This window comes from Callospermophilus lateralis, chromosome 7 (genome assembly GCF_048772815.1).
Source record: "Callospermophilus lateralis isolate mCalLat2 chromosome 7, mCalLat2.hap1, whole genome shotgun sequence".
Taxonomy (NCBI): domain Eukaryota; kingdom Metazoa; phylum Chordata; class Mammalia; order Rodentia; family Sciuridae; genus Callospermophilus; species Callospermophilus lateralis.
In genome coordinates this window covers 127,834,082-127,966,287 of record NC_135311.1, presented here as the reverse complement: position 1 = coordinate 127,966,287, position 132,206 = coordinate 127,834,082, and the positions used below count along the sequence as shown (strand labels likewise).

General features: G+C 48.4%; 3 protein-coding genes, 1 long non-coding RNA gene and 1 pseudogene across 11 annotated transcripts; 1 reads left to right on the top strand and 4 right to left on the bottom strand.

The window, feature by feature from the left end:
- Positions 1–15,916: 15,916 nt before the first annotated feature.
- Znf436 (zinc finger protein 436) lies at positions 15,917–25,419 on the bottom strand. 3 transcript variants are annotated; one of them, XM_076861057.2, is made up of 3 exons: positions 24,895–25,419; positions 22,535–22,661; positions 15,917–19,717 (listed from the first exon to the last, which is right to left on the bottom strand). In XM_076861057.2, exons 2-3 carry the CDS (start codon positions 22,638–22,640, stop codon positions 18,465–18,467), a joined length of 1,359 nt encoding a protein of 452 aa, XP_076717172.1. In that variant the 5' UTR covers positions 22,641–22,661; positions 24,895–25,419; the 3' UTR covers positions 15,917–18,464. The 3 variants fall into 3 exon arrangements, with proteins under 3 accessions (XP_076717172.1, XP_076717170.1, XP_076717171.1); XM_076861055.2 differs by lacking the exon at positions 24,895–25,419 and adding an exon at positions 23,439–23,689; XM_076861056.2 differs by lacking the exon at positions 24,895–25,419 and adding an exon at positions 23,041–23,358.
- Positions 25,420–33,383: 7,964 nt separating this feature from the next.
- Positions 33,384–71,236, bottom strand: Tcea3 (transcription elongation factor A3). Of its 2 annotated transcripts, none has more exons than XM_076861060.1 (11): positions 71,034–71,236; positions 65,836–65,898; positions 65,064–65,169; positions 64,413–64,557; positions 57,358–57,420; positions 45,531–45,694; positions 45,305–45,360; positions 41,598–41,753; positions 36,667–36,813; positions 35,825–35,896; positions 33,384–33,494 (listed from the first exon to the last, which is right to left on the bottom strand). In XM_076861060.1, the coding sequence occupies exons 1-11, from the start codon at positions 71,100–71,102 to the stop codon at positions 33,486–33,488; spliced, it is 1,050 nt and encodes a 349-aa protein (XP_076717175.1). In that variant the 5' UTR covers positions 71,103–71,236; the 3' UTR covers positions 33,384–33,485. The 2 variants fall into 2 exon arrangements, with proteins under 2 accessions (XP_076717175.1, XP_076717173.1); XM_076861058.1 differs by lacking the exon at positions 71,034–71,236 and adding an exon at positions 70,283–70,363.
- LOC143403220 (uncharacterized) lies at positions 38,503–50,319 on the top strand. 2 transcript variants are annotated; one of them, XR_013091851.2, is made up of 5 exons: positions 38,503–38,726; positions 39,763–39,935; positions 45,117–45,415; positions 47,414–47,566; positions 49,523–50,319. It is a non-coding gene; the product is annotated as an uncharacterized LOC143403220 (long non-coding RNA). The 2 variants fall into 2 exon arrangements; XR_013091852.2 differs by lacking the exon at positions 45,117–45,415.
- Positions 71,237–74,906: 3,670 nt separating the features above from the next.
- Asap3 (ArfGAP with SH3 domain, ankyrin repeat and PH domain 3) lies at positions 74,907–118,200 on the bottom strand. 4 transcript variants are annotated; one of them, XM_077109967.1, is made up of 26 exons: positions 117,981–118,200; positions 96,566–96,638; positions 96,341–96,486; positions 95,887–95,976; positions 94,370–94,444; positions 93,229–93,278; positions 86,593–86,704; positions 86,299–86,384; positions 85,844–85,919; positions 85,607–85,693; positions 85,341–85,456; positions 84,364–84,433; positions 83,996–84,083; positions 82,779–82,827; positions 82,495–82,685; positions 82,281–82,414; positions 81,839–81,933; positions 81,427–81,604; positions 80,149–80,234; positions 79,895–80,010; positions 79,261–79,328; positions 79,065–79,172; positions 78,761–78,956; positions 77,793–78,015; positions 77,119–77,209; positions 74,907–76,232 (listed from the first exon to the last, which is right to left on the bottom strand). In XM_077109967.1, the coding sequence occupies exons 1-26, from the start codon at positions 118,107–118,109 to the stop codon at positions 76,158–76,160; spliced, it is 2,808 nt and encodes a 935-aa protein (XP_076966082.1). In that variant the 5' UTR covers positions 118,110–118,200; the 3' UTR covers positions 74,907–76,157. The 4 variants fall into 4 exon arrangements, with proteins under 4 accessions (XP_076966082.1, XP_076966083.1, XP_076717166.2 ...); XM_077109968.1 differs by having other exon boundaries at positions 85,341–85,450; XM_076861051.2 differs by lacking the exon at positions 95,887–95,976.
- A 10,292-nt stretch (positions 118,201–128,492) lies between these two features.
- LOC143404529 (actin-related protein 2/3 complex subunit 2 pseudogene) lies at positions 128,493–129,602 on the bottom strand (annotated as a pseudogene).
- Between the last annotated feature and the right edge of the window lie 2,604 nt (positions 129,603–132,206).

Genomic DNA, 132,206 nt, shown 5'->3' with positions numbered 1-132,206 from the left:
GAGAATGGAGGATCTCTTGAGGTCAGAAGCTTGAGACCAGCCTGAACATCATAGCATGACCCTGTCTCACCACTGGACACAAGCAGGGCTAAATCATCAGAGGCACAGTTCCAAGGCACAAAGCAGGGCTATGGATGTAGTTCAGTGGTAAAGCAAGGGCTTCACATGTACAAGGCCCTAAGTTCAATCCCCAGCACCAGCAACAAAAAGTAAAGGCACATGGAAGGTATGGAAATAAATGAGGAGGAGGAGGAGAGATGAATGAATACAGAGAAAATGAAAGAAATACCCTTATGTAGAATGTTAGCAGAAAGAGCAACAAAGACCAACCCATAGCCAGGTGTGGTGGTATACACTGTAACCCCAGCTACTTGGGAGGCTGAGGCAGAAGGATCATAAGTTCAAAGCCAGCCTCAGCAACAGCTAGGCGATAAGCAACTCAGTGAGATGCTGTCTCTAAATAAAATTTCAAAAAGAAAAATAGGGCTAGGGAGGTGCCTAGCGTGTGTGAGAAAATAGAAAAATAGGGCTGGCAATGTGGTTCAGTGGTTGAGTGCTCCTGAGTTCAATCCCCAGTATCACATTAAAAAAAAAAAAAAAGAAAAGAAAAAGAAAGAAAAGAAAAAGAAAAAAAAATCCATGCTAAAATGTAGGAATATAGGTGCCAAGAGCCCTCTACCCCACTGTACTTGAAAATTTCATATTTGCCTTGAGTTTTCCCATTTTAAGTAAAACTATTTATTTATTTTGTCCAACTTTAAAAATTTTATTATTTTAAGAAAGGTTCCCAAACTGTGGTGCTAGACTGGGGATATGGCTCAGTGATAGAGAGCTTGTCTAGTATACTTGAGATCCTGGGCTCTTTGATCCCCAGCCTCACAAAAACAAAACAAACAAATGGTGGTGCTCCAACCAAGATTGACTAGGGCTGAAGGCTCTTTGTCTTTCATATACCTCCTAAAATGATGCATCTGTAAAAATAAAGTGTTGGGGCTGGGATTGTGGCTTAGCAGTAGAGCTCTTGCTTAGCACATTGGAGGCCCTGGGTTCAATCCTCAGCACCACATAAAAATGAATAAATAAATAAATTTAAGTAAATAAAAATAAAGTATTATATATGGATGACTTTAAGAACTTAAAACAAATAAGATCTTGCTGCATATCTGCCTTATCATTTTTGTAGCATTTTTTCTTTTTTGGTACCAGGGGTTGAACCCAGGCACACTTAACCCTTTTTATTTTTTATTTGGAGACAGGGTCTCACTAAGTTGATGAGGCTGGCATTGAACTTGCAATTCTCCTACCTCAGCCTCCCAAGCCACTGGGATTGCAGGTGTACACCACCCCACTTGGCATACTTCTTTCTTTTAAAGAAGATTATAATTCCCCTTCAAGTTCTCAAATTCATCAAAGCCATTTAAAATGGAAAGAAAAGTATATTTCTATCTTAGTAGCACATCTTTGTTAATAATAATTACCATTATTGAGTTCCTATTGTGTGTTGAGTGTTTTACATATGTTATTGCCGACCCTTAAATGGAACCAGAAAACTTAGAAATACTATCCATTGTACTGAGAAAACAAGACTTGGAGAGGTTATAATATTTGCTCAAGGGCTGGGGATGTGGCTCAAGTGGTAGCACGCTCGCCTGGCATGCGTGCGGCCCGGGTTCGATCCTCAGCACCACATACAAACAAAGATGTTGTGTCCGCCAAGAACTAAAAAATAAATATTAAAAAAAATTCTCTCTCTCTCTCTCTCACTCTCTTAAAAAAAAAATTGCTCAAAGCCACACCACAGCTGACCTAAGACTCAAATAAGCCTGTATAACTCCAATGTCACTTCAATAGCTACTTTCAATCAGAGTACCAGTATTGGCAGATTTGTGACTTGTAGAGGTATGTATTTTTACCAGCCAAAAAAACATGATAGACCTGGATACAAAGGCACCTACCTGTAATCCTAGCTACTTGGAAGGCTCAAGCAAGAGGATTCCAAGTTTGTCCTGCCAGCCTGGGCAATTCAGTGAGACCCTGTCTCAAAAAATAAAAAGGGCTGGACACGGTGGCCTATAATTCCAGCAACTTAGGAGGCTGAGTCAGGAGGATCAGGAGTTTAGAGCCAGCCACAGCAACTTAGTGAGGCTCTAAGCAACTCAGTGAGACCATATCTTTAAATAAAATACAAAACAGGGGGAGTTGGGGATATGGCTCAGTGGTTAAGTGCCCTGAATTCAATCACTGGTATAAATAAATAAATAAATAAATACAGCTGGGGATGGAGCTTAGTAGAGCACCCCTGGCTTCAATCCCTAGTACTCCCCAAAATATTCAATTAAATGGAAAAATTCAGAAATAAATAATTCACAAGTTTTTTTAAAATATTTTATTAGTTGCTGGTGGACCTTTATTTATTTTTATGTGGTGCTGAGAATCGAACCCAGTGCCTCACACATGCTAGGCAAGCACTCTACCACTGAACCCCAACCCCAACCCAATAATTCACAAGTTTTAAATAACTTTTTTAATAATTTTTTAAAGAGAGAGAGAGAGAATTTTTTTAATATTTATTTTCCAGTTTTCAGCGGACACAACATCTTTGTTTTGTATGTGGTGCTGAGGATCAAACCCAGGCCGCATGCATGCCAGGTGAGCATGATACCGCTTGAGCCACATCCCCAGCCCCTTAAATAACTTTTATTATAGTGTAATTGTTCTTTTTTATAGTTGTTACTGTTAATCTCTTTCTGTGCCTAATTTATAAATTAAACTTTATGATAGGTATTTATGCACAGGGAAAAAAAACATATGTAGGATCCAGTACTATCCATGGTTTCATGGATCCACTGGGTATCTTGAAACATAGCCTCCATGAGTAAGGGGACTACTATCTAAAAACAAAATTGTGTCTTCACAAGGTCTCAACTCTAGAAGAGAAACTCTTTCTGGTAGGTTTGTTAGAAAATAAAAATAAAAAATAAAAAATTATATGGACTTCATGATCCTCATTAACATTTGTTAAGCACTTAGCACATTATGTCATTTAATGCTCTGGACATATGAGGCAAGTCCCAAAAGGTATCATTTCCCTTCTGTATATGAAACTAAGGCTGAAGTCAGAGCTGAGACCCAAACTCTGGTGTAACTCTGGATTTTATTGTCTTCAACATTATGCTACTGGGCCAAAAAAGATTAATCAAAACCAGAAAGGTTAGGGCTGGGACTATAGCTCAGTGTTAGAGTGCTTTTCTAGCACGTGTGAAGCACTGGATTTGATCCTCAACAGCACAAAAAAAAAAAAGTATTTTTTAAAAAGTATTTTTAAAAAAACAGTCATTTTAAATCTCCTTCATTTTAAGCCTTCCTATTTCCAAACCTGTTGCTTATAATTTGGTTTCTGAAATTCTTTTTGCTTTTCAATTTTTTTTGGTGGGTGCATTCCGGCCATTAAACTCAGGGGCACTCAACCACTGAGCCACATCCCCAGCCCTATTTTATATTTTATTTAGAGACAAGGTCTCACTGAGTTGATTAATGCCTCATTTTTGCTGAGGCTGGCTTTGAGCTTAAGATCCTATTGTCTCAGCCTCCCAAGCCCCTGGGATTACAGGCATGTGCCACTGCACCTGGCTCTTAATTTTTTTTTTCATGAGCTTTCTTCTTGGATTCTGTAGAGGGAAAATGGGAAGGAAAAAAAAAAACAGAAAAATAAGATGGAAACGTGAGCTCTCCTTTCCAAACTTCCATTTCCCCAGTCAAATTCAAAAAAAGCAAAAATAAACTTTTTAAAGTGCAGTTAGAATTGTCAAATCCAATTTAAGAGTGCTGAACACTTATTTGCAACATTCACCCATTCTGCAGCAGTGGGATTCCCTGGCAATTCACCACCAGGACCTCAGTGCACCCATCAGTGCACCCTCAGTGCAACTATTTTAAAGAGACAGGCCCAGGAGGCAGTAGTAGATGTCACCTCAATTCCAGAAATCACATTCTAGGAGATGAGTTCTAATGTGTATGGAGGGGTAATACTGGGGATTGAATCCAGGGGCACTTTACCACTGAGCTTTTCATTTTTTATTTTGAAACAGGGTCTTGATAAATTGCCAAGCTGGTCTGGAATTTAGGATCACCCTGCCTGGTCCTGCTAGAATTATAAACACCACTGTGCCTACCTTAAAATCTGGAAGAGTTCTATATAAGTATTATTACCCATATTCAATTATACAAGTAAACATACAGCTCCACAAATCAGATTCTACAGGGATTATGAGCCTTGTTTCCAACATCAGTGTGGTGCCATAGAGTAATTATACCATTCAATATAACTTTCATATGTCTTAGAAATTCAACAAAACATCAAGAAATTTTATAAATAGGCTGTGTATATAACTAAATACTCATTACCCTTAAGTTAAAATATCCATTAGAAGTAGGAGGTATGTGCTATCTAAATGTCATTAATAATTACTGTTAGGTCCCTAGACATTAGTAACTGCCAAGAGAAAGAAACTTCAGATAACTTGTTTCCATAATGTGCAGCCTCACCATGTACCTAAACAAAAATCTGTTATTACCCAACCACCTCACCCAAGGTCAATTCCAGCTTGCTTTTGTTCTTTGTTAAAGATGATATAAAAACCTCTATTCAAGTGACTCTGGCTGCTGTGCCTTACAGAAGGGCACCCTGGCAGACATTCCCTGTCAATAAACCTTTGCTTGAACTCAGAGCTGTGTCTCTCATGGATATATGCGCCAGCTACCCTAACAATCACCATAATAGCTTATGCTTGGAGTTTTCCCATTTACAAAGAGTTTCAAATACCAGGTCTCAGTGGACATCTGCTGCAATTTGACTTAGTGAAACATGGAGCATCCTTCACCTTGTGACTCCTCTCTTGGTTCTTCTCTGGGTATCATAGGACTTCCTTCTGGGTCCTCTCCTCTGCCATTCATTGTCTGTTGGTACCTCCAGAATTCTTTCCTTCCATACAGTTCTCACACTCTATGAGGATCATCTCATTCCCCTGCATGATTTTTACTACTACTACTCTTTCTGTACTAGCTATTCCCATTTCTCTTCTCAGCCTCCTTCCTCTCTTTCTTCTTCTTCACCAGGGATTGAACCCAGGGGCACTTAAACATTGAGCCACATCCCCAGCCCTTTTTACACTTATTTTTAGACAAGGCTTTGAATTTAAAACTGTCCTGCCGTAGCCTCCCAAGCTGCGTGCACCACCATGCCTGGGTTCCCTGTCTGTCTACAGTTAACTTCAGGTCCTGAGCTCTGGACTCATATTTTGAAATGCCTGCTGGGCATACGAATATATGATTGAATGTAAGAGGTCCCTCAAACAATTAATCTCTAAACATGATTTCATCTGCTCCCACTCAACCCACTCACTGAGCTCCATTCCCTCTGCCTGCCTGGTGACTGTGCCTCCACAGTGCCATCTGCTGCAACACCATTCCATTTGCTCTTCAGTAAATTAAGTACTTAAAATGCTGTCCCTAGGTATCCTGGCAACTGATTTGGAAAGCTGTTCAGATGGCACCTTTAAATTTTTATTTATTTATTCATTTGTTTGTTTGTTTGTTTTTGTAGTGTTGGAGATAAAACCCAGACCTCGGGCATGCTAGGCAAGCACTCTACAACAGAGTCACACCCCCAGCCAAAACGGCATCTCTTTCTATGACTACCTTCTCTAAAATACAGTCCCCACTCATTCCCCTTGCTTTATTTATTTCTGTATTACTGGGAATCAAACCAAGGGCTTGTGTATGCTAGGCGAGTGCTCTACAACTGAACCTTTTTCCCATTTATTTATTTTGAGACACAGTCTCAGTAAGTTGCAGAGGCTGAGCTTGAACTTGTGTTCCTCCTGCCTCAGCCTCTTGAGTAGCTGGGATCACTGGTGAGCGCCACTGTGTCATCCCTATTTTTCTTTATTGGACTAGCTACCACCTGACCTGGTGTATGTCATTGTCATCCAGCTCCCCAACCATTATATAGCTCAACAAGGACAGAATTTGTCTTGTTCAATGTGTGTGTGTGTGTTGTAGTTGGACACAATAGCTTTATTTATTTATTTATTTATTTATTTATTTATTTATTTATTTTTATGTGTCGCTGAGAATCGAACCCAGCACCTCACACATGCTAGGTGAGCACTCTAACTACTAATCCACAGCCCCAGCCCCTGTCTTTTTCAGTTTTATGAAGACACAGAAGTTAGTACTCAACAGATTTTTGTTAAATGACTGAATTAGCTGGTAGTCTTTACCCCCATCCCACTTTTCTTTGAGTTCTTGTTCCATTAATAGCTTACTTCTCTAACAAATCACTCACCTCAGAAATCTGAATTTCATAGGTCCTTAGTCTTTTGGTGGGGTAGGAGGGGTTCTGGGGAGCAAACAGGGCTTATTCCTTATCATAAATCACTCATGGAAATATTTGCTAGTTACCTGGGACCTGGACTGAAGTAAGAGTAGAAATGTGTGGCAATCCCCCCAAGCACTGGGGGTACCCACAGGCAGTTTGATCTGCATTCAAGAGAATGAACCTGGAGAAAATAATTGGAAGTAGACTGTTGAGGCAAAGAATTGCAGTGTCTTAAACACTTGCAGTTTGTGATCTAGAAGGAGTGGAAGGATCTCTGCAGGGATACATTCCCTTGGCCCACTGGAAAAGGTAAAGCTAGAAGAGGGCCAAATCTGGGCTTTCTATAGAGAATGGCCCAAGCTGGGCATGGCAGTGCACGCCTATAATCCCAGCGATTCAGGATGCTGAGGCAAGTTCAAAGTCAGCCTCAGCAACTTACAGAGGCCCTAAGCAACTTAGTGAGACCCTGTCTCAAAATAAAACATAAAAGGGTTGGGGATGTGGCTCAGTGGTTAAGTGCCCCTGGGTTCAACCCCTGGTACCAAAAATTAGAGAGGGGGCACCCCAACGGGCAGCTCTGTTGCCCTGGTCAAATGGTAGTGTTACTGGGGAAAAAGCCAAACCCTAATAAAGGGTGGATGTATTCAAATGGAGTGAAGTCCAGAAAGTATGCTTCTCCCCTCACTTTCCAGGAAACAGAAGATGGAAGTTACATGCTTCAAGAGCTAAAGTGTGGAAATTTAGAAAAGCTTGGGTAAAAATCTTATCAGAACATTTATTTTCATAAAAAAAAAATGTTGGTTCTTTGGAAGGCACTATTCAGAGAATGAAGAGTTTCTCTTGGGGCTGGGGCTGTAAGCTCAGCAGGAGAGCACTTGCCTAGCATGCCTGAGGCACTGGGTTCGGATCCTCAGCACCACATAAAAACAAACAAATAAAATAAAGGCATTCTGTCCATCTACAACTACAAAGAGAAAATTTAAAAAAAAAAGAGAGAATGAAGAGTTTCTCAAAAGACTAGAAATGGAACCCACATGACCCAGTTATACCACACCTTGGTATTTATCCTAAAGAATTAAAGTCAGCATATTATAATAATACATGCATATCTATTTTTTTAAGCAGCACAATTCACAATAGCCAAATGTAGAACCAACCCAGGTATTTACCAACAGATGGTTGCCTAAAGAAAATGTGGTATATATACACAATGAGGTTTTATTCAGCCACTAAGAAGAATGAAATTATGTCATTTGCAGGAAATGGACAAAACAGTATGTTAAACAAAATAAGCCAAATTCAGAAAGTCAAGGTTCACATTTTCTTTCATATATAGAAGCTAGAGAGAACAAAGGGGTGGGGCTCATGAAAATAGAAGGGAGACTAGTAGAATACAGGAAAGGGATAGGGGGCACCCCGGGGAGAAAAAGAGGGATGGGGGAATGAAACTGACTAAATTATATTGTCATATTGAGTGCAAGTACAAATTCCACTGTTATGTATAATTATAATGCACCAATAAAAAGCTGCTGTGAGGGGGGCTGGGGTGGTGGCTCAGTGGTGCACTCGTCTGGCATGTGTGAGGCACTGGTGCCATCCTCAGCACCACATAAAAATAAATAAATAAAGGTATTGTGTCCATCTACAATTTAAAAAATATCTTTAAAAAACTACTGTGAGATTTAAAAAATAAATACATAAAAAGGGAAAAAAGGGAATGAAGTCAGGCACAGTGGCACACACCTATAATCCCAGCTGCTCAGGAGACTGAGGTGGGAGGATCCAGAGTTCAAGGCCTGCCTCAGCCACATATCGAGGCTCTAAGCAGTTTACAGGACCCTATCTCAAAATAAAACATAAAAAGGGCTGGGGATATGACTCAGTGATTAAGCACCTCTGAATTCAATCCCCAGCTCCAAAAAGAAAAGACAGAAATATTTGCAAATAATTTACCTATTAAAGCATTTGTGTCCAAGAAAAACAAGTCTTTTTTAACAAATGGAGCTGAGAAAACTGGATATCCATGTAAATGAAACTAGATCCCTCTTTCTCGCCTGTACAAACGTCAGATCAAAGTGGATCAGAGGGGCTGGGGATGTGGCTCAGTGGTAGAACCCTTGCCTAGCATGTGTGAGACACTGGGTTCGATTCTCAGCACTGCATATAAATAAATGAATAAAATAAAAGTCTGTCAACATATAAAGAAATATTTTTTAAAAGTAGAACAAATACCCAGGAATTAGAGCAAAACTTTGTAAAACTACTAGAAAGAAAACAAGTTCAACACTCCAACCTGTAGGCACAAGCATTGACTTCCTTACTAAGACTCCTGAAGCTCAAGAAATAAAAGCAAGAACCATTAAGTAGAATGGCATCCAATTAAAAAGTTTCTGCACAGCAAACAGTTAAGAAAATGAAGAGTGAGCCTATATAATGGGAGAAAATCTTTGTCCCCTACTCCTCCAACACAGGATTAATGTCCGGAGTAAAAAGGAACTCAAAAAACTTAACAACAGGGCTGCTGGGTGCGGTGGCACGTGCCTGTAATCCCTGTGGTTTGGGAGGCTGAGGTGGGGGAATACAGAGTTCAGAGCCAGTGCTAAGAAACTCAATGAGCCCCTGTCTCTAAATAAAATACAAAATAGGGCTGGGGATGTGGCTCAGTGGTTGAGTCCCCCACAAGTTCAATCCCTCATACCAAGCAAAAAGAAATAATAATAATATTAATAATATAGGGCCAGGGATGTAGCTCGGTGGTAGAGTGCTTGCATAGCATATGTGAAGTACTGGGTTTGATCCTCAGCACCACATAAAAATAAAATAAAGGTCCACTGACAACTAAAATATTTTTATAAAAAAAGAATAACCCAATCAACGAGAAAATGAACTAAACAGACCCTTCTCAAAAGAAATACAAATGACCAACAAATATAAAAGAAAATGTTCAATATCCATAGCAATCAGTGAAATGCAAATCAAAGCTACCTTGAGAGTTCATCTCATTCCAGTTAGAATGGCAGCCATCAATAATGCAAACAATAATAAACGTTGGCAAGAATGAGGGGGAAAAGGAACACTTATATGTTGTTGCTTGGACAGCAAATTAGCACAACCACTGTGGAAATGAGTATGGAGCTTCCTCAAAAGACTAGAAATGGTGGGGTGCAGTGACACACACCTGTAATCCAGGTGACTTGGGAGGCTGATGCAGGAAAAATCACAAGTTTGAGGCCATCCTGGTCAACTTAGCAACACCCTGTTTTCAAAATAAGAAATAGAGCTGGGGTTGGGCACGGTGTCACATGCCTGTAATTTCAGAGGCTCAGGGGGCTGAGGCAGGAGGATCAAGAGTTCAGCCTCAGCAAAAAGCAAGGCATTCAGCAACTCAGTGAGACCCTGTCTCTAAATAAAATACAAAATAGGGCTGGGGATGTGGCTCAGTGGTTGAGTGCCCTTGAGTTCAATCCCTAGTACCTAAAACAAACAAACAAACAAACCCCCCCCCCAATAAAAAAAGGACTGGAGGGGCTGGGGTTGTGGCTCAGTGGTTGAGTGCTTGCCTCACAAATTTTTTACTTTGGGCTAGAGATGTGGCTCAAGCGGTAGCGTGCTCGCCTCGCATGCGTGTGGCCTGGGTTCGATCCTCAGTACCACATACAAACAAAGATGTTGTGCACCACATAAATAATAATAATAATAATAATAATAATAATAAATAAATAAATAAGTCGGGGCTGGGGATGTGGCTCAAGCGGTAGCGCGCTTGCCTGACATGCATGCGGCCCGGGTTCGATCCTCAGCACCACATACAAACAAAGATGTTGTGTCTGCTGAAAACTAAAAAATAAATAAATAAATAAATATTTAAATAAATAAATAAATAAATAAGTCCTGGAGATGTAGCACAATGGTAAAAGCTCTGCTGAGTTCAATCCCCAATGCCCTCCACCCCCCACCAAAGAAAAAACAAAAGACTAGAAATGGAACTACCATGTGACTCAACCACATAAAATAAACTGCCTGGTATTTATTCAAAAGAACTAAAATCAGCATACTGCAGCAAAACATGCATGTTTACAGCAGCACAATTCACAATAGTTGAGTCATGGAACCAGCCTAGGTATACATCAACAGATGAATGAAGAAAGAAAATGTGGTATATCTACATGATGGAGTTCTAGTCAGCTGTAAAGAAGAATGAAATTATGTCATTTGCTGGTAAATGGATGGAACTGAAGAACATCATACCAAATGAAAAAAAAAAAAAAAGCCAGACTCAGAAAGTTCAAGTGTTTCCTCTCATGTGTGGAAGCTATAGAGAAAAAGGCAATAAAAAAAGATTATCCGGGGCTGGGGTTGTGGCTCAGTGGTAGAGAGGGCTTGCCTTGCATGCATGAGACCCTGGGTTTGATCCCCAGCACCACATAAAAATATACAAATAAAAATAAAGATATTGTGTCCATCAACAACTAAAAATTTTTTAAAAAAATATTCCATAAAAATAGAAGGGGGAACAGCAGAGGAAGGGAATCAGATCAAGTGGGAGATGGAGGGGAAGGAAAGGGGAAGTACAGGGAATGACATCAACCCAATTATGTTATGTGCATGTATGAATATATCACAACGAATCCCACTTTTATGTACAATATAATGAACCAATTTTAAAAATAAACAGAAGGACAACCAGTAAAGGAAGGAGATATTGGGGAAGGAAGACATACTGGGAAATGAAATAAAGCAAATTAAATTGAGTGCATGTGCAAATACGTCACAATGAATCCCACTATGTGCCAATAAAACATTCAAAAAAATTTTTTAGTTGTAGATGGACACAATATCTTTATTTTTACTTATTTATTTTTATATGGTGCTGAGGATCAAACTCAGGGCCTCATACCTGTGAGGCAAGCCTAGCTACAGTGAGGTTTATACCACTGAGCTACAGTCCCAGCCCAATAAAAGCATTTTTTAAGAGGATTTGTGTCTAAAGTATATTAAGACCCTCAAAACTCGATGAAAATAACAAATGATCCAAAACTTCCATTAGATTCATAAAGGAATTTGGGTCCTCCCCCAAATATTATTATTATGTGCTGGACTTGGAGAATTCAGATTAACCAAATGTCAAACTGAGCACCTGGAGCTTAGAATTCTGCCCAAGCTCGTTGAACTGGGAACCTGCCATGCAGCATGGTTCAAAGTTATAGAAAAAGGCTATTCCCAGATAGGCTTTGGAAGGTCAATGACAATGATTCCTCATTAAGTACTGGAGCAGTGTGTGTCTGTTCTTATCTAAGCTTTAAGGGAAGGTCTTGATGGGTCACGTGGTCTCCTCTTCTTGCATAAGGTCCCACCAGATGCACCAATGACAGAATCTTTTGTTTCATGAGTAGCTTGGGTTGGTGATAAATCAGAAATAATCACCAGCCCTGTTAAAAGGGAGGGAGGGAGGGGAGGGGGGAAGGGAGAGAAAGGAAGAAAGAAAATGAAGGTGTACATTTTATTTTTTTTTTAATTTATTTTTTAATTGTAGTTGGACACTTATTTTACTTACTTATTTTATGTGATGCTGAGCATCGAACCTAGGGCCTCACACATGCTAGGCGAGCGCTCCACTGCTGAGCTACAACCCCAGAAATACTTGTTGCTCCAAGTCAAATAGAAATACCTGCTCCAGGTCAAACATTGGCTAGAGGTTGAAGAAACAGGGGTGATCAAGATTACAGGAACTTCATGAAGGGTATTAAACTTTAGTGAAGACAAAAAAGCAAAGAGGCAATTACAAAATAGGGATAAAGTACGTTGGGATAAACCCGAGAAAAAATAGAAAAGGAACACCTGATCCCATCTTGTGGGATCAGGAAATTCTGCTGGAACAAGCCAGGTTGGAGACCCAATGAATGAGTAGGAGATGGTCAGAAGGAGAGTGGACAGACAGATGCAGCTCCTGTGCTTTGAGGCAGGAAAGTTGGGGAGAACTCGAGGTGTGGAAATCAGATCTTGGACAACCTTCTCATAAATCACACCAAAGGGGCCTCAACTGTTTGCTGTGTGCAAAGGCAAGCACAAGGTGATTTTATTTTTAAATTTTTGTTTATTCTTTTGCAGTGCCGGAGATTAAGACCGGGACTTCCTGCTACACCGGCTCCCCCGTCCCTTCTTTTGGTGCTGGGATTGAACCAGGGTCACTTTACCACAGAGCTACATTCCCAGTCCTTTTGAGACAGAATTGCTAAATTGCTGAGGCTGACCTTGAACTTGTGATCCTCTTGCCTCAGCCTCCAGATCTGTACCACCACACCTGACCTTGACCATTTTTTTAATCTCCTCACCCCACCCTCAGTGCTAAAGATGTAATTTAGGTCTTGAGAGAGTTTTACACAGAAGAGTGGCACAAAGGGATTTGCCTTCAGAAAGATCATTAGAGCTGCAACTAGAGAAGAGACAGGGATCAAACTAGAGGGGACTCATTAAGAGGTTCTTTCAGTAAATGTGATGTGGCCCCAGTGACAGTCTGAGTAATTGCTAATATTCTGAGTCCCATTATCTCATTTAATCTTTGCAACTCAATGAGGTAGATATAATAATTTCCTATTTATGGATGAGGAATTCAAGGAACAGAAAAGCTAAGTAACTGCCCAAAGTCACAAGGCAAGTGGTGGCAGTGGAGAGGAGGAGTAGACAGATTTGTATGGACAGGACTGAATGGATAAGGATGCAATTGATATTCATTACTGATTTGGGGAGAGAGGCTAAAGGCAGGAGTTATGGGTGATATGCAAGGGTCTAGCTCGAGTAACTAGGCAATTACTGAGTTAAGAAATACAGGAGAGGGCTGGGGATGTGGCTCAAGCGGTAGCGCGCTCTCCCGGCATGTGTGCAGCCCGGATTCGATCCTCAGCACCACATACAAACAAAGATGTTGTGTCCGCCAATAACTAAAAAAAAAATAAATAAATGTTAAAAAAATCCTCTCTCTCTCTCTCTCTTAAAAAAAAAAAAAAAGAAAAGAAAAAAAAAGAAATACAGGAGAGGCAGGAAGTTGAGTTTGGGGTTTGATTTCAAGGTGCCCAGATAATTCCCATCTGAGGTTGTTCAGGAGGCAGCTGTGAGATGCAAAGTGAGCTGGGTGCTGTGGCACATACCTGTAATCCTAGCAACTCTGGAGGCTGAGGCAGGAGAATCGCAAGTTCAAAGCCAGCCTCAGAAATTTAGTGAGGCCCTAAGCAATTCAGTGAGACCCTGTTTAAAAAAAAAAAAAGGTGGGGGGGAGAGGGGAATTGCTCTGGGTTCAATTACTACTAAAAAAGAAAAGAAAATTTACTCCTTGGCTATGTCTTGCTAATGATCTTTAACAGTCTTTCTTATCTTTAAGTCTGCTACAGGGAAACAAGGCTACCACAGAGGTGGGTGTTAGTGAACAAGCTCTTCCCCCAGGGCATGGGAACTCCTAGGTGAACTACACCAACTTCTCAAACACTAGGAAGCCATTTAGCAAATAATCATCTTAGTGCACTTGAGGTGCCCTAATGACTTGCAAACACAGCTCTAACCTACCTCCAGCCTCCTAGAGGACATTTCACAGAGAAGGAAAAGTGCTTTGATAAGATTAATAACAACAGTGACCAAACAAATACCTTCAGAGAGGAGGCTTTTGAATTACTCTGGGTGCAGGGGCGCTGGGGTCGGGGGAGGCTGATGTTTGTTTTTCTTTAACTTTTTAATTTCTTTTTTTTTTTTTTTTTTAAGAGAGAGGGAGAGAGGGAGAGAGAGAGAGAAAGAGAGAATTTTAATATTTTATTTTATTTTTTTTTAGTTTTTGGCAAACACAACATCTTTGTTTATATGTGGTGCTGAGGATCGAACCCGGGCTGCACGCATGCCAGTCGAGCGAGCTACCACTTGAGCCACATCCCCAGCCAACTTTTTAATTTTTTTTTCATATTTTTTTATTGGTTATTCAAAACATTACAAGGATTGCAGAATCACATTGGTTACACATCCACATTTTTACATAATGCCATAATAGTAAATTTTTTACTTTGGGCTGGGGATGTGGCTCAAGCACTAGCGCGCTCGCCTCACATGTGTGTGGCCCGGGTTCGATCCTCAGTACCACATACAAACAAAGATGTTGTGTCTGCCAAAAGCTTAAAAAAATAAATAAAAATTCCCTCTCTCTCTCTCTCCGTCTCCCTCTCTCTCTCTCTCTGTTTAAATTTTTTTTTTTTACTTATAGATGGACACAATACCTTTATTTATTTTTTTACATGGTGCTGAAAATTAAACCCAGTGCCTCATACATGCTAGGGAAGTGCTCTACCACTGAGATATGACTGTAGTCCCCCCCTTTTTTCACATATATGTGACAGTAGAGTGCATTTTGACATATTGTACATACATGGAATGTAACTTCCCATTCTTGTGGCTGTACATGATTCCTTTAATTTTCCTTTCTAGCAATAAAAAAAAAATGGTGAACGTACAGAAAGGAGAAACAGGTTTTGCTTTGTTTTTGGTGCTGGGGATTGAACCCAGGACCTTGTACATGCTTAGCACACTCTCATGCACCAAGCTTCATCCCTCCCTCTCCCACTTTATTTAATGAGATGGGGTCTTGCAGTGTTGCCCAGGCCTCCAACATCTGTACTGAAGTGATCCTCCAGCCTCAACTTCCCAAGTAGTTAGGACAACAGGTCCCTGCCACTGCATCTATTGACAAATATGTTTTAAAAAACATTTTTATAAAATTTCTTTTTTTCCAACTCTTGGCTGTAGGGTTAATTTTTTTTTCATATTTGTATTCTGCCCCCTACCTTGCCTAGGCTGGCCCTCCACTGAAGAGAAAATTACTTGTAATTTTAAAGTTGTGACCACACCCTAGTAGTACATAATCACTGCCTTAGGCAAACCGTGCTCCAGCATTGTGAAGAGAGAACCTTTGTGTGTGAGACAGAACTTAGTTCTGGGAACCCAGTCCTAGCTCAGTAGATTGCTTTCGTCTTCTTAATGCATACCCCCAAATATCTCCTTAGAGCAACAAGGCCTTCTCCCATTTTTTCCTTTTGGATGTGTTTTCCCTTTTTCTTAAGTTAATGAGTCATCCATACCAAGTACTTCCATGTTGCTTTGCACCAGCATAACCTTCACAGGAAACAGGTTACCCTTCACAGATTTTTTGCATCTTCTCAATATATGGCAATATCTAGAGGGCTCAAGACACTGTACTCCCAAATCCCCACAAGAACATCTGTACAGTGTCTGTACAAAAAAAAGCATCAATGTCAAGATGGTCGTGCCCGGGCTGGGGATGTGGCTCAAGCGGTAGCGCGCTCGCCTGGCATGCGTGCGGCCCGGGTTCGATCCTCAGCACCACATACAAACAAAGATGTTGTGTTCGCCGAAAACTAAAAAAAAAGTAAAATATTAAAATTCTCTCTTTAAAAAAAAAAAAAAAAGATGGTCGTGCCCAATTTTAATGAATCTGATGAAAAGCCTTTATACGCATGAGTGAATTACTAAAATAATTCTCAGCTGTTTTGATTTTTAAATTGTGGTTTTAATTATAGAGTATTGTTAGAATAATACAGATGTCAATTGACACTAGGATAACTGTGACCAATACCATAAGGGAAAATGCTCTACAGATTTACTGTTCATTCACTCTCCACATCCACGGAAAACAGGCACAGGGTGTTCTTGTGCAGAAGCAGCCAGGGACTTGAGAACAGAAGCCAAGCAAAACCATTAGCCAAGAGGGTCTGATGCAGGACTTCTGCACCCAGTTCAGCACAGCAAATGGGTAACCATGGGCAGAAAGAGGAGACAGGGCCATGTGGCCCTAGCCCTTTTAACTTCCCCACTGGAGCATACACGTATGGAGATGGGTGGGCACCCAGAAGCCTTTTCTTGAGCCCTTCACCTCTAAGAAGCCAAAGACAGCAACAGGAACAGGTCAGGGCGAGGTAAGAAGAGCAGGGTAAGAGAAGAGTGTGAGATACAGTTAGGTCACAGAGGTGCTGACTTCTATGCCCACTCCCAGGGTGACACTTGTAGCGGATCAACGCAGCACCAGAATGCTGAAATCATTAAAACCATCAGCAACATTGATACGGGAGAAGACATACTTGAGTTTAGTTACCAAGAACAAAAAGTCACCCGACAACTAAAATAGGAATTCTCACAGTCTTCTAGATTTTGTATAGAACAAAATAACATGCTCCCTGCCCCACGTTCGTTTTAAATATGAAGAAACCCCCTTGGAGTGGTTTTTTCATTTTCTTACTTTTGATGTGTGTCATTTGCAACTGATGTGATCCCACACAGTGGTGGGTCACAGTGACTCACTAGTACAGTCTCTGCCCCAGAAAGACCAATGGCTGGGGACTGAAACCAGGACCTTGTACATGCTTAGTGCATACCAGTCCTAAAGAGATATGGCAAAAAAAAATATATATTTTTTTCCAAATGTTAACAACATTCACAAGAAAGCATGGTAGAAACACACTGGGGCCTTCTCAAAGGAAAACACATTCCTTATTCCAGCCCTACCTCCTGGGCGCTGGTTCCTTCCCATCCCCCACAGACTTGCAGAAGTATCAATATTTAGGTTATTTCTTAATTTCTACTTGGGCTAAGAGATGGAAAGCTGATTCTACTGGGCTTAAATGGGGCCAACTCTTGCTTTAACCATTTCTATTTGTAGGTTGGGAGGATAAAAACACATTCCTACGTAGGTTTACTAATTCTTTCTGACAAGGCCAAAGAGGTCTTCATTGCCATTGAAGATAATGCAGTCTGAGAATAGGACAATAAACTTATTGTCCAGTCGTTATCTCTCCAATTGATGGAAACATACAAACAAGTGCTGTGTTCTATACAAAGACAAACCTTACAGGACGGTGCACACATGAGCACTAGCATTTAAATTTTTTTCCATACAAATGAAAAAAAAAAGGACATTTCTCACATTGGAGTTATGTCTGTAGTTCTGTTACATGATCCACACCCCCCAAGAACATGCTAATTCTTAGAAAATTCAGTTACCACTACTAGTAAAACCAAAGGAGTACACATTTCACTGTACAGAGACATGCCCTTAGCAAGCTAAGATAAACACTAGGATGTGGCCCTATCAAACCCTAGAGTTAGCAGTTTAGGGAGAATTGATCTTAAAGATTAGAAGGGGAAGAATACAGAAATGACCTACATTCCTTAGGAAGGGACTCTGTGCTTCCTTCCCTTAGGGGTCCGGTTCCACTTACTCCTTTCACTCCACCATTACTTATGGTCCTTTCTTTCCTTGAAGATATTTTCCCTATAATATTCCATACAATGATTCCCAAAGAAAATACATAAACCTGATTAATAGCAATTACAACACTGGGCACCTCTTGTTAAAGTCACCACCATTGATGATGGGTCTTGGTCCACAAACCCATGTCTCATTTTTCCTTTCACACTTGTATCTACAAAGACACAAGCTTCAAACAAGTTAATTAGAAATAATGACAAGGAGAAAAGATTTGATCATTGCCTTCATCATGCAGAATCCTGCTCTCAGGAAGAAGGAAAGATGCAGAGCGACTCAAGGGAAAGCCTTTTGGAGGGGAGGATATGCGTGCCCTCTACTCTGGTGTGTGAACACGGGTGGCAATTCAGGCCAAGTCTGGTTGCCTTTTTCCAAAGCAAACTTGACCACCCTATTACAGTCCACATTTCCCCTAGCAGAGATTTTGGGCCCTGGATGGTAGAAGTAACCTTTAAAAATTTACTCCAACCCCAGGCCTGAGCATTCACCAGCATTTGCCCCTGGTCTTCAGAGTTCCAGCTATTTGCAGGACTGAATTTGATGAAGTAATCCATTGAGTGAATAAAAATTGAGTGAACGGAAGTCTCTCTTTTGGAGGAGGAATAAAGTTTCAGAGCTGGGGGTCTGAATTTCATAGTGACGGTCTTCTTGGATGCTCTAATTGGAGCCCACGATCAGGAAAGTCAGCAGGGCAAAAGCAGCTCGGCCTCAAGCGAGCTCACAGATGTCAACTGTACCTTCAAACGAATCGCTTCTCAGTCATAATTACAGGACTTAGTCAGTGTGCACCCTCTTGTGTTTAATAAGGGCTGAACTCCGGCTGAAACTCTTCTCGCACTCGGTACATTCATAAGGCTTCTCTCCGGTGTGGACCCTCTGATGCGTGATGAGGTTGGAGCTCTGGGTAAACCCTTTGCCACACTGCACACACTCGTAGGGCTTCTCTCCCGTGTGCGTTCTCTGGTGTTTGATGAGATCCGACCTTTCGCCAAAGCTCCGCCAGCACTCGTTGCACTCGTAGGGCTTCTCCCCGGTGTGGATCTTCTGGTGTGTGATGAGGTGAGAGCTGCGGCTGAAGCTCTTCCCGCAGGCATTACACTCGTAGGGCTTCTCCCCGGTGTGGGTGCGCTGGTGCTGCACCAGGTGCGAGATGCGGCTGAAGTTCTCGCCGCACTCGTTGCAGTGGTACGGCTTCTCGCCGGTGTGCGCCCTGCGGTGCCGCACCAGGTCCGAGTTCTGGCTGAAGTTCTTGCCGCACTCGTCGCACTTGTAGGGCCTCTCCCCGGTGTGCACGCGGTAGTGTTTGATGAGATCCGACCGCTCGCTGAAGCCCCGGCCGCACTCGTTACACTCGTAGGGCTTCTCGCCCGTGTGCGTCCGCTGGTGCTGCGCCAGGTGCGAGCTGCGGCTGAAGCTTTTGCCACACTCCTCGCACTCGTACGGCTTCTCCCCGCTGTGGGTCCTCTGGTGCTGGATGAGGTGGGACAGCCGGCAGAAGCTCTTCCCGCACTCGCTGCACTTGTGTGGCTTCTCGCCGGTGTGGATGGTCTGATGCTGGATGAGGTGCGAGCTCCGCCCGAAGCTCTTGCCGCACTCGCTGCAGTCGTACGGCCGCTCCCCCGTGTGCGTGCGCTGGTGCTGAATGAGGTGGGAGCTCCGGCTGAAGCCCTTTCCACACTCATAGCACTTATAGGGTCTGTCTCCCGTGTGGGTCTTCTGGTGGCGGTTCAGGTCCGAGATCTGACTGAAGGCCTTTCCACAGTGGGAACATATGTGATAGCGGATGCCCGTGTGGCCCTCTTTGTGCACGAGCAGGTCGGTGACTTGTTGGAGAGGATAGCTTACCCACTCTTCAGCGGTCAAATCCCCCCACTGTCTTTCCGACCTGTCCCGGGTTCCAAAGGCCTCTTCCCCTTCAGGATTTTCCTCAGCATTCCCAACGGGTCTTTCAGATGTGGTCCCAAATTCAACATCTTCGCTAATCTCTTGCTTTGGATTCACTTCGTTCTCGCTCCTGATGTCAAAATCTGTAATAAAGCATAAATAATGAGATCGAAGATTGCACTGTGGGCAGTTGCTACACTTAAGTTCTTTCTATTTTTTTTTTTTTTTTTTAATGCCGGTGATTGAACCTAGGGGCACTTAACCACTGAGCACATCTCCAGCCCTTTTTTGTATTTTATTTAGAGACAGGGTCCCACTGAGTTGTTTAGGCCCTTGCTAAATTGTTGAAGCTGGCTTTGAACCTGTGAGCCTCCTGCTTCAGCCTCCTGAGCCCACCAAGCCTGCCCAGCTCTACACTAAGTTCTTTACCTGCATTACTTCACTTATGATCATAGCCATCTTGAGAGGCAGGTGTTAGGATGATCTTAATGAATGAGAAAGCCAAGACCCTGAGACAAGGGAAGTGACTTGCCCAAAGTCACAGCAGTAAATGGTAGAGCCAGAAAGTCAGATAAAAAGTTCATGCTCTGGTTAGGGGTTGTGCAATCCCAGACACTTCGGAGGTCAAGGCAGGAGGAATAACAAGTTCCAGGCCAGCTTCATCAATAGAGCAAGGCCAGAAGGAATTTAGCAAGACCCTGTCTCAAAATAAAAGAAAAAGGTCTGGGGGTGTAGTTCAGTGGTGGAGTGCTTGCCTAGCATATGTAAGCCCTGGGTTCAATCCTGGTACTGCAAAAAGAAAATTAGGAAGTTCAAATGTTTTGTATTACTGCAGTTAATGGTTCATTATAAAACTTTACATATTTCTGGTGTTTTGGAAGATCAAATCAACTATTAACGGAACATAACAAAAGACTAAATTAGAATTTCTAAAAGCCAAGAACCTGGATATTTTATGTATGTATGAATTTTAACTTGTCAAGTTTTCATCATTACCATCATATAATATTTATTCAAAAGCACCTGCTAGGTTGGTATGATGAAAAATGAATTTTTAGTTATCTGTGTCATATCTTAGTTAACAAAAAAAAAAAAGTGCTAAATGTCACTTGCTATTTTCCAGTGGCCTTTTTAAATGAAAATAGATGTGAGAACATGGAGAAGGCAAAAAAGATGTTTGAGAACATTCTTCTTTTGTGTGTGTGGTGCTAGGAATCAAACCCAGGACTCTCTGAGCTACACCCACAGTCCTGCATCAGAACATTCTTGGCATTGACTGACTATATTACATGTATAGATGTACAGTTCTCAAATGAAAATCAAAAACACAACCACTGCCTGAAAGAATTTTCTACCCAAACACTAAATTTTCCAAGCTGGGTTTCTTTCTTTCTTTCTTTTCTTTCTTTCTTTTTCTTTTGGTACCAGGGATTGAACCCAAGGGTGCTTTATCACTGAGCTACATCCCCAATCCCTTTTTAAATATTTTATTTAGAGACTGGGTCTTGCTGAGTTGCTTAGGGCCTTGCTAAGTCACTGAGGTTAACTTTGAACTTGTTATCTTCCTGCCTCAGTCTCCCAAGATGCTGGGATTACAGGCATGTGCCATTGCACCCAGCCCAAGTAGATTTCTTAGTATATTTTTCATAAAGGGATTAGAAAGTATGCTGGGAGAAAAGGGCCCATGGATGAATTAGTTTGGTAAATGTTGCATACACTATTCTCTCATTAGGAATCCACAATGCCTAATAACACATTAAAGATTCTGAGGAGTCCTGAGATAAAGAAGTCTTGTAAACATTATTTAACCCTCTCCCAAGGTTATTTGGAGAAGAAACCAGCTTTTTCTTTTGGTGCTTCTGTCCTTCTAATAAGCACTCCTTGTACCAGACCACAGGAAAGCAAATTTAAACTTTTTAAGATTTTCGTTTCTTGTTTTTGTTGGATTGAGTGAAATATTTGGGTTAAAGACATGAGAGGATAACATTATTTATGGTTGCTTTTCTACAAAAGGGATCGGAACAACTCGGGACCAGAGAGAAAGCCCAAATTAAGAAGAAACTCTAAGGTTGTCTTTTGTGCTGAGAAAAGTCATGGGATCAAGATTTTGAAAAGTGGATTCATTCTAACAAACAGCAGATGACCTAGTGAAGCATACACACTTGCTAACTTCTGTCAAGTCCTAACAGGAGACAAAGTGAGACAAAAGACTGTTCAGTTCTAGGATAAATTGTTTATTCTAGTTACACCCAGACCAAAATACAGCTGGAAGAGAAAACGGATTTGCAGAACATGAAAAAAATGGGGGCTGGAGATACAGCTCTGTAGTAGAAGCACTTGCCTAGCATGTGAGATGCCCTGGGTTCCACCTCTAGCACTGCCAAAGAAAAGAGACAGATGGACAGACAAAATGAAACTGCCTCTGCTAATACAATTTGTGATCCCACTATTTCGGGATACATCTGGAACACTTCACACACTCACCCTGACACATCTCTAGACAAGAACTTATTCAGACAAAGAACCTGAGGCAAGGCTGGCGCGCTGAAGCCAAAACAAACACAAACGGTTGCTTCTGCCCTCCCATGACCTAGCTTAGAATCCCTCATCTTCCAGTGCCCTAGAGTAAAAGCACCATTTACAGGGGCATTTATATCCTGGCAAGTACCATTATGCCAGACCTGTTTGGTCAGGGCTCTGTACAAACAGGCTGGAGAATGGCAAATGACTCAGGGCACAAGAAATCTGAATGTTTCTAAAATGTGCAAAATCATTTCTTTTTCTTTTCAAATATACGATCTCGATGTTTCCACATTCAAAGATTGCCTGAACACTCAACTCAAGCCAATATCCAATTAAGTAACTTAAAAGATCAAACAACTAAGCTCTGTTGGAAAGCCAAGCCATTTTGACATAGTTTCAAAAACGCTGGTGTGAAGAAAGGTAGAATCCTTACTTACCTAGTGAGACAACATTTCCATAATTCTCCTGCATAACATCCCTGTAAAGGTCTCTTTGTGTAGGATCCAGAGGTCTCCATTCTTCCCGGGTGAGGTACATGGCCATATCTTCAAATGTCACAGGTGCCTGAAATCACACAATGCTTCCTCACTACTTGGTATCAAGGAGGTTAGTAACAGTTTTTCTTCCTGAAACTAGAGACATGGTTGGGAATGTCCAGGAGGTAAAAGGCATTGAGTCTCCTCTGTAAAGTCCAAAAAAGAATTAAACAACCAGGAAATCACACGTGGTAAAACAAAAACCGAACTGCTCTGGTTCCATAGCTGGATACCCCTGCCCTACTTGGGGGAACTTATCCTCTAGCCATGCTTTTTTGAGAACACAGATAGCAATTTCATCACTCCATAGCTTTACATACAATGTTCCTCTTTCTCTTGAAATATCTTTTTCAGACTAGTGAAATACTGCCATTCATTACGGTTTTCTTCGGTGCCGCCGCCCCCACCTCCATTCTGCGCCGCTCCGCCCTCGGATGCTCCAGATAGAATTAATCACTCCCACTTCTGTTTCCACACCACAGCACTTTGTTGCTACGGCAAACACAGCACTTATCACGTTGTATCACGGTTAACCGGATGCGTCTTTCTCCCAACAGACTGTGAGCAGGCGGGGTAGCTCCCGACCTGTCCATCTGTAATCCCCCAGTACCTAAAGGTATACAGCAGGTGTTCAATATATGCTTGTTTGAGGCTGTATCAGCCCAGTAGTAGGCCCCTGGAGGTAGAATAACGAAGCGAACGAATTACTAACCCCAGGGAATTCCCCACAGGGACTTGCGGAGCGGAGAAATGCCGGACGAGGTGGCTAAGCAGACTCAAGGTCCGAGAACCACCCCCGGCTTACCTGGGACCCTGCCATGAGCAGGGTGGCTGCCATCTCGGGTACAAGAGTTGGCCTCCCGGGAGAGACAGCAGGAAAAGCAGCTAGCAGACAGTGCTGAAGGAGGCGAAAAGCAGGGCGTGAGGCACTGCAAATAGGCCCTGCCCACTCCCCAGGGCTGGACTTAGTTCTGGCCAAGAGGCGTGCGGGGAGGGCCCTGGACCAGGGCCGGTCACTCTCCTCCCTGATCCCAGGGCATGACCCGCCCTCTGTGACTCCGCCACCACCGGATGGAAGCAATGCCAGAATCGACTAGGACAGCCCCAGGGTGGTCACTCCCTGGTTGATAGTCTAGGCGATGCTGTCTCAGGGAGGAGGCTCCTCAGCCCAGCCCACAGAACGCCTCCGCTCTTCCAACTGGAGACTGGGTCCTTTCCGGCAGCTGCCTCAGCCAACCAGTGATCAAAGCTTGCAATATGCCCTACCAATCAGATGCCGAATACTTGGTCCGCCTCCTGCAGCGTGGCCGAGCACCTCTATCACGCCTGCGCCTACCCGGTGGCCTGCCGGGACTTGTAGTTCCACTTCGGCGTACAAAGGCCAGTCGGAGGCCAAGAGCCGAGGAGGGAAAAGAACAAAAGGGTGAAGAAGGAAGCGTGTCCTCCTAGCTAGGGTGGACTACCTCCCGCTTTCTTCTTTGGAGACCACAGCCCGGTTAAACCAGGGATGTTGCCTTGCTTTCCTTCACTTCCCTAGGAACTTCTCTTGAGTCACATCTCATTATCCGCAAAGTCGGACTTGATTTAGGTGCTGGCCTGGGCTCAGTTCTGCTGGGATTATCTATCCCTCATTTGACAGCACCGGCCAGAGTGAAAAGCAGTAGCCGCCCACTTCCTCGGGGAGGGCGCGCTGGAACTTTGAGCCCCGCCTACGCACTACACTTCCCAGCATGGGAGCTCGCACCCTGCCCGTATGCAGACTACATCTCCCAGCAGCACCTGCGGAACGCACACCCTATGCGCACACAGACTACAACTCCCAGCAGCGCATGCGGCACTCGCACCCTGCGCACACGCAGACTACAATTCCCAGTCGGCTCTGCGCTACTCTTCTGCGCGCGAGTGCGGTCCGCTGCCGAGCACCGGGTGTGCGGGCTTCGTCGCTGTTAACCCTCTAGGGGCAACCAACCGCGTCCTTCTAAAGAGGGCGCCTGTTGAGAGACGAGAAGCGAAAACCCTAAAGGAAATCAGACGCAGGGGTGAGGATAGGGCGTGTGAGGAGGAGAGAGCCAGGCCCCCGGGCGAGGGCGGGCGGTCCTTATCATCCTGGAGGGTTTGTCTGCTGAAAGGGTTTCTGGAGGCCTCGCTCACCGAGGGGACCCTGGGCCTCTGAGAGCCTGAGCCCAGCGGGTCCTCAGGATGCTAGCAGTCATTGTGAAGGTAGGAAACAGCAAACCCGAGTTGGGGACCAACAGACTTACCTCCCGGCCTGCCAGATATCCACTAGATCGCCGGCGTCAAGATCCGAGAGGCCTCAAACATCCCAAAGCCGCAGAGTTTTCTCCGACCTCTGATGTGCGGAAAGATTCTGGCGATCCCTGGTAGATTCCGGAGACCAGACCCACAGACCGACCTCGAATCCGTAGACTTGCAGGCAAAGCCCAGGAATCATTGGCTGATCCCGAAGACCTCCGTGAAACCACAGGCTCAGAGGCAGATCTCCGAGGCCAAGACAACCGGCCAAGAAACCCCACTGGCAGCTAAGCTGCGTTCAGCTGGAGCTCCTCCGAACGGAAGGACTTGCAGCCCTTTCCCCAGCCAGGATGAGGGAATTAGACAATGGAAGTCGAGCACTAGGCAAAGCAGGCATTCTGCATGGGGAAGAGCTCCGAGCTCTCTGTAGCCTTGGAGAGGGAAGTGATGGAAAAAGAATATAGCAGCTTATTAGGGACTCCCACCCTCTTCAAGTTATAAATATCCCCAGAACCTTGGCTACGTGCCCGGAAGCCTGTTGTCTCTAACTGTACAGGAGACTTCTCTGCCTGGGCTGGGAAAGGGGCTTTTCTTTTGTTTTGCAGATACATCCACCCACTGAGGGACTTGAATTTTTTTTTTTTTAACATGACTCCAGGCCATGCTTTTATTACTGAGTGTCCTGTTCCCGGTGCCCAGTTATTTATGGTTAAATTACTCAAGTGTCTAAAAAGAACTATTAGGACCCTACCCAGGCATAACGCAGCATCTCCCACTCCTACTCCTCTTCCAACCCCCAACTGTGGGGTTAGGGGTTGTTTAAATACCACAGAATTGTACCATCCTGTCCCACCTAAAATTTTAGATCTGGACACCAAAGAAGTTGGCATCCTGGAGGGTTCCCAAGAGACAGCATCCCTAGAGTGTGGGCATCAAGGTCAGACAGGTCCGGGTTGGATTCCAGGCTGCATATCAGGAAGTCATTTACTCTGCCCAGCTCATTTCCTTTTCTGTAAAGTGGCAATAGTCATACGGGGGGGGGGGGGGGGAGTCGTGAGGACTGAGATGACTTAGATCCACACAGGTCACTCAGGTGATAGCTGTGATTATTAATTCAACCTTTGGTGGCAGGGGAGACTTCTATAAAGGCCCATGGGTATATTCAGTGGCCTTGAAAGTCTGGGAAATTAAGAGCGGCTCATGGCTGTGAGCATCTGGCCTTCTCCTCACATTGTTTTCCTGCTGGAAATTCAGCCTGGAAGTTGGGCCAGTGGTGGGTTCAAGCGGATGCTCTGTGAGCAAGGCTGCCAACTGTCACAGACCCAGCAAGCTGGGCCCTCACCCTCAGGGAAACTTCTAGGTCAGGGGTTGTTAACCAGACTCCAAGGAATGGGAGGAGCAGGGAGAGGTGCAGGCTTTGGCTGAGGAATTGTAGGTTTCTAACTGGGCCTAAGGTGAGGGAGGGCCTGAGTCTCTCAGCGCAGCGGGGCTCCCTTTTCATCCATTCTTTGGCAGATTGCTTTGTAAACTTTCTTAGCCTCCCTACCCCCCACCCTCCCTTTGCTCCAGTGCTTTAAGCCCTTCTTTGTCCTCTTGCTGTTTCTTTTATTCCTCAGGACTGCCTGGAGCCCAGCTTGGCTTCCCGCCTCCTTCTGAGTAAGAGCTTTTTTTCTGTCTTCACCTGGGACCCTCCAGAGGGTGGAGGAGGAGAGAGGCTGCTAGTAGATGGAAAGCAAGACTGCATCTGGAGCCCCTAGGGGGGCATGGGGAAGAGGGGGAGGGAGGAAAGACCCGGTGAGGGCTTCCTGTTGCAGCCATCAGCTGGAATCTGAGGGATGGGGTCATTGGAGGAGGAGGTGGCTTCCTGCCCCATTGTTGAGGACTTCAGTGTTTCTCAGGAACACTTACTATATCTGGGGTTTCCAATAATCACTTGGAAAGCCATATTTGTTCCCATCATTTAGCAGAGGATGAGCCCCTACTGTGTGCAAAGGCAGAGTACAGCTTATCACTGGGGAAAGGGGCCAGGAGAGCCATCTGGCCAGAATCTTCAACTTAGGTTTTCAACATTATCTTCAAGTGAGGTTTTGCATTACATTGGATCCACTGTTTGCTTTGATCAAAGACCCTCCATGTATGTCCTTAAACTTGTGCCCTTCTACCAGACCACTGCATCTGTGGTGCACTGTGAATTATCACGTTAATAAATCTTTGTTATCTTGTGAGCAGCACAACTGTGTATAATTTTCTGGTATCAGAAGTATTGTTAAATATTTCAAAACATGCCTCAATGTTTGTGTTCCTGTTTTGTCATTTCTGTTCTCAAATAAGGAACATCAAAAAAATAGAAGTGACCTGGGCTTCTCTGGATTCCACAAGGAGTCGGGTCAGAGGGGACACACTGACAGTCCCTGCATTCCAAGTGCTATCACAAAGAGTGAGCTAGTCTATACCCAGACAGGGCAGACTCCTAGTTGGGGGAGGGGAGGGAGCTTCCCAGAGGAGGTGACATCTGAGCTGGCTTTGCAAAGACTGTAGGAGTTTCTAGGAGGTGGAGAAGGTGGGAGGACAAGCATTCCAGGCTTCAAGAACAGCATGTGCAAAGGCCCCGGAGGCATGAAGGACAGAATGGCCAGGATAGGTTATGGCTAGAGGGAAGAGTGTGCTGGTATGGCAGCAGGGGAAGGAAGCAGAGCAGGGACGGTGTCTTGGTGTCTTGTGTCCCCTTGCCTGCCTGTCTCTGCCCTTGGCTATGGATCAGCAAAGCTGGTGATGTGACAAGATGTGGGGTGGCCTGGGGACTGGCCTGGGGTGGGAAGAGCAGATTGACTCTGTGGGAGGAGGGCAGACTGCAGAGGACGGGGAGGCTTTCTGACATCAGACATTTCTGGGTTTTGTGGTTCTTTTTAGAGAATTTTTTTAAAAAAATTTTAATATTTATTTTTTAGTTCTCGGCGGACACAACATCTTTGTTTGTATGTGGTGCTGAGGATCGAACCCAGGCAGCACGCATGCCAGGCGAGCGCGCTACCGCTTGAGCCACATCCCCGGCCCTATCTGTTGGTTTTTTTCAGTGAGAACATTTTCAAAAAGTGTATACAATTGCTAACCTGGAGTCTGTAACCCAAGCAACTTGAAGACTGAGGGTGGAGGATCGAAAGTTCAAGGCCAGCCTCAGCAATTTAACAAGACACTTGGCAACTTAGTAAGATCCAGTCTCAAAAAAATAAAAACACTCATTGGTAAAGTGCCCCTGGGTTCAATTCCCAGTACCAACAAAAAACAAATAGTAGACAATTGAATTAAAAATGTACAACCAGTTTATTTGGTATTGTCTAGCCTATTTAAAGACATCACATGGGCCCATATTATTGAGTCCTCCTCTGTACCAGGCACCAAACTTGAAAATTGGACACCACCCCAGAACCATGACTGCAGAGCTGACATGGGAGTAAATGTGAGAATGGCAGAGGAGAGCTCTGGCCCACAATGGCCATCATCGTTGGGGAGGTAAAACCTATCATGGATACTGGCTGAACTGAAGCCACATCTCACACTGGCTCAGAGTGTAACGGGGCCTGGGCTCAAATCTGGGCTCTGTCTCCTTAGAACAAATTTCTCTCCAAACCTGGGGTCCCTCAGCCTGTAAAGAGTATGGCAATCCACATTTGTAAGGCAGAAAGTATAACAGCAGTTGCTAGAGGTGGGGGGAGGGGGAAATGAGGAGCTGCTTAATAGTTTGTTTTGCAAGAAGAAAATTTTGGGAGATCGGTTGCTTAACAGTGTGAGTGTAGCGTACTGAACTGTATGCTTAAAAATGGTTAAAACGGTTTATGTGGGCTGGGTAGCACACTCGCCTGGCATGAACGGGGCACTGGGTTCGATCCTCAGCACCACATAAAAATAAAAAAAAAATAAAGATGTTGTGTCCACTGAAAACTAAAAAATAAATATTAAAATATTCTTTCTCTTTAAAAAAAAAGTTTATGTTTGTTTAGAGAGGAGATCTTGGTATGCTGGTCTTGGACTCTTGGACTCAGGTGATCCTCCCACCTCAGCCTTCTGAGTAGCTGGGATGTATAATTTTCAAAAACAGTATAATAATAGTGACTTGGGGCCAGATGTTGGGTCAGACAACATGACATGCTCTCCTACATGCCTAATAATAATTATCTAGTAGGTATTTATTGGTTGGTTGTTGTATGGGGTAGGATTCTCAGTGCCTTCCTTGTGTTAACTTAATGAATTCTCAAAACAACCCTTGCAGCTAGCGGTGGTTATTATCACTGTTTTATAGATGAAAACTGGAAAGTGGGAGAAGTTGCATGGTGTGTGCAAGATACCCAGAGAGTCAATACTCAGCAGATATTACTGACACTGTCAGACAAAGAAGTATTAAAAGAACATCATCATGATGGTAGAATGCAATGAGAGAAGGAGCTAGAATCATGATAGACTCAGGGGTGACAGGTTTCACACAGCTGTAGAAGTCCTGGGGCACCGTCTTATGTTGCCAGGGGATCAGAGGCTTCATACAAGATGCGCATCCAAGATGGGCCTTGAGGAATGGGTAAGGTTTGAACCAGGGTGAGAAGGAAGCAGACCAGGTAGGTGGGAAGGTCCATTGGGTATTCAAGAATACCAATGTAATTTCCCATCTTGCACAACCAGAATGGCAAGTTGTACTCCATGTATGTAGAATATGACAAAATACATTTACCATGATGTATCATGAGCTAGTATCTCCCATGGGCTGTAGCACCAGGGTCAGCAGGGGTAGAAGATAAGCCACCAAAGACACGCAGAGGGTGAGGGTCCTCAGGCAGACAAAGAAGTAAAAGCTTCCGGGTCTCTCAAAAACAACAACAACAACAAAAAAGCAAAACACAGAGGACAGAAGGAGGGAGGTTTGTAAATCAAATCAAGAAATCTGAATTTGATTGACTCACCAAGGGCGACATTCTGCAGATGACTAGGAGAGGGAGGCTCACAGCCATGCAGGTACATGCCGTCGGGACAGGGAGGGGTGGCGCCAGTTGGGAGCCCAATGAGGAGCCTTCACACCAGTTCCAGAAAAGAAAAGCTGAAAGGCCAAGTCCACGGTGCTGGCAGTGGCGGGAAGGGTGGGATGGGGAGACGCTGCGGAACTGGTAGCTGAGGAAGTGAAGGGGAGAGGCCCCAGGTGGTTCAAGGACTGAACTAGTTGACAGAAGAGAAAGCAGAAGGGACCTGGGGAGGGAAGATGTGAGGGCAGCTTCTCAGACCACTTGTATGGGGAGGGTCTACTTGGGAGGAGAATCCTAACAGGCACCTGGTGACATAAGCCTTGAACTAAAGGAAAATGGAGCCTAGAGACAGGTTCCATAGTCTGGGAGAAGTTACTAAGGGAGGCTTCTGTACGGTGTTTTACATTCCCGTCACCCTTGGAAAATATCTTTTAAATTGCGTCACGGGATCTTGTATGGGCTTTTTTGCTCTCAGGTTCTTTTGGCCAGAATGTCCCTGTAGGGACTTCTCTCCTCCATTCCAAGCATGTTGCCTGGGTTTCACCTCATCTAACCTCGTCCTTTTCCTCCTACAAGGGAACACTCTCCCCTTCCCCTGAAGCCTTCCTGGGTGTAGAGGTTAGAGCTGAGCTGCTATAGCTCACACCCTCTTCATCTCTGAGATGGAGAAGACGGGGTTAAACCCTGTGTGCCAGCCAAGAGCCTGTGGAAAGCCTCTGTGCCCAGGAGGAGCACAGCACGCCACGGAGAACTGGGAGAGGCCAGTGTGGCTGAAGCACAAAGTGCGGGGGTGAGGCAGAGGCCGGCCCTGCAGGGCCTCAAAGGCCCTGCCAAGAACAGTGGGGAAATGGAAGCTTCTAAATGGCAGGCAGAACAGGGGACTCAACACCACACGATGGGCAACTTTGAAAAGCTGATTCTGGAGCCGGATGCAGAAGCACACGCCTATAATCCCAGCGGCTCGGGAGGCTGAGGCAAGAGGATGGTGAGTTCAAAGCCAGCCTCAGCAACTAGCAAGGTCTTAAGCAATTCAGTGAGTCCCTGTCTCTAAATAAAATATAAAAAATGGGCTGGGGATGTGGCTCAGTGGTTAAGTGGAGGACATGGGCAGAATATCCACAGAGGACACAGGAAGGCCACCGGCGTGGACACTCGCTGATGGACACAGTTTGGCCTGTTCATGCTTTCCTGCATCCTTTTTTGAACCTACACGAGGACCAGCAGATGTGTGGATTTGAGCCGGTTTGTTCTCTTGCTGTATAATCTGGCGCTTTGCCTTTGTAAACAGGTTATTGGAGGGTGGATTCATAGTTGCCCCCCTCACTCTACGCTTAAGTCCCCACGATACTAGGATCACAATAGAGATTAGACTGTGACTAAAGAAAACTGCCCCAGGGCACCAACTTTAAAAAATCACCCCAAAGAGACCTTTATTGACACTTAATTGATAGTGGCTGCTATTTTATTATGTTGCTGTTGGTTTCTTCTTCTTCTTCTTCTTTTTTTGTTCCAGGCATTGGACCCAGGGTTGCTTATCACTGAGCCACATCCCCAGCCTTGTTTATTTTTTATTTTGAGACAGGGCACCCTAAGTTGCTGAGATGGCTTTGAACTTGTGATCCTCCTGCCTCAGCCTCCTGAGCTGCTGGGATTATAGGCGTGCGCCACCATGCCTGGCTCCACTGTTGGTTTCTAAACATTCTGATGGAGGATTAGACAATGCAAACAGAAGTTAGATAGTCAAGCCTTTCCTACTCAGGGTGCAGCCCATGGTCAGCAATATCAGTATCACCAGGGAGCCTGTGGGGAGTGAAAAATCTCAGGCTCCATCAAAGATGCACTGAATCAAAATCTGTATTTTAGCATAATTCCCAGGGGTTCCCTCTAATATCAAAGTTCACGGAGCACCTGGGTCTCTAAGCAGCACCCTCTGCATGTCTGCAGACAATATTCGCACCTCAGATACGGCCTGTCACACCCATCTAGTGTGGAAGTCTGTGCCCACGGTTTCTTTCCCATCAGTCCATGAATTTCTGGAAGGTAGAGGCTGAGCACTGTGTCCAGCTCTAGATGTCTCAGTGACAAACACAACAACAGGGAACAGAAGACCTGGGTCTCAGTCCTGTTCTGCCTGTAGGAGCTGTGGGTGTTGCACCTTCTGGGAGAGAACCCGGCCTTTCCACTGGCCCCTGTGGCTCTAACCGTTGAAAAGCCGGAGATGATGGCAGATTTCTGTACAGTCTCTTCACGGGCTTCATCTTCAGGAGAATCCCATGACAGGCAGAAGAAGAGGACGTCACCAGTGGCAGAGGGGACGATGCCCGGGGAGATGAGGAGCTCGGGCTATTGTTACGGTTCACCCCAAGGTGCACCCAGTGACCTCCACAGGTCACCCGAGGGGGCAGCAGCAGTACTGCTTCCATTTTTACAGCTAAGGAAGCGGTTCAGAGAGGGTAAGTGACTCGCCCAAGCTCCCTGGAGTACATGGGCTCGTGCACATTGTCCATTTTAGGTAAAGGCAGCTCAGCCTGGGGCTGATGGAAGGCCAGGGACAGAGACTGAGACCCATAAGGCTCAACAACAGATCTGCTCCCAAGGACTTTTCCAGAAGCTTCCAGCTTTGCCTAGAGTTCTTATCAGCATGAGAAGCAAGCTGGTGTCCTCAAGGGAGAAGCGTGACAAGGCCCTGGGGTCTGCTGACTTCCTCTGAAGTTGGGGCCACAGATGGAGCCCGGTGGAGCACAGTGCTAGGGCCTGGGCAGGTTCCAAGGCTCAGGGCCTCCAAGGATCGGGAAAGTCCGGGCACTGCCTCTAGAGGAGCCGTTCTCCCCCTAGAGGGACCTGGTCTGGGGTCCTCAAAGGTCCCCTATAACCAGCTGTGAACAGGGAATAGCAGGGAGTTTGGGAAGAGAGGAGAGGGAGTCAAGATGCTCCTGCCTGGTGTGGGAGTCACATCTCCCTGAGGCAAACCACAGGACGGCTACGCCCCAAGTGTGGCTCTGGGGTGGGGGAGCATTCCTGTTGATCTGGTTTTTATTTGTTTTTGTTTTTCTGTGGTACTGGGGATTGAACCCAGGGGTGCTCTAACACCTAGCTATACCCCCAGCCTTTTTTATTTTTGATTTTGAAACAGAGCCTCACTAAGTTGCTGAGGCTGGCCTCAAACTCACGATCCTCCTGTCTTGGCCTCCCAAGTTGCTGGGATGACAGGCATGTGCCACCCCATTCGGCCTCCTCTGGTATTTTTCAATCCAAAAAAGGCTGTGATTCAGACGGGAGGGAAGGGTGAAAGCAAAGGTCTGATGGCCCACTGTGAGAGACACGACCCCTCAGTTCTGATGCTCCAGCTTGGCACAGGAGGTCTGTCCACAGATTCTCAGCACTGAACCCCAACCAGGCTCCCCCCGTTAGCCATTTATTATTAATAACTGATTACCAGTTTGTGTAAGAATTCTCCCTCCGATCCCTACTACCTCATTCAGAGTTCAGTATTTTTCTTCATTTTAACTTTTATTTTTCTCCAGTTCGGTGGCTCAGCTCGCCCTCTCTGTTCTTCCTGCACTCGTATGCTGCGGTCCTGGTGGATGGTCCTGTCAGCAGAACTACAAAACCAAAAAAGCAACAGAATCGGAGAGGTTCCTGTGTCTTCCAGGAGGGCATTCAGAGACATGAGGAAGAAGGTGGGGATCCCAAGCCCCGCTCAGCTGTTATTTGCTGTGTGACCTTGAGCAAGTCACTCATCTGTAAAATGGGATCATATGCTGGCCAGTGGGAGAACGAGGTCAGGTAAGAAGTGAGTGGCCCTTCCACGTCCGGCAGGCACACTGCAGCTTCCTGATTAATGGCTGAGAACACACTGTGATTGTCACTGATGCCTTGGGTGGGCTTAGTCTCCCCCATAGCAATGGACGATAACTGAAAATGTTGTCAGAAGCTACATGGCTGCCACCTCTAATGGGTCCTGCCTCTTTGACCAATAGGAGTCAGGGAGGAGGTGCTGGGTTTGTGGCATGCAGGACACCTTCCCCTAGTGGCGTCAGTTACAAGAGCGGTCATTTACTAAGCACTTACTCTGGGTGGGGTTGTAGTGTTTATGTTTAACTCATTTCAACCTCACATTTTCCATGAGGTCGATACTAGCGTTACTCCAATCTGTATACGTAAACAAGCAGCATTAAATGACTTACCCCACATCCCAGAATACTAGATGACATCATCAAAAGGGGACTCAGAGTGGTTTTTACATGTGTGCTCAGGGCTTTTTTTTTTTTTTTGTGGTTGTGCAAGTTGTTGACTGCACAAAGTGCCTAGACTAAGGGGTAAGCTGAGGCTAAAACAGCCCACACTCTGATTGCTGTGTATCCTGGGACAGGGCTGTCCCCCGCCCCCCCCCACCCCCGACTGCCGCAGTACTGGAGATTGAACCTAGGGGGATTCTCCCATGGACCTACATCCCCATCCCCAGCCCTTTTTATTTTTTATTTTGAAACACAGTCTTGCTAAATCACGAGGCTGGCTGGGACTTATAATCCTGTGCTGGGACTGCAGGTGTGCACACTATTCCCAGCAGAGCCATCTTTTTCTAATTTGACAAAGATGCCAGAGAGCAGCCAGAGACCCCGTGAGGCACATAATGCCTTACACATGTCATTGGCAGAACGGCACCGTGGGCTGGATATTACGACCCCCATATTACAGATGAGGAAATCCAGGCCTGGAGGCCATTCTGTAAGTAGTAAAGCCAGGATTTGAGCCTGGTGCCAAAGTCCCTGCTCTAAACCACTAGATCACTGCACAGGCCCACCCATGAGTACTCAAAAAGTAAATAAAGGAAACGGGCACAACCATCTGGCCTTTACCTTAAACCATATGGCAATTCTACAGAGGCCCTAGTGAGGCTGTGGAGGCCGGCCCTCTATCAGAAAATCAATTGATCAGGAACTGGAAGCCTTGGTCTTCAGAGCTCTGAACTATGGATTTTAACTCTTTCTCTGGCTCTGTTTCCTCCTCTGAAAGTGAGACTGTCACCATCTCTTACTGTTTGCAGAGTCTGTGTGCATATGTATTCATCCTCACATTAACCCTTGGACAAAGGAATTCTCGCCACCCTTCTGCTCAGAGAGGCAAGTGTCATGTTCAGGGTCACACAGCAAGGAGGGAGGAACGGGACATGAAGCCAGGGCTCCTGGCTCCCAATCACAGCTTTGGGCCCCTTGCTAAGCATCTTAGAACTGTTGGAGCCCCATGACCTGCCTGATGGCCCAGAGGTCACCCAGCGCACAGACCAGTGAGATAAATCAGATGGACTGGACACTGGCACAACCACGTGACCACACCCAGTTCCCTCAGGAGAAGGCTTGGCGGGGAGGAGCACTCGGGGAGGAGTCTCTCCTTGGCTCAGAACAAAGCCTCTGCCTCTCTGGGAGTGGGGCAGCCCAGGCCCCAGCCTTGGGAAACCTCCAGAACTGCCTCGGAGGAGAGGATGCACCGCAGGCCTGGGGAGCTCCCCCCCCCCCCCCCCCCCCCCCCGCCACAGGGCTCAGCAGCAGCAGGTCAGAGGAACCGCCATCTGTGAAAGCACTTTGCAAAGAGGTGCGCGGTCCCAGGGCAAGGGCTATTGTCTCCCCTCCCCTCCGTGCGCCTCAGGAAGCGGATTCCATCTGTGCGCCAAAGACAGACTTGCCCACCCATCAATAAAATGGAGGACGCTGCTCCCACCCCAGCTGGGCGCCCTTCCAGAACTAACACATGCATGTGCTCTCTCTCCCCGCTGCCCCAAGCAACCTGCCACTCTGCCTGGCTCTGCAGGCCTACTCTGTGTGGGCTGGCCACGCCCCAGGCATGAGGCCCTTCTGGGAGGTGGGGATAGTTCTTCTTATTTGGGGCGGGGTCTGTGGGCGATGAGGGAGGGAGACAGACACAGACTACAGACCTTCCAGCGATTCCCGCATTCATTGCACAGGACGAAGGTGGTCATGGGCTCGTCGGCACTGCGCGTCTGCACCTGAGAGAGAACCAGCCGTGAAGTCGCTCTGCTGATCTAGAACCTGCTGTGGCTTCTGCTGTCTAGTAGGTCCAGACCCCAGGGGTGGGCACTGATATTCCTGCCCCACTTGGCAATTCCCTTAGCACTAGGAACTCCCTAACGTATACCTCCCTCTCCCCGGGGCCGTCCATGCGTCGCCCCCAGCACCTCAACGGCTCAGCCTGGCCTTGGCACTTGGTTGATCTTTCCGAACTGATCTCTCTGCTGTTGCCTCCCACAGGCAGCATGCAGGCCTCACCCCGAACACAGACGTGCCCAGCCCACCAGCGCTGGAGTGAGCCGGGAGCACTTTAGAAATCACCTCGTTCATCTTTATTTTACCAATGGAAGGACGGAGGCCTGGAGAGGAAAAGGGGCTTGGAGGCCCAGGGGCCTCAGTTTCCCGGTTATAACGAAGAAGCTGGCTCCACACGGCTCAGTTCCCTTCCGGCCATCAGTGACTCTGGGTGGGGGGGGTCCCCTGTGTGTCTGGCTCTTCTCATTCTTACCTCAGGGCAGGCCAGAATACACTGGTCCCACTTCCTCATCACACAGCCAGTTGTTCTACAGCCAGAAAATGTTCTAGAAGCCTCAGAAGCACCACTGTGGTATCCCAAGCCTGGTCCTTGTCTCTGCGGCCTGGAGAACCTCAGCCCTTTCTCCCCGGGCTCCTTCCTGAGCATCTCTCTGGTTTACTACCTCCACGGCCCCTGGTTCTCCTCCACAGGTGCAGCCTGCAGCACCGGTACCTGGTTATAGGTGCAGTTCTTCTTCTTGCATTTGCTGCACTGGAAGAGATCGGTGGTGGTGCCGCCAGTCTTGGCCATCTGGTGCTCCCGGATGGCCTCCTGGGTCATGGCGTTCCTCAACTCCTTCAGCTCGTCACTGGCCATTTCCTGGAGAGAAATGAGCTGGTCCTTGAGGGCTGACGGCCCCACACCTGCTTGGCGGTGCTGGGGATTGAACCCAGGGCCTTGCATATGCAAGGCAAGTACTTTACCACCTGAGCTAGATCCCCAGCCCCACTCCCCACCTCTCCCTGCTTTCTAGAGCATCTGAACAGAGGAGGGAACATGCTGGATGGAATACAAGGAGCTAGCAGGAGGCCTGGCTTTCTGGTCCTCCACAGCTGGGAAAATGCTGGACCTGAAGCGTCCCCATTCCCATTCCATCTCTGGCTGCAAGGTCAAACCTGGGGGCTCTGGCTGGGCCAAGGTCAGCTGGGCGTGTACGGGAGGGTAGCAGGCAAACAGCCGGTGCCTGGGATTAGTGCTGTGGCTCATTCCACCAGGCCTGGCCCTCCCCCTGCCTGCCAGGACCTTGGCCTGGATTGAACCACTGCCCATCTGATCTATATGTCCTGTGTCCCCTAACCCTTCCAGTCTAGACTTGACCCAGAGCCTGTCCTAGCTATGAGCACTGCCCGGTCCTGCCTCTGGAGCCATGGCCCAGCTATCCACGACTTGCTGCCGCCATCCCCGCCCTCAACAGAACCCTGAGGCGTCTGGGCTCACAGGTGAGCTAAGTGCTCACCTGTGCAGATCGTAGGACTCCCCTCCCACAGCACTGCTGTGGACTCGCAGGGTCTGCATTACCCAGACCCTTCCCTTCCCTTGCTGTCCCCTGGCCACTGGATTCCCCTTAAGCCTCTGCCACAGGAGAGGAGAGAAGGGCATGAGCTGGAGGCAGCGCCAGCTGGGAGCTGTGTGGGGAAAGGAACACAGCTGAAGCTGAGGAAGCGAGGACGTGGTGTTGGCCGGCCACTTCAATTGTTGCCGTCTGTCAGGCTTCCGCAGGGAATGGACTCGGCATAAAGGTCAAATGGTTTCAGTGTGTTGACCCTGCATTGTAACCACTCAGGCTTCTTGGTCAAAAGCATATTCCTGACTCTGAAATGCCAAGAGCAGACCCAGCTGGTCAAAAAGACACTTACCAGTGTCCCCAAGTTGCACACTAATGTTTAAGTCCTGTTGTGTTAAATTCGTAAGTGAGGGCCTCACCCCTCGCAGGAACAATAATAAGAGAAAGATAAGTCAACCCAGGGTCACAGAAGCTAAAAGCTGCTGCCTTTGATTTGGGGGGATTTTCCAGAGTGTAATGCAGTCAGCCATTTGAAATTTATCAGATGCCAATTTACTGAATGCCTTTAGCTGGTGTGCTGATAAGTGGGCTTTGGCGATGGGAGTGCCTGATTCTTTGGAAACACCTGTCAATTTACCTGGTGTAAATATTCCCACGGTGGTCAACTTCTTTTCTTTCTTTTTTTGTACTGGGAACTGAACTCAGGGGCACTTGACCACTGAGCCACATCCCCAGCCCTTTTTTATATTCTATTTAGAGACATGGCCTCGCTGAGTTGCTTAGGGCCTCGCTAATTTGCTGAGGCTGGCTTTGAACTTGTGATCCTCCTGCCTCAGCCTCCCATGCTTGTGGGATTACAGTGTGTGCAGTTGCGCCAGGCACCAGTCAATGTCAAGCCACTACAGTGATGTAACTGAGCGCTGCACACACTTAGCTCTGGAGCTGGCAGCAGCTGGCTGAGCACACCACAGCCCCCAGGCTGCCAGGCTCCAGATAGGAAGCTTTGGTCCCTGCCCCATAACCAAAGAGGGAAAGGAGTCCAGAGTAGAGGTGTGCAGGTGCCGGAAGCACACCTCCCTTGGCTAAGTGCCTGGGAAGGGCTGGTCAAAAAGACGCTGATGACCTTAGCTAGTCTCCACAGATGGATTTCCAGGAGATGGCACATGGCAGACACAAAGAACAGCAGATACGAAAGAGCAGAAGACCAGGACAGCGTGTTTGGGGACCGGTATGATGGGTGGCTTCAAGTTGAGGAGCGTGGGAAACATGGCGGGAGGCTAGATCCTGGAAGGAGGGTGTTAAGTGCCTGCTAACAGAGAACAGGAAAAACTACCCACTCACCCGCCAACCACTGACCTCTCTCAGAGTCACATGGAATCAGCCAGTCAGTGGTAGAGCGCTTGCTGAGCATGCACCAGGCCCTGGCTTCCACCCCCTGCTCCACCAGAACACAAACACATGAGGAATGAGCACACTGATGTAGAAATCAGGCGCTCAACTCAGCAGATAAGAGCAGGAGAGGACGAAGACCTTCATGTGCTGGCAGAGAAGAGCCCCGAAGGTGAATTCAGTAAGGATCTGCCCAACACATTTTTTTCTCCCCCAGAACTAGAGATTTACCGCTGAGCCACACTCTATCACTGAGCCACACCCCCAGCCCTTTCTTATTCAGAGACAGACTCTCACTAAATTGTTCAGGATGGCCTTGAACTTCTTGTGGTCCTCCTGCCTCAGCCTCCAGGGTTGCTGGGATTACAGGCATGTGTCACTCTGCCTACCATCATTTTTCTTACTGAAACAACACTGTCCTATATTTCTTTCCTTTTTAAAAAATTTGTTTGGGCTGGGGATGGGGCTCAAGTGGTAGCGCACTCATCTGGCATGCGTGGGGCGCTGGGTTCAATCCCCAACACCACATAAAAATAAAAAATAAAAATATTGTATCCATCTAAAAACTAAAAAAATAAATATTTAAAAATTTTGATTGATTGATTGTGGTGCTAGGAACCAAACCCAGGGCCTCGGGCATCCTTGGCAAGCTCTACCACTGAGCCACGTCCCCAGCCCTGTCTTGTATTTCTTATAGAAACTTCTTTCTTGGGGCAAGAGATGACCCAGGAGGAAACTCCCAGGTATTCCAATGCTGAGATTCTAACCCCTAAAGTGATGGGATTTGGATGTAGGGTCCTTGGGAGGAGATTAGGTCTGGAAGGCTGTGGGATTACTTTTATAAAGAGGCCAGAGACTCTCACTCTTCCCGCCAGGTGAGGTGGTCACATGAGAGATCTGTCTGTAAGGAATGAGGCCCTCACCCTCACCAGATGGAACCTGGCAGCACCCTGATTTTGGACTTTCAGCACCCAGCACTGAATGAGTCTGCATGCATCGGTTGCCCGACGGGGGGATTTTTGTTACAGCAACCTGAACTAAGATACTGGTAAGCTGACTTGCAATTTGCAATTACGGACATCCACTTCCATTTGTCAAAAAGATCAGATATTTTAAATTAAGTGGAAAGGTAACCCTGGTGCACATTTGCCAAGTTCTCACTTTACCTTAGAGCCAGAGCTCTTTGTTGTTTGGGTATTTGAGGAAGACAGTGAGCCCTCTCCCTGGAATGTAGATATACACATACTGTAACACACACACTCATCACACCACACGCCCGCCAAACACCAGACACACCCTGCACATCACACACATACTACGCAGACTCCACATATCCCACAGAGCACACACACACACAAACACCAAACACATCACACACGCCACACATACACACAACACGTGTGCCACACCGCTCACCACACACAGATCACCGTGATCAGTGCGTTCCCAGACACCCTGAGGCCCAACCAGGATCCAGGGACCCAACACTTTCACTCTTTCTCGGGGTCACTTCAATTCTCCAATTTTGGTGTGTGTTGCGGGGTACCAGGGATTGAACTCAGAGGCACTTGACCACTGAGCCACATCCCCATTCCTTTTTTATATATTATTTAGAGACAGGGTCTCACTGAGTTTCTCAAGGCCTTGCTAGTTGCTGAGGCTGGCTTTGAACTTACAGTCCTCCTGCCTCAGCCTCCCAAGCCACTAGGATTACAGGTGTGCTCCACTGCACTCGGCTAATTCTCCAATTTCTGGCTGCTGGCAGGGATCCCCTGTGAGCTCTGGCAGGAGAGAGCCATCATGCCTGAGGGTGGCAAAAGGTGTCTTTCTAAGATGTGAGCTCTGAAATAAGCAGACCTAGGATCAAGTACTCATCTGTCAATAACTGTAGCCTCAGTTTCCTTATCAACAAAATGGGGATATTTCCTCCTGTACGACACCGTGAGAAGGGTTACAGGAAATGATAGGTGAAGGAGCCCATCACATACTGTCCCTGATGGGAGCCTGCCTTGAGGCCCAGGAAGCCCCGGGTTCATCTTCTCCTGTATCACACATCTGTTACTTCACATATATTAACCATTTAGTCCTTCACAAGAGAGCAGTTCTGATTCTCATCCTCATTTTGTAGAGGGAAAAACTGAGCACAGAGAGGTTAAAAAGTTCATCCAAGGTCACACAGGTAAGTGGCAGAATCGGAATTCAAGGGCTGACACAGTTCGGGCTTCTGAGGACTGTACTATCGCTTCTCAAATGGTCTCTCCTCTACTGACCCCTCTAGGCTGGGTCAGTCTTCCCCTCCTGTAAGTTCCCACAGTGGCATTATTTACCACTCGGTATTATAACTTAAAATCTGACTCCTCACCTTGGACTCCTATCCTGGCCAGAGCCCTGGGTACTGGGAACTGGGATACAGGACTGAACAAGGGAGAGAAGCAGAGAAAGGTGGGTGCCCTGGGCCAGAGCTGCCTCTTGGCTTCAACGCTTTCTAGCTGCGTGCAGCGGAAAACTGGCGGACCTCAGTGTCCTCATGTAACATGGGGACGACACATTTCTATCTTACTGCCGCGGTCCATGTGCTTACACAGCACTTCATACGAGTTGCCTGTGTTCCCTGTGGGTAGCTGAGATGATTCTGGTGGGAAAAGGACCTTGGGCACAGCGGAGGGGCCTGGCCTCCCATACTCCCACCCAGAGGCCCCGGGGTCCTTACCTCTGCCGTCATCTTGGCTATAAGCCCAGCGGAAATGGCCCCGCTGAGCACATTCCGCCTCAAGCCAGGGTTCCTGGGGTCCTTGAGGTTGCTGATGCGGCTGCGCACGCGGTTCCGGTATTTCATGTCTGTGCTCTTGAGCTCCTGGTAGATATGTGACAAGGTCAAGGGACAGCCTGCCACTCACAGAGGGGCACAGAGGATCACAATCCAGAGCCATCTCCTCCTCTCCTTGGACTTTACAGGGGTTGGCGGCACCTTTGTGGCCTCTGACTGGCCACTGGAGGTAGCACTTGGGCATTTGGGGTCATCTGAGTATCACAGACAGGAAACACCCTCCATGGAGTGACTAATGGTAGCAAGCTCTATGGTGTCAAGGACCCTGGGGAACAGGCACCCTGCTTTTTCTGAGCCTCTTGTGTGACTTCAGATGAGTCACGTGACTTCTCTGTGCCTCAGTTTCCTTATTTATAAAATATAGTGTTGGACTGGGCAGGATGGTACACGCCCATAAACCCAGTGATGTGGGAAGTTGAGGCAGGAGGATGGCAAGTTTGAGGACAGCCTCAGTAACTTAGTGAGACTCTGTCTCAAAATAAAAAAAAATAAAAGGGCTGGGGATATAGTTTGGTGATAAAGTGTCCAGGGGTTCAATCCCTAGTACCACTAAATAAGTAAATAAGTAAAATTCAGTTTTGTTAGAAAGATACAGTGAGTTCACTGGCATGGTGTCTGGAACGTATCAAATGTTCAACATTACGGGCTGTGAGGATGATGACAAGATGAGGAGAATCTCTGGTTTGGAAGGGACCAGCTATTAGAGAAGATTAAAAGCTACATGTTGGGGCTGGGGTTGTGGCTCAGCGGTAGAGCGCTCAACTTGCATGTGTAGGACCCTGGGTTGGATCCTCAGCACCACATAAAAATAAATAAATGTAATAAAGGTACTGTGTCCAACTACAACTAAAAAATAAATAGTAAAAAAAAAAAAAAAAAAAAAAGCTACATGTTGACCAGGTACTGTGGTCCACACGCCTGTAATCCCAGCAACTCAGGAGGCTGAGGCAGGAGGACTGCAAGTTCAAAGCCAGCTTCAGCAACTTAGTGAGACCTTGTCTCAAAATTTAAAAAATAAAAAGGGCTGGGTGTGTAACTCAATGGTAGGACTCTTGTCTAGTATGTGTAAGGCCCTGGGTTCAATCCCCAGTGTACTGGGCGGCTAGAGGCAGGGGGGAGGGATACATATTTAATATTCTAAGAAGTACTGCAAAAAAAAAAAAAGCACAGAACTTTGCGTGACATGGTGTACCCAACATATTTGATCATAGATTCCCCCTCCTATTTTTTCCCTTCCCTTGGGCACTATGTACTTGTGTACTAGAAATGAGCTCAGGGATGCTCTACCGCTGAGCTACATCCTATTTCTGCTTTTTGGTACTGTGGATTTAAGCCAGGGGTACTTCACCATTGGGCCACAGCTCCAGCCTTTTTGTTTTTTATTTTGAAATGGGGTCTTGCCAAATTGCTTAGGGCCTTGTTAAGTAAGTTGTTGAGGCTGGCTTTGAACTTGCTATCCTCCTGCCTCAGCTTCCTGAGCCGCCAGGATTATAGGTATGTGCCACCATGCCCAGCATAAATTGCCCAGACTGCCCTAAATTTTGTGATCCTCCTGCCTCAGCCTGGGATTAGCTGGGATTAGAGGCGTGTACCTGTGCGCCCGGCCCCTCTCCTCCTTTCCTTTGGTAATTCCCATGACCATGATTTTCATCCCATAGAACCCACCTCAGGAATGGCTGACCAGTGACTCCTTCTCCTATTACTAGACCAGGAAGCTGAGGCTTGCAAAGGGTGCAGGCCTCTGCTCAAGGTCACAGGGCAGATTCCCGGCAGACAGGGCTGGAGGCCAGACCCCTTCTTAACAGCAGCGCTCTGGCCGCTCACCCTGCAGGAAGTTTCTTTCCCAACGCTGCATCCCAGATGGGCCTCCCTCCCCTCCACCCTCTGGAGCCTCATTTTCTGGCTCTCCTGAGCCAAGCAGAATCAGGACAACAAAGCGGTTGCTGGGAAAAGCCACATACAGGGGAGCCCGCAGGGGACGCGCACAGCCGACTTGCCAGAAATGGTGGGGAGGCAGGAGGTATTATTGCTTTTTACTACGATTGTGGTTTTAATACCATAAAAGTGTGAAAAGAAAAGAATATGTCACGATGCAATTTGAGAGTCAAAATATGTGTCAGGAAACCTTCCATGCAGGATTTCTGGATCATGTATCTGTCGCTATGCAGGACAGAATGTGGGGACAGTTGGGCTGGCCATACCCCCCTCAGTCTATCTCTGACTCCTCCATTTCCTAAACCCGAGAAGGAGGAGTGGGAGGGCAGCCCTTGGGGTCTGACCCCTCAGAAGGGGTGTGGCCTGTGCTGCACACAGGCCACGTGGGTTCAGGGGTCTCCAAAGAGGACCAGCCTTTTCTGGGGACACAGAGAATTCAAGCCCTACATCCATCCTCTGGGCTATAAGGTTTGTGCAGCGTCCATGTCCTTTCCTTTAGAAGAGGGACATTCAGTAGAAGCAGCGAATGAGGAGGGAAGGCCAGGAGGGAAACCAGGTTTGAGGCCATTCACTTAGTTTCAAACTGGGCTTGGGGATAGAGGGACCTGCTTAGAGGGGTGGCCGTTGTGGAGAAAAAGAAGTCCTGACACCCTGGGTGGGCTCAGCCTTCCTGGATTAACAGGAGAGGACGGCAGCGTGTTTGTGGAGGCCTTGGGTAGTTCTGGTCGCTGGATGTATAGAGAGAAACTTCCAGAAAACATGTTGGGGGACTTAGGGTTGGCTTCAGGCAGGATGCGGAAGCAGGCAAGCTTGCTGTCTGCAGATTTGGCCCTGGGCCTCTCTGACAGACCTAGCTAGAACCCAGGAGGTCTGGAAAGGGCCACTCACACCCCATGTGACATTTAGACTCTCTCTCTCCTGGGTCTTCTGTCCCCTCCCTCTGCACCTCTTTGTCTCTGACAGGCAAACCTTTGTCTTCAGTAAAAAGACATTCCATGCATTCACTCAGCAGGGCACAGTGGAGGGAGAGACTTTCCCAAGCAGAATCCTCTGGACTAAGGGGCCTACAGCAGTGAGGTCGCCCCTCCCTGTCTACACAAGGGCGCTTTCAGACAGGAAGCAGGGAGCAGGGCCGGTGGAAATCCAAAGGCCAAAGCCTCCAGTCAGACCTGCTACTCAGTAGTTCCTGGGCCTCAGCTTCCTCATCTATACAATAGGAACAGCAGCTCACACCTCAGATTGTCAGGAGCCTTAACAGAGACAGGAAGCATCAGGTGAACAGCGCACATGCCTGGTACAACATCAGGGGGTCAAACATGGCGCTGTTACTATCAGAAGGAGGAAGAGGGGAAAGGCCACGTGGGAGACCTGCTTCCTGTCTGACCACCCAGATCCACGTTAGGATCTGGCACAGCGGCTGGAACCCAGCAGTTCAAATCCCAACTCTGCCACCTCCATCTGCTGCAGGAGCTTTGGCAAGTGGCAACCTCCCTGCGCCTTTGCTGCTCCACCTACAACGGTTCCATCAGAGAACCTTGTGGGGCTGTCCTCCGTGGTGGCCGAGGTGCTGAACAAGAGGCTGGGGCTGTCCCCAGAGCCTGCCCCATCACCAGGCGGTCCAGACACCCACAGACCCGGCGCCCTTCAAGGATATGGTCTTCGATTTCTGAAGCCATCTTGTCACAGTTGACTCCATAATCCTTGTAATCATCTGAAAGAGACCAGGACATACAGACATGAGCCAGACTCGACTGCCACCAACAGAGGTACCTACTTGAGCTGGGGAAGCAGTGCTCCCTTTCCACTCCCAGGAAGTGGTGCTGGGGAAGGGGCCCCTCGCCTGCCCTGGGGAGCCCCTTTCCCTGGCCCACGAGCTCTCACCTTCTGCCCTCAGGGCCGCTGACAGCATCTCCACACACTTGTCCCGGACAGAGTCCCCTGTGAGATAGCAGGGCGCCAGGAGGCAGACGGAGGGGGCAAACGTGGGAGTGGAGGGGCTGCTGGGTGTTTTGGGGGTCTCTGCTCTTGATCTGCTGCTGTTTGATCTGAGGATGACAATCAGTGATAGACAAGTTGACGTTACGTGGACAACGCATTGATGGAGCACCATTCTGGATGTTTACAGGGGTGTTCTCTCTTGCTCCTCTTAACAACCTAATGAGGCAGGTTCTATTTTAGGTACTTGATTCAGATCATCTCATTTAATCCCCATAACAATTCCATGAGGTCAATGCTATTCTCATCCCAACTTTAGAGGTGCATCTTAGACGTAGATCCATTTAAAGATGCACTTGACTCAGATGACACCTCTGGGAGCCAACAGGATTCAAACCCCAGCAGTGCAGCTCCTGGGAACCCACACTCTTGACCAACCACCATGCTTTACAAGTCATAGGACAGGTGACGCCATCCATAACGCTACAATCTATTGAGCATTGTACTAGTTTCTCTCCATCTACAGACTCATAAGAATATGAGCCATTTGTTACTTCAGTAACTATGTATTAGGCACCATTCTGCAGGCTCTGTGCTAAGAACAAGGATGAAGCAGCCAACCAGGCATGGCTTCTCCCTCTAGAAGCTGGAGGCCTGTGAGTACAGGCTGGTTCCAGCCAGGTGCCTGAGGGCCACCAGGTACTTTACCAGCATTGTGTGTGTGTGTGTGTGTGTGTGTGTGTGTGTGTGTGTGTGGTGCTAGGGATTGAACCCAGTGCCTTGTGCATGCAAGACAAGCACTCTACCAACTGAGCTAGAGTCCCAGCCCTTTTACCAGCATTTTCTACTTTGATCCCCACAGCAGCACCTCTGAGATTGTGAACCCAGGGCAGCCTGGTTCCAGTGCCCTTGTTCTTGGCTCTAGGGTGTACTGCCCAAGACCAATCTCCCTTTTTTTTTTTTTAAGCAAATATAAATGCAAACACACAGAGATGATAGGAAAACTAAACAGGTGTCTGGTTCGGGCACCCATAACAAAATACCACAGAAGGATGGCTTCAAAAGCAGAAATTTAACTGCATGCAATGGCACATGCCTATAATCCCAGTGGCTCAGGAGGTTGAGGCAGGAGGACTGTGAGTCCCAAGCCAGCCTTAGCAACTTGCAAGGCCCTAAGCAACTTAGTGAGACCCTGTCTCTAAATAAAATATTAAAAATGGGCTGGGGATGTGGCTCAGAGTTTAAGCACATCTGGGTTCATTCCCTGGTTTAAAAAAAAAAAAAATTATGCCTCACAGTTCTAGAAACTGGGAAGTCCAAGATCAAGGTGCTAGCCAATTCAGTTTCTGGTGAGGATTCTTTCTGGCTTGTAAATGGCTGCTTCTTGCTGTTTCCACATGGGGGAGAGCAAGTGAGTTCTCTGGTGAGTTCTTCTTATAAGGATGCTAACCCTAATGGATCAGGGCTCCACCCTTGTGATTTCCTTTAGCCTTAAAGTTTCCATAAAGGCCCTACCTCCAAATGAAGTCATATCGGGGGTTGAGGCTTTTGGGGTGGGTATCACAAACATTGAGTCCACAACCATGTTAATAGCAATTATCTCTCAGATATTTGGGAATCGTAAGAGATTTTCATTTTTGTTTTTTGCTTATACACATTTCTTATATCTTCTATGAAGATTTTATTACAATTTTATTACAAAAGTATATATATTCTTCTATGAAGAATATATATATTTCTTGTAATAAAATTGTTTTTAACATTTGACAATTATGAACGGTCACTCTGAGCTGGTGACTGAGACAGGTTTCCTATCTTCTTCTTCCCAGGAGCTGTCAGCAAAAGGTGGAAGTAACCCAAAGGTCCAGAGATGGATGAACAGATAAGAAAAGTGATGTGTACATACAATAGAATATTATTCAGCTGTAAAGAAGAAGGGGATCCTGACACATGCCACACCATGGATAAACTCTGAATACAACGTAAGTGGAATCAACCAGACACAAAAGGACAAACGTCATGATTCCACATAGATGAAATTGCTAGAATAATCCAAATCATACAGAAAGTAGGATGGTGATTGTGAGGGCCTGGAAACAGGGTGGGGAATGGTTGTCTAACAGGTGTAGAGTTTCAGTTTGAGACGCTCCATTCATCTCTGAAACTTTGTGTTTGTAATGGTTGCACAACATTGTGTACAGACTCAAGGCCACTTGACTGTACACCTAAAATGGCAAAAGAAAAAATTTTTTTTTTCTTTTTATTGATTTTTTGGGCTTGAACCCAAGAGCACTGTACTATTGAGCTATAGCTGTAGCCCTTTCTAATTCTTGTTTTGAGATAGAATCTTGCTAAGTTGCCCAGGCTGGCTTTGAACTTGGCAATTCTCCTGCCTCAGACTCCCAAGTTGCTGGAATTGCAGGCATGTGCCACTGTGCCTGGTATGTTAAACATATATTTTTAAAAAAATTTTAAAAATCCTGGTCTGGGGTTGTGACTCAGAGGTAGAGTGCTCACCTAGCATGTGGAAGGCGCTGGGTTCGATCCTCAGCACCACATAAAAATAAATAAAATTAAGGTATTGTGTCCAACTACAACAAAAAAATAAATACATAAAAAATTTTAAAAATCCATATAGTAAATTCAGTGACTAGGACTGGCCAGGAAGCTGGACTGGGGAGGTGGCTCAGTGGTAAAACACTTGCCTAGTCTGCACAAGGCCCTGTGCTGGATTTCCAGCACTGTGGAGTGAAAAAGAGTAGTCTGGAAATCTGCAATAAACAGTGATAGCTATTTGTTTTATATATTTAGTTAATCTTTTTTTAATATTTATTTTTTAATTGTAGTTGGACACAATACCTTTATTTATTTATTTATTTATTTTTATGTGGTGCTGAGGATCGAACCCAGGGCCTCACATGTGCTGGGTGAGTGCACTACCACTGAGCCACATCCCCAGCCCTATCTGGTAAATCTTAATGCATTTGAAATGACAAACTATCTCATTTTTCTCAAGCTGAGAAAAAAAGGTTAAATGGTAACTTTTGTGATGTATATTTTGTCACAATTTAAAAAACAACAAAAAAGAAAAAAAGATTGAAATGTTAATGCATACAACCAATAAATAAATAAATAAATAAACAACAGGCTGGAGCTCAGACTCCAACTGTTGTTGGTCCTTTGGGTCCTCATGAAGAGGAGCTGAGGGAGCATGGCCCGGTGTCCCCATGGTTCTCTTGCTCACAGTCTTATGATGCCAGACCTTACCACATGATTTAAGAAGGGCAAATGGAGCTGGGCACAGTGGCACATGCCTGTAATCCCAGAGACTCAGGAGGCTGAGGCAGGAGGATTGCAAGTTCAAAGCCAGCCTCAGCAACTTATCAGGTCCTAAGCAACTTAGTGACACCCTGTCTCAAAATGAAACAATAAAAAGGGCTGGGGATGTGGCTGAGTGGTTAAGCGCCCCTGCTTAAATCCCCAGTACCAAAAAAAAAAGGAGAGTAAACAGAAGGGCCGGGAAGTGGCTCAGTGGTTAAGCACCTGCCTAGCATGCAAGGGCCCTGGGTTCAACCTCCAACACTACCCACCGCTATGCACACAAAAGAAAGAAAGGGAGAGAGAGAGATGAATGGGTCCCACGGTGGTGCAATTCAGTCCAAAGAATCCGGCAAGGAATGGAGAGGAGGCGGCCACTCAGATGAGAGGAAAGGACAATGACAACACATTCCTCGCAGGAACATATGGGAATGTGGAAGTCCCAGTCTGCACGGGCGGGCGAAGCTGAGGGGCTCAGCATCCTGGAGTGGGAGGGTGAGGGGGCTTGTGGAGGAGAGGGAGGGGGAAGGAGAGAGAAGGCCTGACCCAGGGGCTGGTTAAGGATGGTGCTAACAGAAGCCACCATTTACTGTGCATTCGCTACTTATTCCTCATGGCAGCCCTGAGAGGCACGAATTCCTGGCCCTGGTTTACGGATGAGGAAATGGAACTTGGAGAAGTGAAAGGACTTGGTGACAGTTGTGGATAGCTCCTTCCTCCCTTCCAGAACTGTTTCTGCACCACACGGGGAAGGGGCCAGGCAGGCAGGACGTTTCTGCCGCTGCCTTCATCCCTCCGAAGTCCTCCCTCTGTGCCCACCAGATCTATCTGCCCGCCGACTCTCACGCTTCTGCTCTCACCCGGGAGATTGTGCTGGCTTTTTTTTTTTTTTTTTTTTTGTGTAGCCCAGGCTGGTCTCAAACTCACAATCCTCCTGCATCTGTCTCCTAAACAGCGGGGATCACAGGTGCCTTCAATCACACCAGAACTGACTCATCAAAGAAATTAGGTTCCCCTCCTCCCCTGCAGCGTCTAGTCACCCTGAGCCCTGGTGAAAGGGCCCCAAAGGCCGCTGGGCTTCCTGCAGCAGGAGGTGCCCTCCCGCCACTGGCCTCCCAGTTGTGCACTGCAGTCTGAGCAGCTGCACCTGCACCAGGCAGCACCGGGGTCTGGATCTGCAGCTGATTGTCAAGTTCATTTTCCGTCTGTGGATGTGCTGCTTCCCTTCAGGAAGAGGAGGGTGGGCTGCTGAGAGAGTCTTCAGGTCTAAGGAGTTGTGGCTGAGAGAGAGGCTGGCTGAGCAGCCAGGGCTTCCAAGTATTAAAACCTGGGGTTGGGCTGGGGATGTGACTCAAGCAGTAATGCGCTCTCCTGGCAGGCGCGGGGCGCTGGGTTCAATCCTCAGCACCACATAAAAATAAAAGATGTTGTGTCCACCAAAAACTGAAAAATAAATATTAAAAAATTCTCTCTCTTTAAAAACAAACAACAACAACAACAAAAACAACAACTGGGGTTTCAGCCGGCTGAATGGCACAAGCCTATAATCCCAGCAACTGAGGCAGGAGGATCACGAGTTCGAGGCTAGCTTAGAGAGGCCCTATGTGAAAATAATAAAAGACAGAGAGCTGGGTGGTGTAGTTCAGTGTGAGGCCCTGGATTCTGTCCCCAGGGTCACAAAACAAAACAAAACCAAACCTGGGGTTATAAAAGAATCCTACTCAACATCCTCAGAGCACTGCTTAGTGTCAACTTTGCCTGTGACCTCCTCGTCCCCAGTGCCTGCTCTTTGGCCTGGCTTCGGATTCCTTTTATGGCCATAGACACTGGGATTTCTGTGTCTTCCCGAGATGTGATGCTTCTCCTAGTTGCCAGTTAGGCGAGAGGGGCAGGGAGCACAGGCTCAGCTCTTGTGCAATGTAAGTTCCTAAAATTATGTTCAAAGTGATTCCCATGCTTTCATTTATTCATTCTTTAATGTAGTTTGAAACTTACTATTCTGGATTTTTAAAAATTATTATTTTTTATTTTTTTAGTGACAGGTAGACAGGATACTTTTGTTTTATTTATTTACACGTAGTGCCGAGGATGAACCCAGGACCTCACACATGCTAGGCGAGCGCTCTACCGCTGAGCCACAACCCCAGTCCCTGTTCTGGATCTTCACCCTTGATTCTACCCACCTCTGCCTGACTACAGGTGGCTGGGAGCAGGGCAAGAGATGAGAGAGCGAGACCCACCTGCACCTCTCTGTGGTGTGTTTCAGAGAAAGGTGGGGAGGGGCGGGAGGGTTGTGAACATGGTGCTTCCTGCAGCTCCTACCTCAACCCTGGTCCCAGTCCCTGGGCTCTTGCCTGTGCAGGAGGGCCCTGAAGCTGTCACCCCCGTGCTCTTGCCCCTTTCAATCCACACAGCAGCTGGAGGGACCTCTCAAAACCCACACAGGTCAAGTCATCCCCCTGCTTCTGACCCTCTAACAAACAGCCACTTAGTTTCATCCCCACCTCAAACTCCTCACCATGGCTTTCCAGCCCCTCCACATCTGGCCCGTCAGACCTGGCCTCGTGCCACCGCCCCACCCCAGCTCACTGAAGCGCCCACAGCGCTGCCTCTTTCTGTCCCTGGGGCATAGCCACTGCTCCGTGGCCATGCCTCTGTGCTGGCTCCTGCCTCCTCTTGGAATACTCTTCCTCCCGGCAGGTGCCTTCCTGCCAGCCAGGTCTCAGCTCAAATGTCACATCCGTAGGGAGGCCTTCCCTGACCACCTCAGCCAAGGCAGACTGTCCCTGCCCTGATTTTTTTTTCCTCCAGAGCAAGTCTATAATTAGCTTGTTTATGTGTTTGTAAACACTGCCTCCACCTCCAGGTCACAGGCTGCCCAGGGCAGCGACCTTGAGGCTTCTCCCTCTATTCCAGCACTGGTGACAGTGCTCCAGGTAGGCACTTGAAAACGCTCTGCTGCATGAATGCACCGTGGAAGGACAAACGCATGATGGGCTGAGGGAGCCGGCCAGCAGATGAGCGCCACTTCCCGGGGCTCCAGGTGGGGCCGAGCTGCGGGTGGGGAGGCCCTCCTGGCAGGACAGTGGCCATTCGCCCTGGTTTAAGAGAGGGATTGCTCTCCCATCTCCTGTGGTGGCATGAAGCCTGCACACATCCTCAACATGTAGGGCTCACCAGAGGGAGACCTTGGGGGGAGCCTAGAGCACACTGCTTTGAAGGAGCCATAACAACAGTCATTGTTTTTGGACTGTCTACACCAGGTGGTAGATTCATGAAGAACCCAGACTCCAGAGCCAAACTCATAGGGACATCCACTGTGTAGTTATGGGACCTCAAGTGAGCTCCTTAACCTCTAGGTGCCTCGGTTTTTGGTTGGTTGGTTGGTTTGTTTGTTTTGGGGTATCAGAGGTTGAACCCAGGGGCACTCAACCACTGAGCCACATCCCCAGCCCTATTTTTTGTATTTTATTTAGAGACAGGGTCTCACTGAGTTGCTTAGCACCTCGCTTTTGCTGAGTCAGGCTTTGAACTCATGATCCTCCTACTTCAGCCTCCCGAGCCACTGGGAATACAGGCATGCACCACCATGCCATTTTTTTTACACATAAAATGGAAATAACAGTAGCAGTCATCTTATGGGGTTACTGAAATGATTAAAGGACCTAAGAAGAGTTCCACTAAAAAAGCATTAGGCAACTTACAGAAGCGAACACATTGCCCGAGTACTACTACTCCACATTACACACTTATGAACCCTTGTAGGGCCGGCAACTGCTGCTAGGCAGTTCATTACCCACTTTGATCCTCAGTGACTTTGGGGGGGGGTCATAATTATTCCCATTTTACCGATCATTAGACTGGGACTCAGAGAGTTGAACTGACTTGTCCAAGATCTGCCATCCAACTACCAAATGGTAGAGACAAACCACAGATTTAGGTCTCTCTGCCTTCCCAATTCTTTCCAGCACATGACACCATGTTTCTAAATAAAAGCTTTCCAGAATCATCTTATTAGAGTAAGATGAGGCTGCTTGGAGCATCTCCCCTCCACCTTCCCAGCAGAGCACACTAGCCCCATCCCTCCAGCTTGGCTAGGAGCTGGCTGGCAGGCTGGAATCTGTGTCTGGGTGACATCAGTGCACAAACGATTGGGAACCATTCCAAATTGCAGAGAGGGCATCATCAACCGGGGTATGGGTGGAGGCTGGATTTATCCACAGCTTCTTCCGCTTCCCCAAGGGCCAGGGCGAGTTCTTAGAAAATTCTTCCTCAGGTCTGGGCAGAGGCACCTGGAGGCTCGTTGCTCCTGTGCGCCACCTTGAGGGCATCTCGGTGACTGCACTGCCAACATGCAGTAACTGCTCTGGCCAAAGTCCAACAATTCTGACAGCCAGGTTAAGGGCAGAAGATTCAAGTGCAAGTCCTTTCCTGTCACCACGGTGCCCTTCCTGGTCGGTGTCTTGGTATTCCAGCTACATCTATGAAAGCACCATCCTCACTTTTACTGCCATACGTTTGCATATGTCATTCTGCTGCTCCGGACGCCCTCTCCTGGACTGTCTACCCGGCAAACAGCCATGCATCTTTTTTTTTATTTATTTAGTTTTTTTTTTTTTTTTTTTTTTAAGAGAGAGAAAATTTTAATATTTATTTTTTTAGTTTTCGGCAGACACAACATCTTTGTTTGTATGTGGTGCTGAGGATCGAACCTGGGCCGCACGCATGCCAGGCGAGCATGCTACCGCTTGAGCCACATCCCCAGCCCGGTCATGCATCTTTTGATTCCCAGCTCAAAACTAATTCTGCCATGAAGTCTCCCTTGACTACTCAAGTTGTATCGAAACACTCTCCCTGCGTTCCCTCTGCGTGTTATATCTACTCCCTTCTAGAAGCCCTCACTCTGTGGCCTGTCTCCTCATGAACTGTCAGAGCCACAAAATCAGAGACCCTGAGCTTCAGTTTTGCCCGGCTTTAGATGCTGTGAATAGGTGGGTTACAAAATAATGTTTGGGGCCCTCTTGTGTCTTAGAAAAATATGAATATGTTGCCAGTATTGAAAACTGGGAGTTTCATATGAAAATCTAGATGTCCAGCTTTCCTCAAAACATTGGAAGATGGCCTGGCCTTGTAGGGTGTGCCTGTAAGTCCCAGAGACTTGGGAGCCTGAGACAAGAGGGTCACTTAAGAGCAGGAGTTCAAAGCCAACCTGGACAACAAACCAAAACCAAAACCAAAATCCTGGAGGAAATAGCCCATGGGGTCTGCATTTCCCAAGGCAGTAACCAGCTGGGGCTGGGGAGCAGCTGCCTCCTTCGCATAGGCACGTTCTCTCTGGTTTGTCATGGTCTCCATTAGTCACTCAGGCTGCACACATGCCCTGGATCCCTGGAGGATGTTGAGTTTGCAAGGATGTGCTTGCCAAATGCATGCATACATGAATGAATAAGACACGTGAAACAGTGCAAAAAACAGTCTAAATAGAAAAAAAAGTGAATTTCCAAGACTTGCTTGTGTCCTTTAGGTTGCCCACCCCCCAATACCGAACCAGCAGGAAATAGTACAACCTCTAGAAGATCAAATATATTCTGCTTGACTGACTTTTAGGGGGGAAAATGCATTAGTGGAGAGAGCCAGGAGACTTTAAGGCATTGAAGCAAAGTCACGAAAGCGGTCTGGAGGCATCAGTCCTACATCAAGGTCAACTGTTTTGATTATAGCATCAAACCCAGAACTGGCTTAATGGTCAGCATTTGATTTGGGGATAGGACAACTGTTCACTTAACATCAATGGTCCCTGCCTACTAATTGCCAGTAGTGTCTTCCTGCCCCCACCCCTCACCCCCATTCAAGTCATGACAACCAAAAAGTATCCACAAATGTCTAAGTAACTCCTGCTGAGAACCAGTAGTCTAGAAGCAAGATGATATCGAAGCCTCTGTTCCTAGGCCTGACCCATGGCAGACATTTCTAGTCGGGTGCATTCATTAAGATAATTCTCCTGATTAAGAACTTCAGAGGCAGGACACAGCTTCAGGCTCCTTCTCCAAGGAGCACTCCAGAGAGCCTCCACCCCCCAGCTGCGGCTGCCATGTTGGAATTGTGTCAACATCTCAGGCCTGCTTGATCTTGATGATGCCATAGATGACCTAATTTTTGTGCCCTTACTCTTCTTTCCAATGGCAGTTTTACTGGTACATTAGGCTTAAAACGATTTCAGTTGTCACACATAGTCTAGAGGCCAACACCCTGCAGGCCTCTCCAGAATTCAGAATGGCACCTGGATCCTCACCTTTGGTTTTGATCCACTTCTAAGCCACCTCCCTGTCTGCCTTACTCTTCCCCAGACCTACTTCACCTACTATTCTGACTTCTGTCCTCCCTCTTGGGCCATGACCCACGCTCACTCCTTTATCTACAATCTCTTGGATGATGTCACTTTGGTGATGTCACTTTAAATACCAGCTACACACTAATGACTCTGTAATTTACATTTCTGGCCTAGACTTTCTTCCTGAATTCCACCCCTGCATAACTGTTTATTCAACTTCTCTGCCTGAATGACTTAACGCATACCTCAAATCCAACATGTCTAAACCTGAACTTTATTTTTTTTTTCAGTATTGGAGATTAAATTCAGGGTGTTATACATTGCTAGGCAAGCACTGACTTACATCCTAGGCCTCCCCCTTTTTCTTTTTGGTACTGGGGATTGAAAACAGGGGTACTTTACCACTGAGCTGCACTCCTAACCCTTTTTATTCTTTATTTTGAGATAGGGTCTTGCCAACTTGCTGAGGCTGGCCTCTAATTTGCAATCCTCCTGACTCAGCCTCCTAAGTCACTGGGATTACAGGTGTCTACCACTGTGCCCAGTTCCCCATAATCCTTTTTTTATTTTTTATTTTGAGACAGGGTCTTACTAATTGCCCAGGCTGGCCTTGAACTTGTGATCCTCTCACCCTAACCTTCCAAATAGCTGAAATTACAGGCATGTGTATGCAGCTTCCAAACCTGAACTCTTGATATCCCACCCCAAGCCCGATTTCCACACAGTCTTCTGCATACCAATTAATGGCCACTCCATCCTTGCAGATGCTCAAATGAAAAACCTTGGAATCATCTTAAATCTTTTTCTTTCATATGGCACATCCAACCTGCCAGGAAATCCTATCAGCTCTTTTCCAAAATAGATCCTCAATCCACCCCTTCTTCTCACCTACATTTCTCCCACCTGATCCAAGCCACCGTTATATCTGGCCTGAATCATCTCATTGGCTTTCTGACTGGTCTCTGCTTCTACCCAGGGGTCCCTGCAATCCACCCTCAGTCGGAAGGATCCTGGTAAATATGATTTGATTCCAGTGCTCAATGCCTTCCAGTGGCTCCCATTTCTAAATGTCCCCTCCAACCCACCCCCTCCCCCAATCTGCTCCCTCCACCTCCAGTGTCCCTGAACTCTATCAGACCTAGCACCCCCAGCTTGAAAAGACCCCGATATCTGCACCAGTCACTCCCTCACCTCCTTCAAATTTTTGCCCCAAGTTCACTTTCTCAACACAGGCTTTCCTCATCCCTCTGATGAACATCCTCCTCTCCCCAATCTGCTTTCCTGTACTTCTGGTCGCCTCCTGAACCGCTGTGTGACTTCTTTACTGAAAGTACTGCCTGTTGCCACTCAGGCGGGGACTTTTCTTCTTTCGTATCTGTATTCCTGGCACCTGGAACACTTCCTGGCACGCAGCAGGCCCTTGGTACTATTTTTTTTTTCCCTTTGGTACTGAGGATTGAACCCAGAGGTGCCTAACCACTGAGTCACATTCCCCGTCCTTTCTTTAAAAATAATTTTATTTTGCTTATTTGTTTATGTGGTGCTGAGGATGGAACCCAGTGCCTCATAAGTATGAGGCAAGCGCTCTACCACTAAGCTACAACCCCAGCACCCCCCCAGTCCTTTTTTTATATTTTATTTAGAGACAGGGTCTTGCTGAGTTGCTTAGGGCCTCACTAAGTTGCTGAGGTTGGCTTTGAACTTGTGTTTCTCCTGCCTCAGCCTCCCAAGCCACTGGGGATTATAGGTGTGGGCCACCATGCCCGGCTCCCTCAGTAAATATTTGATGAACCAATGTCTGGATGATTTGTGAACACCCTTTGGTGGACATCCTAAGCAGTTCAGCCCAGATGCAGATACGTCACTCCAGAAAAAGGCTTTTAGGACCTCTGTCCTTTCTGGGTTCAACTTGACCTTGAGAATGTTTCACAGATGAAGGAGCAACAGCACCTGGTCAGCTGCCCCAGCGGAGAAGCCACTCCTGTGGGGCCTAGAATTTAGAGGCAACATGATGCATGCAGTTTCCTCCTCCCCCTCCTCAGGCTTCCTCCCTTAAGCAGAGAGGGGGACACCTGCTGAACGCCCTAGGACTTTTACAATGGAGAAATCAGTGACTTTCCTTACCTTTCCATCGAAGGCCTTTTTGGAGAGGAGGTGGTGGAAGACTTGGAGTCCACAGAGTCTCTCCTGAAAGAAGAGAGACTGGAGGTGAGCCATCTCGTCTGGCAGGCTGGACCAGCGCTGATTCCCCAGGAGGCTGGGAGAAAGCGTCCTGGAGCCAGGCCTGCAGCGGGAGGATGAGGACCCACCTGGCCAGGGCACCTGGAGAGGGAGGTCCAGGCAGTGCTGGCTGCTCACCCTCACCTGTCCCGTCCAGTGAGGCAACAGGAGGGGAGGAAACCAGAACCTGAAGATCCCCTGCACCTGTTCTACCAGGCGTCACTAATTACTCACAACTAGCTCCCCGCAGGCCCCTCTCCTCCTGGCTGCTAGGCAGGCCCTGGTGGGCGCCTGTTCTCATCAGCAGCCAGGGAAACCGAGAGATGGGTTCCAGCCACCCCTGCAGGGCACGGGGGAGGAGGCGCAGGGAGAGAAGTACGAAGACTTTGAAGACACCGGAGCTGAGTTAAAATGGCAACTGAAAGAGCAGGGGACAAAATTAGATGCAGACTGTGCTGAAGTCACGCAAGAAAACCAATGTCCAGGAGGGAAAAAAATGAAAAGAAAATATACCTGAACGGTAGCTACAGCCACTGTTAGGGGAGGGTGTGGAGATGGGGGTGAAATTTTTTTTCTTAATTTTCCAAAATGCATTTAACTTCATTATTTTTATGATTATTCTTCCATTTATTGGTTTTATAAAATTAATGTTTGCAAACTGCATTTCTACTCCCCATCTCACCCAATTCTTTTAAGTCCATGGCCCATGTCACCTTCTGACATGGTACATGATTGACTTTCTTATTCTATTTTCCCCTAACTGCCCTCCAGGAAAATTCCACAAAAGCAGGGTTGGGCAGGTCTTGGTCACTCTGCAGAGTCCAATGCCCCTTGGGCCCTCTGTCTGCCAGTGTCCCAGATCCATGGGCTTCCTCCTCAACCTCCCCAGGGCCTCTGCATTCAGGGTTTCTCCAGGCCAGCCAGGGGTGCTGTCTGTCAGTCCTGGAGAGGTGCAGACCCCAGGAGCAGCATTCAAGAAGACACGTGGGGACTGGGGATAAATACCCTGGTTGCTTCAGCCCTCAGAGGCACAATTTGACATATGTTTTCCAATGTCACCCAGAGTTCCCCAGCAGTATTTAAGTCCCAGTGCCCACGCCAGTCAGCTGCTGGGCAAATCACACTGTTCTAGCTTCCACCCCGTCCCTCTGTGCCTCCAACTTCTGTCTCTTCTGTCTTGCTTCCCACTCCTCTATCCACACCTCCTGAATCACTTCCCACAATACCTCTACACTTGAATCTGCGTGTCAGGGGCTGCTTCTGGGGAACCCAACCTACTATGTGGCCAGGCTTATTCCAAACATACAGAATCGTGCCCGGCACCAAGTAGGTGCTCACCAAGTAGACGCTGAATGCTGTGAAATCAAACGTGCAGAAACATCAAACTAGAAAGGTGGAAAGGAACCTTTCCAGAGGTAACAGTTACTAAATTTATTTATTATTATTGTTTACCGTACTGGGGATTGGATCCAGGGTGCTCTACCACCGAGCTATACCCCCAGTCCCTCTTATTTTTTAGAGACAGGGTCTCAATAAGTTGCCCAGGCTGGCTTTGAACTTGTGATCCTCCCGCCTCAGCCTCCCAAGTCGCTGGGATTCCAGGCCTGGGCCATCATGTCTGGCTGAGAGGAGGCAACACGAGGCTCCAGTCCAGAGTCTCACCACTTTCTTCTTCTGTTTTTTTTTTTTTCTTTGTTGAGCAAACCAGAAATATCTACAGTTATTGCAAACATTCATTTTACAAAAACTATCCAGAAACATAAAAAAGTGCTTAGATACCACAGGAACATTCCTAAACAGGAGACAGTCGTTTGCACTCTCTCAGTAACGCACACCTGAGTTATGTAGGTAGATCATTTGCCAGCGGTGGAACACTGAGGGCAAAGGTTTCTGATCATTATTTCAAATTTCACGAGTGGCTACGGTGTTTGTATGACAAGAAAGTGTATAATTAAGAAAATGACAAAGAGAGGAAGTTCATCAGTTGAGCAGAGGTAGGACCCCTGCCCCTTTGCTTCTCCCAGCAGAATGGGGACATGCCTTCCCACGCTCTGTTGAGCCCCAGTGACATTTCAGAGCCCGAGGCTATGGAAGGTGAGCTGGCGTGACAACTCAGCATTCCAGGAGAACAGAACGTGTGCTTCAAATTTTATTAAGAAAATATACATGTACACAGAGATGTTTTTACAAGACTAGAAATATAGACATCACCATATTAACAGTGGTTATTTCTGTTATTCTGCTGTTTTGTTTTCTAAATTTTTTACATGAAACATGACTTACTGTTGAAATGAATAAATGTGTGTATGTGAAAAGGTTACAAAATAGCATACAGAGTATAGTTCCTTTTTTAAAAAATAAGTATTTTATGAATAGTGATGTGTAGGAAAAAGTCTAGAAGAAATATAATTATGTATATGTATTCTCTCTCTCTCTCTCTCTCTCTCTCTCTAGGAAATAGACGACTTTTTTTCTTTTTGTAGTGCTCGGGATGGAACCCAGGGCTTGGTGAATGTTAGTCAAGAGCTCTACCACTGAGCTATTCTCCCAGCCCCCATTCGTATTTTTAAAAATTTTTCTACAATGAATATTTGCCTGTATAATAAAATAAATTATAAGACAGTCAAATTATACAATCAATATAATTAAATATATTCCAAATAAAATATTTCATTTTTAAGAAGAAAGAAGTGAGATAACAATGTTCATTTTTCAGGCCACAATAACAAGTCTCAGAGACTAAGGGGGAGAGTAAGAGATCAAGGGCAGTCCAGAGCCTGGCTTTCTGCTTTCCAATCGCCCCCTCTTCATTCTGGTTATCCCTGAAAATTCCTTTCCTGATCATCAAGTAAAACACCTACACATGATCTGGCTGTCAGCTTTTTTTTTTTTTTTTTTTTGATACTGGGGATTGAACTCAGGGACACTCAACCACTGAGCCCCATCCCCAGCCCTATTTTGTATTTTATTTAGAGACAGGGTCTCAATGAGTTGCTTAGCACCTCACTTTTGCTGAGGCTGGCTTTGAACTCACAATCCTGTCTCAGCCTCCCCAGCTGCTGGGATTCCAGGTGTGTGCCACCACGCCAGGCTTTCTGTTTTGTTTTTGTTTTTCGAGACAGGGTCTCACTAAGTTGCTTAGAGCCTTACTAAGTTCCTGAGGCTGGCCTTGAACTTGCAATCCTCCTGCCTCAGCCTCTTGAGTCACTGGATTACAGGAGTGCACATCACACCTGGCTCAGGCTGTCATCTTTACCTGGATGTCTATGTTCACTATTCTCCAAATCAGCCCCATAGTCCATTAGGTCTCCTCTCCCAACAGTTCAGCCCTTTATCTTTCAACTTCACCTCACAAGAACCCTCTCCATTCTTGTCCCTCATTTGCCAAGGTGCTTAGAACCCAAAGGTGCTCTGATATGGCCAGACCTGTCAGTGGAAGGAGGTCCACAGGGCCACACGAGCAGTTCTAGCAGTGCTCATTACGTTTTAGAAAGCAGACGTGAAATTGGTGATAAGTTTGGAAAACAAGTCAAAGACAGAACAATATATACCAAATATTAGGAGTTCTTGTCTTTGGGTGGTGGGAATGTGGATGCTTTTATTTTACTTTTCTATATTTCCCATGATTTCTACAACAGATTTTCATTGCTCTTATTTGTTTACTTCTCAAAAGTGCATTGTTTGTTCTGATTATTTCAAAAGCAATACAGGATCATCATGGAGAAAAACTGAAAATAGAGATTTTAAAATTTTATTGTGAAATATAGAAGGAAAAGATCATCTTAATTATGATCACAGAGATATATTTGTTTGTTTTTTGGTTTATTATGGGCACTGGTGACTGTGTCCAGGGGCACTATACTACTGAGTTAAATTCCCAACCTTATTTATTTTTTTGAGACATTCTTGTTAAGTTGCTGAGGCTGGCCTCACATTTGAAATCATCCTGCCTCAGCCTCACCAGTCACTGGGATTACAGGTGTGCACCACCACACCTGACTACATCTTTGTTTTAAAAAGTTGTTTCAATTTTTTTTTCAAATTACATCTCTAGCTCTTTTTCATCTACTATCTATCTATCTATCTACTTATTTATTTATTTTGTGGTGCTGGTAATTGAACCCAGGGCCTTGTGTATGCAAGGCAAGCACTCTACCAACTGAGCTATATCCCCAGCCCCTCAATATTTTTTATTTCAAAATCAGTACATATGGGCTGGGACTGTAGCTCAGTGGCAGAGCACTTGCTTGCACATGTAAGGCACTGGGTTCTATCCTCAGCACCACATAAAAATAAATAAATAAAAATAAAGATATTATGTCCATCTATAACTTTAAAAATGTTAAAATTTTTTAAAAATTAGTACATATTTATTGGAAAAGAAAATTGATACAAACTTATTGAAAGATAAAAAAACAAGAACCTTCTCAATGATACCATCCAGAAATAACTGCAATTGCCATTCTAGTCTTCTTTTCCATGCATATTCATAAAATTCGCTTTTTCATTTTTATAGCAACAGAATTATACTATATAAACTACATCGTTCACATTCTTTCAATACTTAGTGAACATTTCACCATATCATTAAATATTCTTTTGTCCTACAGTGTTTCTCCATGTAGGTCTCACTGGTATTTTTTAATTTTTTTTTTGGGGGGGGGTACACTGAACCCAGGGACACTTAACCACTGAGCCACATCCCCAGCCCTATTTTATTTTCTTATTTTGAGACAGGGTCTCACTAAGTTGTTTAGGGCCCCACTAAATTGCAGAGGCAGGCTTTGAACTTGAGATCTTCCTGCCTCAACCTCCCAAGCTGCTGGAATTATAGGTATTCACCACCAGGCCCAGCCCCACAGGTATTTTAAACATTAATAAAGACAGTCATTCCTCAGTATCCACGCAGGATTGGTTCCAGGAACCCCCCATGGATACCAAAATCCACAAATTCTCAAGTCTCTTACATAAAATACCATAGTATTTGCACATAATCTCTGCCCACCTTCCTGTATATACATGTCTAGATTACCTTTAAAATACAACCTAATGTAAATGCTATATAAATAGTTGTTTTTCTATGTCTTTTAGGGGGAATAATGACAACAAAGCCTGTAGATGTTCAGTCCAGGCATAATTTTTCCCCAAATATATTTGACCTATATTTGGTGAATTTACAGATATGCCATCCGTGGATATGGAGCCCGTGACATGGAGGGCTGACCATAGTTCTTCAACATGGGGGGAATATTCTGTGCACTGCAGGATATTTCTTTTACAACCCAAAACCAGAGCGGGTTGGTTAGGGTATTTTCAACCCTCCTGGTTGAGAATCACTCTTCTCCTGGCCTTGTCTCCTAAGATGTTTTCTGCAAAACATCTTTGTTTTATACAATTATAATAAATGTTCATTTAGAAAGTGTTCAGAGGGGCTGGGGGTGTGGCTCAGTGGTAGAGTGCTTGTCTAGCATGCTCAAGGCCCTGGCTCTATCTCCAGTCCAGAAAAAAAAAAAGGGTTTCAGAGTTTCAAAATGTTTCAGAAACATCAGCAGAAAAATGTTACACATAGAACATGTAATCTATGTGATCTTTCCTTTTTTTTTTTTTGGTACTGGGGATTAAACCCAGGACTGCTTGACCACTGAGCCATATCCCCAGCCCTTTTTAGGATTTATTTTGAGTCAGGGTCTCACCAGATTGAGGACCTCACTAAGTTGCTGAGGCTGACTTTGAACTCAGCCTCTGGAGCCACCATGCCCAGCAGACCATGTAATCTTTATGCTTTAATGTGGTTGATTTTTTAAATGAATTCTTCATAGAGGATGCACTGGGTCAAAAGGGATGCACGTTGAAAATACAGAAATGACCTAGTTAGATGTTATCTGATACCATCCCCCTTATCTACTAGATGGACAAATGTAACCACCCATCCCCCTAAGGAGTTAAGTGATCTTCTGGTTACACAAAGAACAGTAGGTTTTGAGACTGGATCGCATGTTGCTCAAGCTAGCCTCAAACTCTCAGGGTCAAGTGACCCTCTTGTCTCAGCCTCCTCAAGACTTATTTAGAATTCTTGAAGGTTTTAATCTACTGTGAAGTTTATGGCCTTTGAACCTGAGACTCATGCCATTTGGGGATGACCTGGCTAGGGTGGGCAAGGGGGGGACAGGGACAGAATTGAGGCAAACAACTGTTCTATTCCTGCTGGCAGAAGGGTGGAGAACCCCACTCCATCACATAATAGCCCCGTGGTCTGGGGAAGCCTCTGCTCCCCTGACCTCAGCTTCCTGGTGGCAGATGGGAATGCCAAGAAAAAGCTTCACCAAACACTTCTTCCCAATGGACAAATGAGCTCCAGTCCCAGGGGCCCTGAAGACATGACAAAAGTGGCCCATGGGGTGGGTCACCAGGCAATGCCACTTAGAGAGCAAATGACCCCTGGCTGGAAAAGCTATCTAGACAGGAAAGGCCGAGAATGAACTGTAAATAATCAGTGGAGATCCACAGCTCTGTGCTGCCCCGAGGGCCGTGGGTCATGTCAGTGGGTGGCGGCCTTGCTGGATCCCAGACTCTCTGCCTCCAGGACCAGCACCATATCTGGGACAGGAAGCTTCTAAGCCCAGGGTTCCCCACCCACAGCGGTCGCATTTCCCTGTCTTGGGCTGTTTCCTGGTGGCTGGAATACAGCTCTGGAGGCTGTGTGGTTCCCTCTGAGAACTCTGGAGGCCCAGCAAGGCCTACCGGCACACCTGTGTCCCCTCCCTGCATCCTAAGCAAACCCACCTTGAGTTTATTTGGTTCTGTCAGGTTGCGCCAAAGTCCCCTGGAGGGAGCACTGTAGGAGACAATGACGGTACCTCCCAGGCTGTGAGGCTGCAGTTGAGACACTATACACAGAACTGCTGGCGGGTGGAGGGATGAGTGTCAGACCCCTTCTCCCCACCCCAGAAGAGAAATACCTGTTTGGGGGCTCTTCTCCTCTTTTCTTTTTTGGAGAAGAAAGGCCTGCTTCGGGCTTCCAATCTGAACAGTCGAGGTCTTTCTCCTTCTTCTTGGCTTTCTCTCTTTCCTCTCCTTTTTCCCCTTTGGGATGTCCTGGGGATTCTGAAAGCAAAAGGGAGGCATTGTCCCTCAGCTCAGCACCTTCTCAGCAGAACCCCGTGTGACTCTGGGAAGGAGGGAACGAAGGGCAGGGACCAGGACAGGTGCACATACTGTCACACACACACACACACACACACATACACACATACACTTAATACAAACGCACACATAGCATGCGTGCGTGCGTGTAAAACACATTTTCACATGGGGACATAAATATAAGTGGCCCCACATCTACATGCACAGTGACACAACTGTGTGCAGGTAGACACGTCCTGCGGGCACAAACAGAAACGTTCAAAGAAGCACATGCATGGGCAAGCTCATAGTGACGCGTCTTGCTCTCCTGTACACAACACGGACATTCCTCACCAGCTTCCTCCCTGGTCCGTCTGTCTTTGATTAAGTCACTCAGCAGACACACTGAGCGCCTGCTATGAGCCAGGCTCTGTCCCCTACCAAGGCCAGGAGGGAAACATGGTGAAAACCAGCCCTGCCCCTCTCACCCAGCAATCGCTTCCAGTTTTTGATGAGGACCTTGGCCAAGGACACCACCTCCCTGTCTGAGCAGTGCTTGCGAACCCCGTTGACGGCAACTCCAATCCTGGTCGTCTGCAAAGCAAAGGGGTCAAGGGCTGCCTGGAATGGACGAGCAGGGTTGGCTGTCCCCCGAGGCAGCACCTGCCATGGCTCAGTCCCCACATCCTCTCCTACCCAGACCTCTCCAGAGCCCCTGTTCTGATCAGTGGCTGGTGTAATGACCCCAGTCCTACAGCTAGCCTACAGCTACGGCCCTGACCTGCCTCGCTGTGTGGGGTCAGTGCCCAGCTGAGGACAGGACAGTTGGCTGCTCAGGACCCCTCCCCATTCCCAGCCCCCTGGCATCTGTTAGCTCAAGTTTCATCTCGGTGGCAACTCCGGCTCCCACACTTTGGGTCTGTGCTCATCTTCCAGAGCCAGGAGCTTCTGTAAGTTTGGGGGCAATCCAGGGAGGATTTAAGGACAGTGGAACTTTTCCCTCTTCCTGGATCCCTGGCCTCTTACATTCCACAGGCCCAGGGTCTGGGAATTAGGGTGCTCAAGGAAAGCAAATCAGCCTCCCCAGACCAAAGCCTCTGTGAGTTAGAAAGTACCCAGCCTCCTACAAGATGCTTCTGGGTCCCCCTGGGCCAACCCCCATGTCTGCACCTCAAGATGCCCCTCCCACAAGACGACCCTCAGAAATTCCTCCCTGACTCCACCCTTGCAGGTCTCCCCCAGAAGACTCCCCACACACACCTGCAGCAGCTGGATGGACATCTGACAGCTGTTCAGCTTCTTCAGAAGGTCAAGGGCCCCTTCCTGTGGGAGGTCACAAGGTGAGATTGACTACTGTGTGAGCTTGGTGGGAGGAGAGGGCCCAAGACACACCTAATGGAAGGGCAGACGTGGAGCAGAAAAGGAAGAAGTCCCCTCCCAGACTAACCTTCTGACTTCCGCCTCTGGCACCGAGCTGCACGGAGACCAGCCTGACCACCCGCTCACCCTGACCCCTGACCGTGCCCTCCCGCTTCCCCTTGTCTTCCTCTAGATGAACCTGTGCCTCTGTAGCCTCCCTCCCTCCCTTCCCAGTGGTGAGCTGTGAGCTTTCACAGGTGACGACTGTAGGCATTTACTTTTTTTCCAGAGATAGGGTCTCACTATGTTGCCCAGGCTAGCCTCGCACTCGGGGGCTCGAGCATCTTCCTGCCTCAGCCTCAGGTGCGCACCACTGCACCTGGGTCTTGTGAGCTTTTCCCCACAGTTTTACTGAGGTGTAATTGACATACCATAAAGACACATATTGTAGTGTACGATTTGATGAGTTTTGGCAAACGTCTAACCCATGAAACCACCACTAAGGTGAAGATAAGAACATGGTCATTATCCCCAGAGGTTTCCTTGGGCTCTCTTTTATTTATTTATTAATTAAACATTTATTCTTAAGCTTAGGTGGATACAACATCATTATTTTACATTTATGTGGTGCTGAGGATCAAACCTGGTGCCTTCTGCGTTCTAGGCGAGCGCTCTACCACTGAGCCACAACCCCAGCCCTTGGGCTCTCTTTTAATCCATCCCTCCCACCACCCCCAACCCCAGAAAACCACTGCTCTGCTTTGTATCACTGTAGGTGACCTTGGTTTTTTTTTGGGGGGGGGCAGTATTCAGAGGTGCTTTACCACTGAGCCATATCCCCAGGCGCTTGTTCCTTTTGGAAACAGGGTCTCTCTAATTTGCTTAAGCCCTCACTAAATTGCTGAGGCTGGCTTTGAACTTGTGATTCTCCTGCCTCAGCCTCCAGAGCTACTGGGATTATACAGGTATGCACCATTGCTCCTGGCATGACCTTGCATTTTTAAGGAATGTATATAAAAAGTGCAGGCTGAGAGTTAAGGTTGTGGCTCAGCAGTAGAGTGCTCACCTGGCATGGGTGAGGCCCTGGGTTCGATCCTCAGCACCACATAAAAATAAATAAATAAATAAAGGTATTGTGTCCAACTACAACTAAAAAATAGATACTTTAAAAAAAAAGTGCAGGCTGAACACTTTTTCACTAGCTCAATTATTCTGAGATTCATCCTGGTCACCACAGCCATCAACAGTTTCTTTTTATTGCTCAGTAGTTTTCCATTGTGTGCATGTACCATAGTGTTTATCCATTTGCTGTGGGTGGGTCTTTTGGGTGGTTTCCAGCTTGGGGTTCCTAAACTCAGGCTTCTAGAAACACTCATTTTCAAGTCTTCGTGTGGACAAACACTCTTATCCCTCTTGGCTAAAGACAACCATTTTAATCTGAGGCCTGAGGGCTGTGCACAGAGCCCAGAGTCCCCAGATGAATGCATGCGTAGATGGGAGGGGAAGGAGGGAAGCTTAGATTTGAAAATGTGGCTGCCAGGCCCTGTACACACTTGTGACCGTTTTAGCCTTCTTCCTCCCTCCCCCTTCCTAGAAGCCAGGCCATTGCTTCTCCACCTAAGATCAAGTGGAGTGTCTCGAGGCCAGTCCCAGCCCCCAGTCCTGAGATAGGTTCCCTGGGGAACACCAGCTGACTGTGTCCTGGATGTCCTTTGCAGGGTTCCAGCTGCCAACCCCGCCCTGGGAGGACCTGGACCACCTCCCGCGGGCTGCCCTCTGTCAGTCCTGAACCTCTTATAGATCTTGGGTTCAGTGTGTCTTCAGAGCTGCACCCTGAAGATGTGAGTGTGCTTGAACTTGTGGGCCTACAACTCGGTCTACAATATGTGCCAGGCTCTCTTCTAAGAATTTTACCTGCTCTGAGTTCTCACAATGAAGTAGGTACTATTTATTTCCCCAATTTTTTACAGATTGATTATCCTATTTTCACAAAAGACGAATCCAGTAAACAGAGAAGTTAAATAATTTGCTCAATGTTCCAACTTTGGAAGGAGCTGGACTGGGATTCAAACTCAGGCCTCTGGAATCTCACCACTTGACAAACTATGAGGGCATGGACATAGATCTGTCTAGACAAGCACCATCAGGGAATAGCAAGGTCACGTGCTGACTAACATTTGATGGCCAGCTGTCCAAAAAAAAATTAAAAAAATAACACTTGATCTGTTGTGTTTGCCAATTTCTGTGGTGGAAAAACTCTTCCCATGGCCAAGCTCAAGCTACTGACATGCTGTCACCGAATTGAAACAGATAAAAGGAAGAAAAGTGCAGTACCATACCATCTAGCATTTTCAACATCTGGATTTATTTAATAGAAATAAATTACCTCTAGACTATAGATGAGAGTAAAATAATGAGGAAATGATGATTTTGAAATATTACCTCTGTTTTTCATATAACTTAGTTAATTAAAAGCAGACAATCTGATTTTTAAAATAATGGCCGAGTTTATCAACCAGCTTGCAAAATTGCTGAAAATTCTACAATCAGTGCTAAAATAGCTCTGCTTGCCACTGGGTGCCTGTCTCTGTAAAGTGGGGTCAGACTGGAGAATAGCCACAAGCCTGGTTGTACCTGCTTTGGAAAGCCACGTGCAAAGGTTACAAGGTGTGCCTCTCTAGGTGTGTAGCCAGCAATTTCTCTGATTCAGGTGTGGAGCTCTGAGTATGCAGCCTGGGGCCCATGGGTGTTTGTCTTTGTGGAATGACAGCTGAGTTACTGTGTCCAAATGTGTGAATGCGGCTGTTTGCTGAGTCTGTAGCTTTGCAAGTCTGGGTCTAGCTGGGTTGTGTGCATTCCTGTGTGTGGTTGTCCTTTGTACCTTTCTACAACTATCATGGTCAGTGTGCATCATTTGGGTCGTGCCTGTCATGTCAGTGTCAGTAGCCATACCTCCCACGCAGTTAGGTTCTTAGATGCCTGACTGGCTATTGCTGTGTAGGGTGCCTGTGTGTGACTGTCTGTTGATGTAACTGTAGCTGTGACTGTGGGTGCTTGGTTGTCTGTTGGAAGCTGTTTTAGCTGGTGCCAGCAGCTCACAGCATCTGACAAAACCCTAAGTCCCTGGGAGTTCAGGATTCATAATAAGCCTGGGCTGAGCTGCAACGTGGAGCATCCGTCTTCTTACAGGAAGTGTGTCCTCCTTTGCCTAACCACCACTGGGCGGGCCCACTTTCACTCCCAGGGCAGGCCCCACCTTTCTCGGCTAGATGCCCAGAGCTCTGTGCCCACCCAGATGCTGCCAAGAGCCCAGGCGCAGACGTGGCTATAGACTGGTTTTGCACTGTAAGGACCCTACCGCCAGACTCGCAGCTTTCCTGGGAGGGCTCTGGACACTTCCAAGGGAACCCATCCCCAAGGGACACTGTTTCCTCTTCCCATTTCACAAAGGAGGAAACGAAGGCCAAAAGAAGGAAAGTAGAGTGACTTGCCTTGGGCCATAAAAGGAGTGAGCTCCTGCTCCTGGTCTTTATCCTAATTCTTTCTTTAGATCCCTTAAGCTCCCCTGAACTGCACCCCCACGCCTTACCCAGAGGCTCAGAATTTCTTTCCTGGCCCTAGTGAGGGTTGGCAAGAGGCTGTGCTGGGATAACCTGTCTATCTGACATAGAATTCAGCTCAGGATACCTGGCTGGGCCCTGCCACCCCCAGCTGGGAACACACCCATCCCCCTCTGTTTTACTGAGGATTTAGAGAAGCCCTGCAGGGGAGCAGGTGGAGGCTGGGAGTGTCAGGGGAGAAGCTCCCAGCACCTTGCAGGGCTCCACTGTACCTTTCTGTGTCCACTGGCTGTGGAGAAACAAGTCTCTATCTCTGGCTCTTACCAGGCAGCAGGCTGAGTAGGACTTCACACACTGAGGAACGCTCAGGAGATCCTGAGGCAGGGAATTTTCCCTACTGATGGCTGAAGAAACCAAGGCTCTGGTCTTTATATGGATGCCATCTCATTACTGTCCACCCTAGGACCCCCTGACACTTCATGGTTCCAGGGACGCTTCCCTCTAGCCTTGGTCACCTTTCTGTGGGCCCTTCCTTCCCAAGTTTCTAAGGTCAAGAAATGTACTGGAAATGCAGGTCCTGATGCAGCATTCAGGCTACGGATGGTGGGAGGAAGAGGACCCTAGGACAGGGCAAGGTGGAGGGCATCCCCACGGGTCCTCTCCCTTCTCTTTTCCTCACTGGGTGAGCCCAGGCCCTCGGGTACTATGGCCAAGTTTGCTCTGGCAAGGCGACGCGGCAGCCTCCTGCCTGAGGCAAAGATCACCGGGAAGATCAAACATTAACTCACCGCTGGGCCCGCGCTCCGCGCTGCAGGGACTGAGGGCCCAGGAGCCCTCAGGTAGGGCGGTGGGCCCGGATCCCCCATCTCCCTCCCGCCGCGCACCTCCCCGCGCAGGGCCGCCCAGCCCGGCCTCCCGCCTGCCCCTTCCCCCGCCCGCACCTGTTCCACCCCGCCCGCCCCGGCCCCACCCAGCGGCCAAGGAAAAAGTTGCAAACAGAACCGCTCCTGGCACCCAGGCTGTGGGCTTGCGGGATCCGCTCCACTCCAGCAGATCCCCTCCGGGGCGCGGAGGAAACTCTGCTCAGCACCCTTCTCAGCCCGTCTCTTTGATCCTTCTCGGGCCACCCAAAGTTTGTTCCTCTAGTCCCAGCCTTCCCCGCCACTCAGGGCTTTGCACACACCGTGAGCGCAGGGACTCCCAAAGTCTTTTCCAGGCTCCACGCCCGCTTTCCCTGGCGACCCTGCACAAACCGTTCCACGATGAACCCGACGCGTCCAGAGGGACGTGCACCAGCTGCGCCTCCGCCTCCTGGGCCTGCACGATCCCCCGGCGCCCTGGGCCGTGTTCACGCCCACCCCGAGGTGCCCAGCAAGGGTCCCTCGGGGCCCTGCGCCCTACACCATCCCGCCTCCCTGGGGTCCCAGTGCCCCATTCTCGCCCGCCGGGCGCGCTGCCCGCACACGCCCCTGGGCTCCCTGGCTCGCCCGCACCGCGCCTCCCGGGGCGGGGGCTGCGGCCCAAACTCTGCAGCCTCACCGTGTTCTTCCTGGCCACCATCTTCTCCAGCTTTTTGGCGATCCTCAGCAACTCCTCTTCCTGGCCCATGTTGGCTCTCGACGCCTGGCCGGGCGAGGGACGCAGGGCAGCAGTCAGGACGCGGGGCAGCGGGCTCCGGAGCAGAGGGCGCGCAACCCGCGCGGGCCCCAAACACACAGGACACACACACGCCTGGCGGGGGCGGGGCTCTCCCCTCCCCCCCCCCGCCTCCCCACAGTCAGGGGGAGGGGTAACGTGCACTAAATATAGACTTCAAGGACTCGCCCGGGCCAAGATTGCCTGCGCTGGTCTGTCGGGCCTCTTGGAGGGACGGGGCACTTCACCTAGGACCCTTCCAGGAGTGCCGGGGGACTGAAGGGCGACTGGGGGAAGAGGGCTTTCTGGCGAGCTCAGAGGCCCTTGTCCCGGGCCACTAGAGGCGGTCGTGGCGCGGAGGTCTCCTGAGGGTGCCCAAGAGCTCCAGGAAGAGTTTTGGGTTCTCGCGTGTCTGCATGGTTGCAGCTCAAACAGGGAGGACCCACGTACGTGCCTATGGCCAAGGGCAGACAACTTGGTGTACTCGAATCACGTCTCAGTGAAGTGCAGCTGTGCCCCAACTTAAGCTCACTCCCTGCGCTCGACTTGTGTATGCGCCTGTATCCTGCTGTTTTGGTCTGAGTGCTCAGAGTTTAGTCTATTTTGTAACCATGAGGTTTTGCGTTTCTAGCAAGCTCTAAAGTGCTCGGGGTGCTGCTGGTCCCAGGGCCATACCTGGAGTGGTGAGGGAGATTCTTAAGGGCACCCAACTGAGAGATAAGGACCAGGTGTCCACCGGTGCCCAGTATTTATTCAGCTTCAGACCAGGGCCTTCCCAGCCGGTTTGGGTTTGGAAGGGTAATTTGCAGAGGAGGGGCAGAACCACTGCCCAGCTCCCCCAGCTGTGCACACATTAGCCTTCCTGATGAGCATCTCCTGAGTGTTCCTCGGAGACCTGGTCCCTTAGTGCCTTTCTGAATCAGCAAGTTTAATGGGCAGAAAATGACCTTCCCATTGGGCATGGTGGTGCACGCCTGTAATCCCAGTAGCTTGGGAGGCTGAGGCAGGAGAATGGAGAGTTCAAAGTCAGCCTCAGCTACTTAATGAGGCCCTAAACAACTCAGTGAGACTGAGTTTAGTTTAGGAATGTGGCTTAGTGGTTAAGTGCCCCTGGGCTCAATCCCTGGTACAAAAAACAAAACAACTGGTCCATGGTTGGGGAGCTGTGGCTTGGTGTGTCTAGTGAAATTTCCAGACTGAGAAACCCCAAACTCAGAGACCACCATTGCTGTGACCAGCACAGCCCTTAAGACAGAAATCTGCGAGGGGTGATGGGGGATTGAAGAAATACAAACAGACACACATAGCTGACAGAAGTTCACAGTGAAACTTGCAAGACATCAACGTTATCTTGTTATGCCCAAATTCTCTGTGCCTGGGAGTTGGTGCCTGAGCTCAAGGTCCTGACTGATCCAGCTCTGCCCCTTCAGGAGCCTCCTCCTCTTTCCCGGGCATCACCATAGCAACTGATCCTTTTTTCTTTCTTTCTTTTTTTTTTTTTTTTTTTTTGTGGTGCTGGGGATTGAACCCAGGGCTTTGTGCATGAGAGGCAAGTACTCTACCAACTGAGCTAAATCCCCAACCTGCAACTGGGCCATCTTTATACAGGAAGTTCCTAGTACAAGCGCAGTCATGAGGTCGTCAGAAACCATGGTTCAAGTCATGGCTGTCTACACCCCATCCCAGTCTGTGTGGACTCCTGTCTTCCAGTTGCTGTTGTGTGCCTGAGGTTAAGTAGGACAGGGTGGATTTTTTTCATTCATTGAACAAATGTGTCTTGAGTATCCAAGTAACAAGCAAGACTCACCCAGTCCCAGCAAGCTGGGCAAGAGAAACTTTATTTCATTTTTGGGTATTGGTTATTGACCCTAAGGGCACTTAATCACTTAGCCACATCCTCAGCTCTTTCTATTTTTTGAGACAGGGTCTCACTAAGTTGCTTAGGGCCTTGCTAAGTTGCTGAGGCTGATTTCGAGCTTGTGATCCTCCTGTTTTTTCCTGAATAGCTGGGATTACAGGCATGAGCCACTGTACCTGTCAGGAGAAACTTTAAGCAGGGATATGATCAATGAATGTATTTACCACAGCTGAGCTGGGGTTAGGGGGAGGTGGAGGGCATTTTTAAAAACACATCTGAGGGGGCCTGTACAAGCAGGGGTGTCACCTACTCAGAAGAAATGAAGTTCATTGAACTGAAATGCTGAGAGGGAGTTGGAAGAAAAAGTTCATGTAAAGGAGGAAGAAACAGCCATTCATTCAACATATATTCATTGAGCACCTAAATTGTGCCAGGCAGTTTTAGCCCTAAGCATCTAAAGAGGAACAAAGCAGTCCCTTAGAGCTCCAAATGTGCAACACAACTTGAGGTATATTCTAAGTATCATCTCTCAAAGGCACCCAGCAAGATAAACTCTTGGTGCTTGAAGTGGTCAGCCCTCATCAACACATCCTTTATTGTCTCCCACCCTGCCCTGGTACTAGGGATTGAATCCAGGGGCACTTTATTACTGAGCCACATTCCCAGTCCTTATTTCTTATTTGGAGACAGGGTATCATTAAGTTGCTTAGGGCCTTACTCAGTTGCTGAGGTTGGCCTCAAACTTGCAATCCTCCTGCCTCAGCTTCTGAGTCACCAGGATTACATGTGAATGCTTAGCTGTTGCCTTTTTAAATTTATTTTGCACACTGGTCTTGCTAAGTTGCCAAGGTTGGCCTCATACTTATTTTGCAATCTTCCCCCCTCAGTCTCCCAAGTAGCTGGGATATAGGCACACACCACCACATGTGGGTCTTTGGGGGTTTTTTTTTTTTTTTTTTTGAACTATTTCACTTCTCTATACCCTCATTATGTTTCTGGGATCACCTCACAAATCAAATATTTGCTCCTAAATCCTTGTCTCAGAGGGCAAAAGGGACTGGTGGGGCCTGTGGCAAAGGCAAAAGCTTTGACTCTCCAGCAGACAGTGCAGGGCTCTCTCCACACCAGGGCTTCACAGCCTCGGCACTACTAACCTCTTGGACAGGACAATTCACTGTCGGGTGTGTGGCTATGGTCTGGATATGGTTTCAGTGTCCCTAAAAGGTTCACATGCTGGAAGCCTGGTCTCCAACGTGGTGATGTTAAAGGGTAGGGAAGCTTTAAGGGTGCAGCCTCATGGAAGGTAATTAGGTCATGGAGTCACTGCCTCGGAAGGAATTCATGCTGATCTCCTGGACTGAGTGCTTGTTAGAAAGTGAGGCTACTGGGCTGGGGTGGTGGCGCAGAGGTAGAGTGCTTGCCTAGCATGTGTGAGGCACTGGGTTGGGTTCTCAGCACCACAAAAAAGAAAGTGAGGCTACCCCACACCTTGGCATCTTCTGCATGCAGCTGATTCCTTCCCCTGCCATATTGTGACATGGTCAGGGGGCCTCTGCCAGGGTGCTGGCACATGCTGTTTGGACCCTCCAGCCACCAGAATTGTGAGTCAAATAAACCTCTCTACTTTAGAAAGTACAGTCTCTGGTATTTTGTCATAGAAACACTAAACAAATTAAGACATGGGCATGTTTAACAGCATCCCTGACCTTAGTCCACTAGATGCCAGTAGCACTCTCTAGTTGGGGGGTGGGGGAAAGAAGGAAAAAAAAAAAAAATCTCTGTACCAGACACCTCCTGGGGCAAAACCGGCCCTGATGGCACTACAGTCACGGCTCCACACCAGGCTGTCTCCCTCGCAGGATCCAGAGAAAGAATTCCAGGGCCCAAGAGTCAGATCTCATAAATGAAATCAATGGAACTTATCTCCTCCAAATCCTTTATTAGAGATGAATGAAATAACACATCCGAGATGAACAGAGCCATACTCGGAGGGCTCAGAAGGCAATCCGTTTCTGTGGGCCCACACAGCAGTCAGACCTCCTGGGTAAGTGACCCAGCCTCCCTGCAGACTGCTGTGCTGCTGGCCTTGACGCCCTCTGGTCTCCTCTGCTTGGCCTGGCCCATCCCCACCAGGGCCCAGCACCCATGGCTGTAAAACTGAGGTGTTAGCGGTTGGTGATGATTTCAGAGAATCGGCTTCTAACTGGGGCTGAGCAGTGGTGGACTTCTGGCACTGGGAAGGACCTTGAAGGCTTTGCTCTATCCCTCTCCTGCCTCCTTTCTCAGCCCCTCTCACCCAAGACTGGCAGGCTCCTGAGTTCACAGAAAGAAGAGATAAGTGGGGATCCATCACCCCAGTTCCTTTCCTCTTGCTAAGTCATGGAGATAAACAAAAGCAGGTGAGCCATGCTCTACTTCGTGGCTGGGGAAGACATTAGAGATCCCTGGGAAGACTGGATTGTCCCTCGCGACTGGCATTCAGAATGTCTATTTAACAGCCAGTTCAGCATAGGCCCTGGCCAACTAGAATAAAGATGAGCTACAGACAAATGTCATGGTCAGATGGGAAACCAGATGACAGCACGTCCTGCTCCTCATTCCAGAACCGTCCTCTGGAACCTGGTCCTGCCCATTCCCAAGTCAGACCTTGAGACCAGCTTCCCTGCTGGGGACCACACCTATAGGAAGGACCCTGGCCTTTCCCATGTGGCATCCATAGTGCCTCACACAGGCCTGGACACAGAGCTGGAACTCAGTAAAGGAACACTGGACTAAGAATAGTGAGAAGACAGTCCCTGGTCCGGCAGAGTCCGTGATCTGGAAGTGAACGAGGGCGCCCCGGGCTGATGGGAGAAACCGTCCTGGTCTGACGGGGAACCGAAAGTTCTGTGTCTGAACCGAGCTCAGTAGCACTCAGACCTAACCTCTGGGTGCCTGGCCATGGAGGGCAATGAGACAGCAGGAAAAGGACCATCTCAGCCCCATCATGAAAGGGCACAGCTTCCTTGGCAGGGACATGGTCCACAGCAAGAGGAAGGCCATCCACAGAGACACGAGGGATGGAGAGCCGGGACCCAAGGGAATGGATGCCTTCACTCTCCCAACTTTGTGTGCTCAAGTTCCACTTGAGCGCTGGGGTTCAAAATGGCCATGCAGGGGTCAGCAAGTCCCTAGTCTTGCAAAAGGCGCCCAGAACTTGCCGGGAGAACCCCAGTCTTTGCGCCATCCCCTTCAGGGAAGCCAACCTGGGGAGAGAAAGATGAAACCGAGTTCTAGGTTCTATCATGCACTAGGTGATCATCACACTTGGCTTCACGATTTCCCCATGCTGAGGAGGTTAAATTGTTCCAATTTTTACACACCGAGGCTTAAAGAAATAAAGCAACTTGCCCACTAAAGCCACTTTCCTCTGACATTGAGCTTTTACAACCGTACACGCCACAAGAGACTAAATGCCAGGTGATGGCTACCGGCTATCAGGGCAGTAGTGGAGCGCGGATTTGTACTGGTACCTGACAGATGGACAAAATATTATGACTCTCCAGGGGAGCCAGCTCCTGTCCTGCCAACCCCCATGCCCAGTGCAGACATCCAGTGCCATCCCTGAGAATCCAGGGAAGCCAGGAACGGAGGAGGCCACCTTCCTCTGGGCTTTGGTCTCTGCCCACTGCAGGTGCCACTCAATATATGTAACTGCTGAAGACTCGGTGACCTCAGCAGGGAGAAGCCAGATTAAGGCTCTGGCTCTCTCCCTGTTCCCATCACACCCCTCTATGCCTGGGATCTGGAAGTCCATGCGGATCCTAGAAGCCCCCGGTACAAGGGGAGAGATGGACGGAGGCCAGGTGTGCAGCGGCCCTACTCCCGCTGAAGAAGGCCTGGCTCCTCCTCCCTTGGGGAGCAACACAACTTGGGCCACTTCGCCGCCTCCACTTCTTGAGGCCTGGGCTCACTGCAGCTACACGCGGGCCTGGGTGGGAAGGAAAGCCCCGGGGCAGGGACTTGCACCAGGTGGCCATCTGGATCCACATGTGCCCCAGCCATGGGGAGAAACTTCTACCCAACGACACCTACTCCTGACCGACTCTCAGGCCCCCCCACTGCCCTCAGACACAGTCCCAGGGCTCCTACCTGTGTGCTCCTTCTGGGCACAGGCTGCCGGGCTGAGGGACCATCTTCCAGGCTCCGGGCTCCCCGTCGATAGGAGCGAGTGCTCTCCGAGCTAGAAGGCAAGGAAAGACCACCCGGGTTGCCTTGGTGCCCAGAGCCCCTCTGAGTGAGGAGAAAGGGCTCAGGAAGAGAGCGAGTGAGGCCGGGGCTTAGGATGGGGGGCATGGAGTCCTCAAGGCTGCCTAGTCTGGGTCCATAATAGGTCCCAGAGGCCTGGAATGACCCCCAGAGGGCTCTGAGGATATCACCACATCGGTTCGCCCAAACTCCTGCTGGAAAGGGTTTGTGAGGAAGGGAGAGGATTGGGTTCTGCGTTGGATCTGCGGACAAAGTAAGGGCCGCACTCAGAGTCTCTGAATGAGCCTTGCAGGTGGGGCTGAGCCTTCTTTCCTCCAGCCTCAGCACCAAGGTCCGTCCCAGACTCCTCCCCAGCTCTGCAGGCCAACCTGGGGGTAGGTGGGGGCAGGGGGCCACACCCCTAAGCCCAAGGTCTAGCATCCCCACCTAGGGCATGGGCCCCAGAGCTAGGATGTGGCCCAGTCTTGAGGGAGGTGCTTTTTAGAGGTGGGGAAACAAATGGGTGATCAGAGACATCAGGAGACTTGCCTAGTTTCCACAGCTGGGCCCTCACCCACCTGAATCGGACGGGGAGATACACCTCTGCAGGGGTGGCTCCAGGGGCCAGGCTGGGTCGGGAGGTGCCCGGGGTCTCCTGGAGGCCCTCCTCCAAGCTGAGCAGGCCTTGACTGGCTCCCCCAGGCTCCATGGGGCTTGTGAGGCTGGAGGAGGAGGTGGCTAGACTGCCCAGGCTCTCAGAGGCCTCGGGGGGCTCTGAACTCAGGCTGGGGACTTCAGGATCTGGAACCAGAAATGATAGACCCCATTTTTATCATCCCCTCTGCTGTCTTTCAAAGCGGCCTTTGACCTCTAGGATTGGCCTTGGTTCCCTCCCAGCTCCCAGCCCCCTCTTCCTCCCCACCTTCTCCAGCTGCACATCTGTTCACAGCAGCAGCTGGCCCCCCAGCCGCTTGCCCTCCTGCTCCTGCTCACCCTTCCCCTCAGCCTGGCCTCTCCTGCCCATCCCTCAGTTCAGCTCCCACCCCTGACCACTCATTCCCAGCAGGACCTGCCCGCTCCCACCCCCGGATGGACCTTGTCCTGGAGGACAAGCCTGCTCTAGTCATTCAACCACTGTTCCCAAGCACAGGCACACTGCATGAAGATCCCAAGTCCCTGTCTTCCTGAGATTAAGGCTTTGAATCTTATCACACTGAGCCTTGTGATATCATCGATTGTATTTCACTTTTCATCTTCTCACTAGAGGTGTCCCAGAAGTCCTCAAAGGACTCAGGACTCAGTAGATGCTTCAAAAAACTCCTGCCTTTCTTTTTTATTTAAGTGGAGTGCTGAGGAATTTGGAATAAGACAGACCTGGGTTTGAACTCCACACCAGAGGCTTATCAGCGGTGGAAACTTAAGCATGTTACTTAACCTCTCGCAGGAGGATAACCTCTAAAGAGAGGTGACTGTGAGCGTGATGTGGACTGGCTGGCACTCTCAGTTCAGGGTCCCAGCATACAGAGGACCTCAATAAATGGTATACCTCCGTTGGCATGTCCTGCACGTCCTTGGATTGTTGTCCGAGAAGAGCTTTTGACTGGCAAGGGTGGGGGGCAGTCTTCACTCTGGCTCTGCTGGGCGGCTGGTCCTAGGCTGGTGAAGGTCTCATAGGTCTTGTTGCTGATGTCCAGCCTGCCACTGGCCCAGCGGGCTTGGGCTGGGGGCTTCAGAGGGCAGCGCTGTGGGGCGAGGACAGCCGTTTCCCCAGTTCAGCCTGCCCTCCCACACCAGGCCCACGCTGGCTTTCCTTCCGCCACCTAGAGGCTGCAGCAGGGGCTGGCACCCACCTTCTCTTCCTCATCCTCCTCGCTGTCAGAGCCAGGCTCCATAGACATTCCCCAGGGGTAGTCTACATGCAGAGGGAAGGTGAGGGTCCCAGCCTGGGCCTGATCCAGCTGCCAGAGAAAAAGGCTGCCAGTTCAGAGGCCAAGGGCCCAGCAAGGAAGGAGAAAGGTCGGAGGGCAGCCCCACCCTCTCACTCACCAGCTCCTCACACTCCTTGTGCTGCTTCTTCCTGGCCACATCCAGAGCTGTCTCTCCAGCCTCGTTCACTGTGAAGGGGTAAAGTCAGGGTCATGGTCAGGGCCAAGGAGACATTACAACTTAGGTAAGATGGGCCTCTGGAATTAGAATGTTGGGCTTTGAATCCTGGCCTCGAAACTTTGAAGCTATGTGAGATTAAGTAAGATATTTAACCTCTCTGGGCCTTAACTGTCTTATTTATAAAATGAGTATAATACTTGAAAGTATCTGACCAGGTTATTGTAAGAATTAAATTAATTAACAGGTATAAGTCAGTGCAGGCATATTAGTAAGCAGAAGCTATTATAGTCACTATCACCCAGATTTGGCTATATTTATTTTGATAGATACTTTCAGAAATGTTACTTAATTTCATCCCTTTGGCAGGGCTGCCACATCAGTGGTGTCACTCCCATTTTACAGATGAGGAGACTGAAGTTCAAAAGATGAGTGACAGCCGCCCTAGGTCACAGAGGCAGTCAGAAGCAAGCCAGGTTAGCACCCAAGTGTGTCTGCAAAGCCCACACTTGACAGGCAGGAAGCCGTAGCCGGGAGCTGGGATGGGCTGTGCGGGAGGAGGTGTCCCTGGTCGCACCTGTGCCCACAGCTGCTCTCCCTCTCAGCAGCAGCTTGATGCAGTCGGCCTGGCCGTGGAGCGCCGCGCAGTGCAGGGCAGTGTTCCCGTCCGCAGCCTTGGCATCCAGGTGACCACTGGGGGAGGGGTTCAGGGGGCAAGGAGGGGAACCCAGTTGGGGGGGTAAAAGTTAGGGGAAAGGAAAAGAGGAGACCAGGAGATGGGGGCGGGAAAGCGGGCAGTGCAAGGAGGGGCTGAGGGCAGCAGGTTCTCACCCGTTCTGGATGATGAAGTCCACCAGGGGCAGGGAGGCCTGGCTGGCTACTTTGATAGCCAAGTGCAGGGCAAGCTCTCCGGGCACCTGAACACATGCCCACACCTGAGTTTCCCCAGGTCACCTGCCCCCAGCCCAGCGCTGCCCTCTTGGACCCCTGCTGCCGCCAACCTCTAGATAAGAAGCTGCCAGAACCCGAGAGACAAGACCCAACGGACAGAACCATGGTGTGGGGAGAGGGGCAAGGACTAACCGCCCCTCAGTGTTTCCTTCATGGCTCTTTCTCCTCTGTCCTCAAAGGAAGGAGTTTCCCAAGCTGGGTTCTGGCTCCGGGCTCCTCTCTGCCCCCGTTTCCCCATGGAAACCTATGCAGTCTCACGTCCTGCTGCAGCTGGCATCGCTGAACTGCTGCACCCTGCTGCCCACTGGCGCCCACCGGTTATCAGACGATGGCTCAAAGAGCTCCAGGCTCTTTGTTGTTTTGGTGGTGCCAGCTGGGGCTGAACCCAGGGCCTCCTTTGTGCTAAGTATGCACTCTAGCACTGAGCTACACACCTAGTCCACGACAGCCAATCGCCAATGTCCAATCAGCAGCAATCCCCGCTGACTTAACCTTTCCAGGGCCTCCGATATCCCTTCTCCCTGCTCACATGGTACATATCACTGGAATAGTCAGGCAGTGTCTAATCTGACCTACCCTTGCCCAATTCCAAGGCAATTCAACCCTGTAGGTGCTATTCTTTCCCTCCCTCTCTTCTTCTTCTTCTTTTTTTTGGTGCTGGGGATTGAACCCAGGGCCTTGTACATGTGAGGCAAGCACTCTACCAACTGAGATATCCCCAGCCACTTCTTCTTTTTTTAACCAGGGATTGAACCTAGGGTTGCTTAACCATCCCCAGCCCTGTTTTTATTTTGAGACAGGATCTTGCTAAGTTGCTTAGGGTCTCACTAAATTGCTGAGGCTGGCCTTGAGCTTGCAATCCTCCTGCCTCAGTTTCCTAAGCCACTGGGATTAGGTGTGTACCACCATGCCGGGCTCTGTGGGTGCTATTCTTAACCCATTTTATGGATAAGGAAATAAGACTCAGAGAGGTTAAGTAACCTGCCCTGGGTCACATAGCTAAGGAGTAATAGCTAGACTTCTGGCCCAGGTCTGCTTGACTGGAGGCATGCACACTGACTCAGGGATGGTGAGAACTGAGCAGCTGGCCCAGAAAGGCACAGGGGAGTGACAGCTGGGTTATAAGGGGCCCTCCGTGGGGTGGGGGTGGGATCACACCTGCCCGTCAGGCCCTGGCAGAGGCTGTCCAAAGTCCTGTCCGTTGGCAAAGGCCTCCAATACCGCCAGGAGGTCCCTGTTGCAAATGGCTGTCCAGAGTCTCTGGGGCTCAGGTGTGGACCGTCGCGCAAATCTATGTTCCACATACTTGGCCACGATGTAGTCCCTGCGGGCATTCCTACCAAAACAACTACAGGTTCTCAGAGCAAGAGCCTATTTCCACCCAGAGGACCTCTGGAACCAGCCCGCTGGGGATGCAAGTGTCCAGTTCCCCAGAACCATGCCCTGGAGACTCCCAGACCTGAGGTTCCCCTCTCCCTAGACGTCTGATCCCGGATCCCTCTGAGACTCTGGGGGCTGGGGAGGTAGAATCCTCCAGTCATGAGGCCCTTCCCTGGGAGAATCTCCTTACATGTCACTCTCAGCGGAGGGTTTAGGACCGCCGTGTGAGGGCAGCTGGGCCTCCATAACCTCATTGAAGCGCGTGTTTCCGATGTTCAAGGCCAGCTGGGGTTAGGGGTGTGTGTTAGGGATGGGGGTGGTTAGGACAGCGTTCCTGGGAAAGGTAAGCGTCCAGAAGTCCTGGCGCTCCGCCTCGCGGCTCACCCAGGCCCCGCCCCCGGCTCCTATGGATCTAGCCTATCTCGGCCCCGCCCCCTACGGATCTAGCCTATCTCGGCCCAGCCCCGCCCCCGGCTCCTACGGATCTAGCCTCTCGGCTCCGCCCCCTACGGATCTAGCCTATCTGGGCCCAGCACCGCCCCCGCCCCCTACGGATCTAGCCTATCTGGGCCCCGCCCCGCCCCCGGCCAAACCACACCCCCAACCTCCCTCGGGTCCCGCCCGGTCCTCACCAGCAACTCTGACGGGCCCAGCAGGTCCAAGGTGAGCGACTGCATGCGGGAGAAACGCACGCCCAGCTCGCGGTGGACGCCGGAGCACTGGATGCAGGTGAGCACGCCCAGGTTGGTGCTGAGCCACGTGGGGTCTGCAAAAGGGCGTAGCTCGAGCCGGCGGGCGCGGGTCCCCTCCCCGCCCGCCCCTCCTGGCCGTGCCGCACCAGCTCACCTGCAGCCCCGCAGTCGCAACACTGGCCGTTCCCGGGCCGGCTCTTCACCTCGGCGATGAGCAGCTTGGTGAGCTCCTGGGACTCCCCGTCCAGCCCCGCGCCCACCCAGGACGCCGGGCCGCCGCTGGGTTCCCCGAGGAAGGCGCTGCTCAAGGCTTCGTCCTTGCTGTTCTGCAGCACCGACACCCACCTGCGCAGATGGAGCGAGCGGGCGGCGGGGCTGGGAGGCGGGAAAGGACCAGGCTCCCCGCCCCACCGCAAGGCTGGCCCACGGGGCACTCACGCCTCACACTCGTGCTCGTCCTCTGCCTGGAAGTGGTATGTCCGGTTGTCTGTCGGGAGAGAAGGGGCGTCAGGCCCCCAGAAATCCTGCTGGTTTTCCCCAGGCCCGGGGAGCCCCACCCAAACCACTGAGACCAGATGGACCCTTCTTCTCTGCCATGTTGGGCCTCCCAGGCTGGGAGGGTGTGACAGCGGAAGGCTGCGGGGGGGGGGGGGGGGGGGGCAGTGGCTCACGCCTGTAATCCCAGCGGCTGGGGAGGCTGAGACAGGAGGATTGAGAGTTCAAAGCCAGCCTCAGCAACCTCCAAAGTAGTATTCCAAAGAGCCTGCCTCTGTGGAAAGCCCTGGTTCCCGAGTCAGGGCACAGTGCCCAACCCCCATCCCCAAGCCTGGGCAGGGTCCCCTCTAAATCTACTGCCACCACCCCATTAGGCTCTCAGCCTCTTGCCTGGTCTCCCCGCTTTCCACATCCTCCCCTCACCCAGCTTTTACCAGCTCCCATCCTTGTGCCTAAGACTCTAAGACCCCCATGGCTCCCTACCGCCAGGGAATAAGGTTTGAACCTTTAAGATGGCGTTCCCAGGCCCACCACCCACGACTCCTCTGTGAACCTCCACTCTGGCCAGCCTGGCTCCTACTTCCATGTCTGTCATGGTGGCAATCCTGTCTCCTGAAGGCCACCCCACCCCCAAACCCTATCTGCTCTATGTCCTTTAAGGCTAAATTAAAATGCTCTCTCCTCCGAGCAGCCCTTCCTGGTTCCCCATGGCAGGGCAGGCCTGTCCCCTCGGAGTCCTCCATGGAGCTCTGCGTTTCACTCTCTCTCTGGACACGCCCCCTCGGGCCACAGTCCTGGGAGTCCCCTCTCATCCCTGCTGGAGAGGACTCCCTGACCAGGTCTTTCTCAGCCTTACCCACCTCACATAAAGGGCTCCAAAGGAGAAGTGAAAATTTAAATAGATAACAGTTTGGAAAGCCAGATCACCCAAAGCCATGCAAATATGCATCACCTGATGTTCACATTTACCATGGAAAGGGGTTCATTTTAATGCTGGACGTGATGGGAGGTGAAGCTGCTAGAACAGAGCTAGGGCCTATGGGGTTCTAGGCCTGGGGCAGCAGCCACTCCATGCGAGGTGGAAATGCACGGATCCCACCAACCTCTGTGAGAAACCCTGGGCAGTTGTGGGGAGGAGGCAGGAGGCAGGGGACACTCACGGGTCACCAGATGGAAGCACTTTTTCTCCTCAGGGTTTGGCCTCACTTGGCACGTCAGCAGGGTCAGCTTCACTGGGGGCCGGTTTATCTGCAGCATTTTGGGGGTGAAGGATGTACAATCTACCCTATGGACCTCCAGAACTCCTGAGGTCTCAGCTTCCCAATCTGTTAAGTGGGCAGGATGATCCCGTCCCAGTTATGTCTCCCCTCTCCCAGAATCTCAAGGGTGAGGACTGTAAATCATGGATAAATTGGGGGCTCTAGGTCCCACACTTTCTTCTATGAGGGGTCTCCAGTTCCCTGATCCAGTTTTGGGGGCCAATCTTGGAGGATCATCTGCCTGCCCAGAACACCAGGGGGAGCCTCACAGTGCTGTGTGAGATGGTCAGGCAGCCATACTTGACTCCACACTTCCTCTTCTGCCAGACTCTTCGAATCCTGAGGGCCAGAGGGATAGAAAGACAGGGACCAAGCCTCATCACCTCTGTGACCTCTCACCACATCTCTTTCTCTTCCCTCTTCTGATCCTTACTCTTCATTCTATGGGTTCCCCCACTGTGTGTGTGTGTGTTTGGGGGGGTGCCAGAGAGTGAACCCAGGGCCTTGTCCATGCTAGGCAAGCACGCTACCAAACCTCCACGGGTCCCCTTCTGATGGAGGAGACCCAGTCCTGCCCTCAGGAAGCTCCTGTGAGATGGAGGAAGGGCTCTGCTCTCTGTGAATCCTTATTCTAAAGGGGATGATGTGGCTGTGGCCCCCCAAGAGCTCTAAGGCTGATGGAGGAGACACCTCTCACACCTCAGGGAGTGCCCAGTCTGAGAGGAGGCACAGGATCTCGACCACCACAGATGAATTGTGGTCACACTAAGCAAGATAAATACAAAACCCCAGAAATAAACAAATCCATGATTCGAAGCTATTTAACACTTCTCCTTCAGAGTTCAATATTCCTTGTTTCTTCCAAAGTTTTTCTTTTTGGATAAAAACTGATTAGCAAGCAGAAATGTGAATACACTCTATAAAGGCCTTTGCGTTTCACACTTTTTGCTTGTTTGGCACCAGGGAGCAGGGCACAGTCAACACTTGCGTTTCGGGCATATTCAGTTCACTGTAGAGATTAAGGATGAGAGCACAGTAAGCGCTCAGTGTTCACTGCTGCTGTTCTTTGAGTTAAGAACCAGTGACCTTTAGCAGCTGCCCTTTGATGATTCTGCACACAGAGTGGAGGGTCCTGGAACCCTCTAGGTCTTAACAAACGATACAGTCCCTGTGGGCAGCTTCCCTAACCCTGTCACTTCCTAGGCTGTGCCTTTGGGTAGGTTGCTAAGCTCTTGGAGACACTTACCCATCGCTCTTCTTATACAGAAAGCCCACTTTCTCGGTCCCAAACTGCTTGTTGCCTTGGTGCTGGTGAATGCTGTAGCCGCCCCCCGAGTTCTTCCGGCTCAGGTGCTCCTGTCCCTCAGACATGCAGAGGAGACCTCAGGACCTCTGGGAGGGACGACCCCATTCTGCAGGGGTTCATTAGGGGGTCTTCCCTCTCCCTCCCTCCCTCCCTCCGTGGTGGGCCCTGGAGGAGGGCATTCTTTTTGGGATGGTTCAGGGACTGACCTCTCTGTTCTCGAGCTGCAGGGTCCCCCGGAGGGAGTCCCGGAGCTGGGCCAGCTTCTGTAGCTCCTCCTCCTGGGCTTGACGCAGCTGTGGGACAGAGGATGACAGAGGACGGAGGCCATCGCCAGCCAGCGGATGGCCCAGAGCCAGAGCAGCAGGGCAGTGCCTCCTCCGCAGGCAGATTTCCCCCAAGGACAGGGGGCTTGGCTACGTGCCCAAGGGTGAGACCCGACTTACTGCATGTACGGAGGCTGCCAGCTTCTCGATGAAGGGGGACAGGCTCTGAGCTGCCTTCCAGCCATCTTGGAAAAAGCTAAGAGATGCCAGAGGCCAAACAGGGATCCAGAGAGAAGAAATTGAAAATGAAGCCAGACGTGTGGAGGAAGGTGCTCAGGGACCCCAGGGCGTGGGAGCTGATGGTCAAGAGCAGACACGCAGAGGCAGGGGTCTGGCTTCAGATCCCACTCACTAGCTGTGCCATCTTGGGCTTAGGTTTCTTTTGCAAAATGGGGACAATCACTACATCTGCTCACTGGGGTGTTGGGGACCCAGTGCCTGACACATGGTGGCACTCCAAGATGAGCTGAGGAAATGCTGCCAGTGAGGTCCAGATATGGAGACCCGTGGGTCTGCCATACCCTGGAGAGGCCTTGCTGTGACCTGCGGGCTGGGCTGGGGTCGGGTGTACCTACTTGTGCTGGGCGTGGAAGAACTTGATGAGGCTCTGGAGGAAGTCGGGGCCTTGTTTCATCTGACTCTCCCCAGCTTTGAGCAGGTACTGAGGGAGGGGGATCAAGGGTGTGCGACATGAACCCAGGCTGGATCCTGAGGACAAGGGCAGCAGTCCCCACCCCAAGCTAATCCTCTTGGCCATGGCTAAGCCTTGATGATAGCCCACAGGCCATTTAGACAGGACCTGAGCTGGGCCTGTGACTGGGCCCTGGGAGGTCAGGAAAGGCAGCCAGGAAGACACCCTGTCCCCTTACCTCACACATGTGCAGCTGGAAGACACGTCGCTCCCGCTGTGTGTCCTGGGTCACCTCCCCTGGGCTACCTCCTGTCACCCTGGCCCGATCTCGCTCCTTCTCCAGCCTGGCCCTGGGCCATAAGGGAAGAGAGGCCTGAACAACTCTACAGCCTTCACAATCCGCCATCCCTCCGGCCTACTTTCTGCCCCTCACACACAGGAGCAAGGGGGCCGCACAGAGCACAGAGCTTGAGGACCTTCTCTGTGCTTGCTGGGTGCTGAGGCTGGGGACAACAGAGGGCGAGGGAGACTCCAGGACTCCAGAGGGTGGCAGGGGAGAAAGACACGAACCAAATCACAACAGAGTGACAGGCAAGCGCAGCGGGGGAGCAGATCTTGTCCTGGCTGCAAAGAAAGTGATGCTGTGCTGGGATCTGAAGCCGGAGCTGAGTTCGGAGGAAGTAGGGCTGGGCAGGGGGACCGGGTCATGGTGGCCCAAGGCAGGAGAGCTCGGGGGCTCCTGGAGAGGGACAGGGAAGGGGTGCTGGCTGAGGTGATGAAGGGCCAGACCCTCCAGGGCCTGCTTCAGACTCATTGAGATTTGGTCTTCAGCCAAGAGCAATGGGCAAGGTCTACAGGCTTCTGTGCCAGGAGTCCAGAGGCAGAGGTGAAGAGCAGGCGGGACCTGGGTGACCACTTCTGATCAGCTGGAAGGCATTTAGGGTTTTGTGGGTGAGATGACCACAAAGTGCCTTCATTCTTTTGTGTCTATTCAGCTTCCCATTTAAAGCTTAGAAAACCGTTGTTCTGGGCTGGGGTGCAGCTCAGTGGTACAGCACTTGCCCAGCATGCATGAGGCCCTGGGTTCCATCCCCAGCATCCAAAACAACAAACCAAAAAACCACCTTTGTTCTTTTCTCATTAAGTGGAGTCAGATAGTGCTTCCCATCCTGGGCAACCTGGGCCTTCCTCTGTGGGTCCCCAGGGCGGGCCATTTTCCCTGTTTGGGCATGGGGGAGGTTTGTGAGTTCCTAGAAATGCCACGCCTGTCAGACACCCACCAACAGCCACCTCTCAGGCTGGGTGCATGTGACCAGGAATTCCATGGAAAGCAGACATCTGGCTAACGATTCCGCTCCCGAGGCACCAGCCCGAGCAGAGGAGGCGGGCCTGGCTGCTTGTCAACCGCATGACTTTCCTCTCTTGAGTCTCAATCTCATCTGGAAAATGGGGATCCTCTGTACTCAGGGGACTGGCCCACAGAGGACCCAGTGGCCACTGTTCAGGCCCGTCCAGGCTTCGGCCTTCCTGTATGGAAGCTGAGGAACAGGGGTCCGCACTGGGTCTCAGGTCCCTCTGGCCTTCCGAGGTAGTGTTTGGACACAGGATCTGTCCCTGGAGAGCTGTAGGGCTGTTTCTGGATCCTGGACCTACAGATGGTTTTGCCAGACAATTCAATTCTCCACGGGGGCTGTCTGGCGGGCTGTGTGCTCAGCAGCACCCCTGACTTCTACTCACTGGCTGCCACCGGCCCTGGCAGCAAGACAGCCAGACCTATCTCCTGACCCAGCCAATGTTCCCCCTGGGGGAGGAGGGAGGGTGTGGTCCTGGGTGGAAACCCTTGCTCCAGAGCAGGGCTTCTAATCGTCACACTGGAAGGAGTTATTTTCCATTTTCCTAAAGATACAATACCCCAAGTGGGAGTTCACAGAGGGTGGAGAGGAGTTGGGGCTGGGAGTCAGGCGAAGATGAGCTACAGAAAGGAGAAGCAATGGCTGATCTACAGCGTGTTAGCTACAAGGTGCCTGGTGGCTGGCCAAGGAGGGCACAACAGTCCACAGCTTGGTTGGGAGGGCAATCTCCCAGGGTAGACTATTGTCATGTCTTTCAGTACTGAAAAAGGAAAAATGAGCTAACTGTTGATCAATAGGAAGTAGTTAGAAAAATTATGGTATGTCCATATATAGGAATACTATGCAGTTGTTAAAAAGGCCAAATATCATATATCCTGACATGGAAAATATCTGCTCCAGAGTTAAGAGGATAAAAAGCAAGCCCCAGTATAGTACAGTGTTAGAAATGTGTGCTTGGATATAAACAGCAGCTCCTTCACACACTCAAGTTTTAAAAATCTAAGCTTCAGTTTCCTCATTTTGAAAAAGAAAACAATGACACCTAGTCCTTGGCTGTGATGCATGGGAAACATGGAGTGTGGTTCTGGCACACGCTAAGCCCTCAACAATGGCAGGATCATGATGATGCTAGTGAGGGCAATGATGACATTCGAGTAACAACTATTGGTGGTTCCTTTTACTTTTTTATTTGTCTGTGTGTCTCTTGCTAGACATCAAGTTGAGGGCCCCTTGCATGCTAAGCACATGTCTATCACTGGGCTGTACCCCCAGCCCCCATGGTGATTCCTTGTAGACAGATTTTTTTTTTTTTTAGCATAGGGTCTTTTCCTCCTTTCCTTCTCTTTCCCTCCTCCCTTCCCTTCCCTCTAGTAGAGATTAAAAGATGGAACTACTTTGTTCAGGATGAAGTTAAACTGTAAAGTATTGTGCATGGCTTTGTCAATTACACACAGTTCTATCCTTCAGCCTCGGCTGAGAAAATTCACAGAGGTCTTCCCTATAAAGTTTGACTGGGACCCTGAGATGACCTGACACACCTTAAATCAATAGCTGGGGATTGCTTCCACTCAACTCTCCAGAATAATGACTGCCGTTCCCTCCCGATCCTTGAAGGGTCAGTAATATTTTCTAAACACTTCAAACATTAGGAGTATTTTAATTTCCTCTCAGAGGAGTTGCAGCAGAAGGAATGAGAAGAGTGAAAAGTGTTAGGATGCCAGTTATGAGGCCCTAGGACAGAGATGACGGCAGAGGGGCGTCTGGGGCCAATCCAGGGTGGGGACAGGCCCGAGGGTGCAGGGAAAAAGGAAAGGGAAGGGCCTCGAAACGGATCACGCAGCTGCCAACCCAACACCACCTCGGGCCAGCTTCCCTGGGCCACCCCTTCCCACCCTTCCCTCCATCCAAAGCCACCTGCTTTCTCTGCCACCTCTGTGCAAAGACCCTTGCGGTGCCATTGTCACCTTGCACTTTAGTTATTTACCGAGTCCTTTCTATTCTTGCCTTACAAATCTGTGGTGTCGTATTTTCCTCCCTATTGGCCTATAAATCCAAGGGTAGCAACAGCACCTTTCCCAGCCAGGGGAGGAGATCTGATAACAGATGCAAACAGCTTATCCCCATCCCGGGCACAAAGGAAGCTCTTAATAAGAATTAGAGGTACAAAATTTTATTGTTATTTCTTTTCTTTTCTTTTTTTTTTTTTTTTTTGGTACTGGGGATTGAACCCAAGAGAGCTTTACTACTGAGCTACAACCCCAACCCTTTTTATCTTTTAACACAAGAGTCTCACTAAATTGCTTAGGGCCTTGCTAATGAGATCCTCCTGCCTCAGCCTCCTCAGTCACTGGGATTACAGGTGTGTGCCACCACGCCTGGCATACTAATTATTTTTAAGCACTAATTTCACTCTGCAAGGCCCTTGACAAACTGAAGTGGTAACCCATGTAATAGAGCTCATCACCCCATTTTATAGGGGAGCCTGAGGCTAAGGTGGTAAGTCCTGAGGCCCTTCGGTGGTAGAGGCAGGATTTGAACCCTGTCTCTCTGATACTAGAGCCTTAGGGGCAGCACTGGTGGCCAGCACTGTGGCTCAGCTTTGTTATTCATTCCTTCCCGGTCTTGTTCCCACTGCCACCTGGTGACAGTCACACCATCTTTTGTGAAAGGTCACAGTCAGAAACCATTTTACAAAGACAAAGCTGAGACCTAGAGAAGGGAAATAACTTGCTCAAGGCCACAAACTGGTCATGGGACGTGCTAGGGACAGATGTCTGGACTCCAGCCTCTAGGGCCCCTCCTGTGTTGTCAGGAGCCAGCTCAGGCTCAGAGGGACAGTCAGTGAGTGAGTGATAACTAGAAGTTCTGGGTGCTTTATGGGCACTGTGCCTGTCTGACCTCCACCCTGCTTCACAGCCCAGGAAACACACCTGTACAGGGAACACAGGATGTTCCTGGCCTTGCACAGGCCAAGACACCTTTCCCAGGGTTGGGATTATGGCTCAGCGATAGAGCGCTCGTCTTGCACGGGCGGGACCTGGTTCGATCCTCAGCACCAAATAAAAATAAAGGCATTGTGTTGCTGCATCTACACCTAAAAAAATAAATATATATATAAAAAGACACCTTTCTCAGCATCCCTGGGGGAAATGGAACCTCTTCCTGTCTGAAGAGCCTGGGGTGAGGTTCCAGGGTATTTTACAAATGCTATCTGCCCTGGGCCCCTCCAGTTGGTGCCAAGGCTGGTCTGGTGAGAATGTGCTGGAATATACAGCTCACTAATAACTGGCTAACCTTGGAACCTTCCATGAAAAGGAAGGTGGACAGTCACCCGTGTCAGGAAATGTCATTCAAACTGTGGCTCTGTGGCAGGAGCCAGGGGACCAGGTAGCCCTGGGTCCCAATGCAGGACCTGTCAATAACTCACTGAATCACCCTAGCCAAGCCCCTTTTTCCATCAACTAAATGAAGTCTTTTTTAAATTGAAATCTTACGGAAAAGCTCAATATAGAAAGCTAGTAAAAGCAGCCAGGTATGGTGGGGAACGTCTATAATCCCAGCTGCATAGTAGGCTGAGGCAGGAGCATCACAAGTTTGGAGCCTGCCTCAGCAACTAGTGACATCCTGTCTCAAAATAAAAAATAAAAGGGCTGGGGATGGAGCTCCATGGTAAAGCGCCCCTGGATTCAATCCCAGATACCACACACACACACACACACAAAAAAAAAAAAAAAAAAAAAAAAGTAAAAAAAGATGTGTTTGAGGGAGATCAGCCAGGTAGAGATTCTTCTTTCCACTTGGTAATTGAGGCCCTGAAAGGTTCGCTAAGCGCTTAGCTGAGATAACGCAGAAGAGGCCACATGATCCCACAGCAAATCCTAAAGACTAGTGGAGCCTGCAACCCCACCACCTGTCCCTGGGCCTCTAAAAAGAGCAGATGGCCACGCCCCATCTCAGGCAGGGTGAGGCCCACTGGGAAGGGCCAAGCTCGCCTCCACCCTTCGGTCCCCAAAGCCACGCCCACAGCTGGGGTTGGAGCAGCTGCGGAGGGAGGAGGCGTGGCCAGCTCTGGGAGCTGGAAAAACAATAAATGCTCCAGGATCTATCTCTTGGAATGGATCCTAGAGAAGTAATTATGGGTGGGAGCAAACATTTAGCTCCAAGGATGCTTACCCAATGACAAGCAGATTAAATCCATCATGGACAGACTGAATACATCCTGCGTTATGCACATGTTGGCAAACCCTGCACCGACTAAGAGACGCTGTATGAGAAGCTGCAGTATGCAGGAGAGGGTCATGATGTGTTTTCAAGTGAAGAAAGCAGATTAAAAACAGTTGCTTATTATGATCTAAATTTTGTAAAGATACTTCAATCAGATATAGAAAAATAAATAGAAAAATGTTAATACTTCAGGCTAAAAAACTAAGGATTTTTCTAGCTTTTTGATAGTTTCTTCTTGAAAGAAACTACCTGTTGAAATAATAAAATTACAGTGTTAACCATCCCTTATTAAAAAAAAAAAAAAATTTAAGCAGGGCCTGGTACTATAGCCACAGGTGCTCAGGAGGCAGAAGGACCGCGTTGGAGGCCAGTCACAGCAACTTAAAAAGGTCCTAAGCAGCTTAGTGTTTCAAAACCAAAAGACTGGTACAGCACTTGCCCAGTGTGTGTGAGGGCCTGAGTTTGATCCCCAGCATGGGTTTGGGGGGAGAAAAAAGAAACAACAGGGAAATATCAGATACCCCCCACCACAGTCCTTTCCTAGGATGATTCAAGTTTTCTTATTTTGCTTTCCTGTATTCTCTACATTATGCATAACAAACATGCATTGCTTTGGTAAACTTGCAAGAGAAAATACGATTTTACCAAGAATAAATGTCACTGAGCTATGGCCTGACTGGACCCTGAACAGAGACCTCGGAAAACAAGAGGAGCCTCTGCTTGGGAAGAATTGGTGACTGAGTGCCTGAGGCCCCTCCTGTCCCATGCCATCCCAGCCGCTGCATGGAGATGTGCAGCATGGTGTGCGCACACAGGAAGCCTGGCTGGGACACCAGCCCCGCCCCCATGTTAACTACATGTTGACAGACACCACCTGGCACCGAGGAGTGAGGAGCTGGCAGTGTGAGCCCCAGCTCTGCGTGGCCTTGGGCAAGTGACTTAACCTGAGTCCCCAGTGCCTCCTCTGGTAATGGAGACACTAACAACCCCTCACAGGGCTGGGCGATGCGGATTCAGTGGCTGGCACGTGGGGACGTTCCATCCCCACCCACAGTGGCACCACCGAGCAGGCAGTCTGAGGCGAGCATCCTGGGGTCCCTTCCTCGGGTGGTCTTGTGACCCAGCCCCAGAACCCAGCCAGGCCTGGGCATAAAGCACCCGCTGCGAGGGGCTCCAGACAGCCAGAGGCCACGTGCTCCGGGTGCCAAGTCCCTGCAGTACTTAGGGTCAGCTGGACATCCAGCCTCCTGCGTCGCAAGCACGGCCTCCTGGACAAACCGCCCGCCGCGGCCACTTACATCCGGGCTTCGTAGTCTTTCCAAGCCTTCTCCAGCTGCTTTTTGGAATCCTGTAGTTTAAAAATGAACAATTGCCCAGAAAGAAGCTTGAGTTCCACAATAAACAGGACATTCTGCCTTCAGGGGGACACTCGACCTTCAGGGGCCCCCACCCCTGCATTCCCTGGCGCTGCTCACAGCCATTCTCCAACCGACCCTTGCCCCATGGCCCCGACTACAGACCTCTCCCCCGAGGAGGCCCAACTGGCACCACTGTTCAGGCTCCACGCCTTCTCCCACCCAACTGTCTCCTCCCCAGAGCTGCAGGAATCAGGGTGGGTGGGCCCTGGCCAGGGGCATGGGAGACTTTTGGACTGTGCCTTGTCACTCAGAAGATGGAGATGAGCCATGAGAATAGGGACGGGAAGATGAAGGTCAAACTCCTGACCTAACTTTTGCCCATCATTTTCTCCTGCCTGGTACTCTTTTTGGGAAGGGCACAGGTCAAAAAACATATGCACAGAGAAGTTGACAAGTCTCCAGAAGGCCACACAGCCAGCCAGCAAGACCTGGCTGACCCCCTGGCTCATCTGGACCTCCTCCAGCTGGGTTGCTCACACCCTTCTGAACAGCCTTGGCTTCTAAGAAGAAAAGCCACTTGTCTGGTTTGGGTAGTTCCCAGGCTGGTGCGCAGCCTAGGGAGGGAGGGAACCCTCTCAGGGGAGTATGGCTCCTCCCTGGGCCTTTTGGCACAAACTGCCAGGGAGATCATCGTCACCTTCTTTGAACTCTACGCTGCACTGTGTGAGTGTCAGGCACACAGACAGCAGCTCTGGCAGGGGGTTCAGGGTCCCTGGAGTCCCACGGGCTCCTCCAGGTGCTGACCAGACGCACCACAGCAGCTCTCCCTCCGCAGTCCTGCAGAGGAGGCCCCGGCGCCTACAGAACCACCTGGCGCGCCCTGGTCAGAGCCGCAGGAGGCATCTCACATCAGGGGCCTGGCAGATGGTGGGACTGTCCTCCCAAGGGCAGTGGTATGGGGGTCAGAACTCCCACCGTGACCGCCCTCATTCACCTTCAGCCTCAGCCCTCGGCCTGCCCTGCCACCAGAGGTCTCCAGGCACCCCCTTCCCTGCACCCGCCCTGCTCCCTGCAGGCTCACCTGCCGCCCGTCCCTCAGCGGTCCCTTCATCAAACTGTCCAGAGGGAAAGAGACAATGTTGTTCAGGTTCTGAACCTGGAAAAAGCAGAGACCCCCCACCGCACCTTGGGTGACTCCTGCCCTGGCCCAAGGGCTCAGAGCACAGTGAAGCGTGGCCAGGAAAGGAGAGCCACGGGTGCAGGAAACAGGGATGCAGGGCAGAGGGGGTCACGGGGGTGTCAGGTCAACACCCCCACCCCGCCTCCTGCTCCAGGACGTCCCACAGCCAGACTCCTCCCTGCTCCTTGCCAAGGGCCTGCCCACCCCACACCTCCCCTGACTCTCCGTGGCCTGTGGGGGACTCTGCATCTCCCCTTCCTGCGGGAAACCCTCTCCCTGCAATCAGACGGGGTGACAGCCAGTCTGACCAGAGCACCGTCCTAGGCTTCAGCGACCGGATCAGGACACCACCCTGGGCCAGGGGAAGGCTATCCTTCTGCTGATCCTGAGCCTGCGGGGTCGTCTTGCCCACCGGGCAGAGACAGAGACACCAGAGAAAGGGACAAAGCCTAAAGCCAGCTGCACGGACTCCCCTTCACAGGGGCAGTGAGTTCCCTGCTTAAGAATTAACCTACTTTGAGTTGGTGTCTGTATATGGCAACCCAAAGAAACCTGTCTGATGTTTTAGCCCAGCTTTTGGGGTGCAGTCCCACTCTTCCAGGAGGCCTCTGCGGACCGCCCGGGGCTGCCCCCCTTCCCCACTAGGCTGACCCACTGCTGCTGCTCCCCACCATCCCTCGCCTCAGCTCTCATCTCCCCAGAGGGAAAGACCATGGCTCTCAGAGGCAGTGTCTGACTCCTTCCTGTGCCACCGGCCCCTGGGACAATGCCCAGCCAGATGCAGACCCTCAGGGAAGCCGAGTTGGAGAGAAGAGGTGGGGTGAAGGCAGAGGACACGGTCAAGGGCTCTGTGCGAGACCCTCTATGCAGAGATTTGATCATGACAGTTGACATGCAGGCCACCAGCCACTGAGTGCCAGCTTGCCATGGAACCTGCTCCATCCTCACTACCACTTTGAGGTGGCTGTCACTGTCATCCCATTTTACAGATGAGAGACCCGGGGCTCAGGCAGATTAGGTGACATGGGATATGGGAGAAGCAGAGCAGGGTTTCCGAGTCAGAGCTGAGCCCAAGGCCAGGTGCTTGACCACAGGGCACCTGCCTCTTGGAGGTGACCTAGCCCCTGCAAGCCAGGGGCAGGACTGGAGCAGATGACAGGGCCAGGAGCCGGCAGGGAGGGGAGGCTTTCCTGGGGGCAGCACGGGGCGGGGCTTAGGCGGCAGCCAGACAGCCTGGCTTCAGACCCAGCAGGCACCTCGGGCAAGCTGCCCAGCCCAGTCCTAGTCTGCAAAGTGGGGACAACAGTAACGCCAGGCGACAGAACCATGCCGGGATCAAAGGACTTCACTCACTAAGAAGCGGGCTGGTCTCATGGGGTGACTTCAAGCAGGAACTTAAAGGACCAGGGGAGCCTTACCCTAGAGGCCTTCGGGAGGAACCAGAGGCTGCTGGGCCTCGTGCAGGGGCTGAGGACTAGTTCGAGGATTTGAAGATGAAGCAGAAGCGACTGGGAAGGCAGAGGACACAGTGTGGGAAGAGAGGTGGCAGTGGTGATAGACAGGAACCTGGAGCCTGTCCCTCCCTGTCCCAAAGCTCCTGTCCCAAAGCTCCCGGGGACCCCTCCCTTGCATGGGGCTCTTCCCCGCCTTGAGACCTCTCTGCCCCTGGGTGGAGAGAAAGAGAGAACAGAGAAGAGCTGGGCCGAAGCCACAGAGAAAGGAGGCGTGTGCCAAAGCTGGGTGAGCAGGAGGGGTCAGGGGTCCGAGGCCAAGGGCAAACCAGAGGAGGGACTGACTCTTTCCTGGTCAGCTTCTTCCCACCTCTGGATTCACCCTGGGCTGAGGGCTGGTGAGGAAGGAGCAGGGCCTCACCAGGTTCTTGAAGAGTGCGGCCACCTCACGGGTGAACACGGCCAAGTTCAGAAAACCCGTGGACAGTTCGTGGCTGTTCTGAGACAGGTGACTGTTACCCAGGGACTCCACGGCCTCTCGGTACTGCTCCTCGTTCTCCACGTGGCCTGCAGAGGGGGAAGGGAGCTCAAGAGCTTGCTGGAGGCTGGGCGGTTGAGCCCCAGGGGCCTAGGCAGGCTCGCTCACCCAGGCCAGAGCTGTGGATGGCCCGCACAGCCTTCTTTATTCTCTGCAGGATGGCTTGGTCTCCTTCCAGGACCTGGAAGCAAATGTGGAATGAGGGTCAGCATGCTGATCAGGAGAGCGTGCTTTCCTCAGGACCCCCAACTCCACCATCCTACCCTCCAAACCCCTCCCTAGGGCTTCCCTGCACCCCACCAAACATAAACAGACCACCCCCTTCCACCGGACCACACAGAAGGCACTGGCCAGCCACTCGACCCTAGGAAGACCACAGATCTCTCCCAACCCAACGCCAGTCAAGTAAAAAGCGAGTCAAAGGTTCGAAGGTGTGTGGCCCAGTGGGTACTTGGCCTGGGTTTGAATCTTGACTCTATCTAGAGTCAAGATTATCTTGTCCAAGCCTTAAACGCCTTGTCTGTAAAATGGGGCTGACACTACAGGCTCTCGGAGTTGCTGGGAGGATCCATGATTTGACAAATGTGTACAGAAGGCTTAGCAAAAGACCAGAGGAAGAATGTGGACAGCCCAGCACTTCTGAAAGACAGACGGGGGAACATTTGTTCCCTAATCCCAGGCTCAAGTAACAGTCATGTGAGCACCAGGAGAAAGAGGCCCCAGGACACCCAGGGTGGACAGTGGGCACTGGACACATTCAGGACCTGGGTCATTCCATTCCCACTGGGGAGCACTGTGGAGATGACAACCCCAGAGCCCAGGGGTGCAGAGTGACTGCGCAGCCTGGGCCAGAGGACGTGAGGGTGAAGCAGACCACAGCCCAAGGCATGCGCATCCCAGATGGGAAACTTCCAGACTGCCCGCCTTCAACAGGACGGGAAGCTGCAACTTCACGAAACCCTCATGCACGACAGTTGACTTGGAAAGCACAGAAAGTCAGGGCCACAGACGGGAACTGAGGCCAATAGACAGGGCTCACCCAGAGTCGCGGGGGCAGAGGCAGAACTGGGTTTCCGGGCACCCTGCGTGGCGCCCCATCTTATGCCATGGCCCCACACTGACGCCAGCCCCTGCTCTTTGTCCAGTGGCTGAAATGGGATCAGTTTGATTTCCGAAGACCTACTTCAGTGTGGCAAGAGCACTGGGATGGTATCTCCAGAGCTAGATGAGCACAGGGCGGCTTGGAGGCTGTGTGGAGTGTTCTCTGGAGGCTTCTGGCTCGTGCAAAGCCTCTGGGGAAGGTGGGGAGGGCTGTCTGATTTTGAAGCCCCACCCTGGCCCGATGCTGGGTGACCTTGAGCAGGTTGCCCTTGGTCCCCACCTTGAAACTTGGAAAGCCAAAAAGTGGTTGATTTAAGGAGTTACATCACTCCAAAAGACAGCAGCAAGTTAAAGATGTAAACAATTTCCAGAGATTTAGGGAAATCCCTAGAGGGTAGATCCTTGTGCTTAACACACAGAAGAGGCTCAGGAAATGTTTACCTAAGTGAATGACTGCTGGAAAGGAAAGGGTTGACGGTGGAGGAGCTGGGTATATATGGGAACTCTGACTTTCTGTAAAATTTCACTATGATCCTAAAACTGCTCTAAAAGATGAAGCCTATTTTAAAAATATATAAATAAAAACAAAGGAATGGAGTGGTACCTCTGTCACTCCTCTCTTCTGGCCCTAATGCACTCGTGATGTCTGGAGCCCAGGCAGCCATCTTGGACCAGGAGTTAGAAACCATTTGTTGTGGATAGTGAGGCAACAAAATAGAAGCTTTGCTCTTGGTGTTTGAGGGGCTGGCCTCGTGGGCCTGGACTACCTATCTGTGGACTTCTTTTATGTGAAAGCAAAATAAATGTCTTTCTTACTTAAGCCACCCTTACATCTACCAGGTATTCTGTCACTTGTGGTTGAACCTATCTAGATCTGGTACAGGCAGGCTTATTCACTCAGGAACCTTTCTTGATGCCCTTGACAGACACAGATAAGGAATGGCTCCCAGCGAGACACTGCTGCTGTTGCTACTGTTTTTTGGGGTTTTTAAAAAATTATTAGTTGGAGATGGATGGACACAATACCTTTTTTTTTTTTTTTAATTTAATGTGGTGCTGGGGATTGAACCCAGTGCCTCACAGGTGCTAGGCAAGTGCTCTACCGCTGAGCTAGAGCCCCAGCCCCTCCCTACTGTTCTCCACAACCCAGGTTCAGGGAGATGTTCATTCATTCATTCTTCATTCATTCACCTGGCTACAGAGTGCCTGGCTCTGTGCTCACACCCAGGCTAGTCTCGCTGTCAGGGGAGGAAGCCAAGTGAACAGACACTGACAGCGAGGCGTGACCAGGGCTACAGTGGAGCTGCACACGGTTCCTGGGAGCACAGGGGAAGTGGGGCCCAGTCTTCCCTTAAACTTGACTTTAGGGCACTGGACAAGCAGAAAAGAGGGAGACTGCACTGGGAGGCGGGGGGGGGGCTGTTGGTAACCTCTAAAGAAGGGGGATTGCTCTGGAAAGAGTGGGCAAGCAAGTTGGGCACCAGGGCACACACTGTAGTACCAACTACTGGGGAGGCTGAGGCAGAAGGATCACAAGCTTGAGGCCAGCCTGGTAATTTAGTGAGACACTGTCTTAAAAATAAAAAGGGCTGGGGGCTGGGGTTGTGGCTCAGGGGTAGAGTGTTCGCCTACCATGTGTGAGGCCCTAGGTTCAATCCTCAGCACCAAATAAAGATAAATAAATAAAATAAAGGTAAAAAATTTTTTAAAATAAAATAAAAAGGGCTGAGAATGTAGCTCAGTGATAGAGTACCCCGGGTTTCAATCGCCAACCAAAAAAAAAAAAAAAAAAAAAGAATCTAAGCTAAGACAATATAGCTTTAGGGAGGAAAGTCCATCAGTAGCCTGGGGAAAGGGAAGGTATTTGGGGAAAAGCAGAGGGGTTTCCAGAACTCCAGGGGGGCTCCTTAAAGGGGTTGAGAGTCTAGCTCCAGCCCCTCCCCCAAAAATCTCTGGATAGTCAGTTCTCTAAACCTCCTCTTCTTTAAAATGGTTTTTAAAAATAAAACAATAAGGGGGAAGAAATCCATTTTCTGCCCAATTCACAGAAGCCCTGAGAGGGTCGTCTGGAAACACGGAGCCGTGCAGGGCCAGGCCTTTGGAAGGCGGAGTGTGTCTCCGGTGGCTTGTTCACTGCCCTGTGGAGACAGCTCTCATCACCCACACCTGAGAGTGGCAAATTAGGGGGGACAAATCAGCCTCCTCCGGATTCAGGTGGGGCCATGGAACCCCCCGACAGCCAGTGGTTCTCAAAATGGTGTCCCAGTTCCACTCGGCAGGGACGCCAGGCATCACCACTGCTAGAGATATGGAGCTGGCCCCAACTACTCGGGTTGTTGGCACTGCAGCTCCATCAGGCAGCTGTCAGGGGACCTCTCTAGACCTCAGCTTCCCCACTCAGGAAATGGGGTGAGAACAGTTCGACACAGGTCAGGCTGGTGGGGAGATCTATCATTTGATAGCTAAAAATGCTCTCTATTTCAAAATTGAATTTGGTTTAGGAATTACTCAACTTGCCTTGAGCTAATAAAACATAGCGCCCAAACCCCAGTGATCCTCTCCAGCAAGATGTGGGATCACTAGTGCAGAGGGTGCCACTGAGTGCAGGAGGTTACCCATCCCAAGACACTGCTCTGAGCCACGCATCTTACCGGTCACTCTCTTGGCCATGCTCTGAGGCGGGCATCACCATGCCCACCCACCATGAAAGTGCCAGAAGAAGGCAGCTGTCTAGGTCCCATAGAGATAAACAGCGGCAGAATCACCATTTAAACCCAGCACCTGCCAAACCCAGGACCAATGTTCTTTCCACATCTAGCCACCCAACAAAGGTTAGGGGGCACGGCTTCTTTGATCCTGGGACCTGATTGCCTGATTGCCTCTGAACCTCAATCCCAACTCCACCACCTGGCAGGCTGAGCCGGCTATGAACACTACCCAGAGGCTCTTCTGCAGAATAGAAAAGAAAAAAAGTCAGAAGTTCAGTTTGGCTCTGGAGAGGCTTCCAGGACTGAGAGGTAGAAGTTAGAGAGACAGAACCAGCTCAGAGAATGTTCTCAAGGAAGTAAAAGCTACCCTGGAAGGAGTGAGTCCCCCACTTGCAGTGCGAGAGAGTCTGGAGTAAACCGACGGCCACCAGGTTTCTTTCAAAGATGAGTCAAGGGCTGGGCAAGAACCTGGGCAGGCGCTGGGCAAAGATGGGTGAACACAGAGCGTGAGGGACGTGTCTGAACTTGGAAAACCCTCTAGAGTCCTTTGGGCAGCCTAGCCTGGCTGGCCCAAGACACAACCTGAATTCCAGCTGCTGGCACTGCCCTTTGTACCCTCACTCTGTCAACCCCCCCCCCCGCACACACACACACACCAAGCTCTGGCTCTTTGGTTTGTGCTCTCAACAGGCAAAAGACCACAGATGGCAGCACTAGGCCATGCCCAGCTGCCCTGCCTGGAGGGCCTTCTGCATGCCCCCCTCCTGGGTCAGGACGCATCAATAGGACCCATTCTTCATTCCTGTGGTTTCTCAGAGCCAGCTGTGGTTACCATGGCAACTCAGCCAAGGGAGCAGAGCAACTAGTGCTAAGGCCTTGGGAGATGCAGATTAAGTTTTCACCATTAGACATTCACTCCTTTGGACCATTGTAATAAAGGGCACAGGCACCACTTTGCCATCTCCCGTGACAATGACAGCCATCAGTAATCAATCACAGTCTTTTTCTCTGTGACCCTGGCTTTGGTTTATCATCCTGCTAAGAAGGTTCTCCAGGTAGCCTCTACCAACTACACCAGAACGAGTATAGGAAATGAAAATTTTTTTTTTATCTTTGCTTTTGGAACATTATGCTACCCCTTGAGAGACTAAGAATAGAGATAATCCAACACTATCTTCTCATGTCACAGACTTTTACAGACTGCAAAACAAAGGTTAAGATGAGTTTCTTTCCCCAGGTCTCACTGGAAATGCAAATAAACTAAGGAAGGATACAACTAAAACCTGAATAAGATTTTCCAGTTTGTAAGGAAGTTTGACACCCACCATTTAAGACTCACAGCAACCCAAGGAGGCAATCATCATTTCTGTTTACATCTGGCTGATCAGTCAGTGAGGCTCAGCGAGGTGAAGAAAGTTGCCTGAGCTCACACAGCAAGAGGTAGACCTGAGACCCAAAGAGTTAGACCCCAACTCCCTAGCTCCTCAGCCTCAGTCCAGACCCTGGAGGTCCATGAGTCCCTGCCAGGGCCCTTTGAAGCCACATTTCTCATGAGCATCATAGGTCAATTTTTTAAAAGCCTCATGTTCAGTGGCAAAGATCTGGAAAGAAGGAAAAATAGAAAAGGATCTTGCAAATTTATTCAACCACAGTGCAAAAATGCATGCAGCTGTTATGATCAATAAGACACAGGACACCTTAAAAGCATTCTTGAATCCATGCTAGCTGTGCCATTTCCCATACTTCTCCATCAATCAATACCAACAATACAACCACCGGGGAAGTCAGTGAAATGCCAATGTGTGAAAGCTCTCCTGTGAGGTGGGGACCGGCTCCTTTCATCTTTGACTGATGTCCACGGAGAAGATTAAGTCATGTGTGCTACATATTAAGTGTGACCAACAAGCAAACCAAGTTACACTTAAGACATTTAGTAAATAATACATGCAGTGCAAAAAAAAAAATGAGGCTTCTTATTTCTAGATCCAGTTACTAATTTACAGGAAGTGCAGGTGGAGAGACTTGTTAAACACACCTGGGAGGCAGCAACAGCTCAACCAGACTGTGAAATTGCAGGCCGCCTGATCTCTCTAACCAGCGAACTGCAACAAACAAACAAAACCCCACAAAACCAAAAAATGATGGAGGAGGGGGAATTTGAGACTTAAAAGACACAAGTGCCAATGCAGCCAGGCACCGTGGCACATGCCTGTAACTCCAAGGGCTTCGAAGGCTGAGGCAGGAAGATCAAGAGTTGGAGGCCAGCCCGGGCAACTTAGAAAGGCCCTAAGCAACTTAGTGAGTCCCTATCTCAAAATAAAAAAGAAAATAGGGCTGGTATGTGGCTCAGTGGTTACCTACCAACCAACCAACCAACCAACCAACCAACCAAAACACATGACAAGCATGAACCTTATCTGAGTCCTGTTTTTAAAAAAACAACAACAATGAAAGAAGTTATAATAATAAGACAACTAGAAATTTGAAACCTTATGACTAATGATGTAGGGATTATTATTAATGTTTTGAGAACAATAATGGTCTATAAACAAAGGAGCCCTCACTGTTTAGAGACACCTGTTGAACTCCTGAAGGACAGGACCAATCTAAGGCTTGGGTTTGCTTCAAAATAAGATGAGAGTCAGGGAAGCAGCTGGGGCGATGAGGAACTGGGCTTCACCCTCCACTTCTATTTCTTCAAATAATTTGAATTCTCCATGAAAGTAAAAAGTGGGATCTAGGGGGTGAAAATATAAGATTGACAAAGTATTGATAATGTTGAGGCTTTTATGTATGTTTAAAAACTTCTACAGGGCTGGGGTTGTGGCTCAGTGGTAGAGCACTTGCCTGGCATGCGTGAGGCCCTGGGTTCAATCCTCAGCACCACATAAAAGTAAACAAATAAAGATATTAAAAAATACTGATAATAGTTAAAAAAATATCTTCTACAACAAAAATCAATAAAACAGGACAAAGAGGCCAAATCCAGTAGTGCCCACCTGTAATCCCAGCAATACAGGAGACTGAGGCAGGAGGATTGAGAGTTGGAGGTCAGCCTGGGCAACTTAGAGGCTCTAAGCAACTTACCCTTTCTCAAAATAAAAACATAAAAAGAACTAGGGATGCAGCTCAGTGGTAAAGCACCCCAGTACCCAAGACAAAAACAAAAACAGACAAAGGGGTCTCACATTCAGGACAGCTAGAAAGGTCTGCATGAAGTTATGTGACCCTCACTTTGCAACCTTAGTACCGTGCAGTGGACGGGTCCCCTTTCTATCCACAGATGGGCTCTGTCAACAGGAGCCAGGGGATGGAAAAGTGGGTTTGGGAAAATTTGGTCTAAGGGAGGCCAGAGGGCCCAGGGCCCAGGACAGCTCCTCCAGGGGAGGGGGAGGGGCCAGGCAGCAGCTGCTGACTGACCTGCTGGCTAGAGGCAGCCACAAAGCCCAACTGCAGGGGACACGTGCAGGAAGAGCACAGATGAGCAGTGCAGGCCGAGTCCCACTCCTAGCACCATGACCCCCTAGCACCACGACCCCGGGTGAGTGCCAGCTGCTCGGGGCTGCAGACTCCCACCTCCCACCTGCAGGACGGACACCACAGTCAGTGGCTGCAGCTCCAGTCACGCCCACTGAAGGAGCCTCATGGAAACTGGGGGTGTTCGTGGCCACACCCACATAAGCATAAGCCGCTCTGTGGGTGTCACACTCTTATCTTCACACTCACCCACCGCCAGAGCCAGAGAAGACAGGGAGCCCCACATGGCCCCTCCTGGGTGAGACGGGAAATCTTTGCAAGCATCCCATCCGCCAGGGCAACCTGCCTCAGCTCCGATCCTTCGAGAAGGGAGGGGCCCCTTAACATCTGTCAAGCACAGAATCTCAAATCTGCAGATCTGCCCCTCCATCTTAGTGAGGCCCAGGGGTAAAGCCTTGAACAGAGACACGGACACATAGTAGGTGCACACATGCAGAGTGCCTGGCTGTCCTGTGGGCCCTGTGGGTGCTGGGGGAGAGAGAATGCAGACGAGCAGCGTGCTAAGGTTGGAGGGGGCCTTGGCAGACCTGGGGCGGCAGCGAAGCCCGGAGCAGCGCGCTCCCCAGCAGGTGAAGAGCTGCTTCTTCAGGGCTGAGAAAAAAACAAGGCAACACTTGCCCAGCAAACACTGGTGGAGTACAGCAGGACAGGGAAGGGGGCACATGGGAGCAGGGGCCAAGTCCCCAGGACAGAAGCCCTCAGAACAGCTGGACAGCAGCCAGAGGCCTACAGGAGCTGAGCCTTAGGAGGCCAGCGGGATGTGCACAGTAATGACCAGAGCCAAGTGGCCCCGGAGACGACCGGCTGGGACAGCAGATACAGTGTGCGCGAGGTGGTGTCCACTTTACCCCCAGCACTGGACCCACTCTGCGCTTTTATATCATCTTTTCAGAGACCCCAAGAGTTTCACAGATGAGAAAACCAAGGCCCAGGGAAGTAGGGCATGTGCCCAGGCAGCCTGGCCCCCAGGGACAGTGCTTTGAACCGAACCCTGAGGTTTTATCCTACAAGTGAAGGACACCCAACAAGAGGAGTGACTGACAAATTCGCACTGTCCCCAGGGCACAACAGGTTGACAGGGAACACAGGTCGGCCCTGGCCGAAGCAGATTACCCAACAGGAAGGACTCGGATTCCAAGCTCCCAGGGCGAGAGTCTATCACTAACATGAAGTGAGCCCGCTGCCCCACTTCCTGAGCGTGGGCTTTGGGGCAGGCACTGTGTAGTCACTGTCTAGCTATCCCTCCAACAGCCCGTGAAGCAGTTATTATCTCCCCGCTTTACAGAGGAGGAAAGCAGGCTGGGGTAGGCCCAGCAACCTGCTCAAGGGCATGCAGCAAGCTTGGGGAAGTGCAGAACCCTGGCCTCCAGAGCCCTCAGCCTCCAGAGCCTTCTCTAACTAACACACTACAGCAAAACCCCCCTCTGAGCCCCAGTCATCTCCACAAGGACGCTGTGAAGACAACAATCTTTTCTAATGGTGATGTCCACAGAGGGGGCACAGAAGTGCTTTGGGGGAATGGCCTTCCAGACTGCGCAAACCCTCAGACAAAGAGCCCTGTACTGGGGGTGGTGGGAGCAAGGAGCTTGTCTCAGCCATTAGCCCCTCTGTATGCCTCTGAGTAATTCCTTCTTTCTGTACCCCAGATGACTTTCTGGGACTCAGAGCTGAGGTTCCTCGTGCCCTGTGAGTCGCTCTAATGGTGGCTGGGGTGGAAGTCTGCAGATGGCGCCCACCTGGACAAGCACCAGGACAGCACCAGAGCTTCGGCTGGGGCAGACAGAAGGAGGTGCTGCAGGACAGGAGGGCTCTTCCCAGCTGCCCCTCTGCCTCTCCTTAAGGAGGTGACCCTGGCCCAGCCTGCCTGACATGGCCCATGGGTGGCCGGCTACAGGGCAAAGCCTAGGAGCCAGGACCTGGGGCCACCCCAGTGGGGTGACCATGCCCAGTCTCCTTCCCTGCCTGGGCCTCCGACTTCTAGACTCCTCGAAACTTCTGGGCGGTATGAAGAGGCTGGGTGGTGGCAGGGAAGACTCCTGCCAGCTCTGACATTTATTATTTCAGGATCGCTCGGCCTCTCGCTGTTTTCCTTCCTGCGCTGCTGGAGCCCGTGCCTGGCCGTGCGCCCCTCGGTGGGGCCTCTGCAGACCGTTCCCAGTCTGGGCCCCTGTCCAGCCTGGCCAGCTCAGCCTGGCTGCTGCCCGGCGCAGGCGGTGGGAAGGGGAGAGGAAGGGGCTGCAGGAAGGGAGCCACTCCCTCGGCTGTGCCGGGGCCTCTGCAAACCCCAAGTTTCCTGGCTGGGATTTTCCTCGGGAGAATGCTCGGCAGGGATGAGCTAAGAGAGCAAGAACTTCGCTCAAGATTCCCGGAGATTCCCCCTGACCTCTGGCCGCGTGCCCTGAAGTCCTCCCAGCCTGGGGAAGCGCCTGGCGGCTGGTTCAGACAGAGCAGAGGAGGGTCCAGCACCTGGCGCCCCCTGGTCTCCCTTGTTGGCCAGGACGAGCCCCCACACACACCTGTACCCTGGCCTTGCTATCTCTTCACCACTGTGTCCTTTCACACCAGCCTCTGGAACTCCTGGCAGTTTCCTCACTGTGCCAACAACGGGTCCAGCCACCAGACCTCCGCTCACTCGGGGAGGGGGGGCGGGGGGGGTCCTCTTTTCCCTTCGTCCAGTTAACACTTCATCTTTCCTGACTCAGCTTACCGTGGCCTCTCATCACAACACAACCACCTGTCTTCATGCCATCCTGCGCCTGCTACAGGATTTTTCTTTTTTCTTTTGGGTACTAGGGACGAAATCCAGGGGCAGTCTACCACTGAGCTTCACTCCCAGCTGTCTTTCTTATTTTGAGACAGGGTCTTCCTAATTGCCCAGGCTGGCCTCAATCTTGGGACCCTCCTGCCTCAGCCTCCCAAGTCACTAGGATAACAGGCTGCACCTCTGTACCTGGCTGCTTCTGGTTTTTATCAGAGCACTCAAAGTCCTATTTACCACACGCCCAAGCTCAGTGGGGCTGAAAACTCTAAAAGGGTAGGGATTGCCTAATCGGGCTTGGGGTCTGTAGCACCCAACACAGGGTTCAACACGGGGTGTACGTAAACATTTGTAGAATGAATGAGCATTTAAATGGATGAATATTAGCAAGACCTTCTGGGAACAGAGAAAAGGCAGCAGGGTTTCAGAACTCCAGCTTCCAGCCCACACTGCTCTGAGGTCCAAATTCTGGTCCCAATACTCTTATCTGTATGACCTGAGGCAAGTGACTAAGCTTCTCTGAGCCTGTTTCTCCCTGTCAAATGGGACAATGAGAGTGATCCCACAGGACTGAGATCCAGTAGGCATCTCAGTACCTGTCCAAGTGCACAGCACATAGAAGAGCTCCAGAGCAGCTATTCCTGCCCAGCAGGTGCCTTCTCTATCCCGCGCTGCCCAGGGGAATCACCTGGAGTGCTGGGGTTGGGGGGAGGATGCCAGGGCCTCACTGGGACCTGTGAAGCTGGAGGCCCTGGTGGGGCGGGAGCCAGGCATCGCAGGTGGAGTGACGAGCAAAGCACAGCTCCAGGGCCAACGGCCCAAGTCCAAAACCTGGCCCTGCTACTTACTGCTAGTAGTTGCCAAATTTAGCAAAAACAAATATGGAGCCTGCGAACTTCAGATGTCAATGAATAACTTCCAGGGCACCTACGTCCCATCTGGTACCCTGCCGACTAGGCTACCTTAAAAGTGTCCTCCTGTGGGAGCACATGCGTTCATGACCAGAAAATGCTTACAATCTGCCTGGTGTATTTGTGAGTCCCATTTTTAAAAGCAACAGACCACATGGATGAACTTGGAAAACATTATGCTGACTGAAAGAATTCAGACACAGAAGGCCACATATAGTAGCCTATTTATATGAAATGTCCAAAACAGGCAAATCCACAGAGGCAGAAAGTAGCAGGGGCTGGGGGAGGGGAAGGAGGACTGCTCGGTTCCTAAAGGGGATGATGGAAGCATTCTGGAACCAGACAGTGGTGATGATTGCGTGGCATTGTGAATAGAATAAAGAACACTAAGTTGCATGTTTTAAAATGGTTACAAGGTGAATTTTATATTAGATGAATTTTATCTCAATTTTTAAGAAATTTGCCTAAAAAGTCAAGCATGGTGGTGCACACCTGTAATCTCAGCTACTCTGAGGCAAGAGAATTGAAAGTTCAAGTCCAGCCTGGGCAATATGGGAGATCCTGCCTCAAAACAAAAACCAAAAACGGCTGGATAAATAGAAAACTCAGTGGTAGAGCGCTTGCCTAGCATGTGTGAGGCCCTGGGTTCCATTTCCAGTACCACAGAGGAAAAAAAAAAAAAAAAACATCTAAAAGCAGCAGCCCAGAGGATTGCAATGTGCAGCTGGGGACCTCTGGGTTAGCTCTCAGCAAATGTTTGATGAAGAAGCCAACAGATGGAAGAGGGCAAAGGGCAGAACTGAGGGAAGATCCAGACTCATTCAAAACCAGTTCAGCTTTTCATTCCCCATTATCCCAAGACATGCAGATTCTTCTGCCAGGACCACCTGGACAATTTTAGTGCTCACTCATGGAAATTGCCTCACCCCTGTTATAATTATCTTCCCTTTTTTCTGTATAGTTCCTGACCTGTGTATAGGTTTACTTATGTTTTAGTAAAACGGAATTTTTAAAGAAAATAAGTACCTGTTATATGCCAGGTATGTGATAGATGCTTTATATGGAAAACCCTCAAACAAACACATAACAAAGTTTTCACCATTTCTAACTTACATATGGAGAAACTGAGATTCAGAAAGGTTAAGTGATTTGCCTGAGGTCACAATAGCAATTCAAACCCTGGACTGTCTGACTTCAGTTACCAGTCCCTAGCCACAGAATTCGGCCATGCCCCTCCCTGTGTGCTGTCAATCTTCTTTTCCCTAGTAGAACCCTCTTACCAGATGGGGACCTTGCCTGGTGATCTCCTGCCCTCCGAAGCTGGCTTTGGACAGGGCAGCTGTTCTGTAAATATGGTTTAATGGGTTACCAATCTTACATGGGCATGCAATATCTCACTGCTGATGCTTACACCCAGCTGCTCATCGGGGTCACCTGGGGACTTTCTGAGCCACTCACCTGCCAGGCCTCATCCCAGGATTATTCTGCAGGGTCGGGTGGAGATAAGGCATCTGAGGTACATCAAAACTCCACCAAGGCCTATAACCAGCTCAGATAAGTGAACCTTGAGCAGCTATTCCTAGGTCAGCCCCCAAGCTTTCCAAAGCACCTCTGGTGACCTAACCACGGGAGGCAACTCAGGGTCTCCTCAGGGTCCCCAGGCCTGCCCTAGGGTCTGATGAGCCACTCAGCTCACTGTGCCTCAGGGCCTCACTAACTCATGCACTTTGGCCCACTGAAGGGACCTTCCCAAAAATCTGCCTAAGAACTCGATGACCGACTAACCCACAAAATTACAGTTATCTTACATTAGACAAAGGCACCAAAAACATACATTGGAGAGAAGATAGCCTCTTCAACAAATGGCGCTGGGAAAACCGGAAATCCATACGCAACAAAATGAAATTAAATCCCTATCTCTCACCAAGCAAAAAACTCAACTCAAAGTGGATCAAGAACCTAGGAATTAAACCAGAGACCCTGCGTCTAATAGAAGAAAAAGTAGGCCCTATTCTCCATCATGTCGGATTAGACCCCAGCTTCCTAAATAAGACTCCTATAGCACAAGAATTAATAACAAAAATCAATAAATGGGATGGATTTAAACTAAAAAGTTTCTTCTCAACAAAAGAAACAATCTGTGAGGTGAATAGAGAGCCTGCATCTGGGGAGCAAATTTTTACCCCTCACACATCAGATATTGCACTAATCTCTAGGGTATATAAAGAACTCAGAAAGCTAAACACCAAAAAAAACAAATAACCCAATCAATAAATGGGCCAAGGACCTGAACAGACACTTCTCAGAAGAGGATATACAATCAATCAAGAAATATATGAAAAATTGCTCATCATCTCTAGCAATTAGAGAAATGCAAATCAAAACTGCTCTAAGATTTCATCTCACTCCAGTCAGAATGGCAGCTATTATGAAGACAAACAACAATAAGCATTGGTGAGGATGTGGAGAAAAAGGTACACTCATACATTGCTGGTGGGACTGCAAATTGGTACAGCCAATATGGAAAGCAGTATGGAAATTCCTTGGAAAACTGGAAATGAGGGCTGGGGATGTGGCTCAAGCGGTAGCGCGCTCGCCTGGCATGCGGGCGGCCCGGGTTCGATCCTCAGCACCACATACCAACAAAGATGTTGTGTCCGCCGAGAACTAAAAAATAAATATTAAAAAAAAAAAAAGATTTAAAAAAAAAAAAAAAAAAACTGGAAATGGAACCACCTTTTGACCCAGCTATCCCTCTCCTCGGTCTATACCCAAAGGACTTGAAAGCAGCATACTACAGGAACACAGACACATCAATGTTTATAGCAGCACAATTCACAATAGCTAAACTGTGGAACAACCTAGATACCCTTCAGCAGATGAATGGATTTAAAAAATGTGGCATATATACACAATAGAATATTACTCAGCAATAAAAGAGAATAAAATCATGGCACTTGTAGGTAAATGGATGGAGTTGGAGAAGATAATGCTAAGTGAAGTTAGCCAATCCCAAAAAACCAAATGCTGACTGTTTTCTCTGATAATAAGGAGGCTGATTCATTCTGGGGTAGGGAGGGGGAACATGGGAAGATTAGAGGAACTCTAGATAGGGCAAAGGAGAGGGAGGGGAATGGAGGGGGTATGGGGTTAGAAATTATGGTGGAATATGATGGACATCATTATGCAAAGTACGTGTATGAAGGCATGAATTGGTGTGAATATATTTTGTATACAATCAGAGATATGAAAAATTATGCTATGTGTAATATGAATTGTAATGCATTCCGATGTCATATATAAAAGAAATAATGAAAAAAAATAAAAATAGAACTCTATGACTGAATTGCTTTTGGGGAAAGCACTTTCCTTCTCCTCCAACCTAAAGTTCCAGTTTCTGTCCCCAGCTCTTCCTGTGTCACCTCAGTGGCCAGCAATAGATTGACAGCAGGCAAGGAAGTAAGAACTCAAGAAGACTGAAATGTGGTGACAAGAGGAGATTTTGAGATTCTGGCTCAAGGCTGATGGCTCTGGAAGACCCTTAGGCCCATGCAGTGGCAGCTGGAACAGAAAACTGAGATTCAGAAAAGTTATTTTCCCGAGGTCACACAGCCAATAGGAATTCAAACCCTGAGCTCAGCTGAGTGGAGTTCCAAGCTCAGCTGGAAAACCCTCTTGGCCCAGGTCCCTAGCTCCACCCCAAGTCTTTGCTTTCATTCTCTGATCTCTCATCTGTCCTCCACGAACCAGTGCAGGCAGGCGACCAACGACCTCCATGTTGCCAAAGTTAGGGGTCACATCTGTCATTTTCTTGTTTTACCTGGGAGCATGCAGGCAGCAGGACACCTGGGACACTTGACCTCAAGGCGCTGCACTCTCTTGATTTCCTTCCTGCCTGGCAGCTCCTTCCCAGTCTCCTTCGCCAACGCCTCTGCCCCACCTCTCTACGCCAGGGCTTTCAGAGCTTGAGCCTGGGCCCTCCTCTTCATTCCTCCCAGGTGATCAGCTCCATTTCCACAGCTTTAAACATCAGGCAACACAAGGCACACAATGTGGCTCACCTCCCTTGTCTGGGACCTCCTGGGAGGCTGGTTTAAAGGCAGATTCCCAGACACCCCACAAACTGGCAAACCCCTGGCAAAGACATCGGGCACGGTGGCACACTCCTGTAAAGTCAGTAATCACAAGGCTGAGGCAGGAAGATGGCAAGTGTGAGGCTAACCTGGGCAACTGAGCAAGACCCTGTCTCAAAAAATAAAAAGGGCCAGGGATGTGGCTCAGTGGTAGAGAAGCCCTGAATTCAACCCCCAAAGACACTGTCATCTTTGCTAGTCCTGCCTCTGAACCTCCTTCCCATGGCTGAGGAATTATTTGCTGCACAAATCTTAGAAGACCTTGCCTCCTCCAAAAGCTGAAAAGATCAAACTCTTGCTTCCCAGCCTCCCTTGCACCTAGGTCAACTAATCAGAGGCCCTCACTGCAGACTCTGAATCAGAAGCAGAGATAGTTGGAAGATTCATTTTAATGCCAGTGGCAACAGCAGTGATAGCGCCCAATATCCAGGGGACAGTGGCACTACAAGCTGTGGCATTTATTGTGTGGCACCAGTGACCTGCCAAACTGGCTGGTGGTGTGATTTGAGCTCCAGACTCTCATCTCCAACTGCTTTCTTGACATTTCACCTGGTTGTCTCAAGACCCATAAGATGTACACACAGAATTCTTTCTCCCAAACCTGGGTCCCCTCCCAGATTTTCCCTTCTTAGAACATGGTATTCTTCCGTCAGAGATTTGGGAACCAGGATGGTAATGAAGCTCAGTGGTAGAGCAGTTACCTAGCATGCCAAGGGCTGTGGGTAGGATCCTCTGCACCAAAAAAAGGACAGGAAGAAAGAAAGAAATTTGGGAACCATTCCCCACATGTATTCTACCAGCAAATCTTGGTGTTATTACTTATAAAATACTTCTATGAGCCGAAGGCAGTGGCACACACCTATAATGCCAGTGGCTCTAGAGGCTGAGACAGGAGGATCACAGTTTCAAGGCCAGCCTCAGCAATTTAGCAAGGCCCTAAGCAACTCAGTAAGACCTTGTCTCAAAATAAAAAATAAAAAGGGTTGGAGGTGTGGCTCAATAGTTAAATGCCCCGGGGCTCAATCCTTGAGCCAAAAAAAAAAAAAAAGCAATCTTTTATAATCTGTCCACTACTTCTCTTCTCCTCCACCAATCACAACCCCATCTACACTACCCCCATCTCTTCCCTGCCTTAGACTGCTTGGGTCTTCTCCTGCCCCCTCCAATGTAGCCTCCACACACTGGATTCCGTTACTTGCCTGAATAAGGACGTAAAATCCAAATTCCCTAGCAGGGCCTACAAGTTTACATATGACCTAGCCCCGCCCACCTTCCCAAACTCACCTGACGTCACTTTTCCACCATTTGCTCATCACTAGGCTTCTGCCCTCCTTTACCGTGTCACGTGTACTTCAGGGTCTTTCTGCCTCAGAGCCTTTGCTTAAGCAATTGCCTCCATCTGGGGCTCCCCCGCACCATTGTTTTCTATGCCTACTCCTTTTTGGCTTTTTTTTTTTACTTATTTGTTATTCAAACAATACTTTCTAAGCATCTAGTATGGTGCTATGGCAAAGCACCATAGTAACCCCCTAGTAAGGGGGCTGGGGGCACAGCTCAGTGGTAGAGCACATACCGAGCATGCATGAGGCCTGGGTTCCATCCCCGGCACTACCAAAAATACAAATAGAAAATGCTGGGAACACGACAATGAGATTAGATTCTAGCCTCTTGGAACTAAAAATCTATCAAAAACTTGAAGTTTAGGAAAAACACACATCTATAATGTGTGCTGCCAAGGAGAGCGGTGCAGAGCTACTGCAGAAACTGACTGGTAAAAGAAGTCAGACCAATCAGGAGATGGCAGTCTGTGGACGAGGGATGGGACGTAGAAAAGGCGGCTGACTGCAGAGATGCTCCAAGGTAGAACTCAGAGGCGCAAGTGGTGGCGTGAGGCTTCCAGCTTGTGCAATGGGGTACAGGGAGGGACCATCTCTGGAAAGGGGACACCAAAGAGGGCTTAGGCAGTCGTGAGTACAGTCTAAGTGGCTGTCAAGTGGGGGTCTAGAGGGCTAGAACTACAAATGCACAAGTCATCTGGAGGTGGGAGGTGACTGAACCAGGGGTGTGGACAAGATGTCCTGGAGAGGGAGGCTGGCTGGTGAAGAGATGAGGACCCGGGACCAAAGTTTAAAGAGAGCATAAGGCACAATCCTGCTGTATTTCCCAGCTCTGGTCTGTCCTCCCCAGAAGACTGTAAGCTAAGGACAGCAACTGCATCTTTCACTGAGCATATGTCTTCTACAGGGCTGAGCCCTAGTGCCGCTGTGGTCCTGAGCCAGCCTCATCCATTTCTTGGGTGACATGACTGAGTCTGCTGGTTCCCACTGCCCAACAAAAGTCTCTAAGCCTGCCTGGCATTCAAGCCCTCCACGTCTCGCTGCACCCTCCTAGCACTGTAACCCAGTCCACCTTTTACTTCTAAGTCTCAGTTCTCCAAACTGGGATTCATCTACACCCCTGCTCTGCACTAGGGAGGTACCCAACAGAATGGGCACAGTGCCCCTCCCCGGAACCAGGAAGATGCCCTGCAGAGAGGAGCTCCATGGACCTTGTGGGGCTGTCCAGGCCCCACCCTTCTTCTCTGACAAATGCTCCCCTCCCACACGGCAGGTCTTGGTGGCCATGTTTACCCTGCTGTGTCTGTTCCTCCATGACCTCAGCTGATGAAACAGGGGTGGAGACCCAGCTTCTGGGACAAATCCAGACGCTGGGCTGGGCTGTCAGCCCCTGCCAGGAACTCAGAAGTGGGACACGAGACTGGCTTGGTTACCTTTAGACACCAGACCAGTGAGATCACGTGATCGCGGGGGCCTGTCTGATGATAAGGGAGCAAAAGCAAAGACAGAGCTGCCTCAGCTCCTGGGCTCCAGGCCAGGGAGGTCTACCCAGACCGCTGCTCCCCAGTTCCTCCAGGCACCTCTAAGTCCTTAAAACTAATTTCCCTTCAACAGAAACAAGCCTCAGAGAGTTTGCATTTCTTTTAAGCAATCTCTAGGGTCACATAATTTTTACATTATAACAAATATAGATGTATTTTGAAGCAAACTGTAAAATCATGAGAATATTAAAACTTAAGAATGAAATCCTTTCTAAATCCAGATTCAAAGAAGCAAAAATCAAAGATAAACTTAAAATGTGCATTATAGGATAAGAAATTTAAAACATATAAGATATGATATTGATCTAGGTAAATATCCCTCTAACCACTTCCCTTCCCACCAATAATCTATTTGCTATGAGGACATAATCAGGAGCCGGTGCTCTCCTCTGGGGAGAGTACAGTCAACAGGGCTTATGGGGTTCCTGATAGGCCCTCTTCCCAACAGCCTCTGAACTCACTCACTGTGTTCGTCATTAACCACAGTTCAGCCATCCAGCCTGGAAGTGTTGCTTCCTCCAGGACGCTCTCCCTGGCTGCACTAGTCCTCACAGGCTCTCTTCCTCTCCTGCCCCGCTAGACTCTTATGGCACTGACTGTACCTTTCTTTGAGCACTCAGGACAGACTCCTGGCATTCCTACTAATCTCCCTAAGATGGGGTGCATGTCCCAACCAGTTAGTCAACCAAAAGTAGCAGCTTTATATCCTTGGTGCCAACCCAGAGATGGCCTGGAGAACCAGAGAAAGCACAGCAGTCAGACAGACCCGCTATGCGACAAAGGGCAACTGCCTAATCTCCCTGGGCCCATTCTCAATTGTGATAGTGTATCAATGGTATGTGGCTGTAAAGGGGCCCAGGACAGGAAGAAACTGGCTAACTTACTGACTATCTTTAAGACTCCCTTACTTTGTGCAGTGCTTCATAATTAAAAACAGAAACTTTTACAACCCAGAGAGGTAAGCAGGGAGGGATTAATGAGACCCATTTAAAGAATGAAATAACTGAGGTTCAGAGAAGTTACATTTAGGGAGGACAGACAGGTGGACCTTAGAAGACAAAAAGAGCAGGGCTTGGAACACTAAGGAAGAAATGCTAGTTCTCTCACTACCCAGCAACTGAGAGCTTGGACAGTTTCTCGCCCTCTCTGGATCTCAGTTTCTCCATCTTAAATGAGGGAATTCCCAGCTGATTTCTATATTAAAGCTCCCTCAGCTCAGACATTCTAGTTTTCTGTGACCTGCCCAGGGTCCTTTCCAACAGTGCTGCCAAAAAGAGCAGCAAGTCCTAGGACAGGGTCCCTGTTACTTACAGGAAACCAAATGAAATAAGAATCAGTTTCATTTTGATTCAGCCACATGGAACTTCAAGCCTGGGAGTGAGTTAGTTATGCCCAGAACTGGGAGGGGTGGTTTTGCAGCATCAGACCACATGTAAGCACAATATAATAACAACAACACATACATGCAAATGCAAAAACAATCAGGAAACCTCAGGAAAGTCTAATCCAAAGGTCAGACCCTTAACTTTTGGGGGCACTGAAAGGCTAAAGAGAAAAGATGTGTTTAGGTGTCCAAGACTTTCTGTTATAAAAATGAGTCCTTGCATGCACCAACCCAAGATCCGAAGATAAAGGAGGCTGGGTTTTATCCAGCCTAAACTGGGACAAAGCTGAATCCTGACTAGAGTTTTCTGGGCTTCCAGACCTGATCTAAGGCCTCCCTCCCCAAACACAAAGTGTTCATATGCACAATGCCAGTCAAGGCCAGATGTCCATGGGCATAAATAGATATTTCTCTCCACAGGAAAAGGTCCACCGTGCAGCTCCTTCTGCTCTAATGAACAACCTGGAGAGGAGGGTGAGCTGTGAGAGTCCTAAAGATTCCCATGGCATTTAACTCTACCTGGTCATAAAATGCAAGGCTACAGTGACACCCCTCAGGGAGCGCTCCTCAAGACAAGGCTGTGCGGCAGCACTCCCCTGTGAGCCTCCCAATAAAATACATACATTCCTGGGCAGCAGACTCTAAACTACTGAATCTGCTCAAGGAAAGGATCCAAACCTCACTGGTTGCTTATTTTCTTTAAAACATGCACTCCTACTATGTTCAAGAATCAAGGGACTCAATCACCACCATCAAAAGAGGTCTGTCAATTAACCTGGCGATCGATTGATAATCATTCCATGTATCAAGATACATGCTTTAATGGTGGAATGAGACGGACATCATTACCCTAGATACGTGTATAATTGCATGAATGTTGTGACTCTAATGCACAACTAGAGAAATGAAAAATTCTGCTCCATTTGTGTTCGATGAATCAAAGAGCTTTCTAATGTCATATATAACTAATTAGAACTAATAAATGAATAAATAAAAGATGCGTGCTTTACACACATTGCTTCACATAATACCAAACTGAGAGGTGAACATTCTTATCCCCATTTTACAGATGACAGAATAGGTCACATGGCCAAGCTCACTCAGATGAAAAAATTATGAACACTGCTCTGCTTCCCCAAAGTCAATTCCCTTTGTACAATTCTCTACTATCCTTTAGAAGGGAGACAGACTTGCAGATGGAGGGTCAGCTGGCCAGGGGCGAGAAGGTTTATCAAGACACTGGCTCAGAGTACTATAACTATGGAGCTTTGTTCTGTCACAGAGTAGATGCCCAGCACACTTATGGTGAAGGATGCAAGACTAGAGATGAGATCCACAAATGCCACCCCAATTCAGGGCACCCTCTGGAGAGGAGCTGCACAATCACATTCTGTTGGCCCAAAGCCACAGGGTGTCTGCCCTAGACTATTCCCTGCAGAGGAGCCAGGGAAAGCTGCAATAAGTTCGGAGAAGAGGAATGAACTCCAGTGAACATGGGAATGGGGTGGGGCAGCCTGCAAGGGCAAAGAAAAGGCCCAGGACGCTTTGCTGGGAAAGACAAAGAGGAGAGGGGAGGAGAGAGAACCTATAAACTTGCCAACAGCCCGGCCAAGGTGAACCCCGGCTCCTGGCGCCTTCCCATCCGCATTCATTCCACAAGGCGGGCCAAGTCTCAGAACGTAGAGGGTAGGGTGAACTCCCTGCAGCCCAGAGAAGTCAGATAATGTGGTGGGGAGCCTGCTCTTCAACTGGGGAGTGACTTGGAGGTGGGGGGCACATTTGTGAGGCGCCGAAGATGAAAACACAGAGCTTAAGGCGCTGAGCAAACCCACATCTGACCGGGCAGATCTCCCAGAGCATCTGGGGCATGTGCCCCGACATGTGGAGTCTGTCATCGAGGTGACCTCGAGCCCCCTCACGGACAGTCCCTCGGGCCCTCCCCCGCCTCGACGGTGAGGACGCAGATGTTTGAGATGCGCTGGGTTCCCACAGATCTAGGAAGGGGGCGGGTTTCTGGGGCCCAGCGGAGGTCCATCGCAGCTCCCAGCGCGCCTGTGAAGGTCAAGGCCAGGCCCCGCACAACCTCAGCCCCCTCCCGCCTCGGGCGCCTCACCTCCTCCCGCGCCAGCGCCGCCCCCCGGCACCGGGGCATCTTGGCGGCGAAGGCGGCGGCCCCAGCCGGGGAGCTGAGGTCCTCTGCGGTGACGGCCAGGAACTCGGCGACGCTGAGCTGCTCAGGCATGGCGGGCGCTGGTCGGCGGCACCGGGGCTGCTGGAGCGGGACGCGGGGGGCGCTACGCTGCACCGCGTTGGGCCGGCCTCACCAACCGCCGCGGGCCCAGTCCGGACCTCCGCGTGCCCCGCCCCCGGGCCCGCAGTGCCCCGCCCCGACGCCCCGCCCCATCCCGATGCCCCGCCCCGCCCTCCACCCCCCCACCCCCCGGCCCCTCGCCGGCGCCCCAGGCTCGGTTCCCAAGGGCTCCCGGGACCTTTGTCCAACTCCCCAGCCCCCTCCCGGCCCCTCGCCTAACTCAGAGACTCGGTGCTCAAGGGCTTCCAGCCCCCCAGAACTCTGCCCCGGCCATTCGCCTTCTTAGCCCCGCCCCCGGCCCGCTGACCCGTCCCCTCGACCCCGCCCCCGGCCCGCTGGCACGACTCCAGGCCCCGCCCCCAAGGCCTCCCTGCGGGAAGACCTCCCTCCCCGCCCCTGAGTCCCCCGCCCTGCCCCCGCGATCGTGCCGCCTCCAGCCCCGCCCCGGCTGCCGCCCCGCCCCCGGCCTCTTCGCAGCTGCGACCCAAGTCTCCCTACTTGTCCCCGCAGGGTTCGCTCGCGGTTTGTCCCGCTCTCCAGTCCCCCAAGTCCTCCTTCCCTTCCACGGCTCTGGTTGCCCTATCCCTGCGTCTCTCCTTAGTGTCCATAGCCTCTTCCCCCGTTTCCAGTCCCCCATGACCTCGCCCCTCTGGCTCACCCCCAGCCTCCGGTCTACCCCAGCACCTCTCGATCCAAGCGTCCTGGGATCCTCACTTCGCGGTCTACTAAGTTCTGAGCCTGGCCAGAACTAACCTGCTAACCAGGGCCTCCTCCGGGCACTGTGTGACCCGGCTCCGTTGGCTAGCTGAGCGACTTTGGGAAGACTACTTCTTTTATCCAAACCAGTTTTCTTAGATGTAAAAGCTTGATGCCTATGTAGTTGTGATGTTTCAAATAAAGAAGATATTGAAGACAGATTTAAAATTAGGTAGTCAGTGTAGTTAGGTAAATCGGGTCTAATATGGAGTGAAATCTAAAATGGAGGCCATGAGAATGAATTCCCGGAAAAGTTGAGCAACTCCTGAAATGTTAATGAAGTCCAGGAAATAGCCCCCAACAGATTTGAAGACAGCCCATCCCAAAGAAGTGTTAATGAAAAGCCCCAGCAGATTTGAAGATAATCCATCCCAAAGAAATGTTAATGAACAGAACACTTGAAGATGCTGCCTCTGAAGTCCTTCCTGCCCAGATTACTTCTTTGGCCCACCAGTGTCCCACCCCCACCTACATCCCATCACCAAAATCTATATAAAGGGGAACACATTCGCCCTTCAAGGGATTCCATCTCTTGGTTCCCCTTCTTCCTCCGGGAGAAGTCTTTTCTGCTGTCCTTTAATAAACTTCTACTTTCCACTCTGACCTTGCCTCAGCAGGCTTCTCTGGTGTTTTTCTTCAACATTGGGGAAGCAAGGACTCTTCACAGGTCAACAGTGGTAACAGTATCACATGTGTGTACCCCATAGGGGCTGGATAGCCTGCTCCCTTTACCCTGCCCTGTTCCCTCGCCCACACCCTCGTTCTTTCTGGGTTCTGTCTGGTGCCTTTCACCCCTCAACTGTCTCATCATTCACTGGGGTGGGTGAGAAATCAAATGAGATTCAACATAGAAACCCATTTAGGTTTAGTTGGGGAGACTGAGGTCGTCTGGAACAAAAACAGGGAAGCCCGCGTGGTAAAGAACATTGTTTGGGAGTGGTGAAAAACCCAAAATCCAGTCTTGGTTCTGCTGTTGCCGAACTCTGTGCAGCTGGATAAATTGCTTCCCTAGTTTTAGAAACAGGCCGCCCCCTTCTTTTCATTTCTGCATACAGTTATGGATTACACGAATCAGGAACAATGACTTGAACAATGGTTCACTGGTATCACTGGATTAGAGCTTGATTTGGGTCATTGACAAACTGCTCTGTGTCAAGAGGAGAATTCAGACATTACTGGAATGTGGGGAGCATGAAAATTGAGCTCAGAGCGGCCCAGGGAGTCCTTTCTGGGTGAAGCCACAGGGAACAGCAGCAGGAATTCAAGGGATTTTGATTTCTAGGTGAAATCAAAACCATCCAGGGTTGTGTTGTTTTTGTTTTTGTGGTACTGGGAATTGAACTCAGGGGCATTCTACCACTAGCTACATCCCCAGACCTTTTTATTCTATTTTGTTTTGAGACATGGTCTTCTTGCTAAGTTGCCCAGACTGGCCTTGAACTTGCAATCCTCCTGGCTTAGCCTCCCTAGAGCTGGGATTTAGGTGTGCATTGTTGCACCCAGCTCCTTCCTAGGTTTTAAGTAAAGAAATGATATGATGGCAAGGAAGGACAGCAGGGGGGAGCAGTGTGGAGATCCTGAGGAAGCTAGGCATCACAACTTGGGTGGGGGAACAGGGAAGCAGGCAAAGAGGAATGGAGGCTGATGCTTGTATGCCAATATTCTCTTAAACTGCTATGACCAGCCTTTGCTCCCCTAACTACTGAAACTGCTCTGCAAAGGCCATGAATGACCTCCCCATTGCTGACTCATGGTCAAGGCTCTTGCTTTGCCTTCCAGCAGCTTCTCCACACTATACTTTCATCACCTGGCCTCCAGGACATCATATGGTCTTGATCTGCTTGCTGGTCTCTTTTGTTGGTTCTCCTGTGTCTTTCTGATTTCTTGATCCTTAAGTCCTTGGCCATCTCTGCTCCACTCTCTTTCCCCCTGCCCCTTTCTTTTGGGGTGTTGGCATTTGAACCCTGGGACTTAAGTATGCTAGATAAGCTCTGTACCACTGAGCTACTTCACAGATTTCCACTCCACTCTCTAAGCTCATGCCCTTGATAAACTTATTCAGCCCCATGACTTTATTTTTTTTCATTGAGGCATTTTATCATATGCATGTTTTACATTCCTAGAAAAAGAATCCCAGGACTTTTCCTCCTGAGTCTTTTCGTCTTGCTTTCATGGTCCACGATGCCAGCTGAGGTTGTCAATACAATGAAACCAAACTGATGGGGATGGAAGCAGATTATTCTGCCACTTTTCTAGGTCTTTGAGTGTATATCAAATCTCGGGCTGATCACTCCACACTTGTTTAACCTTTCTATGAGGTTGACAACAATTTTTCCAACTTGATCAGCAAGTTTTTCAAATTCACAGTTAGAAACTGGACGATGACTTCGAAGCACAGACTAATAAAGACCTGGCATTTGAGATTGCTGATGCTCTTTTTAAAATATTTATTCTTAAGCTTTAGGTGGATTCAATATCTTTATTTTACATTTATGTGGTGCTGAGGATCAAACCCGGTGCCTTGTGCATGCTAGGACAAGCACTCTACCACTGAGCCACAACCCCAGCCCCACTGATGCTCTTGAGAGCACCAACCAGGATATTCATGCGCACCATTATGGAGGCATGAAAAGATGACCGAAAGAGCTGTCCTGTGACTTTAAATACCACTGAAATCCTGATGATCCCCAAACTTATAGCTCTAGCCTAACCCTCTCCTTGAACTCCAGACTCCTATATCCAACTGCCTCCTTGACATTTCCAGTAGGTATCTGAAACTTAATGTATCCAAATCTGAACTCCTGACTTCTCTCCCTGAACCACGTAAACCACACCTGCATACCCATATGCACACACCCATGTCTTTCTCATCTCTAACCACTTTCCAGTGTTCAGGTCAGCATTCTTGATGTTTTTTTTTTTTTTTTTCCCCCACATCAGGAGATCTGCTGGCTGTACTTCCAGAGTCTATCACAAATACATCACACTCCTCATCATTCCACTGCTACCATCCTGATCCAAGCCACTGTCATCTCCTGCCTGGATTACTACAGTAGGTCTTAGCTTATAAGTGTTATTGTTCTCACATCTGGTATGTAGTAGGCATATAAAAACATCTGCTGGGTCAAATAGGTGTTAGTAATTCTGTTTACTGACGCCTAAGGTCATGTGACCACTGTGTGACAAGGACTGATTAGAATCCAGGTTTATCATCCATGCACACAGCACAGACCCATAATACCAGCTAACTGGAAACTGAGGCAGGAGGATGGAGAGTTTGAGCCCAGTCTGGGCAACTCAGTGAAACTCTGTCTCACAAAAAAAAAAAAATTTAAACGGGGCTGGGTGTAGCTCAGTGGTAGAGCACTTGCCTAGCATGTAAAAGACCCTGGGTTTAATCTCCAATACTGTAAAAAATAATAATAACCTAGGTTGTTATGATATCAAAGTCCCTGCTTCTACAATCTGTAATCTACCTTCTGGAGATAGGTCTTAGGCTCACCTCCAGAGAGTGGAGAATTTCTGTTCCTAGTGCAAATGAGGATTAATTGCCAAGGGGAAATGAAGGCAGACAGGACCCTTACCCCCAGGATCAAGTCTCTGCTTTTCTGCAGGGCACAAACTCCTTCCTGATCTAGCCCATTTTGCCCTCCGATCCAATGACAAATGTCCTATCTTATTTATTTGTGGTTCTGGGGATTGAACCCAGGGGGAGCTCTACCACTGAGCTACCCCAGCCTCTGCGCAGCTCCTGAGGGCACAAGACTTCCACCTGTCTGCTCCGTCGCCTGTCTACTCTGGCACAGGCTGTTCCTTCTGTCTGTATTCTTCCTCCATCTTCTTTGCTCGGCTGTCTTCTACTCAGCGTCGTGATTCACACCATTGATGTCACTGATGGTTTAGTGCTCTTCCCAGAGGTCCCTCTGCTTCCATGAACCCTTAGAAGATTGAAAATTTTTTTCCCATTTTAATTGGTGCTTTATAATTATATATGGGTTCATTGTTACACATCCATACATTCATATATAACAACATGGGTCGGTATCATTCCCCAGTGTCTCCCTTATTTCTTCCCTCTTCCCTCCCCTTGTCCCTTTCCTCTGCTCTACTCATCTCCCTTCTGTTTTTATGAGACACACACCGCCAACAACCAGACCTCACCCTCCTCACCTCTCCTCTCCTCTTTTGTTTCTGTCTCTCTTTTATCTCTAGCTTCCATAGAGAAGGAAACAGACAACCCTTAGACTTTCTGAATTTGGTTTATTTTCTTTAATATTATGCTCTCAAGTTCCATTCATTTCCCTGCAAATTACATAATTTTATTCTTCTCTATGGCTGAATAAAACTCCACTGTGTATATATACACCACATTTTCTTTATCCATTCATCCATTGATGGACATCTGGGCTGGTTCCAAATTTTGGCTATTGTGAATTGTGCTGCTATAAACATAGGAGTGCACGTGTTGCTGACTTCAATTCTTCAGGATAAATACCATCCAGAAGTGGTGTCACTGGGTCAAATGGTGGTTCCATTCCTAGTCTTGAGGAACTTCCATTTTGATTTCCACAGTGGTTTGTACTAATTCACAATCACACCACCAAGAGTATTAAAGGGTTCCTTTTTGGGCTTGGGATGTGGCTCAAGCGGTAGTGCGCTTGCCTGGCATGCGTGCAGCCCGGGTTGGATCCTCAGCACCACATACAAACAAAGATGTTGTGTCCGCTGAGAACTAAAAAATAAATATTAAAATTCTCTCTCTCTAAAAAAAAAAAAAAAGGTTCCTTTTCTCTCATGTTCTCACCAGCATTTACTATTGTTTGTATTTTTTTTTAAAGAGAGAGTGAGAGAGAGAATTTTTTTTTTTAATTTTAATATTTTATTTTTTAGTTTTCGGCGGACACAACATCTTTGTTTGTATGTGGTGTTGAGGATCGAACCCGGGCCGCACGCATGCCAGGCAAGCGCGCTACCGCTTGAGCCACATCCCCAGCCCGAGAGAGAGAATTTTAATATTTTATTTTTTTTTTAGTTTTCGGTGGACACAACATCTTTGTTTGTATGTGGTGCTGAGGATCAAACCTGGGCCACATGCATTCCAGGCGAGCGCTACCGCTTGAGCCACATCCACAGCCCCTTGTTTGTATTCTTGATAGCTGCCATTCTAACAAACAGGAGATGAAATCTCAGGGGAGTTTTGATTGGCATTTCCTTAATTGCTAAAGATGTTGAACATTTTTTCCTATATTTGTTGGCCACTAGTATTTCTTTCCAGAAGGTTTGTTTATTTCATTTGCCCATTTGTTGATTATGTTATTTGGTTTTCTGGTGATACGTTTTTCAGTTCTTCATATATTCTGAATATTAATTGACTGTGAAAGGAGAAGCTACCAAAGATTTTTTTCCATTATCTAAGTTCTCTCTTCATGTTTTTAATTGTTTCCTTTGCCATGCAGAAGCCCTAAAAAAAAAAAAGGTTTTTTTAGTTGGGTCTGGGGTTGTGGCTCAGTGGTCGAGTGCTCACTTAGCATGCGTAAGGCACTGGGTTCAATCCTTAGCACCACATAAATATAAAATAAAGATACTGTGTCCACCTACAACTAAAAAATAAATATATATATATATATATATATATATATATATATATATATATATATATATATATATATATTTAGTTGTAGATGGACACTACCTTTATTTTATTATTTTTACGTGGTGCTGATAACCAAACCCAGTGCCTCACACGTGCTAGGCAAGTGCTCCGTCACTGAGCTACAATTCCAGCCCCCAGAAGCTCTTTAATTTATTACATTCCTACTTATGAATTCTTGGTATTATTTCCTGAGCTTAGGAGTCCCTTTGATAAAGTTGTTCCTGTGTCTGTATTTTGGAGAGTTCACCCTACATTTTCTACTCACAGTTGCAAAGTTTCTTGCCTAATTCCTAGGTCTTTGATTCATGTTCAGTTGACTTTTGTGCAGGGTGAGAGATAGGGATCTAGTCTCATTCTTCTACAGACAATAACCAGTTTTCCCAGCACCATTTGTTGAAAGTCTGACTTTTTTTGCTGCCTTTGTCAAGGATCAGATGACTGCATCTATCTGGGTTTTGAGTTTATCTCTATGTCCCCTATTCCACTGGTCTTTGTGTCTGTTTTTTTGCCAGTACCCTGGAGGGTGCTTTTATTTTTATTTTTTCCATTTGTTTTTCTTTGTTGGTTCTGAGAATTGAACCCAGGGGCACTTAACCACTGAGTCACATCCCCAGCCCTTTTTATTTTTTATTTGAAACAGGGTCGCACTAAGTTGTTTAGTGCCTCACTAAATTGCTGAGGCTAATTTGGAACTCTTCATCTCCTTCCTCAGCCTCCAGAGCCACGTGGGATTATAGACATGGGCCACCATGCCTGGCTATCATGAGTTGTATTTTTAAAAATTTTTTATAATTTTTAAATTTATTTATTTATGATTATGGATAGGCAAAATTAATATCGTTACAATGATCATATTACCAAAAGTGTTATACAGATTCAATGTAACCCCCATCAAAATACCAATGACAGGGGCTGGAGTTGTGGCTCAGCGGTAGGGCACTTGCCTAGCACTGTGAGGCACTGGGTTTGATTCTCAGCACCCACATAATAAATAAATAAATAAATAAATGTAATTCCACGTGGCTCTGGGGTCTGAAAAAGGAGTATCAAGACTTCAAAACCTCAGCAACTCAGGGAAGCACTAAACAACTTAGTGAGATCCTATCTCAAAATAAAAAATAAAAAGGGCTGGGGATATAACTCAGTGGTTAAGTGCCCCTGGGTTCAATTCCCAGAATCAACAAAACAAAACAATGTCCTCTTTCATATGTTTTTTTGTAGAGGTCTTTCCTCCATTAGATTATTCCTAGGTTTTTCGTTTGTTTGTTTGTTTGTTTTTGGAGGCTGTTGTAAATTGGATTATTTTCCAGATTTCTTTTTAGCAAATTCATTATTGTGTAAAGGAAAACTTGATTTTTTTTTTTGCATATTGATTTTGTAACCTGCTACTTGGCTCGATTTGTTCATCAGCTCTAGCAGTCTGGTAAAGCTTTTTGGATCTTCTAAGTATAGGATCATATAATCTACAAACAGTGATAATTTACTACTTCCTTTCTTATTTGTGTCTCTTTTATTTCCTTCTATTGCTTAATTGCTTTGGCTAGAATTTTAAGTGCTATATTGAATAGCAGTGATGAGACTGGACATCCTTATCTTGTTTTGGGTTTTAGAGGAAATTCTTTCAGTTTTCCCCATTTACTATGATGTTGACTTTGGGTTTGTCATATATATAGCCTTTATAATATTGAGGTAAGTTCCTTCTGTCTCTGCTTTCTTCAGTATTTTTATCATGAATTGGTGCTAAATTTTGTCAAAGGTTTTTTTCTGCATCTTTTGAGAGGACTCAACAAGACTACAACAAGTCTTCATTCTATTTAACAGTGAATTGCATTTATTGATTTGTATACGTTAAACCATCCTTGCATCCCGGAATGAAACCACCTTGGTAATGATGTACAATATTTTAAATATGTTGTTGAATACAATTTGCTAATATTTTATTAAGGATTTTTGCATCTATGTTTATTGGCGATATTAGTAGTTTTCTCTTCTTGATGTGTCCTTATCTGGTTTTGGTATCAGGGTGATACTGGCTTCATAGAATGAATTTGAAAATGTTCCACCCCTTACTATTTCATGGAATCACTTGAGGAGTATTGGAAATAGTTCTTTAAAGATCTAGTAAGAATTTAGCTGAGAATCCATCTGATCCTGGGTTTTTCTTTGCTGGAAGGCTTTTTTATTACTACTTCAATTTCCTTGTTTGTTATTGATCTGTTTGGGTTTTTTTCAATATCCTCTTGGTTCAGTTTGGAGGTCAGATGTGTCTAGAAATGAATTCATTTATTCTAGATTTTGCAGTTTATTGGAGTATCAGTTTTCAAAACAATCCCTAATGAACCTCTGAATTTCTGTGATGTTATCTCCTTTTTCATTTCTAATTTGGTTGCTTTGGATCTTCTCTTTTTAAATTTTTTTTGGTTAGTTTTGATAAGAGTTTATCAATCTTGTATATCTTTTCAAAGAACCAACTCTTCATCTCATTGATTCTTTGTATTTTAAAATTCTCTATCTCATTGATTTCAGCCCTGATCTTTTTTTTTTTAAAGAGAGAGGGAGAGAGAGAGAGAGAGAGAAAGAGAGAGAGAATTTTAATATTTATTTTTTAGTTATCGGCATACACAACATCTTTGTTTGTATGTGGTGCTGAGGATCGAACCCAGGCCGCACGCATGTTAGGCGAGTGTGCTACCACCTGAACCACATCCCCAGCCCCCTGATCTTTTTTTTAAATATGTTTTTATTTGTTGATAAACCTTTATTTATTTATCTATATGTGGTGATGAGAATCAAACCCAATGCCTCACACATGCCAGGCAAGTGCACTACTGCTGAGTCCCAGCCCCAGCCCTCAGCCCTGATCTTTTTTTTTTTTTTTTAATAACACGTTTATTTTATTTATTTATTTTTATGTGGTACTGAAGATCTTGCGCATGCTAGACATATACTCTACCGCTGAGCCACAACCCCAGCCCCCTCAACCCTGATATTAATAATTTCTTTTCTTTTACTGGTTTTATAGTTGGTCTGTTTTTGTTTTTTATAAAGTCTTGAGATGCATCACTAGGTTGTTAATTTGGAATTGTTCTGATTTTTAAAAATCTGTTCTTTTCACATTTACATGATAGTAGAGTGTATTTTGATATATCATACATACATAGAGTATAATTTCCCATTCTTGTGGTTGTACATGATGTAGGGGTACACTGGTTGTGTATTCATGTATGAACATAGGAAAGTTATGTCCTGTTCATTCTACTGTCTTTCCTATTCCCATCTCCCCTCCCTTCTCTTCCTTCCCTTTTGTCTAATCCAGCGAACTCTGATTTTCTTATGTAAGCACTCATAGCTACAACCTTTCTCTTAAAACTGCCTTGTGTGTAATGTATCACTATTTTGGCTTAATTATAAGATTTTTAAAAATTCTCCCCTGATTTCTTCTACTATCCAGTCATTGTTCAAAAGAATATTTAGTTCAATCTTCATATGTTTATATAGTCTCTGTAGGTTTTCTTGATTTAATTACTTTTTTAGATTTTCTTTATTAATCACCCCAACCATATTTCTTTAGACACAGGAATTTTGAACTTAACTTCTTAGGAGAAAACAAGTTAAGATTGCATTATCCTGCAACTCATTATTGCAAAGTGTTGCAACTTGCAAAAGCTTGGAAAAGAGGGTGAGAGGGAAGGGGAATGAGGCAGGGAAAATAAAAGAAAATAAATTAGGTTGATTAAGTGGAATTTTTTTTTTAATTCTCTGGGACCTTGAAGTCCTTTCAAGCACAGTTCATTTCTGCAGATTATTTTTTTAAGTACATACAAAATGGAACCCAAATGGAGAATCCCTTAAGAACCTGCAGAGATATAACATGATTATCCAGTAGCAAGCAGTCCAGCCTTTGGTCACGGGCACTTCCTCCTCCATCCCCAAGAGTTAGCAGGATGAAAACATCTCTCAGTGATTGTTTTCATTAATTTTTTCTCATCATCTGGGTGTGCAAAGTTCAGCACCTTGAGGAAATAGGACGGTTTTGCCCAAATATGAGGAGAATGTGACTCTAGGTCTTAGAGCACTTGCTGTTGCAAAGCAGGTAGTCCCGGGACTTGAGGATCAGGTTGATGGAGTTATCTCAAGCACAAAGGTGTGGTCACCCACAGCAGCATCTGTAACTTTCAGTTCCAGAAGAGGTTCTCTGTGGCTAAAGAAGACCTGGGTGGCTGTGTGGCTGGCTCTGCATTCTTGTTTTAACTCCTGAATGAACACCTTTCCATTGACCACATTGTCATCATCCTCAAACACTGTGCTGAAAACTACCCATGACTGTCCTTTTTATACAACGTACATGTTCTTGTCATCTCTCTCATGGATATCGGTCCTATTCTCTCCTTCCTCATACGCTTCTTGGAATTGGAAGTATTTCTCAAAGACAGAGGCAAAGCAATTTCACTTCAACATGCCAGCCTGAAGCACAAGAGAATTCTTGTATAACAAGAGACATAAATCCTGATTCTCGATTTATCAAGAAATTCCTGTAGCCAGGTATGGTGGTCATTCCTATAATCCGAGAGGCTCGGGAGGCTGAAGCAGGAGGATCATGAGTTCAACTAAGCAAGCTCCTAAGCAACTTAGTGAGATGCTGTTTCAAAATAAGAGATTTAAAATAGGGCTAGGGGCTGGGGATGTTGCTCAGTGGTTAAACACTCCTGGGTTCAATCCTTAGTATCAAAAAGAAGGAGGAAGAAGAGGAGGAGGAGGAGGAGGAGGAGGAACTCCTGTACATTCTCTTTAATAACTTATCAGCACTATGTGCCTGAAGTTCCTTGTAGAATTTCAAATAAACATTAACCATCACTTTTGCTTAGTCTCCATTAGGATTTGAATATGATAAAGGACCCCATCAAAATCTACAAGTATCACTCTGTTGCTTCTGGTTTGTTTCTGGAAGCTGTATTCTCAAACTTAAGCCTGAACACCTCTTTAATGATGCCGTTGTTCACCTGCATCAGGATCATGGTGGGGGCTGCCTTAGGTTGAAGAAGGAGAAACAAGGGTGGGAGAGAGTGGGTAAGAGAGGGAAGGATGGGGCTGGGGATGTGGCTCAAGCAGTAGTGCACTCGCCTGGCATGCATGCGGCCCGGGTTCGATCCTCAGCACAACATACAAACAAAGATATTCTGTGTGCCGAGAACTAAAAAATAAATATTAAAATTCTCTCTCTCTCTCTCCCTCTCTCTTAAAAAAAAAGAAAAAAAAGAGAGGGAAGGATGAAGGGAGTGGCCTACTGCCCCCTGAGGAGGGAGGCTGGGGTGGGCAGTAGGTTAGGCAGAAAAGGAGAGGGACTGGGGAGAAGGGGAAGACATGAAAGCTGGCCTGTATATACACTGACTGTGTGGTATTAAATTCTTATTTCATTTCATTATGATCTGATAAGATGCAAGGAATTCATTATTTTTTTTTTGTATTTGCTAAGAGTTGCTTTGTGGGCCTAAAATATAGTCTGTTTTGGAGAAAGTTCTATGAGTAGCTGAGAAGAAAGTGAATTTGCCTGTTGTTGGGTAAATTATTCTACCAATATCTGTAAGGTTATTTGATTTATAATATTTTAAGGTACGAAGAATATTTATTGAGTTTATGTCTGGATGACAATTTACTGGTGAGAGAGGTGTGTTGAAATCACCCAGGACTATTGCAATTGGGCTAAGTCTTTAAATCGAATAGTGTCTGTTTTATGTAAATAGATGTACCAAAGTATTCACTGTCATTTCATATTTTCATTGGATTTTTCCCTTTACCAGTATGAAGTGATCTTCTTTGTCTCTTCTGATTATTTTTTGCTTGATGTCTTTGTTGGGTATGAGAGAGTAGCTACTTCTGCTTGTTTTTGAGCTCCGTTTACATGGAATATTGTTTCCTTCCTTTTACTTTCAAACTGTGGCCATCTTTGCCTGTAAGATGAGTCTCTTGCAAACAACATATAGTTGGATCTTGTTTTTAATCTATTCTGCCAGTCTGTGTTTCTAACTGGAGATTTGAGACCATTTATATTGTATTATTATACATATAGATATAATAATTCCTGCCATTTTGATTTCTTTCTTTTTTTTTAAAGAAAGAGAGAGAGAGAGAGAGAGAGAGAGAGAGAGAATTTTTTTTAATATTTATTTTTTTTAGTTTTCAGCGGACACAACATCTTTGTTTGTATGTGGTGCTGAGGATCGAACCCGGGCCGCACGCATGCCAGGCGAGCGTGCTACTGCTTGAGCCACATCCCCAGCCCTTGATTTATTTCTAATATCTAATTTGGTCCAATTTCTTATTTGCTTAGCTAGTCTTCAAATGAGATTTGTCCATTCGTGAACTCTATTTTTTTAATAGCTTTATTTTATTTCTTTATTTTTATGTGGTGCTGAGGATTGAACCCAGTGCCTCGCATGTGCTAGGCAAGCTCTTTACTGCTGAGCCACAACTCAGTCCCAACTCTGTTTTTTTTTTAATTGATTCTATGTTTAGTATTTCCTTATTCATTTTAAAATGTTTTTTAGTTGTTGATAGACATTTATTTTATTTATGCATTTTTATGTGGTGCTGAGGATCAAACCCAGTGCCTCACACATGCTAGGCAAGTGCTCTACCACTGAACCACAACCCCAGCCCTCCTTATGTATTTTTTATAGTGCCAGCTTAATGGCCATGAATTCATTTAGTTTTTCCTTATTGAGAAAGGTTTTATTTCTTCTTTGATTTTGAAAGATAGCTTGGCTGGATATGCCGCAGTCCGGCTGCAGCAAAATAATCGGGGGGGGGGGGGTGATGAGGAACTTGTGTAGGTTGATACAGCAGGAGTGGAAGCCGTTTATTGTAGGACAACAGAGGTATTTATACATTCCACACAGCTTATCTTAATTAACATAAACTAGATACAGCAGTCAACCAATAAGAAATCTCCACACTTAATGGCTCGCTGGCGTTACTTCACAAACCACTCCCTCTGGCATTTTGCCAGGCGCCATCCAGACTTGTTTACAGACTCTAACATGGATAAAGCAATTTTTTTTAAATTTTTTAATATTTTTTTTTTAGTTTTTTTGGCGGACACAACATCTTTGTTTGTATGTGGTGCTGAGGATCGAACCTGGGCCACACGCATGCCAGGCGAGCGTACTACCGCTTGAGCCACATCCTCAGCCCAAGATAAAGCAATTTTGATTGACAGCTATTCTCCAAGATCCTCCTGGATTTTAGAGTTTGTGCTGAGAAAGCATTAGAAAGCATTTTTATTGGCTTGCCTATAAATGTGACCTAATGTTTTTCTCTTGAGGCTTTTAAAATTATATCCTTGTTGGCCATTTTAATTATAATGTATTTTTCTTTCTTTCTTTTTTTCTTTCTTGTCTATTTGAAGTTCTGAATGCCTCCCATATCTGGATGTCCATCTCAATCCTGAGGTTTGGCAATTTTTCTGTTATTATTTCTCTAAAGAGGTTATTCATGCCATTAGCATGCATGTCACAACCTTCTTGGATTTCAATGATTCTTAAATTTGGTCTCTTAATTTTGTCCCAGAGTTCTTATCTTTTCTGATCATGGTTACTTCTTTTCTTTTCTTTATTACTGTC

Excerpts from the sequence above, each read along its gene's own strand:
- Znf436 (XM_076861055.2), bottom strand. The coding sequence starts at position 23,471 with ATGGCAGCCACCCTGCTCATGGCAGGGTCCCAG. Across the intron at positions 22,662-23,438 it reads TGCTCATGGCAGGGTCCCAG|GCACCTGTGACATTTGAAGA; the intron begins GTAAGCCGGGGG and ends GTGTGATTTCAG. Across the intron at positions 19,718-22,534 it reads TGGAAATGTTGTCTCACTAG|ATTTTGACATCAGGAGCGAG; the intron begins GTAAGTAAGGAT and ends GCTTTATTACAG.
- Asap3 (XM_077109967.1), bottom strand. The coding sequence starts at position 118,109 with ATGCCTGAGCAGCTCAGCGTCGCCGAGTTCCTGGCCGTCACCGCAGAG. Across the intron at positions 82,686-82,778 it reads GACGAGCACGAGTGTGAGGC|GTGGGTGTCGGTGCTGCAGA; the intron begins GTGAGTGCCCCG and ends CCATCTGCGCAG. Across the intron at positions 76,233-77,118 it reads TGCCCAGAAGGAGCACACAG|GTTGGCTTCCCTGAAGGGGA; the intron begins GTAGGAGCCCTG and ends TTCTCTCCCCAG.
- Tcea3 (XM_076861058.1), bottom strand. The coding sequence starts at position 70,360 with ATGGGGGATCCGGGCCCACCGCCCTACCTGAGGGCTCCTGGGCCCTCA. Across the intron at positions 65,899-70,282 it reads CGCGGAGCGCGGGCCCAGCG|GAAGGGGCCCTTGACCTTCT; the intron begins GTGAGTTAATGT and ends GACCTCCCACAG. Across the intron at positions 57,421-64,412 it reads GGAGAAGAGCCCCCAAACAG|GAGAGACTCTGTGGACTCCA; the intron begins GTATTTCTCTTC and ends CTCTTCTTTCAG.